Source organism: Somniosus microcephalus, chromosome 8, assembly GCF_052327205.1.
Source record: "Somniosus microcephalus isolate GS21.2 chromosome 8, FLI_Smic_1.0, whole genome shotgun sequence".
Taxonomy (NCBI): Eukaryota; Metazoa; Chordata; class Chondrichthyes; order Squaliformes; family Somniosidae; genus Somniosus; species Somniosus microcephalus.
The window spans coordinates 35,217,329-35,348,341 of NC_140994.1; the positions used below are offsets into that span (position 1 = coordinate 35,217,329).

General features: G+C 45.6%; 1 protein-coding gene across 2 annotated transcripts; it reads right to left on the bottom strand.

Annotated features, from left to right (window-relative positions):
- Window positions 1-13,730: 13,730 nt before the first annotated feature.
- LOC147113445 (regulator of G protein signaling 10-like) lies at window positions 13,731-105,940 on the bottom strand. 2 transcript variants are annotated; one of them, XM_085994527.1, is made up of 5 exons: window positions 105,728-105,940; window positions 50,693-50,811; window positions 35,853-35,939; window positions 25,990-26,133; window positions 13,731-17,586 (listed from the first exon to the last, which is right to left on the bottom strand). In XM_085994527.1, exons 1-5 carry the CDS (start codon window positions 105,777-105,779, stop codon window positions 17,437-17,439), a joined length of 552 nt encoding a protein of 183 aa, XP_085850653.1. In that variant the 5' UTR covers window positions 105,780-105,940; the 3' UTR covers window positions 13,731-17,436. The 2 variants fall into 2 exon arrangements, with proteins under 2 accessions (XP_085850653.1, XP_085850654.1); XM_085994528.1 differs by lacking the exon at window positions 105,728-105,940 and adding an exon at window positions 102,463-102,606.
- Between the last annotated feature and the right edge of the window lie 25,073 nt (window positions 105,941-131,013).

The window sequence follows — 131,013 nt, forward strand, 5'->3', positions numbered from 1 at the left end:
AGACTGTGTCCTCCCGCCCTACAGCGGTCCCCGAGGGTGTGAGGTCCCGTATGGAGACTGTGTCCTCCCGCCCTACAGCGGTCCCCGAGGGTGCGAGGTCTCGTATGGAGACTGTGTCCTCCCGCCCGTCCGGGTACGCAAGGTAAGCGTACTGGGGGTTGGCATGGAGGAGGTCGACCCTCTCGACCAGGGGGTCCATTTTATTGGCCCTCACGTGTCTTCTCAGTAGTACCGGCCCTGGGGACGTCAGCCATGGCGGTAATGATGTCCCCGATGTGGACGTCCTTGGGAAGACAAACATTTTCTCGTGAGGGGTGGCATTGGTGGCAGTGCAGAGCAGTGACCGAATCGAGTGGAGTGCATCGGGGAGCACCTCCTGCCAGCGGGAGGTCGGAAGGCCCCTAGACTTTAAGGCTAGTAGGGCGGCCTTCCAAACTGTCGCATTCTCTCTTTCCACCTGTCCGTTCCCCCGGGGGTTGTAACTGGTGGTCCTGCTTGTGGCTATACCCCTAGCGAGCAGGTACTGGCGGAGTTCGTCACTCATAAACGATGAGCCCCGGTCGCTATGGATATAGCTGGGGAAACCGAACAGGGTGAAGAGGCTGTTCAGAGATTTAATGACCGTGGCACTGGTCATGTCCGAGCAGGGGATAGCGAACGGGAAATGGGAGTACTCGTCAATGATGTTGAGGAAGTACACATTGCGGTCGGAGGAGGGGAGAGGCCCTTTAAAATCGACGCTCAGGCGTTCGAAAGGGCGAGTGGCTTTTATCAGGTGGGCTCTGTCTGGTCTATAAAAGTGCGGTTTGCACTCAGTGCAGACTTGGCAGTTCTTGGTCATGGTCCTGACCTCCTCGATGGAGTAAGGCAGGTTGCGGGCCTTGATGAAGTGGAAGAACCTGGTGACCCCCGGGTGGCAGAGGTCATTGTGGAGGGCCCTCAGCCTATCGATCTGCATGCTGGCGCAGGTGCCACGCGATAGGGCATCTGGGGGTTCATTGAGCTTCCCAGGCTGGTACAAGATCTCGTAGTTGTAGGTGGAAAGTTTGATTCTCCACCTCAAGATCTTGTCATTTTTGATTTTGCCCCTCTGCTTGTTGTTGAACATAAAAGCAACTGAACGCTGGTCAGTGAGCAGGGTAAATCGTTTTCCGGTCAGGTAGTGCCTCCAATGACGCACAGCCTCCACAATAGCCTGGGCCTCCTTCTCGACCGCGGAGTGTCTGGTCTCCGGGCCCTGGAGGGTTCGTGAGAAGAATGCCACAGGTCTCCCCGCCTGATTAAGGGTGGCGGCCAGAGCGAAGTCGGACGCATCGCTTTCCACCTGGAAGGGGATGGATTCGTCCACTGCGTGCATGATGGCTTTGGCAATGTCCTCCTTGATGCGGTGGAAGGCCGAGCGGGCCTCTGCCATCAGGGGAAAAGAGGTGGATTTGATCAGCGGACGGGCTTTGTCTGCATAGTAGGGGACCCACTGAGCGTAGTAGGAAAAAAACCCTAGGCACCTCTTCGGGGCTTTTAGGCAGTGGGGCAGTGGGAGTTCCATAAGGGGACGCATCCGGTCCGGGTCGGGACCGATGACCCCGTGTTCCACAACACAGCCAAGGATGGCGAGGCGGTCTGTGCGGAATATGCACTTCTCCTTGTTATATGTCAGGTTCAGGAGTTGGGCGGTGCGGAGGAATTTCTCGAGGTTTGCGTCATGGTCCTGCAAGTCCTGGCCGCAGGTGGTCACATTGTCTAGGTAAGGGAAAGTGGCCTGCAGCGCGTTTTGATCGACCATCCGGTCCATCTCCCTTTGGAAGACGGAGACCCCGTTGGTAACGCCGAAGGGAACCCTAAGGAAGTGATAGAGGCGGCCGTTTGCCTCAAAAGCAGTATACTGGCGGTCTTCAGGGCGGATGGGGAGCTGGTGGTATGCTGATTTCAGATCAATGGTCGAAAAGACGCGGTACTGCGCGATCTGGTTGACCATGTCAGCTATGCGGGGGAGTGGGTAGGCGTCCAGCAGGGTGTAGCGGTTTATTGTTTGGCTGTAGTCGATGACCAGGCATTGTTTCTCGCCGGTCTTAACGACCACAACCTGGGCTCGCCAGGGGCTGGAGCTGCCCTCAATAATCCCCTCCTTCAGGAGTCGCTCCACTTCGGTTTTGATGAAAACCCTGTCCCCGGCACTGTATCGCCTGCTCTTTGTGGCGATGGGCTTACAGTCGGGGGTGAGGTTAGCAAACAGTGGGGGGGGTGGGACTCTGAGTGTGGAGAGGTTGCATCTGGTGCGCGGCGGGCAATTTGGAGGCTGCTGGCTGCGGACTGTGAGTGGGGGGAGGGGGCCACCGTACGCCATCGTAACGCTTTTGAGGTGGCACTGGAAATCCAACCCCAGTAGGACGGCAGCGCAGAGGTCGGGCAGGACCAGGAGTTTAAAATTATTGAATACAGTCCTGTCTACTACTAGTGTCACCACGCAGTAGCCGCCAATGTCCGCTGACTGGGACTCGGAGGCCATAGAAATCCGCTGGTGCGCAGGCAGGACTGGGAGAGAGCAACGCCGCACCGTGTCGGGGTGGATGAAGCTCTCTGTGCTCCCGGAGTCAAAAAGGCAGTTTATTGCATAGCCGTTTACCTTAACGTCCATTTTGGACCGAGCTAGTTGGTGCGGTCTCGTTTGGTCCAGCGTAACAGAGGCCAGCGTAGGGGTCGGTGTGTCGCTGCGGGTATCAGATGGGGGGGGGTTGGCGGTCTGCTGCGTCCCGGCTGGTGTCCAAGATGGCGGCGTCCATGATTCCCATGTGGCTGGAGTCATCCAAGATGGCTGCTGCTGCGGTGGTTCGCACATGGCTGGGGAGGCCCAAGATGGCGGCCCGCACGGCCCACACGCGGCGCTGTTGGGGGCCCAAGATGGCGGCTCGCCCGGCCCACACGCGGCGCTGCTGGCGTTCGGGGTGGTTTTGGCCTTGCAGACGCTGGCGTAGTGTCCCTTTTTCCCGCAGCCCGAGCAGGTCGCATTCTTCGCCGGGCAGTGCGCTCTGGGGTGTTTGGCCTGGCCACAGAAGTAGCATTTCTGGCCTTGGGATACTGCTGTCTGGCTTTGGGACACTGCTGCGGTAGTTGGGCCGTTGTTGGGCTGTGGCTGGGGTGGCACGGTGCTATGGGGCTGTCCTACCGTGTCCCAGGTTGTCGTTCCCCGCTGCGTCCACGGTGCAGAGGAGTAGGCATCCATGCCCCGGTAGGCTGCGTCCAGCGTTAGTGCGATTTCGGAGGCTTTGTTGAGGTTGAGGTCGCTCTGCTCCAGCAGACGCTGTCGGGTGTAGTTGGACCTGTGGCCCGCTACGAAGGCATCCCGGATCAGTTCCTCCGTGTACTTAGCGGGCGTTACCGCCTTACACCCACAGGCCCGGCCAAGCACGGACAGTGCTTGGAGGTATTCTTCAGTCGATTCCCCAGGTTGTTGCTTGCGACTCCCCAGGAGGTGCCTGGCGTACACTTCGTTCACAGGGCGCGCGTACTGGGTCTTGAGGAGCTGGAGGGCGTCTGTGTACGAGGTCGCGTCCTGGATGACTGAGTACACTCGGTGGTTCACCTTGGAGATCAGGACAGACAGTTTGTCCGCATCCGTTGTGACCGCAGTGGAGGCAGTCAGGAATGTCTCGAAGCACATGAGCCAATGAGCAAACTTGGTGGAAGCGTCCGCTTCCCGACTGTCCAGGTCCAGGCATGCTGGTGTGAGGATCTTCTCCATTATAAAAATTTAGTTAATAAAATTGATGTGCCATCAATTACTCAAAAGACTGAGGTTGAGCGAGTAACAATCAGGCTTTTATTAACTAAAGAATGAAGGTCTTGTCTCAAGTTGTCGACCCGTCCAGAATACTAAGGGACTGGGAGGTAGTCACTTATATACCTGGAATAGTGGGGAGGAGTCAGCCGAGGCATGTCCAGACCTGTACCTAGTGGAATACACATACCTCTACAGACAGGTATAACAGTGGTTTACCACAGGTTGTACTCTCAAAACTGCCAAAATCTAATCTCTTTTGCATACTCTGTTTAAATATATGGTTCAACAACTCAATGGGGTAGATTCTAACTTTGGGCAGGCAGCAGGAGGAGGGTTTGCACCTTCTGCTTGAAGTCCGTGCGGAGAAGCTCAAGCCATTTTTCAGGGCCAGGCCTCATTTCCGTAATCCTGGTGGGGTACGAGCACTGTTGGGGCATTCAAAGGCAGCCCCCAGAATTCCCATGGCTCCAACGTGGAGTTGAGCCAGGAATTTTCTCCTGGATATTGGGGGGGTGGGGGGGGGGGAACGGGGACACAGACAGACCAGCAATGGGGATGGAAGATTTTTGTGGGGCCAGGAGGAGTATCTCTTTTTAAAAAAAAGCAGAAATGTACCTGGTTTTGGAGTGGTTTGCAGCTGGTTACGTCTCTCAATGCCTGGTACCAATGAACAGAGGGGGAGAAATTCGGTATTGCCCCGTTTGGGGCGCAAGTATCGGCAACAACTGCAAACTTAGCTTCTATCACCCCTGGAGGTGATTGGAGCGCTAAATCAGGTGCTACACACCTCTCTTAAGGCACTAACGCCGAGGAGTGAGGCGCTAATGCAGAGCGCTGGTCTGTGTCAGTCAGCAATGGAACACAGACACACTGGCACCGGCCAGTTTTTAAAGGGGAGGGTCGATCTTGCTCCCTGATATTGAGTGGCACACCCTGCTCATTGCAGCCTTGAATCTTGGCCTGGAGAGACCTGTACATCAAATCTGCTGGAAAGAACAATGGAGAGGCCCAGGGAAAGAGCTCAGAGTGCAGCCCCCATAGTCTCTTCTAAATCGATGCAAGGAAGGTCAAATCAAAATGAACTTGCAAAGTGCTGCTCAGTACCCAAAACTCCTTCACACAGCGTTGAATCTCTCCAGAAGTCTCTCTCTCTCTCTCTCAGAATGCGTGGTGCAAAAATGTCACTGACAAAAAAAGGCAGGAAGCGGTCGCCTTTAAATAGCGCTCCCCCAGTCCCTTCCTGACTGCAAAACGCTCCCCTCAACCTGTCGTTGCTAGCGGCAGGCGGCAGGCAGTAAGGCAGGGGGCGCCACTCAATATCCGGTCCGGGGCGGTAGTGGGACGTTGCACACTCGACTGACGTCATGATCTGCGGGCGCAGGAGATCGTGGTGGTAGTGTTTAGCGCTGCCGCAAAATGTCTGGTCTTAGGGCGCTAACGGGAGGTGCAAAGCAACCTAATTTTCCCCCCAGATTGTGCGCAGTCCATGCTCTGCCCATTGGTACCTCAAAATTGCATCTACAACTGGTGTAGGATCCAGATTTACATATTGGAAGGAAAAAGAAAAAGAAAAAAGACTTGCATTTATATAACGCCTTTTGTGACCACCGGACATCCCAAAGCGCTTTACAGCCAATGAAGTACTTTGGAAGTGTAGTCACTGTTGTAATGTGGGAAACAAGACAGCCAAGTTGCACACAGCAAGCTCCCACAAACGGCAATGTGATAATGACCAGATAATCTGTTTCAGTGATGTTAGTTGAAGGATAAATATTGGCCACAGGACACTGGGGATAACTCACCTGCTTGTCTTCGAAATAGTGTCATAGGATCTTTTACGTCCACTTGAGAGAGCAGGCGGGGCCTAGGTTTTACGTCTCATCCAAAAGACGGCACCTCCAACAGTGCAGCACTCCCTCAGCACTGCACTGGGCGTGTCAGCCTAAATTTTTGTGCTCAAGTCTCTAGAGTGGGACTTGAACCCACAACTTTCTGACTCAGAGGCGAGGGTGCTGCCAACTGAGCCACGGCTGCCACAAGCTTCTCTCCTGAAGGCCCTGACAAAAATTACAGCAGCTATAATGGGAGCATAATGGGGAGCTAAGTGGTGCACTGCCATTTTCGGCCTGCTACCGTCCTGTTCCCGCCATGGTGGAGGCCATGAAAATTGGCTCCAATTACTCCATTCGTTATAATGGACAATCACTGCACTTCCAGAATGCAAACTGAAAATGAGCACTCAAGCAAAGTCAGGCATTGAGGTTGTCCAAATTGTACCATTTTTGGGTCTATGCGAAGAAACCATCTGTTGGCCTGCTTTGAAGGAGGCTTTTCAGTCCAGACAACATCAGATGGTTTACCCATGCCATAAAGGAAAGTCTCTTTGCATGTACCCAATTTTATTTGTGCACCATTTCCATACTGACTGGAGGAGCAACTGGAAAGTAACATGGCAAAAATAATAGTCTGATGCTGACTTCTGTCTTTGTTTGGGTAGCTTATTAACACATCCAATCACCCAGGCCTCCAACCATTGTTTAATGATTACTGGCTTTAATGTTAAGTCAAACAACGCTCCATTTCATTTATAAGAAATGTTATTAATTGGCCAAATTCTCCTCAGGCAATACCAATAAAAATCAAAATGCTACAGTCATCATTCAAAGATGACAGGTAATTCTCTTTCTTGCTCATTTTTTAAATTCATTCCTGGGATGTGGGCGTCGCTGGCAAGGCCAGCATTTATTGAGAAGGTGCTGGTGAGACGCTTTCTTGAACCGCTGCAGTCCGTGTGGTGAAGGTACTCCCACAGTGCTGTTAGGGAGGGAGTTCCAGGATTTTGACCCAGCGACGATGAAGGATCAGCGATATATTTCCAAGTCAGGATGGTGTGTGACTTGGAGGGGAACTTGAAGGTGATGGGGTTCCCATGCGCCTGCTGCCCTTGTCCTTCTAGGTAGAAGAGGTCGCGGGTTTGGGAGGTGCTACCGAAGAAGCCTTGGCAAGTTGCTGCAGTGCATCTTGTAGATGGTACACACTGCAGCCACAGTGCACCGGTGGTGGAGGGAGTGAATGTTTAAGGTGGTGGATGGGGTGCCAATCAAGCAGGCTGCTTTGTCCTGGATGGTGTCGAGCTTCTTGAGTGTTGTTGGAGCTGCACTCATCCAAGCAAGTGGCGAGTATTCCCTCACACTCCTGACTTGTGCCTTGTAGATGGTGGAACGGCTTTGGGGAGTCGGGAGATAAAATCATGCTTCAGATACTGATGATACTGAATGTTGTGGTGAGGTTCATTGCTGAGAGGGCCCAGCTTGAGGTTCTGACAGCAACAGTTTTATGATTGTATGCTTGGCTATTGTAAAGTAACTTGCCTACAGAATGTTTTATGGAAGGTTTAGGAGCTGATGAAGTATCTGCAACTTTGATGGGCAGGCTTTCCTTTTCACAGTCACCCTTCTTTCTCACCTTGGCACTTCTCTTCAAGTCAGACAACATCTTCCAGATGTGCCCCCAATAATTGTTTAGGTACGTAACAGGCCAGATTATTACTGGATTTGACGCAGGTTTCTGTATCTCACGCAATCTTCCAGTTGGCTGAGTAGCCATCCACCAGTGCTACTCGCTCAGTAAAGGAGCATTAAATAGTAGGTTATATCCACAAAGCAACATACATGCATTCATAACACAGAAGGGGCAAATGCTGTGGTGAAATGGAATGAACATGTATACCAAAAGGATTGACTGTCACTCCACTGGTAGTGCATGGCAGATGGCTGACCATCCCTGCAGGGCTTTGTGGCCTATACGGCTCACTTCAGTCACAGCTACGCCCAACCTCCTCATGCACTGCTTGTCCTCCACAACCAGGTAGCTCACTCTGTTGTGGTATGCTTAGTCCTGAAATATTACCTGCTGTGAGTCCTTTGTACATTGTTTCTCTCCCTTCTGTCTGTCTGTTTCTCTCTTCCCCTCTGTCTCTTCCCCATTTGGACACACACACATGCTTTTGTACTCTGCTGTACTACTTAGTTCCTTCACTGTTGTGTGATGCTGTGAAATCTTTCCCTTTACTCAACTCAATAATCTGAGTTAAATAATGAAGAATTTCTAAAGCTATAACTGTATATAGTTGGGAATGTGGGCATATTTTGATAATGATGAAGGAATTTCAGCACTGATAGGGTTAACTTAGGTCTAACATTCATCCTCATATTGTACCCATGCCAGACTGAACATTTGTTATAGTTATGAAATCTCATACCCAGGCTGCTCTAACCAAAAATGTAAGTTAAATGCTTAATAACTCGTCAGCACACGTAGGCCAGCTAAAAGAATGGTCTCTTTTATACATCATTCCTCAGTGAGAAGCAACATGTGCTGACAGGCGTCTTGAAACCCCAGAGCAGCAGCTGCTTCCCTGACACTGTTTTAAGGTTTTTGCACAAAACCTCTGCTGATAAAATGAAAGATATCTGCAAGACTGATTTTTTGTGGGGGGGGGGGGGGGGGGGGGGAGGGATGATGGGAAATATATGTGGTTGTTGCCACACAAGCTGCAAGTCAAACTTGTGTAAAACAAAATTATTAAGTTACTTTTATTAAATGCATTATTGGGCAGGCCAGGTAAGGACGGAAGGTTTCCTTCCCTAAAGGACATTAGTGGTTTTACAACAAGTCGGCAGTTTCATAGTCACTTTTACTGATACAGTCCCCACCACTTACATCATCCACAGTTGGCAGGGGCAGCTGCCTATATCAGGCAAATGACGCTAAGCATTTCCATTACTATTGGAGTCAATTACAAAGGCACCGCTTATAACATATTGGGCTGCAATTTGTGGAGGGTAATAACGGCCCCCCTTTGAAACTGACAGCAACTTCAGGATGTAGCACATGCGCTCCTAATCGCGGAAATCCTGACGTTGCGGTCAGTCAATTCACTGTTCTGACACTGGCTGCGCCGACGCCCCTCCCCCCCCAGCCGGCAATCAGTGTAATCAGTGAAAATGACTAAAACTTGGGCTTTTCCGTGGTAATAGCATTGTTAAATACCCCATTAAAAGTTGCGCCTTGTTGGATTAGGTGTAACCGGGGTTTTAACAGCGTATTGACTGCTAAACAAATGTTATGGCCCTGAAAAACTAACTTTAATTTTATGTAGTGTCAAATTTCTCCATTATGATAAAAAATTACAATTTTTAAGATAATTAAAACATTTTTTTAAATATATTTAAAAATTTGTTCATGATTAATTCAGGTTCTACTTTATCCCCATGTGAGAGCCCCAATCTTTGTTTTGATCTCTGTAACATTTTTATAAAGTCAGGATAAAAGCGGGGTCTCATTTCCTGCTTGCCTAGCTGTGAGAGTTATGCAATGTGATTGGCTGCTTAGACAGCTTGTTGATGGCACGGCAGATCGTGTTAGGGATTCCCCACTGTACTGCACTGAAATCTCTTGCATGTCAAAAAAGGCAAAATTCTCAATACTGAGATCGCGAGAAGTTTGCGAGTTAATAAAAAGCATTTACCAAAATTGTTTTGAGCTAAACTTAAATATTAAAGATACATTGGCCTGGATTTTGCAGTCAGGAGCGAAGAAACGTTGCTAACCATTCATTACACTTACACTTGCCCGCAGACAGTCTGTGGGTTATTGCACTGTGACTTGTGGTAATTAGAGTCTCAAAACAGCGCAGTGCTCTCTTACAGGGGATTTGGGACCTGTGTGAACAGGGCAAGCAACAGTTTGTCTCCTTAACCAATCCGATTGAAGAGTCCTTACTGAAGCACACGGGGCAAAATTCCCCTCATTTGCACCTGCGATGGGAGGCGCTAACGAGGCGCAAATGGCTTTCTCCCCCCCCCCCTGCCGCGGTGATAACTGCGCCTCCCACAAAATGGTTAGCGGTGGCACTACCGGGTATCGCCCTGGTCACCTGGAGATCATGACGTCATCTCCGTGCGTAGCACCACAGGAGAAAAATTCACACTCGCACCCCGCAGCAGCACCGGGTGATGTTACCGACTGCTGCAGGGGTCGCGAACAATGAGGCCGGCCACTCGCGGGGCACAACTTAAAGGCGCTGTGGGCGGCCAGCCAAAAAAAAAGACTTAAAAAAAATATATATATATTTTTGGCCACCGGTCACGGCATCTGATCCGCGATCGCTCAGACTGGCACTCCCACCCCAGAAATCTACAATGAAACCTGGAGGTATAAGCCCCAAGAGGCAAGTGGAGTGCTTGATAGAGCGCGCCACTTCCCTCTTGCAGCAAAAAGTGGGAATTTAACAAATATTTGAAAAGGTTAACGCCTGGCGCTAACTTCCCAAACAGTTTTCACTCAGCGCCCCAAAGGGCCCTCTAGGGGAATTTCTCTAAGCCAGGAAGTTTAAGCTAGAATATTTAATCCAATGCCAAATCATGTACAGAAAGCAAAATAAAGAAAGGGGAAAAAAGATGGGATTAAGAGAGAAAGATAAAAGAGACAGAAAGAAAAAGATTTTTTTAAATTATTTAATTAAAAAAAAATTTTCAACAGTAATTAAAATCTGAAGGAATGAGACGTTACATGTTTAAAAGTACATTTTCAGGGCTAGAGCGGTTGTTGACAGTAATTAAGACTTAGCAAGCCATTAAAAAATCATTTACATTTAAATGGACAAGCCCTAACTTTTTCTGGCGTGTTTAGTGGTTATCTAATGGGTAAGTACCGCAACTTCACGCTGTTGCATGTATTTCAAGCCAAGTCTCTTGGCGAGATACTGTTATAGCAAAGCTTCTGGAAGAGCAGGGCCACTCAGACAGCAACTGCCTGATGTCCATGTTTAACTGCGTATGTGCGGATGCCGGAGGTTGCTATCCAATTAACTCCTCAATAATGGTGAGCGCTGATAGCCTAATTGTTGTTCTTACTGCAAAATCTGGGCCATTGTTTTTCCTGTCAACTATTTGAATTGTACTGACTTGTGGCTTATTAGGATAGAACTGTGCAAGGGAGGTCTGTAGAATCAGTTTGAGTCAAGTGAACCCAAATCCTCCATTTGGATGATGTGTTTAGATTCTGGGGCCCGTCTGCTACCATTACAATGGCAATACCAGGGAATAACCGGTATCTCTGGCATTCAGCGTTGCAAAGACATAAATGGCAGAGCACATCCTTGATCAATTTTCCGCCTGCCAATGGAACTGAATTATCAGGCGCTGCACATAATGGGTGGCCAATCCGATACTGCCCGTTTTGTGCCACCATCCGAGACCAATTTCTAGCCCGTCGAGTTGAATTTCATTGCACTTGTTATAGGTTAGTTCTTATTATCTAGCTGACAATTCCTTTGTTACATGTGCTTTAAATCCTCAATGGCATATCTATCAGAATGGCCGAGTCAGTGATTTCCATATGTTATGCATTTCATACAGTGACATGAAATATTTTATACGGCAATTATTTTTTAACCTCATCACAATGTTAAACTGGACACTGAAGCTATTAAAAATCAATATTATGCCATTGTAAAGTGCAGCTTTGTTACTGGTTATTAAAGAGAGATATTTTGGAAGTATTTATTGATAGATGTTGGGATTGATGTGGAGCTGCACCAGAGATTTATACACAGATAGAATCTAAAACACAGCTAATGGTCTGTTAAGGTAATCAGAAAATGGCTCATATCCTGTCCCACCAAAGTAGTCTGAAATGAGGTTCATGCCGTCAAGAAAAATGATTCATATCCTATTCCAGCAAGTGAGTCTGTAACGTGGCTCGGTCTTGTCCTGCTGAGGCATTCTGAAACATGACTAGTGTTCGGTTTTCTCGAGGCAGGCTGAAACCCAGTGAACTTTCTCACAAGACATTAACAAATGAAGGACTCATGAGACAGTAGCTGAGTATAATTATAAATCATTCCAAATGAGGCATGTTGACCTGGAAAAAAAAATTACAATTTAATCAGGATCCCAAGGAAGATTAACAATACGATGGCATTATAAAAGAAAGCATTGACAGATTTTTTTTTGAAGGACTACATGTGTGATTGCATCATTAGATGTTAAAGATCCCATGGCGCTACTTGAAGAAGAGCAGGGAGTTCTCCTGATGTCCTGGCTGGCACTATTCTCTCTGACCAGTTAATCTGTTTTGGCACTATTGGTTGTCATTTCATTGGGGGTGAATTTTTGCTGGGGTTCACCCAGAGGAAAAACCACAGTGGAAATTCACCCCCCATTGTTGTTTGTGGGATCTAGCTGTGTGCAAGATGACTGCTGCATTTACCTACATAACATAGGTCACTGCATTTGAAAGTACAGGAAACTTTGGTTTATCCGGAGGTTAACTGTCCGGAATGCTCGATCCACTGGCAAAATTCAGGAGTCGGTTCAGTAAGTTTTTTTTTCTTTTCGTTGCTTTTTTTTCCACTAGTCAGGCTCTGCAAGGTCTAGCTAAAGCTGTTGCTTAGCTACAGAGATGCTTGCAAGCTACGGCCGATTGTTTAGAAGCTGTTGCTAAGCAACAGGGTTTGTTGCTAGATACAGAGCTCAAAAGTATGTTTTAACATTAGCGCTGGTTTGTCCGGCGGTTTTGATGGGACGGCAACAGCTCGGTCCCGTCGGTGCCAGATAGCACAAAGTTTCCTGTAATTCATTGCATGTGAAGTGTTTTGAGACATTTCTTGGAGATGTGATAAAGCATTATAGAAATGTAAATCTTTCTTTAACATTACTAAGTTTGAATACGGATAGCCTTGCTTGCAGGAGGTCTCTATAACATCTCTGTCCTTTGCTAAATCAGGTTCTCCATTCACTGTTAATAAGTTACAATTACTATAATTTTACTAGCAGATTGCACCTACCTAAATATACTTATGAGCGTGTAGGGTTCATTTTTTGTTTGCCTAAAGCAATAGATGAACTTCTACTGGCACTGGTCCCAAAATGTGTGTTTAAAATTCCCCGTGAGCTGTAATGGATAAAATATTCAATTATAGCAGATGGGAGAAGGAATAAGGAACAGCAAAATTGGTGTCTGAAATGTTTATCACTGCCTGTTAATAATGGTTTATACATAATACAATAATGCCTGCAAAGGTGAAATTTGAACACTGATTAAATAAAATATCAGTTTCAGCTTGAGATGGAAGCTTTGCAGGATCGTGCAAGCATAGACAGTGGGCACAAGCAGTCCATTCTGCACCTCATAACCAATGAAAGACAGATTCTGGCTTGGGCTCAAAGCTTCCTTCCACCGCTAAATAGTTGAAAAGTTTTCCCCAGTGCTTCACAAAGACCCGGACAAGAATTCCAAAAACAACAGTGTCTGCAGATGCTGGGAGTTAAGATGGGAGATTTTTAAATGAATCATGTTTAGCCATGACTGCAACGATTAACACTGGAACAAATTGAGAAATATTTCAAATAGCTTAAATAGATTTATGAAGGACAAGAAAAAACATTATGAACATCCCACTATTTGTGCGCTGTCCCAAGAGACCTCAAGTTAACAAGAAGCAGTTTGCTTTTTCGATTTGCTAAACATTATTACTGTACTTTAACCATTCCTACATTTTTCAATGCAGAGATCTTTAAAAAGTCTATATATTTCTCCATACAATGGGTTCCTAATCTCAGCAGGAGTTATCTGAGGCAGGAATGAGGAAGAGACAATCTTGAAGAAAATCAACCCCACACTACTCCATACCTTTTAATGTCTCGTTCGAAGTGGCAAAGCCAGAACCAGACTGGAATCCACATCGTAATCTGCTAAATTCAGGCACCTACAGTGCAGAGTAGTGCATTTCATTTAAACCCAACACACACAGTATACTGTACAACTATTAAATCAGTCTATTAATATCTCTTGGGCAGACTGAATTTGGGATTTTTTTTCCTGAGTGGACCAGTAGTTAGGTACTTATATATCCAAATGTGGAAAAAAAATAATACAACCAAGGAAATCTTTACCAGCAAGGCAACATTGAATTTTAATACTCAAACATAACAAATACAAGACTTATATACAAATACAAAAATTAGTTATACTACTAACAAATATCTTACTGTAAACATAACTAGCATCAATGCACATGTGGAATTTGTCAAAAAATATTTTTTTAAATCCTCCTGATTTCAACTGTAAGTTTTTGAAGACTGTAAGCTAGTCCCAAGCTGCAAGCAAGTTTTCTCCCAAACCTTCAGCTCCAACTCTTTAAACCATTCACTGTAGTAATGACATACCATGGTCTGCAACAAATAAAAGTGGTCACTATATTTTTAAAACATGTATTTGGAAAGATAGTTCAAAGCAGTATAGTGGTGTAGTGTGTTGGGGTACCAGCTTGGTGTGCCATGCAGTGGTTGGGTGTAAGTTTACACAGACAATTCTCCACAGATCGAGTCCCTGATCTCAAGCAGGGAGTATTAAGTACAGGATAGGCACTTCCTGACCGGGAAGGGGGAAAAGAAAATCAAAGGATGAATGGATCACTCCTGTGCATCGCCCAGCAGTCCATTAAAAAGTGGCATTCAGAGAGGCCTGGGAGCAGACCGACTACCTACTCTCTCAGCAGGGTTACTAATGGAGTACAATGCTGCAGAAAAAATGCTCAGCTTTTCTTAAAAAAACAATTCATTTCATAAATCTGAATGTTATTTGCACTGCTCAGCAAAGTGAGAATTCACTCTAATGAGATCAAAAACAACGAATTAGCACTAAACACGTCTTAACTTCCATTTAAAATTTACAATTGGACTTCCACACAATAAACAGGCTACCATACTACTGGCCGTGCATTCCTGCTAGCCTTTCCTTTGTATGAAGGTGTGTCATAACTCATCACTGCCAAAGACAATCGTGAGCTTGGCTCTTTCACATAGAGGACTTTCAGAGCCTACCACTAACCACTGCATTACGCAGTGCATCATCATGGTAATATAAGACAGTTATATTTTACCATCCCAGAGAGGCTGCCTACCTGGGATAGTAAAATATAAATGTACAAACATGTTACAGTTGTTTTATACACCATTATACAGTATACACTTGAAAGCTCTTAAAAGTAGTCATCGTTGTCTTATACCAACTGAATTTTGGGCCTGTTCTAGAAAACATATCAAACAACTGAACAGGTTCCACCAGCTGCCCCTCTGCAGCATGTGAACATTGAATGACAAAACAAGATTAATCAGCACCAAGATTCTGACGCAGGCAAACACAACTGGCATTGAGGTAATGCTGACAAAGACTCAAATGTGCTGAATTGACCATGTAATGCGAATGGCTGAGGATTGCTCCCAAAACAGATCTTTTATGGTGAGTTCAAGGAGGTAAACATTAGAGAACCAGTCAACATAAATAATGCAAGGACAAGCTAAAGCAAAATGCTGCCTGGCCTGCTGAGTATTTCCAGCATTTTCTGTTGTTATTTCAGATTTCCAGCATCCGCAGTATTTTGCAATTATAAGAGGATTGGGAACACACTACCAGTGGTCGGTCAAGTTGGCATGCTTCTATTCGCAAAGGATTAACACATTTTCTAAGCTCAGTGGCTGACATCTATGCAGCAGAAAGTAGAGGAAAGCTCATCTGAAAGCTCAACCCACCGATGATGACTATCAATGTTATAATCAGCCTCGCTATCGACACCACTGGAGAACAGAAACATGAATGTGACCTGAGATTTTGATCGTGCTGAGATTGGTGTGACGACCATTATGTCAATGGACAGCACTGTTGTCTGGAAGTTATTTTAAGGATTCAGGCTGTTGAATATGGATCTTGGTTTCATATTCTTTTATGTGTGAAATGAAGTTTATTTGGGGGAACCCTCCATGTGCTTTTGGTGGTTTTGGTTTTGTGATGAAATATTCCATTCATCACTCATCAGTATTGAACAGACTAAATCTATAGAAGGGGTGAATGTGATGAAATATTCCATTCATCACTCATCAGTATTTCTCTGCCTGTGACTGTGGTTGGTTTCAGTTTCATTTCCATTGTATTGTACTGTGTGTAGGGCTCCGCCCATACCTGGCTCCTATGTAAGCTGGCCCAGCCTGCAGCACATCCAGTACGGCAGACCTCTGGATGGAAGATACATTCTCCTCTGTGTTACCTTCTAAGTCAATAAAAGCCTTGTTTTGTTTCGCTAACATCGAGTCTCGGATTTATTGAGGCACATCAGGTTTCATATGCAAAGACTAAATATCCTAACAGCAACATCAAACGTAGATATAACATGAATGATAGAAACAATCTCTTAATATAATTTCATCCAAATTGCAAAATGCCCTCCGAGTTATCATTGAATGCATTTTATGCTGTCTCATCATTTCACCTCAGAACTGATGATTTGGATTCCCAGCATTCATGATTTTTAGTAGCACAAAACAGTGAGTACAACACAATGCTGTAGAGGATGAATGACAGCACAATTACACAGTAAAGGCTATATAAATCTTTCATTGGCCTTTCATGCAATCAATAGGTCTTATAAAACAAATCCAGTATAAAACAAGTTAAAGATAAAAATGAGTTATGAGCAAAACACCTTGCAGTTTGTTCAGTACTGTGGGTGCCTGCTTATTTGCAGACAGGTAACTGGATAAATAGCCCTTTTTCTTTAATTGGAATTATTAAATATACAAGTGGGATAAAATTGCAGTGTATGACATTTGACTATGGACACCCAGCGCATTCATAAGAAATTCCTTGGTCTGTTATTTTAAAGAAGCTTTGACACATTTCTTTAAAGGAATTTTGTACGTTAATATTGCACTGCACAATTTACCATATTGACTTGACTAGAGAGGTAAAGATACTAAATTAAACCTTCACATTGATTAATGTGAAATATGGCCCACCCTCATTAGAAAGCTCAACTCTCACATGTAAATCTATCAATATAAATATTCTCAGCTCCCAATGTTTTTAGGTTATACTTTATGCTATTTTATAGAAATTGACAACAGCATACATCTTGTTATAACAGGCACACGGACTGTATTGTAATGAAGGTACAGCATATTTCAGTTAGAACTGTGGAATGTCATTAAACAGAAAGGTACCAGTAATGTGTGCATCTATAGTTTATGTTTGGGTTGATAGTCCACTGTGTTGCCCAGTTTAATAGTGAGCCTGCTTATTGAATTAAATGAACTGATTGCAAACAGTACACAGTTAAGTGAACACTACCTGCTTTTCTGCATGTTTTTTTTTATCATTCTCAGTTCAGGATAGTACAGTAGTCTAAAGCAATGATTAACACTATTGTCTTCATCTGTAGAAACTTGAATATAAATGGATTCCAGCAACAGATGGCGATAGCAGTGTAAGACAGATGGCAGTCTTGGTCTAGTGCCCAGCAAATCGTAATCACAATATAATACTGTTGCTTTTCACATCAGAGAGGCCTAGATAAAATTCAAAATGGCTGCTCATCCATCCTGATGCTGAAATTTAGGTGTCATTGTTAACAGCTCCAGGTCTGCAGTTGTGTTGACATGCACCCTACTTGAGAATACTCAGTACCGTCAGACACAGAGTACAAACACATCCCTTTCTTCAACACAGTCAACCTTTAGCCAAATGGGCATCATTAGGGTCCATTAGCAAGTAAAGCAAAGAAAGCACACAGTTGCTATGAAGCTATTCCACATTTTGAGCTATCGATTATAAATCCTGGATGCCCTTTTAGGGACAGATTCATCACTGTCTGGGGAATTCTTTCCACTTTCTTCCAGTCGCTTGACTTGTTGGCATAAATCAGATTTCAAGAAACGATTGTAACTGTCATACTTCATGAGAGTAAATATCTGAAAGGTAAAAACATAGTGCGTCAAACAACGTGGTCACCGAACTGCACCGTCTCTATCTCCTATGGAGCTATGTGTTTCACTAAAATGAAAGCTATTTAAACTAGAAATTATGTTGTTTAGTGCATACTTTTTAAAAACTCAATTCAAAACTAGAAAAGAACAGCTGACCTAACCGTTCTGATTACAGCATTGCAAACCAATGCAAACTCTGGTTTATTCCAATTCAACGTTTAACCTTTAGCAAAATATGTGCTTCTTGGATCCTCAGCAGAGGAACACAGGGTTAGCTTGTGGGAAAAGGTGCCACTTTAAAGAGCAAACAATGAATCTACAGTTTCTTTTAAATAGTAACTCCACAAGATTCCTGTTTTCAGGAGGTGTAATAGCCCATAAGAATAAATTCACAGCAATGAGGTTTTGTGAAATGGTTGAATCGAATGACATTTTCTCATTCCACAGATTATATTTTTCTTACTTTCTGTATGGTAATGGGAAAGAATGTAATTGTTCTACATATTCAGTTCTGTTTGCATTTCTACGGAATAGTTTTCATGTTTTTTAAAGTAATCATTTAAGGGGCAAGACAAAGAAAAATCAACCTTAGGATGGACAGAAAAACTATACCAATAAAATAAAGGATACAATAAAGTTCACAAAATAAATAATGGGCAAAACAAACTGGGCCATGGACAGACAGCCAAAAAAAACTAAATACATTTAAATATAAAACAATTCTAGATAAACAGAAACCACAGCCTTAGAACAGGAAAAATTGGCACAATGGCTCCTTTGCTAAAACCACATCAATGGCAAACTACAGAAGATTTATAATATATTGCTTTTTTTTTTTACATTCTGATCTTTGGTTCCTAAATAATAGAGGTAAAAAGTGTAACCATCTGGTCAACTGAGAGCACAGCATCAAAATCCAATTAGATTTTGTGTTACTGCGTGACCAGTAGCAGAAGTGTGAAGAGCAAAGACTCAAAGCTTAAGCGTTGCCACCAGCCTGTAACATGTTCGAGTGCTCTGAATATCAGGCAACAATGGTGGCACTAACTGAGATACATGAGACAGGCATTAGGAAAATAACATGGAACACATAGGCCGGAATTTTGCGGGAGGGTCAGAAGGCGCGATCGGTGGCAGGTCAGGTGGGAAAGTTTTTTTCCCCCCCAGCAGGTCGGGACCCCGCTGTGAACCCCCTGCCATGTGCCTTTCCCAATGTCGGGTCTGACAGCACTGAGCAGACCCAACACACAGCAGCGGGGGACCCAATTAACCACATTGTGACCTTGTTTAGGTATCAAGAATACATTTTAGCTTACTTTTTGACTTTACATGCTCGCCGACAGGGTCCTCGCTGCTCGGGGATCATGTCTGTTAAGCTGATGCAGGAGATGAATGGCCATTGAATCAGCTGATTACTTGACAGCTTGAAATGTACTATAAAATCTCCTACCTCACAGCTGTTCACTTTCCAAGCTCAGAAGCTGTTGCTTACTGCATTTGGAACACAGATTGAGCTTTACGCAGGTTGCAAGTGTTTGGAGTGAACTCTCTATCCAGTGTCACCTCATTGGAACAACCTCTCTCATCATTGCCAGATCACTTCTGTCATCTCAAGTTCACCTTCCATCTATTACATCAACATCGGTGCCCTTTATACTCTCTCACCTTGGTCCTCAGAATCCCACCATGATCAGCCCCAACATCAGCAGCACCAGGTACACCAGCAGCACCAACAACAACACCAACCTTCTCTGCAATCAACTGATGCTGCATAGGACAGAGGGCATCAGCACCCGACCACATTGCTGTTCGGGAGGCCAGGGATGGACTCACCATGGCCACATTTACTTCACTTGACGCTGTACACCCTGGCTGCCACATAATGCGCCAGGTTGGCACCACCCCACACCAACACCATAAATCCCTACAATGCCCAAGCCATTCCTTTCACACTCATCACCATTTTGGGGGGTGCTGTTATGTCTCACCATTCACTGCAACTCACTAAGCCACACAAATCTATCCAAGAATGCAAAGTGTTGAAAATAAAGGTTTCAATGTTTGACACCACATTAACAGAAACTTTACATGAACATTGCATAAAACACCCAAGTGCTTACCCTTGTGTGTTGTTAGTTGGTATGATTGCACTAGGATGAGGGTGAGTGTGAGGGGTGGCTAGTGAGATGGGGAAGTGATAATATAGATAGAGAGGAATGGGTGGAGGTCCAATGTGCAGGAGTACGGTAGGGAAGGCAGAGTGATGGGGATGTGATGAGAGGCACAGCAGGGTGAGGTTGAGTGTGGCTTTGTACTAACGTTTCTACTGAGATCATTGAAATGTTTGCACCACTGCAGCCTGGGCCTCCTGACCACATCCCTGCTTGTGCCCTCCTCTGCAATGTGCAACCAGTCTGTGTTGATCTCCTGGGGAGGTTTCTTCTGCCCATGGGAAGGAAACAGGACCTCCCTGTGTGCTCTGACTCCCTCCATATGCTTCCATGGGAGAGCCTGGGTGCAGCCCTGCACCTCTGTGCAGTCATTGTCAGTGTTTGCAGCACCTCAATGCTGTAGAACACTGACAGCACAAATGTCAAAATAAATTTGGACATGGTCCCTTTAAGGAAACCGACTGATGACGCGTCATCAAATGATGTCGCCAGACCGCTTCCTCTAATTGGCCGGGAAACACGCTGGGCGGGCTTAACAAGCCCAATCAACTTAAATTCATTTCACAGAGCGGGATGGAGCCAGCAGCGGGGCCCCGACCCGCCACAGACCCGCCGAGGTGAGCAAAATCCCAGCCATAGTGAATGTGCTTAGGTTCAGGAATATGCCAGGGCCCAGTTATATTGCCACGTTCACGTTAATGCCATTTTGGGTGCACATCAATAGAAAAGTGGCAGTATAACTCAAAAAGAAAAAAAGACTTGCATTTATATAGCGCCTTTCATGACTTCAGGACATCCTAAAGCACTTTACAGCCAATGAAGTATTTGCTTTGAAGTGTAGTTACTGTTGTAATGTAGGAAATGCACAACCAATTTGCACACAGCAAGGTCCTACAGACAGCAATGAGATAATGACCAGATAATCTGTTTTTTAGTGATGTTGGTTGAGGAATAGACATTGGCCAGGACACCAGGAGAACTCCCCTGCTCTTATTCTGAATAGTGCCATAGGATCGTTTACGTCCACCTGAGAGGGCAGATGGGACCTCGGTTTAACGTTTCCAGCACATCCCACAGTGCAGCACTCCCTCAGTAATGCACTGGAGTGTCAGCCTAGATTTTGTGCAAGTCTCTGAAGTGGGATGTGTAACCATAGCCTTCTGACTAAGAGGCGCGAATACTACCACTGAGCCATGGCGAACACACAAGTGATTATCAAGAACACAAAATCCACAAGGAATGCGCTCTCCTCCAGGAGGACGTCTCCCACTGGTTTGTGTTTGCACCAAGTGAAGTATAACTCCAGTCTTAATGAGTGTATTTCTTTTTAAAAGACTTGGGGGGGAAAATTTGGTTGGTTAGCACCTCCCGTTAGTGCCTCTGGGGGCACTAATGGGGCGCTAGGAACTTAGCACCCGAGCGCAGCGAGTTTAGCGTCGCTCGCGAAATTGACCAGTTGTTTTGCAGCGGTGCTAAAGACTACCGCTACGATCTCCTGCGCCCGCAGATCGTGACGTCAGTCCAGCATGCAAAGCCCCGGTAGCGCCCTGGACCAGATATTGAGTCGTGCTCAGTGCCTTAGCGCCTGCCGCTAGGAATGACAGGTAGAGGGGAACGTTTCCAAGTCGGGAAGGGGCTGGAAGAGCGCTATTTAAAGGTGGGTGCTTCCTGTCTTTTCTTGTCGGCAAAATTTTTGGTGCACGCAGGTTGAGAAGGAGAGAGACATCTGGAAAGTTTTAACGCTGTCCTAAGGAGTCTTGGCCCTCAGCACCACTTTTGAGGTTCTTAAGCGCCGAGCTCTTTCCCTGGGCCTATCCATTAGTGCTTCCAACACAATTGCTTTAGAGGTCTCTCCAGGCCGAGATTCAAGGCTGCAATGAACAGGGTGTGGCTGGCCAGCAAGATGGCCCCTCCCCTTTAAGAACTGGATGGCGCCAGTCTGTCTGGTTTCCATGGCAACCGACATTGCCTCAGCTTCGGTAGCATTCGGAGGTAGCGCCTTGCTCCCCGACATTAGCGCCTTGAGAGGTGGGTAGCGCTTGATTTAGCGCTCAAATCACCTCCATGGGCGATAGAGGTGAATTTTGTAGTCGGAGGCGATAGTTAGCACCGGGCGCCAAACTTTGCGCCCGGCCAATATTAGCTCCCCAAAATGGGCGACATCCAATTTTTCCCCCTTGATTTTCAAAAGAGATCCAGGCAGTGAGGTTTCCCTCTTCAATGTCTTTGTTATTTCAGTTTAAATATAATACTTTACTTGCAAAGTAACCAAGTGCTCCATTTGTTACAGAGTGCAGACATGGGAAAAGAAATGCTGTAGCCTAAAACTGCCTCCACTGTTGTCAATATTTTATCATCTCTTAACACAAAAGGTTTCAATTGTATTTCAGCACATATCATATTTCAGTGCTGGTTGAAAGCACTGCCTAAAAAGTACAAGGTATCTTTGAAAGAATTTGCATACTGAATGTGTGCGTTTTAAAAAGGCTGTAACCTGACTTTACGTTCCAAATTACTTCTTTTAATTTGTGTAAATCATCTGACTGTGTGGGTTCTTGACTGAAAAGGCACATAATATGGAAAAAGCTTAAACACTTAGTGCAGGATAATGAATTAAACAGAAGGCCACCAGCTCTGCTCAACAGAAAGCAGTTGGAAAATGGTTTGGAATGATTTCAAATTAAATTTGATCCTCTGAATACATATGTTAGCAGTATACTTAAGTGAGTTCAACCCCATTGCTGTACACAAGGCACCAGATTGACCAATAATAACTTGTCTTTTGCCATATTTAAAAGTATTTTTGTCTCTTCACCATTGCTCCTCCTGTGCCACACCTCATTCCATGACCGAAAGGACAGTCAGTTGATCTGTTCACGGGCTGCTGCAATCGGTTGCTGATAAATGCGCAACAATGTGAGAAGGTACCGGGACCTTGTTCAGTGATTCTCATCAGCAAGGGTGAGATATGGATTTCAGCTGGTCAGTCCTATAAACGGGGCTTCTCCTGCCTGACTTGGATGAAGGAACCCACCTATTCAAGACAATACCACAGGAGGCAAGTGGAGGGACCAAGCTTGCATCCTGCCACTCACTGGTACATGATGGGCTCTAGTACAGATCAGCAAACTTTTCAAACAAATAATTTAATGTTGTTTTCATTAAGATTAACATTTGTCAGAGGTTTGTGGTTGGCATGACTTGATTTTCATTTTATTTACTTTGTAGTCCCCTGCAATCCCATAGCAAAGAAAGACTTCGTGGGTCTGTAACTTCATCCAGTAAAATGGAATTACAATGGTATTTATCCATGCTCTTTAACATAAAATAAACTACTCCATATGGAGAGGCGCACAGAAGAAAATATGACTGTCTCTTTGATGAGTGTATGACACAGAATCAAAGCTGGAAGTAAACTCTCAACGTGAAAGTTAATGTACTGTTTGTATGTAATTAAGATATATGCATCGTCAGCTGTATGCAAGCTTGAAGAGGAATTTGTTTAAATATTTGCATAAACCCACATTATAAACAAATCGTAACTTTAGTACTAATGCCTATGCAAATAAGCGAGAACAAAACTTACATACAAGAACAAACATAAACAATATATCAGACACGTGAGTTACATATGAATTGGTTTGATTTTAAAATGTAAATGTTGCAATCCAATATTTTTCATTTAAAAAAACTGACAAACTAAAATGGTATATATCAATGTGTAGTTCATACACACAGAGCTACAGGTGCTAAGCAAAATGACATTAATCATGACACGTGCTCTTTGAAATTAGAATGACAAATTAAAGTTTTCAAAATGGATGTCAAGCAGTCATGTGATCATATCATGAGAGGTCAATCTCTGATATAAGACACAGGCTTGTTGGGCCTAATGATTTTTTTACTGTTCCTAAAAAATCTTACATTGTTATGTTAGAAAAGGAATCTCTCACAATCAGCTTTGTATATTTAAACAGTGAACAATCCTGAATATGAAGTATTTCTAAACTGGTTTTCTACCACATATTCCAAATCTCAAAGTTAATATTTAAAATGGGCTATCACAAAACATGCTAAGCCTGTGATAACCAACCAAAACATTCATAGCGAGAGGGTTTGAGTACAGGAACAAGGATGTCTTGCTGCAGTTGTACAGGGCCTTGGTGAGACCACATCTTGAGTATTGTGTGCAGTTTTGGTCGCCTTATCTGAGGAAGGATGTTCTTGCCATGGAAGGAGTTCAGCGAAGATTCACCAGGCTGATACCTGGATGGCAGGAATGACGTATGAGGAGAGATTGGGACGATTGGGCTTGTACTCGCTGGAGTTTAGAAGAATGAGAGGGGATCTCATTGAAACTTATAAAATTCTGACAGGACTGGACAGACTAGATGCAGGGAGGATGTTCCCGATGGTCGGGGAGTCCAGAACCAGTGGTCACAGTCTAAGGATAAGGGGTAGGCCTTTTAGGACTGAAATGAGGAGGAATTTCTTCACCCAGAGAGTGGTGAACCTGTGGAATTCTCTACCACAGCAGGCAGTAGAGGCCAATACATTAAATATATTCAAGAAGGAGTTGGATATATTTCTTAAGGCTAAAGGGATCAAGGGGTATGGGGAGAAAGCAGGTACTGAAATTGGATGATCAGCCATGATCGCATTGAATAGCGGAGCAGGCTCGAGGGGCCGAATAGCCTACTCCTCCTCCTATCTTCTATGTTTCTATGTAAAAAGCTTCACCACACTTGTAACACAGCAAAAACTGAATGATGGATAATTCTCAGGAACTAATTCAATCTTTGGCATTTGCTGAATAGGAACAACTGAATAAAATGGAACATTTTGATCATTAAGCAGTTTTGACAGCGCTATTGAATGCTGTCATTCTGTATTTGTGCCAAAAGAGGTTTTCTACCCTTTCACGGGTATCACTCAGCACAGCCCACGCACAACAGGAAGCAGCAAGTATTCAGAGTGCGGAGAATGGGGCAACTTTTAAAAAAATATTTCCACACAAATAACAGTAACTTGTGTATACTACAAGATTTGAGACTAAGACTCACTTACTCCTGTGATGGAAAGATTTATAAAGGTTTGGAGCCTGTATAACAACTGACTGATAATTACATAAACATGGAACTGATAAATCATCCTCTGTGCTGTTTTTAACTACCAATTATTCAAGTTTACCAAATTAGAAGTGTTTACTCAGCTACTTAAGTGAACCATTTCAAATGATGAGTAAATGTCTGGTTTAATGTTAAGCTGTGAATTATACAAAATAATACATCTCCAGGGTAGCAGTCAAGTCTGTGGTCCAGATGACAATCTTACATCCCAGATGAGATCAATAAACCTGTCTGATACTTTAGAAAGTCATTTTGTTTCTCAATTAGGGAGACTTCATGTTAGGGCAAATTGTCTATAATTTGTGGAAGGAATTGGCAATTTCTCATTTAGTGCTTTATATTGTTTTGAAGTAGGGCGAAGCTGCAAGATGGAGCAAGAAGCAGAGAGAAGCCAGTAAAGGGGTATGAAGCAGGCTGCAGGGTTGGGAATAAAGGAAAAGCTGGTTGAAGCAAGAATTGACAATCCAATAGAGAGTGAGAATTTGGGAGAAGCTGATAGATAAAGCAAGCAGATGGGAAAAGCTCCTCCATAATACTTTTCCATTTTCAACTTTATCTTTACCAGCTCTTTGTCAAGTCACTGAAATTAGTGGTACTTGCAGCCACAGCTATGGACATTCTGCTGCAAACTCATGTCTACAGAGTTGGAGACTATACAGGCTCATTTCTAATAAGAGTCGTTGCTTGGGCTGAATTCAAAGCCAGATTCCATAGGTGATACAATAGTGTGTTAGCAAAGGTGATACAATAGCGTGCTAGCAAAGGTGATAAAATAGCGTGCTAGCAAACACAGGCATCCCATTAAACATGTATGGTGTTGCTATCATCATCTATACATCTACTGTTAACACAAGTTATATGGCGACAGACAGACCACAGCAAGAGATTAAAAAGCAGTAGGTTTTCATTTTAACCTCGGCGTCTATTGCATAATTTTTTTTTTCTAGGGATAAAGGTAGTTATATCTACCTTGCAATAAAATGGTTGCAAGGTAGATATAACAACATTTATCACTAGAAAATATTTTTTTATGCAATAGATGCTTGGAGAAATTAGCCATCCAGAAAAATAAACATGAAATAGGTTACCTGTTCTTGCAGTTTCTGAAACATGAAGGGGTGTGGTTGTGCCAGCATGCTCTCACTGAGACGAGACTGTCCCTCCACATTTACCTGTGTTGCGGCCTTACTGCACAGAAAGGTTTGGTAGATCTGCTGTGCCTTGCCATGAAGCTTAATCAATGCAATAAAGAGTATTCAAGAATTAATACATAAGTATTGGACCTAAATTAACTTTGACACAGATAATCAATTAGAATATTAGCCATAAGTTAATATATGTTAGATCATTATGATAATTACAATATAGTATAATATATAGTACAATACCTTTATTGTTTTAGTTTTATATAATTTTATCAAATATATTTCAGTGAGTTCGGGGCAATAATTCAGTTTGAGATACTGCTGAAGTTCATAAACATCATGAGCTTTCCTATCTCATGAACCACTGGTAGCCATCAATTATTCTAGAATCATTAAACCAATTAAATGGAAGGAAATTGCTCTATGAAGAGATAATGACCTAGAAATTCATCTCGGGCAGTTGCACAAATCGGGCGGTATCGGATCGGCCGCCCGTTATACGCAGCACCTGATACTCAGAAATTAGGAGAGCGAAGAGGAGGCATGAAAAAACACTGGCGGGCAAAATAAAGGAAAATCCCAAGGTGTTTTATAAGTATATTAAGGGCAAGAGGATAACCAGGGAAAGAGTAGGGCCTATTAGGGACCAAAGTGGCAATCTGTGTGTAGAGCCGGAAGATGTGGGTGAGGTTTTAAATGAATATTTTGCATCTGTGTTCACTATGGAGAAGGACGATGTAGGCATAGAAATCAGGCAGGGGGATTGTGATATACTTGAACAAATTAGCATTGAGAGAGAAGAGGTACTAACAGTTTTAGCGGGCTTAAAAGTGGATAAATCCCCAGGCCCAGACGATATGTATCCCGGGCTGCTGCGTGAGGCAATTGAAGAGATTGCAGGGGCTCTGACACAAATTTTCAGAACCTCTCTGGCCACAGGGGAGGTGCCAGAGGACTGGAGGACAGCTAACGTAGTACCATTATTCAAGAAGGGTAGTAGGGATAAACCAGGAAATTACAGGCCAGTGAGCCTAACATCAGTGGTAGGGAAATTATTGGAAAAAATTCTGAGGGACAGAATTAGTCTCCACTTGGAGAGGCAAGGATTAATCAAGGATAGTCAGCATGGCTTTGTCAGTGGGAGATCATGTCTAACCAATTTGATTGAATTTTGAGGGGGTGACTAGGTGTGTGGATGAGGGTAGTGCAGCTGATGTAGTCTACATGGACTTCAGTAAGGCTTTTGACAAAGTCCCACATGGGAGACTGGTCAAGAACGTAAGGGCCCATGGGATCCAGGGCAATTTGGCACATTGGATCCAAAATTGGGTTAGTGGCAGGAGGCAGAGGGTGATGGTCGAAGGTTGTTTTTGTGACTGGAAGCCTGTGTCCAGTGGTGTACTGCAGGGATCGGTGCTGGGCCCCTTGTTGTTTGTAGTGTACATTAATGATTTAGATAGGAATGTAGGAGGTATGATCAGTAAGTTTGCAGATGACACGAAAATTGGTGGAGTGGTAAATAGCGAGGAGGGAAGCCTCCAGGCTACAGGACGATATAGACGGGTTGGTCAGATGGGCAGAACAGTGGCAAATGGAATTTAACCCTGAAAAGTGTGAGGTAATGCATTTTGGGAGGACTAACAAGGCAAGGGAATATACAATGAATGGTAGGACCCTAGGAAGGATAGAGGATCAGAGGGACCTTGGTGTGCATGTACATAGATCCCGGAAGGCAGCAGGACAGGTAGATAAGATGGTTAAGAAGGCATATGGGATACTTATATTCTATGTCTCGGCTAATGAAGGCAAGAGCAGGGAGGTTATGATGGAGCTGTACAAAACGCTATTTAAGCCACAGCTGGAATACTGTGTGCAGTTCTGGTTGCCACACTATAGGAAGGATGTGATTGCATTAGAGAGGGTGCAGAGGAGATTCACCAGTATGTTACCTGGGCTGGGGCGTTTCAGCTATGAAGAGAGATTGGACAGGCTGGGGTTGTTTTCCTTAGAGCAGAGAAGGCTGAGGGGGGACCTGATTGAGGTGTACAAAATTATGAGGGGCATAGATAGGGTAGATAGAAAGGAACTTTTCCCCTTAGTAGAGGGGTCAATAACCAGGGGGCATAGTTTCAAGTTAAGGGGCAGAAGGTTTAGAGGGGATTTGAGGAAAAACTTTTTCCACCCAGAGGGTGGTTGGAATCTGGAACTCACTGCCTGAAGGGGTGGTAGAGGCAGGAACCCTCACAACATTCAAGAAGCATTTAGATGAGCACTTGAAACACCGTAGCATACAAGGCTATGGACCAAGTGCTGGAAAATGGAATTAGAATAGAAAGGGCTTGATGGCCGGTGCAGACACGATGGGCCGAAGGGCCTCTTTCTGTGCTGTATAACTCTATGACAGTTCCATTGACTGCAATAGCACCAAATATCAGGTGCTGCGTGTAATTCTGACAAATAGTTTGCGCAGAAGCATGTTAAAAGAGTGATCAGAGATGCAAAGAGGGACCTTGATGAAAACATTGCTGTAGATGCAAAACATAACACAAAGAAATGTTTTCAGTTCTGTAATAGTAAGAGAGAAGCAGTTAGAGAAGTGATGAGAAGCTAAAATATGCAAACAGGGCTGAAGCCGAGGATCAGCACAGGATAGTTAATACACGAAATGATTATTTCCTCCAAGTATTTACTAGGGTATACATGAGCAACATGCCCTCCCCAAACTGTAATAACCCAAGTAGAATTAGTGACTGATATAAATGAGAGGTCCTAGGTATAAAAGATTCAAAACAAATAAATCTTCAGAAATAGATGATATTTAGTGCTAAGTGAGACAAGGGAGGAGATCTGTGAGGCACTGACAGATATAAGGGAGTCCTGGTTGATTGGAAGCAGGCTAAAATGGTACCCATTTTCAAAAAAAGTGACAGAGAGGACTCAGGCTAATACAAACCAATTGGTCTTACTTCAATACAGTGCAAAGTAATGGAATTGATTATCAGAAGTAATATTGAGGAATAACAATATTAATCCAGTAAGCAGCAGCTAACAGATTCAGAAGAGGAAGAGTATGCCTGATCAATCCTCTTGACATTTTTGAGGAAGTGATATCCCAAGTGGGTGTTGAAAGGTCTATGATGTGGTGTACCAAGACTCACAAAAAGCATTTGACAAAGCTTCACGTGGAAGGCCATCAGTTTAACTCAAAGCAGTGGTGATTTTGCACACAACTTGGGAATGGATAAGAAAGTGGTAGAAGAATAGAAAGCATTAGTTACTTGTTCGAAAAGTTATGTCAGGGTGGGGGCAAAGTGTTGAGTGGGGTGCTCCAGAATCATTTTTGGGACTCCCCTACTCTTCCTAATTTAAACTCTTGGGCCTAGAAATTCAGTTTTGCCAGTTTTGGGGCGCTTACGTTAGCGCCCGCCCGACTTCAGCGCCCGCCCCAAAGTTGCGCCCCCTTCGCCGAAATTCAGTTGCTTCGCCCTAAGAGGTTGCTGGAGCGCTAAAAGAGGCGTTACACGACTATCTTTAGGCGCTAAGCCGGCGGTGCAGAGGGATAGCGCCGAGGCGGGGCGCAGCGCGGGTGCGGTCATTTTTTGATTGACAGCAGACCTCGTGGCGCCGGCCAGCTCTTAAAGGGGGAAGGGACGATTTGGTCTGCTGCCACGCCCTGCACACTGCAGCTTTCAAACTAGGCCTCAACACTGCTGCTGAGCCCAAGGAGCCATGGCAACGCATGAGAAGGCCCGTGAGCGTGCCCTGCGCTTCTCAGAGCGTGATCTGGATATCATGCTGACAGCATTGGAGAAGAGGCGCAGGATCTTGTTCCCAGACAATGGCAGGAATCCCACCCACCGCGTCTACACCAAAGCCTGGAGGGAGATCGCCACCAGGGTGTCGTCCTACGGCGATGCCCCCAGGGACAAGGTGCAATGTCGGAAGAAATACAATGACCTGACCAGGATTGTCAGGGTGAGTACCCTTTCCACTCTCCTCCTCATTCTTGCATGTACACCTGACATGATGGGCAAAGGGACCTGAAAGGCCTAATGGGCAGCCCTCAGCCAGCAGCTTTGGGACAGTCATGAGCATCAATTGCACATTCTGCACTTTACACACTGGCCAAGCTATTCCACCATGAGAGGCAGTGCACACTAGATCAGGGCTACACTCTGGCCAAGCTATTCCACCATGGGAGGCAGTGCACACTACGTCACGGCTACACACCGTACTTAGAGCCCGTCCTTTCTCTTGCAGGCTAAACTTGCGAATAATCGCAAGCGCCGCGACATCACCGGGGGAGGCCGCGCCAAGTTCCAGAAGCTCACTCCCCTGGAGGAGCACGTGAGTGGCCTCATGGGAGGCCGCGTGATTGTGCCCAGAGCGTGCGGAGAAGCCGACCCTCCGCTGCCCGGCAATGGTAAGGACCTCGCCTTTTGGCCCTCTCTCGTCGCACTTGCGCATCCGAGCTACCTCCTTTGCCACTGTGCCACCAATGCGCTGAATGCCACCAGTCATGACTCCCTCGCTGACGCCCTCTCCTCACTCTGAAGCTACTCTTGTGCCTTCCTGCTTTCAGCTGGTGACGAAGAGCTCCCTGAAGCTGCCAGTGACAGTCCCTCCGAACAGGAGGAGGAGTAGGAGGAGGAAGAGCAACCCGGACCATCAGGGGAGGACTCAGGTCCCGCAGCAGAGGGCGAAGTGTTGGACACGTCTTCCCTGGACGAGAGCCTGGAGCAACTTTCGGAGGGGAGTGCAGCTGCTGGGATCAGTGGCGTCCAGCCACCCAGGAGGGCTGCGGGTGGGCCGCGGCCTTCCCCCCAGAGGGGGGAAGGATCGGAGGGGAGTGCAGTTGCTGCGGACATTCGGCGCCAGCAACGTGCCAAGGGTCGCCTAGCTCGGACCCCTGCGCCCCAGCGGGAGAGTCCCGCCTCCAGTCCGGCCACCTTCACCTCGGAGGAGGTGCGCCAGCTGGACCAAGTGGCCGAGGATTCGGACCGCCGCCACACAGAGCTCATGCAGGTGGTGGGATGGATGCCTGAGGCCATCGAGTCGCTGGCGACCAGTGTGCGGGAGTTTGGGGCATCAAATGCCGAGAGTGGCCGGATGATGATGGAGGTAGTGGAACGGATGCCTCCGGCGATGGAGTCGCTGGCTGATGCCGTCAAGTCAGTGGCGGATGTGATGCGGGCGCAGACCAAGGCAACAGGGGCACTCACTGCTGCCACACGCGCTGCCTCAGCCAGGCATCGCCAGGACACCCGCCGCGCTGCAGCAGCACAGCGATCCGCCCTTCGGCTGATTGGTGCGGATCGTGCAGTGCGTGCCCGGGCGAGTGCCAGCGTGCGACATCACCAGCCAGCGCCTCCAATACGCCAGCTTGCCCACATTGCGCCATCCGTCGCCGCCACTCCCCCAGTGGAGCGTCAACGGCAAGCGGCTGGAGCTGATGGTGGGCATGCACATGTGCGCCAATCAACAGCCGGCCCCTCGAGGCCCAAAGCCCGTGTAGGCCGCCCCCCAAGGCCATCTGGCGGAAGGACATCTGATCCTCAGGCGCCTTCCCCCAGCCTCGCAGCAGCCACTGGGCAGAGCTTGCGGAGGAGCAGCAGGCCGGGCAGGGGCACCAAAAAGCTGGACAAGGTCTCGCCCTCGCGGGCCACTAAGTAGAGGGTGTGGCCAGCTTTCATTTTATATGGCGGTGGACATCTTTATTTTGCCCATGGTTGTTTTGTTTATGGGTATGTTTTTTGCGTTAAGGCTGAGGTTGAGGCCTGGTTTGTTCAAATGTGGAGTTACTCCTCCCCAGGTTGTGGGAGTGAGTCGTTTGTTGCACTTTTTGTGGGGGCCGTTGATTGTTTTTGGGATTCATGTGGGAAGGGGTTTCATTTTTGTCAAATATAAATTTATCTTTATTCAGACAGTGTCCATGGTTGTTCTTGTTAGTCTTTGTTGCCTTCGCCAGCTGAGGGCTTGCGGAGCGGCTGCATTCATCTTGCTTCATGGCCACAAGGCATTCCCTGACAGGGGGCTTAGAAGTTACGTTCAATAAGCTGGCGACGGACGGCCCTTGGACCTTGTCGCTCCCTCCTGGGAACGTACTCCTCCTCCTCCTCCTGAGGTGGTGGTCCAACGTCAGGTGGCAGTGCCTGAATCCTGCGGAGAGCCAGGTTGTGTAGCATGCAGCAAACTACGACAAATTGGGAGACCCGGTGCGGCGAATACTGCAGAGATCCGCCGGAACGATCAAGGCAGCGGAACCGCTGCTTGAGGACCCCAATAGTTTGCTCGATGATGTTTCTGCTCCTTTGATGGCTCTCGTTGTATGCCTCTTCAGCAGCGGTCCTGGGTGCGCGGAGCGGGGTCATGAGCCAGGTACACAAAGGATAGCCTTTGTCCCCGAGTAGCCATCCTCTTGGGGGAGGCTGTGCCTCGAACATGTCATGCACAGTACTCTGCCGCAGGATAAAGGCATCGTGGCAGCTGCCTGGAAAGCAGGCATTGACAGCCAGGATGCGCTGCTTGTGGTCACACACCAGCTGCACATTGAGAGAATGGTAGCCCTTCCGGTTGCGATACTGCTCGCCATGCTCCAGCGGTGCCCGCAAAGCCACATGCGTACAGTCAATGGCGCCCTGCACCAAGGGGAAGGCCGCGAGTCTAGCAAATCCCACTGCACGCTGATGCTGGCTCTCCAGGGCCATGGGGAAGGAGATGAATTGGCGTCTCCTTCTGAAAAGGGCATCGGTCACCTGGCGGATGCAGCGATGCACGCCGAACTGGGATATGTTACCTATGTCCCCAACAGCGGATTGGAAGGAGCCGGTGGCATAGAAGTTCAATGCCACCGTCACCTTTACTTCCGCCGACAGAGACGTCCTGCACCTGAGCTTTGGACGCAGATCTCTGCGAAGCAGGTGGCAGATCTCTGCAACCACCTCCTTTCGGAATCTCAGCCTTCTTACACATCGCGCGCCACTCATGGTGAGGTAGGAGCACTGCTGGCGGTATACCCTGACTGGGTAAGGCCTATGTTGCCGACGCCTGTTGCCCCCTCTGCCTCTAGCCAGGGCTGCCCCTCTGATCCCGCGTCTGCGAGCCCTACGCACATGGCGCTGAAACTCCGCATTGGCACCCCATGCAACCCCCATCAAATGCTGGCAAACAGTCAAATTTCCAACAGGGCACTTGCAGCGCTTTGGCCTGAGTCCAAAAATACCTGAGCTATTGCTGCACGAAACCAGTTAGCTCTCCTCCTTGTTGTGTGTCCAGAAATCCGTTGCACAAGAGTGTTTGCTGCAAAATGGCTGCCCTTTATACTGCAGGGTATGTGCCCTTTAATTTGCGCTCCCCGGGGCCCGCGTCGGCTGTGTTGCGTTCCATTTTACAAACGCTCTGGCCGCCAGCCGCACAATGGGGCGGTCCGACTGAAGTTTGGAATCGGGGCGCGCAAAGGGCGTTGCACGAGGATGTGACGTCATTTTCTGCGCGCGCAGCCGGGCGGGCGCTAAACTTTGCGCCGGCGCTAAGGGTCAACTTAATTTGGGGCGAGGCGCAAACTGTGCTGCGCCCGGGCGCTACACGCATAGCGCCCGAAATTCACTTCTCTTAAGGCGCTAACTGCTGGCGCAACCAACTGAATTTCTAGGCCTCGGTTTCATAAATTTATAGCAGCTTGGTCAAATTTGCAGATGAAATGAAACTAGGAGAGGCAGTGGATTCTGAGCAGGCAGCTCAGGAACTACCAAATAAGTTGGTCAGAGAGGCAGGTGAAATTTAATATGGGCAAGTGTAAAGTACTGGATGTAGAAAGAAAAAATGGACAACATAAGTATTCCATGAACAGTGTGAGATTTTAAGAGATCTAGGTGAAGAGTAAATTCAATGCTCTACATGCCTAACATGTGGAGCAGCAATCAACAACGTAAATAGAATGCTGTACCATATAGACCGAGTAGAGTACAAGTCAGAGGAAGTCATGCTCAAACTACATAGTGCTCTGAACAGGTTTACACATTGAGTACTGTGTCCAGTTCTGCTCCCCGAGACACAAGACATTGAAGCCCTGAGGGCAGTTCAGAGAAAAGCCATGAGGCTGATCGTTAGCATCATATGACTGATTTATAAAGAGACAGGAAAATCTTGGGCTTTTTATTCATGAAAGGAGGTGACTGAGGAGTCACCCGTCGAGGCTTATAAGAAAATGGCATAGAAAAGGTTGATTCAGGAAATCATTTCCAACTAAACTGTGAGAACAGGACAAGGAAAGACAGGTTAAAACTAGTAAAATGGCAATTTAGAATTGATATCATGAAGTTCTTTACACAAAAGTGATCAACACGTGACGTAGACTCCTGGGTAGTAGAGCGAAGGTGAAAACTGGAATTTTTAAAGAAATTATTTCATACTCTGATGGGTAATTCTGGAAAGAAGAACTAAAATAAACCAAATCACCTTCCTCACCCATACTTAGGTTGTGATTTGTGAAATAACACAAACTTACAGTCTTCTGTCGGCCTTCTTGAATCAGTTTGATTTGATAAATTATGTAGGCAGTTTTGTGCTTGTAAAGTGTGAGAGGTTAATATGAGGGAATGGCATGCTTCACTCGTCATTCAGTGTCAACATCAACCTCTACCTCTCAATTCTGGCATGGCATGGGCAAATGCAGAGTAAGACCCACTGTGACTTTCCTTCAGTACTATGCATTAATCCCACTTTCCATACAACGTGCCCTACAGTGCCAGTGCGAATTTCTCTCGATTTCACCTCAGTAACTCTGTGATGTCTCTGACTGAGTCACTATAGTGCTAAATTACAAGCAGTTTTGTGCTGCATGCCCAACCTCAGGAAGTTTTAAACGGCTTCTGTGAATTTACTGGAATTTAAAAATTGGCAAGCCCCTATCTTTATACAATAACACATTTCTCATGCTGTGTTAGATCTTGCCTTCTGGGAAGTTCAGTTTACATTTCACTTTTAATGGTTATATAACTGAACTTTTTCGAAAGCGACAGTATTGCAGTTCAGCAGATCTGTGTTCAAGAATGAAATTTAAGATGTAATAAATCAAAAAATATATCAATATGTATAAAGTTTCTTCAGCAGGGATAAGGGATATCTCAGTGGCCTATCACATTGATGTACCAATACGTTGCACTGCACTAGTGGATTCCTCAGAGTGAGTTCCTGATCTCACCTGGGCTACTGGCAGGAAACACCAGATGAAGGTGAAGCACTTTTTTCCACACAGTGAGAAATGGGTCAGACAAGCTGCTTTCTTGCACTTCGTAAGCAATGACTCAACAGCAGTATAACAAGGGCCTCTTGGTCAGGGAATATTAAGTGAGGGGGTGAGTGGGCGAGGAATAACTGATAGAGTGAGGAGAACTTGAATGGTCAAAGGAACAGTTTCCTGGGGTTAAATGAACACACTCAGCCATGTGAATCATGTGCGAATGATATGGAGATAAGTACCAAGGAGTTATATGCTGAAAAAAAATTGAACTTTCTGGAACCTTTGAAATATAGTAATAGATTCAATTCTTATATCCATGAAAGTTAAAAGACAATTCAAACAATCCACTTTATTCTGGAAATAAAGAATACAGACCAATTCCATGTTATTGTCGTAACTTGTCCTGTTACCAATTCCACACTTTCCCCCAGTCATAGCTATTCTTGAATAATATTGTTACAGCAAAATCAGACTGCAGAAATTATGCAGAATTACACCTCCATAAAACAGCAACAACAGACAGAATCCACTAATCCATCACTATAGCCAAGTGACTTATACCTACCAGCTTCTTGTCTTGAATATTCTTGAACTCCTCGCATGCTAACCAGAACAAAACATTTTCCTCACTAAATTCACGCTTTAGAAAATCCTATGAAGAAAAGAAGAAAAATAATTCTTACATTGATCAGAGCTAACTAAGAGATCAACAAGGGTTAGGTTTAAGAGCATGTTCATTAAACCTCAAGGGAGTGGAGAATTGGGTGCAAACACCAGTATGTCTAATTTACAGTGCTCTTAATTGCCTGCTCATTAAAATCAACAACAGAGTAACACCCTCTACCCAATTCTCCAATCCATGTACCTGTTGAGTGAGACTCCACTACGGGAGTGTTGTCTCAGAAAATTTACCTCAAAACACGACAGAAATAAATATATCTAGAACTCCACAAAGGTTTACAAGGTCTCCTGATAGAATCAACTCCTCTCAATTCAAAGTCACTTATTTTGAATTTCCAGATAATTAGGACTTTTTCAGCACTAAATTCCCACTTTGCTAATTTAAATGCTATATTATTTGCATTGATTCATTCAAAATATTGGATCATTTGATTTTTTTTAGCGCTAAAAATGACTGAATGATCAAACATGCTTTATTTCAATGAGAGTTAATTCAAACTGGTTTAATTTGGAAAGTTACCTACACATGCACTTTCCATTCTGCTCCCTTCTTTTACTTTTCCTTCCCAGATAAAAGTTGGGCTGTGATTGAAGCTATGGATTTCATCAATATCACCCCATCCTTAATAGGTAAGAGGAGTGATTGCAAGGGATTATCCTGGCAATGTTTAATCTCCACTGAGACTTCATATGCGGTGCTTCAGTGATCTAGCTGAGAGCTGGTCAAAATCAACCCGGTGAGGAACGGACAAGTTCAGCAGAGAGTGGAGAATTACAGCAAAGTAATGGGAGTTCAAGGCCCCGATATTTACGGGAAGGCAGGGAGGCCGAAAACAGCCGAAGGGGACGCAGTCTGCAGGACCTCATCATCCTTTTATGGATCTGCTTCCCGCCTGGCAGCCAGTCAAATTGAGTGTCCCCAGCAATTGGAAGAGTGAAGGTCGAACATCATGGCGAGGTTAGTGGGGGGGGGGGGGGTGGGAAAGAGTGGGGCGACGATCATTTTCCCATGTTTTACAAAAAGGACTGCTGGGGGAGCACTCCTGCTTCTGGCCCACAAGGAGTGCTGGAAAAGGCACTTACCTTGTGGAGCTGGTAGCTCCTGCCTCCCTTTCACTGCCAGGTTTTCTGCCCTTTGCGAAACCTGCACAGCAGCAGTGAATTTTAAATCGGGCTCCCATTTACACTGTGGATGCCCGATTTAAATATGTTAATAAAGTGTCCCGCCTCTGTATGGTGGGACACTCGGACATCACCATATTCGCCGTCATAAACACAGCAAGGTGCCCAGCGGGTTAGGGTTGCGTTTCGTGCGTTTGGCAATTTAACCCCCAACCCTCTCCTGCCCTTTGTGGGAGGGTTGATATCCAGACCCAACAGTCTAAAGCTGATAGGCCCGGAATTTGCCTCAGCGGCGAAGTGGCGGTGCTCGCCGCTGTCCTCGAAGAAAGCTGCCCACAAAGATCTAGCAATCTCTGTGGTGTGAATTTCAGTTTCCCCAACCTTTGTTTGAATCTGGCGCCAAATCAAGCAAATCCTAAGGCCTCGATTTTCCTGGAGCCGTCAGGCGGGGTTTCAGGAGTGTGGGAGGGGGGAAGAAAAAAAAAAAAAAAAAATATCGCAAAAATAGGGGGCCGCCACCACCCCCCCCGCGCCCGATTCCCTGCCCCGTCCAATTTTCGCCCCGGCGTTTCAATGCGACCCGAATCAGACGGGACTGGTCGTCAGGAGCCTAATCAGCAATAATTGGCATCTATAATACCATTTTAAGGGGCCCTTGCAATTTTCAGCCTTTCCCCACGTAAACCACGCCTGGTGGGAACACCGCTGATGAAACCTGGCGTGAACAATGTCTACTTGCTTACTTTCAGCTGCAGGTCAATCTGGGAAAACGAGATTTAATCATACAGCATTTGTAGGCTGCAGGACCTTGTTGTTTCAGGCTTGGGGCAACTTGTTCAAGGCTTAGGCACAGCTGTGGAAGGTTGGAGCCTCACACACTTCTCCAGTGTGAGCTCCTGGGAAGCCCCTCTCACCACCCTCACTCAGCGCTTCCTCAACGGAGGCATCTACCAGAAGCATGGGAGGCCTTTTGTTCCTTCCCTTCTTGGCATTAGAGGATCTCCAACAGCAGAGGCGGCAGCAGTAGATCCAGCAACAACAGCAGATCCAGCAACAACAGCAGCACCAGCAACAACAACAGCACCAGCAACAGCAGCAGGAGCGACAGGCTGCGGCTCACCCACCTGAGGCAGCACAGGCCAGAAGGGGCCAGCGCATGGAAGGCCGTCGGCGCAGGAGATACTCCCCAAACAGGGTCTACAGGCACAGGGTCAGCTACCTCAATATGACTGAGCAGCAGTGCCGAAGGCGGCTCCGACTTTCGCGAGAGGTAGTGACTGACATCTGCGCAATGCTACAGCAAGACCTGGAGCCCAGAGCACCAGGTAGACACCCTTACCAGTGGCCATCAAAGTCACCACCACACTCAACTTTTTTGCCTCAGGCTCCTTCCAGGGATCAGCAGCAGACATCAGCGGCATCTCCCAGGCGGCCGCACACACTTGCATCACTCAGGTAACTGATGCCCTCTTTGCCCTCGCACACAATCACATCCATTTCACCAGGGATTGCGCAAGTGTGAGGGCGCGAGCGCTTGGATTTGCTCAGATGGCAGACTTTCCAAGGGTGCAGGGCATCGTTGACTGCACACATGTGGCCCTTAGGGCACCCCATCGCAATCCAGGAGTTTTTGTCAACCGCAAGGGCTTCCACTCCCTTAACGTTCAGCTGGTGTGTGTGACCACAAGGAGATTTTGCATGTTTGTGCCAAGTACCCTGGCAGCTGCCATGACTCCCTCATACTGCGCCAGTCTACTGTGCCTCCACTATTCAGTCCGCCAAATGAACTTCAGGGATGGCTACTTGGAGACAAGGGATATCCCCTGCGGACTTGGCTAATGACGCCGTTGAGGAGACCAGCCAACGAAGCTGAGGAGTGCTACAACTCCAGCCACATTTCCACCAGATGCATTATCGAGCAAACCATCGGATTGCTGAAGATGCGCTTCAGATGCCTCGATAGATCAGGTGGAGCCCTGCAGTACTCAGCAGCCAGGGTCTCCAAAATCGTCGTAGTTTGCTGTGTGCTTCACAACATGGCACAGCGTCGTGGCTTGCCGATTCCGCAGAACCAAGAGGCTCCTCACAGAGCCGCCTCGGATGAAGATGATGCTGCGGATGATGCTGAGGAGGAGGAGGCCGGAAATGAGCATCCTGCAGAGGCCCATCAACCAGCGGCACCAGTACGCGAGAACATTGCTGGCCGGAATGCAAGGAACGCACTCATCCTGGCCAGATTTGCCTAGCCTGGTACATCAAACACTGTAGCCTCGCTGCTTCTTACCTGACCATGGACAGTGGCCCATCCCTGCGCATTTCTACCTATTTGACCAGCTTGCTTACATCTGCAAGTTATCCTCACGGCCTCAATGTAAAATCCCCATTCGCCAAATGACAAGCGCCACAACTGCAGCAGTTGCCATCAGATTTTTTATGTACAAGAAACTGATGGCATTAAAAGTATATACAAAACTTTTCACCCAAGTGTCTACCCTTGTGATTAGTGGTGCTTTATTTTTCTCTTACGCGTTCTCCTACGTAGTGGTACCCCTGTGGCTTCAGCAGATGTGGAGGCCCCTTGCTCACTTTCCTGCTGCTCCTGTTTCGACACCTTTGGCGGGCGTCCTCTGGGTGGCGAGCCTGTGAGGGCTCGCCAGCAGTCTGCTGCTCCTGCGGCTGTGCAGGGGTTGAGACGCCTAACTCACTTGGGTGTGGACTCCAACGGGGCTCTGACCGAGGGCTTTGAAGTGGCATGGAAGTGTGAGCGCCTGGAGAGGAACCCCCACTTCCTTGAGGTCTGCCACCAACCTCCCTCTCATGGGTCAGCTCCCCCTCCGCGCCTGCAAGTGGCTGGAGAGCACCTTGCTGCACATCAGGGGGGCCATGGGGACCCGTCTCTGCACTGGAAGTCCTGCTCAGAAGGACTTCCGTGAAGATCTGGTTTCGGTGCTCAATAGATGCCCATCGCTCCTCAAGAGATGTCATTCTATTCTGAGCACTCACCATGTTTACCATACCCTGGCGACCAAGCTCCTCCATGGCCGTAGCCCTCCTCTCCTCGGCCATAGCCCTCCTCTCCTCGGCCGCAGCCCTCCTCTCCTCGGTGGTAGCCAGCCTTACCACGGAGGTAGCCATCCTTTCCATGGTGATGTGTTCATGCGCCAATGACTCCAATAAGGCTCTGCTCATGTTCGCCATGGACTCCTCCATTCGCTCCACACTCGCAGCGACCCTGGAGACAAAACCTGCCAAAGACTCCTGCATCTGTGCATGGAGATCCATCACCTCTTCTCTTGCGGATGGACCCAGAGGCCTTGGGTCGACATGCAGCTGAGCGGAGATGGCAGAGGCCTGCGCCCTCCGACGAGGACTCTCCACTGCTGTCCCTGTCTCCAAAATCTGATGCTCACTTGTGAGCTGTGAAACACCAGGTGACAACACTACTCTATGTCCCGAAGGCCCCCCCCCCCGAGGTGTGAGTGTCTGTGCTGGTGCTGGGTGCGCTTACTTCTGCTGACACTGCACCCTCAGAGGTTGGAGCTTCCTCTGAGGAGTCTGGCTGCACAGCCTCTTCCTCCTCGACAGTGGGGACGGGGGCTCTGGATGGTCCTGTGGGGGAGTAAAGGAAAGAGTTAGAGATGTGATACCAAGGCTACATGCACATTGGATTTTGCAGATGCTCATAAGTCCAAATGATGTAGCTTCAGAATCGTAACAGCGACTCATGCTATGTCAATGAGAGAGATGGAAAACTATTCTGTCACCAGCTTGCGGGCTTGCTCCTGTCTCTCCTTCCCCAGCTTCCGCAGCCACGTCAGCCCCGACAATCTCCATCACTCCTTCCTCCCAGGGGGTCAGGTGGGCGATTGATGGTGGGCCTCCTCCAGTCCTGGCTCGCTCTCTCCTGTTGTGAGCTCTCTTTTCCTGCAATGAGGGAGACAAGTGGAGTTTGAGTGAGAGTGCAGGAGTGAGTGTAGAGATTGCATAGCATAGATACTTAGAAGGAGACAAAGATGGTGTGAGGCTGCAAGACCAAGGGCCCTCCCTATGTGTTGTCAGTTGTGTTCCAAGCATCAGAGTGAGAGGCAGTGTGAGGGCTGCATGGTGGAATAGTTATGTGAATGTGAGCATAGAGAGAGAGGGAATGGGTAAGGGTGCATGGATGTGACTGTGAAGTGGGATGTGGAGGAAGAGAGTGCTGAAGCTGAGTGCTGTTGGGGAAAGGCAATAGGGATCAGGTTGAGGGTGATGGAAACTTCATACTTACTTTTCCTGTATGGTGAAGGTCATGGAATCTCTTCCTGCACTGCATCCAGGTTCTTCGCGTGACTCCCTGAGAGTTCACCTCTGCTGCCACCTCCATCCAAGCAGTCCTGGTCTCATTGGGAGGCCTCTTCCTCCCTGAGCTAGGGAAGAGGACCTCCCTGTGGGCCCTAACCCCATCTACTAATGTCTGCAGTGACGTCTCATCAAATTTGGCGGCAGCTCGGGGTCTGCCACTGGCAACAGCTGCTGCTGCAGGCTCCTCTGCCATTCTGGACGGCTCGCTGGGAAGCCTGCAGAGGTTGAAAAGCTTGCTGTAGACATTAAAAGCACCACGAATGATGACATCATACTGTAGGGCATTCTGACTGGAAATAGTCAATTAGCAAGGGTGCCCACACGCTGGAAATTAATTGGCCAATTGTGCGAAAATTGCATCCAGCTGGCTGACCCATTTAGATTTGTGTCGGAACCCGACATTCGGGGAACCTGACAATTCCCCGCACCTGCGGGAAAATCGGCCCCTAAGTGTTCAGCAGCAGTGATGTCATCAAGCTGGCTAAGCAGCCAATCACATTGAAGAATTCTCAGAGATAGCAAACCAGGAAGTTAAATGCACAGCTTCTAATTTACTTTTTATAAATTTTAGAGAGCGAAATAAAGATTGGGACTTGAACCCACAACCTTCTGACTCAGGGGCAAGTGTGCTACCAACTGAGCTACAGCTGACAGTGATATTCCATTGTAAAAAGGGGAAATTGTTGTCCTTATATGTGATTTCAACTGATTGCCACCGCCAGGGAGTTCCACAGCGCAATCCCTGGTGGAGCAATGGATGACAGACCGTAACTTAAGGATTTCTAAGTTCATCTGCATATGAGCCAAATCCAGAGGTTGTGGTCAGTTTCAGAGGGATAATGACGGCAAACTCTAACAGTTTCGCCGTCATTACAACTGCAAAATCCGGGCCATACTCTTTAATGATCCTTTATGATCTTTATCCCATTGGCATACATAATCCTAATTTAACTGTATCTACAGATAACAAAACAATCACATCTGTATACCATTTTGCTTTAACTTTATATATAATTTTCAGGAGCATATAAGAGATGAAGCAGACTGGGTACATTCACATCTTGAGACAACATTATACAGCCATCAAATGCACCCAATACCTAAATAACTGAAGACAAATCTCACACCCAGTCAATATCTAAATAAAATGATTGGAAGAAGATAACAAGTGGTGCCTGGGCCCAAAGTAGAACTAACAGTGAAAGTGCAGTTAGTATTGCCACAGCACTGTGGATTTTGTTTTTTTATTTGCTCCCACCTCAATACATTTGCCAATCTGGAGCTCAGAGGCACTTTCTTTTGTGAGAGGCATGCAGTTAGGAATTTATTTTCGTATACTGGCTGTCTCATCAACAGGATATAAAAAGATGTGACAGTAGGGAGTGGTTGACTCTATAAAAGTCCCATCATGCCAGTTCACTCACCACAAGCTCCAGTGGTGTTTCAAACATGCCTTGTTCATACTAGCATAATCATGTGGGTGGCTTCTCATTCCAACTGGAATTATCCCTTTAAGATAAAGGGAGGCCTTATAGAAATATCGTTAAAGCTTATTAACTGAGGTCCCCATTTATCTGATCATCCCTATGAGTCCAAAGGACTATGGCAAGGTCCCAATTAACCATGTTCAACAGTAATCCATAACTCTTTGAAGATGGATATTTTAGAATCTGAGAAACAAATGTGTTTTCCAGCAGCAGTTTTCAAAATTATACCCTTCAGGAATCCAACACTATTATAAAGAACAACCACAAAAAGGGCTCTGTTTAAAGCAGCCTAAAAAAGGGAAAATCACACATCAGCAAATCCTGGAGATGGCATTGCAAACGTACACCTGTGATCTTCAAAACAAAGTGTGACTAGAACGTAACTGAAAAAACAATCCGCAAATATAGTCAAATCAGTGCTAAAGCATAGACCACACACAGCATTTTACGTAACAGTGCGCCAGTTCCTCTTGCACTACACCTGTGTGTATATAAAAACAATAGGCACAATATTTATTTTAATGTTCTCTTGAAGGAATGGATTTATCTGTTCTTAACAGCATATATTTTAAACTTGGTCAACCTCGCCCTCCCTCAGCTGATGAATCAGTACTCCTCCATGTTGAACACCACTTGGAAGAAGCACTGACAGTAGCAAGGGCACAGAATGTACTCTGGGTGGGGGACTTCAATGTCCATCACCAAGAGTGGCTCGGTAGCACCACTACTGATCGAGCTGGCTGAGTCCTGAAGGACATAGCTGCCAGTCTAGGCCTGCAACAGGTGGTGAAAGAACCAACACGAGGAAAAAACCTACTTGACCTCGTCCTCACCAATCTACCTGTCGCAGATGCATCTGTCCATGACAGCATTGGTAGCAGTGACCATCACCACAGTCATTATGGAGAAGTCCCGTCTTCACACTGAGGACACCTTCCATCGTGCTGTGTGGTACTACCACCGTGCTAAATGGGATAGATTCAGAACAAATTAACCAGCTCAAAACTGGGCATCCATGAGGCGCTATGGGCCATCAGCAGCAGCAGAATTGTATTTCACCATAATCTGTAACCTCATGGCCCGGCATATCCCTCTACCTTTACCATCAAGCCAGGTGACCAGCCCTGGTTCAATAAGGAGTGTAGAAGAGCATGCCAGGAGCAGAACCAGGCATACCTAAAAATGAGGGGCCAACCTGGGGAAGCTGCAACACAGGACTAGATGCATGCTATAGACAGGGATAAGCAATCCCACAATCAACGGATCAGATCAAAGTTCTGCAGTCCTGCCACATCCAGTCGTGAATGGTGGTGGACCATTAAACAACTAACGGGAGGAGGAGGCTCCATGAATATCCCCATCCTCAATGATGGTGGAGCCCAGCATGTGAGTGCAAAAGACAAGGCTGAAGCGTTTGCAACCATCTTCAGCCAGAAGGGCCAAGTGGATGATTCATATTGGCCTCCTCCTGAGGTCCCCACCATCACAGAAGCCAGTCTTCAGCCAATTCGATTCATTCTACGTGATATGAAGAAATGGCTGAACGCACTGGATACAGCAAAGGCTATGGGCCCCGACAACATCCCGGCTATCGTGCTGAAGACTTGTGCTCCAGAACTAGCCGCGCCTCTAGCCAAGCTGTTCCAGTACAGCTACAACACTGGCATCTATCCGACAATGTGGAAAACTGCCGAGGTATGTCCTGTCCACAAAAAGCAGGACAAATCCAATCCGGCCAATTACTGCCCCATCAGTCTACTCTCAATCATCAGCAAAGTGATGGAAGGTGCCGTCGACAGTGCTATCAAGCGGCACTTACTCACCAATAACCTGCTCACTGATGCCCAATTTGGGTTCCGCCAGGACCACTTGGTTCCAGACCTCATTACAGCCTTGGTCCAAACATGGACAAAGGAGCTGAATTCCAGAGCGGAGGTGAGAGTGACTGGTCTTGATAGCAAGACAGCATTTGACTGAGTGTGGCATCAAGGAGCCCTAGTAAAACTGAAGTCAATGGGAATCGGGGGGGAAAACTCTCCACTGGCTGGAGTCAAGCCTAGCACAAAGGAAGATGGTTGTGGTGATTGCTAGGACATCGCTGCAGGAGTTCCTCAGGGCAGTGTCCTAGGCCCAACCATCTTCAGCTGCTTCTTCAATGATCTTCCCTTCATCATAAGGTCAAAAATGAGTATGTTCGCTGATGACTGTACAGTGTTCAGTGCCATTCACAACTCTTCAGATAATGCAGCAGCAGCCAACTTCCTGGCACCAGGGCTGGCTCTGCTGCACAGGACGGGAGGAAAAAGAGGGGTAGAACTATAGTAATAGGGGATTCTATTGTAAGGGGAATAGATAGGCGTTTCTGCGGCCGCAAACGAGACTCCAGGATGGCGTGTTGCCTCCCTGGTGCAAGGGTCAAGGATGTCTCAGAGCGGCTGCAGAACATTTTGGAAGGGGAGGGTGAACAGCCAGTTGTCGTGGTGCATATAGGTACCAACGATATAGGTAAAAAACGGGATGAGGTCCTAAAAGCTGAATATAGGGAGTTAGGAGGTAAATTAAAAAATAGGACCTCAAAGGTAGTAATCTCAGGATTGCTACCAGTGCCACATGCTAGTCAGAGTAGAAATAGAAGGATATTTCAGATGAATACGTGGCTAGAGGAATGGTGCGAGGGGGAGGGATTCAAATTCCTGGGACATTGGAACCGGTTCTGGGGGAGGTGGGACCAGTTCAAACCGGACGGTTTGCACCTGGGCAGGGCTGGGACCGATGTCCTAGGGGGAGTGTTTGCTAGTGCTCTGGGGGAGGGTTTAAACTAAAATGGCAGGGGGTTGGGAACCTGAGCAGGGGGACAGAGGAAAGGGAAACAAGGATAAAAGCAAAAGATAGGAAGGAGAAAAACAAAATTGGCAGTCAGAGAAATCAACGGTTTAAATCAAACATGGCCACAGTAAATAATAATTCTAATAGGTCTAAGAGCGTTAAAAAAACAAGCCTGAAGGCCTTGTGCCTTAATGCGAGGAGCATTCGTAATAAGGTGGATGAATTAGCTGCGCAAATAGAGGTAAACAAATATGATTTGATTGGGATTACGGAAACATGGCTCCAGGGTGGCCAAGGCTGGGAACTCAACATCCAGGGGTATTCAATATTCAGGGAAGATAGGCAAAAAGGAAAGGGAGGTGGGGTAGCATTGCTGGTTAAAGAAGGGATTAATACAATTGTAAGGAAGGATATTAGCTCTGATGATGTGGCATCTGTATGGGTAGAACTGAGAAATACCAAGGGGCAGAAAACATTAGTGGGAGTGGTATTTAGACCTCCAAACAGTAATGTGGAGGTTGGGGATGGCATTAAAAGGGAAATTAGAGAAGCGTGCAATAAGGGCACAGCAGCCATCATGGGTGACTTTAATCTACATATAGATTGGGCTAACCAATTTAGTAACAATACTGTGGAGGAGGAATTCCTGGAGTGTTTACGGGATGGTTTCCTGGACCAATATGTCGAGGAACCAACCAGAGATCAGGCCATCTTAGACTGGGTATTATGTAACGAGAAAGGATTAATTAGCAATCTTGTTGTATGAGGCCCCTTGGGTCGGAGCGATCATAATATGATCGAATTCTTCATTAAGATGGAGAATGAAGTAGTTGACTCAGAGACTAGGGTCCTGAATTTAAATAAAGGAAACTACGATGGTCTGAGGCGCGAGTTGGGTAGAATTGATTGGGGAATGTCACTCAAAGGGTTGACAGTGGATAGGCAATGGCAAACATTCAAAGACAGCATGGATGAACTACAGAATTTGTTCATCCCAGTTTGGCATAAAAATAAAACAAAAAAGGTGACTCAACCGTGGCTAACAAGGGAAATTAGGGATAGCATAAGATCCAAGGAGAGGACATATAAGTTGGCCAGAAAAAGCAGTAAACCTGAGGATTGGGAGCAGTTTAGGATTCAACAAAGGAGGACAAAGGGATTAATTAAGAAGGGGAAAATTGAATATGAGAGTAAGCTTGCAGGGAACATAAAAACTGACTGTAAAAGCTTTTATAGATATGTGAAGAGAAAAAGATTGGTGAAGTCAAGCGTAGGTCCCTTGCAGTCAGAATCAGGGGAATTTATAATGGGGAACAAAGAAATGGCAGACAAATTAAATACATATTTTGGTTCTGTCTTCACAAAGGAGGACACAAATAACCTCCCAGAGATGTCGGGGAACATAGGGTCTGATGAAAGGGAGGAACTGAAAGAAATCAGTATTTGTAGGGAAATGGTGTTAGGGAAATTGATGGGATTGAAGGCCGATAAATCTCCAGGGCCTGATAATCTACATCCTAGGGTACTTAAGGAAGTGGCCCTAGAAATAGTAGATGCATTGCTGATCATCTTCCAACATTCGATGGAATCTGGAACAGTACCCATGGATTGGAGGGTAGCTAATGTTACCCCACTATTCATAAAAGGTGGTAGAGAGAAAATGGGGAATTACAGACCGGTAAGCCTGACATCGGTAGTGGGGAAAATGCTAGAGTCCATTATAAAAGATGTGATAGCAGAGCACTTGGAAAACAGTGACAGGATCGGAGAAAGTCAACATGGATTTACAAAAGGTAAATTGTGCTTGACTAATCTACTGGAATTTTTTGAGGATGTAACTGGTAAAATAGATAAGGGGGAACCAGTGGATGTGGTGTATTTGGACTTTCAGAAGGCTTTTGATAAGGTCCCGCATAAGAGATTAGCGTGTAAAGTTAAGGTACATGGGATTGGGGGCAAGGTATTGACTTGGATAGAGAACTGGTTGGCAGACAGAAAGCAAAGAGCTGGAATAAACAGGTCTTTTTCTGAGTGGCAGGCAGTGACTAGTGGGGTACCGCAGGGATCAGTCCTTGGACCCCAGCTATTCACAATATATATTAATGATCTAGACAAGGGAACTAGATGTAATATCTCCAAATTTGCAGACGACACAAAGCTGGGTGGGAGTGTGTGCTGTGAGGAGGATGCCAAGAAACTCCAGGATGATTTGGATAGGTTGGGTGATTGGGCAAAAACATGGCAGATGTAATATAACGTGGATAAATGTGAGGTTATCCACTTTGGTGGCAAAAACAGGAAGGCAGATTATTATCTGAATGGCAATAGATTGGGAGAAGGGGAAGTGCAACGAGACCTGGGTGTCCTTGTGCACCAGTCGCTGAAGGTAAGCATGCAGGTGCAGCAGGCAGTTAATAAGACAAATGGTATGTTGGCCTTCGTAGCGAGAGGGTTTGAGTACAGGAACAAGGATGTCTTGCTGCAGTTGTACAGGGCCTTGGTGAGACCACACCTTGAGTATTGTGTGCAGTTTTGGTCGCCTTATCTGAGGAAGGATGTTCTGGCCATGGAAGGAGTTCAGCGAAGATTCACCAGGCTGATACCTGGGATGGCAGGAATGACGTATGAGGAGAGATTGGGACAATTGGGCTTGTACTCGCTGGAGTTTAGAAGAATGAGAGGGGATCTTATTGAAACTTATAAAATTCTGACAGGACTGGACAGACTAGATGCAGGAAGGATGTTCCTGATGGTCGGGGTGTCCAGAACCAGGGGTCACAGTCTAAAGATAAGGGGTAAGCCATTTAGGACAGAGATGAGGAGGAATTTCTTCACCCAGAGAGTGGTGAACCTGTGGAATTCTCTACCACAGAAGGCAGTAGAGGCCAATTCATTAAATATATTCAAGAAGGAGTTGGATATATTTCTTAAGGCTAAAGGGATCAAGGGGTATGAGGAGAAAGCAGGGTCCGGGTACTGAAATTGGATGATCAGCCATGATCGCATTGAATGGCGGAGCAGGCTCGAGGGGCCGAATGGCCTACTCCTGCTCCTATCTTCTATGTTTGTATGTTTCTATGTCCGCATGCAACAAGACCGGGATGACATTCAGGCTTGGGCTGATAAGTGGCAGGTAACATTCACGCCACAGAAGTGCCAGGCAATGACTATCTCCAACAAGCGAGAGTCTAACCACCGCCCCTTGACATTCAATGGCATCACCATCGCCGAATCCCCCACCATCAACATCCTGGGGGTCACCATTGACCAGAAACTTAACTAGACCAGCTACATAAATACTGTGGCAACAAGAACAGGTCAGAGGCTAGGTATTCTGTGGCGAGTGTCTCACCTCCTGACTCCCCAAAGCCTTTCCACCATCTATAAGGCACAAGTCAGGAGTGTGATGGAATACTCTCCACTTGCCTGGATGAGTGCAGCTCCAACAACACTCAAGAAGCTCGACACCATCCAGGACAAAGCAGCCCGCTTGATTGGCACCCCATCCACCACCTTAAACATTCACTCCCTCCACCACCGGCGTACCATGGCTGCAGTGTGTACCATCTACAAGATGCACTGCAGCAACTCACCAAGGCTTCTTCGACAGCACCTCCCAAACCCGCGACCTCTACCACCTAGAAGGACAAGGGCAGCAGGCGCATGGAAATACCAACACCTCCAAGTTCCCCTCCAAGTAACACACCATTCTGACTTGGAAGTATATCGCCGTTCCTTCATCGTTGCTGGGTCAAAATCCTGGAACTCCGTCCCTAACAGCACTGCGGGTGTACCTTCACTGCACGGACTGCAGCAGTTCAAGAAGGCGGCTCACCAGCACCTTCTCAAGGGCAATTAGGGATGCGTAATAAATGCTGGCCTTGGCAGCGACGCCCACATCCCATGAACGAGTAAAAAAAAGTCTTCATCCTGTTGTCAGCTGATGTCACTTCCTGAAGACTATTCCTCACTTATATCAATAACTAGAGGGTACAGTAGTGTAAAGATTACGTTACTGGACTAGTAATCCAGAAGACTGGACGAATAATTTGGTAAAACGTGAGTTCAAATCCCACCACAGCAGAGAATTTGAATTCAATTAAAAAAACAAACAGTCTGGAAATACAAAACTGGTATCCAAAGTGGCCATGAAGCTACCAGATTGTCATAAAAACCCAACTGGCTCACTTATGTCCTTTAGGGAATGAAACCTCCCACCATTACCTGGTCCAGCCTATATGTGACTCCAGTCTCACACCAACATGACTGTTAACTGACCTCTGAAGTTGTATCAAACCACTACACAGGGAAAGTAAGGACAGGCAATAAATGCTGGCCTTGCTCATGACACCCACATCCCAAGAGTGAATAAATAAAGACAAAAGTTGAGAAATAGCTTAAAATATTTTCCCACTTTTAGCGGTGTTTCAGGTATTTCAGTTCAGGTTTCCAGTGCACGGGTATAATATATTTCTGTTGGGTTCTTAGATAGTTGGAACAATAGTGAGACTTCCAGTAAACCCATAGTACAATACCAGAAGTGACAATCCTGTTGATGTTGCTATTTTGTTCTGTTCGATCAAACATTTTTCCATATAAACTGATGATGGATCACCAAAATGTTCCACGTTTTCCCAAAAGTACACTTGAAAGAACAGAAATGGTACGAACATCCAGTATAAACTCACAATTATGGTGTTGAACAGTTCATAAACTCCAACCTACCAAGGAATGAAAGAGAGTAAATGAGAATAAGGGAAAGAAAAAGACAGCAAAACAGGAGAACAAAAGAAAAGGTGAGAACAGAAAACAAGAGAAAGAGAACATAAGGAAATCATTTTTTATGGGGTTGTCCCATTATGACCCTCCATTAACTGAAATAAATCTCAACTTTTCACCACCAAACAAATCTTAACAAATTGATTTAACAAACTTAAGACAGACAAACCCTAAAAAGCTTTACTCCTTCCGGGTCTTCTAGGAGATTTTCTAACGAAATGGCCCATTTTGAGGTTCCTGTTGCATTCTGTTGGCTACTACTGGCACGTACATCATTATCATGTATTTCTGTAACAAAAAAAGACACAATACTTTACAATGAATATTCCTGTGACATAACCAATCTTAGCAGGATTTATATTAGTCAGGATAGCAGAGGTCATAGGTCATCTTCAGGAGTATATTTGCTGGTTTGTTTATTTTTCTAAAGTTTCCCTTTACAGTTCATGGAAAATGGAAATTCACTCCCCAGAGAATTCATGAATGAAGTGCCCTACTTGTACAATCTGCTCTTCCGTGGCAGAAATCTAGCGCATGTTTTTCCCACATTCATATGCATGCTGGTCATCTGCATCCATACAGGCAACCATATTTTTGACAGAAATCATATGGCAATAACAGTGGATGGCAGGCAGAATAAGGGAAATTCAGTCCATGGCATGGAGAGGAGAATGTAGTGGGCAGAATGGGTGAGATTCAGTCGTGTTAGGCACCAGGTTAAGCTGGCAGGCATCCAAAGCTAACTTCACAATGCAACATTCAGATGGGTTTTGTTTACACTTACACCAATTATTATGAGTATATAAATCATCCTAAAAATATTATACTTCACGGATCAGATTTCATCAGTTTTCAAGTCCTAACCAACCTGTGAAATTCAGAATAGCTATGGTTAAAAAAAGACAGGTGGCTGTAGACACAAAAATAAAGCAATTTTAGAAATCAAAATGCAGAGGTAAGTAAATTATTCTAATAATGAAGTTTAAGACATCACACTGTCACTCTGGGACAGAAACTATGGGCTGGATTTTGCGGGGGGTCAGCGGGTGCGATCGGTGGCCGGTCGGGTGGGAAAGTGTTATTTTTCCCCAGCAGTTCGGGACTCCGCTATGAAGCTGCTGCCACGCACCTTTACCAAATGTCGGGTCGGTCAGCGCTGAGCAAACCCGACACGCAGCGGCGGGGGAGGCAATTAAAATCATTAGTAGCTCGTTTACAGCCACTTAGCAATGGTTTTTCCCATCTTTTTGGATTTGACAGGTCGCCCACTAGATTCCTGCTGTGCCTAGACCTCGTCTGTGAAGCTGAGGCGGGAGTTCAGTGGCCATTGAATCAACTGATAAGTTGATAGCTTCAAATGTCAAGTCAAAGCTCCCAGCTGATTGAGATATGTTCCCTTAAACGTTAGTTTCTCTAAACTGCATTTCCACTACAGATTCAGGATGCTGCAAGTCCTTACACAATTCTCTATCCAGTCTGACCTCACTACCACTCCCACCATTAACAAATTGCTTCTGTTATCTCTACTTCACCTGCCATCTATTCCATCAGCATGGGTGCCCTTGCTACTGTCTCACCTTGGTCCTCAGAAACCCACCATGATCAGCCCCAACACCAGCATCACCAGGCACGCCAGCAGCACCAACAACAACACCAACCTTCTCCGCAATTAACTGATGCTGCACAAGACAGAGGGCATCAGCACCCGACCACATTGCTGCCCAGGAGCCCAGGGATAGACTCATCATGGCCACATTTACTTCACTTGACGCTGTACACCCTGGCTGCCACATGATGCGCCAGGTTGGCACCACCCCACACCAGCACCATAAAGCATCCCTACAATGCCCAAGCCATTCCTTTCACACTCATGACCATTGCGGGGGGTACCGCTATGTCTCACCATTCACTGCAACTCACTAAGCCACTTCCAAAGGTGCACACAAATCTGTCCAAGAATGCAAAGTGTTGAAAATAAAGGTTTCAATGTTTGACACCACATTAACAGAAACTTTACATGAACATTGCATTAAACACCCAAGTGCCTACCCTTGTGTGTTGTTACTTGGTATGATTGCACTAGGATGAGGGTGAGTGTGAGGGGTGGCTAGTGAGCTGGGGATGTGATAATGTAGATAGAGAGGGATGGGTGGAGGTCAAAGGTAAGTTGGTGTGAGTAAGGATGTGCAGGAGTAGGGTAGGGAAGGCAGAGTGAAGGGGATGTGATGAGAGGCAAAGCAGGATGAGGTTGAGTGTGGCTATGTACTAACGTTTCGTGATCTACTGAGATCATTGAAATGTTTGCGGCACTGTACCCAGGTCCTCCTGACTACATCCCTGCTTGTGCCCTCCTCTGTAATGTGCAACCAGTCTGTGTTGATCTCCTGGGGAGGTCTCTTCCGCCCATGGAAAGGAAAGAGGTCCTCCCTGTGTGCTGTGACTCCCTTCATAAGCATATGGAGGGAGTCATGGGAGAGCCTGGGTGCAGCCCTGCACCTCTGTGCAGTCATTATCAGTATTTGCAGCACCTCAATGCTGTAGAACACTGACAGCACAAATGTCAAATTAAAGTTGGCCATGGTCCCTTTAAGGAAACTGGCTATGACGTGTCATCAAAGGATGTCACCAGACCCGCTTCCTCTAATTGGCTGGCAAATGCGCTGGGCGGGCTTACCAAGCCCAATCAGGGGAAATTCATTTCAGAGGCCGGGGTGGAGACAGCAGCAGGGTCTGGACCCGCCACCGACATCGCCCACCACGGATCCACCTTGGTTCGTAAAATCACGGCCTAAGACGTCATTTGTTTTTCACTAACACTACATTGACAACATTTTCAATTGTTCCAAAATCACAAGGGCAACTTTTTGTCACAAACCCCAAATCTTTCTCTGTCCCAAATTCATTTTGTTCAGATTAAGTTAAAGGAAAGGAAAAGAAAGACATATATTTTTATAAGACTTTATCACAGTTAAACCTCTCAAAGCCCTTCACATACAATGAATTACTTTGAAATGGAGTGACTGTTAGAGGCAGTAGCAAGACCCACAAACAGCAATGAGATGAATGACCAAATTATCTGTTTTTGGTGAGGTTGGTTAAGGAAAAAAGGTTAATCAAGACACTGGGAAAACTTTTCAGGTACTGCATGGGATTTTTAGCTGCTTTTATACAACGGTTTGTTTAGGTCAGATTCTGGGAGGCCCTTGAGCCAGCTCCCAGGGTTTACACTACCAAGTCTGAGTCCCTTACCCCAGCGGCAGAATTGTAAACTCTTGAAACATTTGGGGGGAGAAATTCGGTATTGCCCCGTTTGGCGCTAATGATTCAAGCTTTTTCTAAATTCGGTATTTGCGCTCCAGGAAGGAAGTGGAGCGCTAAATCAAGCGCATAGATAAAATGGGCCAAATGGCCTCCCTCTGTGGTTCTATTCCCTTCATATTTACAAATAAGGTGTTGAGGAAGGTTGACAGAAGTAGAGACCACTACAGAACATTTTTTATGGGGGGGGTCAAGTTAACTAAAGTGTGTAAATTATTACTAATCAGTTAGAGAAAATGGACCAGCAAAATGATTGTAATCAGAAAGTTTATTACTGTACTGCAAAACTAATCTTTCACCATATATACTCATTAAGCAGCATGCTGTTAAACTCAGGCTGTAAATGTGAGAGTTTTTTTTATTGAAAAGTTGTTCCAGACTGCTATCTGAGTTCTCTCCAGATCATACATCATTCCCCAGCAAAAAAAGTGTCAGGTGTCCTGCTGTGAGGGAAGTCACCCTGAGCTGCTCTCAGAGACTGCTTTATGATCCGGTTATGGACAATCAATGGCAGAGTGCTAGGAGCAGGATGATCACCCACTGTCTGACTGGAGGGAGAGGATTGTAAATGGGGGACTATATTAAAAATGCTGAGAAATCAAACTATTTTGTTTAGGTAACCAATATTTTATGACTGCTGTTGTCAGGAGCTCCTGGTGGCCCAGTGGGTGGGCAAATTTCATGTGCAAGGTACTGAGCTACGCAAACCAGGAAGATTCAAATTCAGTTCCTAGGCTGTGTTGATCAAAAGGGGGAGTACAATTGGCCTCAGTAACCCAGTGCTAGGAAGGGAAAAGTTCAGCCAGGTTTTATATTCCTGATCATTATCCAGAAACCCCTGCTGGAAAGTGTGCATGTGTGAATGTCAGCAGAGGACAGGATTGGGCATGGCTGTGATCGCCCATTACCAACACTTACTATTGTTTTTGGCATTGATTCTATTTCCTTACCAGGTTGCCCATTCAGGTTGAACCAGGCTATGCATAACATGTGTGTCCTACTTGACCATGAGTTTCAAATCCCATATCCTACCCACCAACACCACCATTTATTCCTACTTTTGCAATATCACCCACCTCTGGCCCTTCTTCACCTCTAACCACTGCCAAAACTCTTATCTTCGCCATTGTCACCTCCAGACCTGATTTCTCCAATGTCTCCCTTATCAGCCTCCCAATCTACAGCCTCTGTAAACTCCAACTCACGCAAAACTTCACTTCTCATATCCTGACCAGCACTAAGTCCCAGTCGTCCATCATCCCAGTTCTCATTGATCTACACTGGCTCTCTGTCCCCCAGTGGATCAAATTTAAAATCCTTGTCCTCATTTTCAAACCCTTCAGGGTCTTGCCACACCATCCTCCAGCCTTCCATCCCTCCCGTGTCCTTCGGTCCTCTGACTCTGGGATTCTGCGTATCCTTCCTACTTCTCCTTCCTCCACGCCAACCTTGGTGGAAGAGTCTTGAACCAGCTCAGTCCTACGCTGTAGAACAAGCTTCCGAAATCCCTCTGCTGCTCTATCTCACCTTTCAATAGGCTTTTCACAACCGATCTCTTAAATCAAGCTTTTGTTCGTCTCTCCTAGCCCTCCCAACAATGGCTTGACGTCCACTCCTTTCTTCTAGTCTAAAGCAACTTAGGATGTTTTTCTATGTTAAAGGCTTTATATAAATGCAAGTTGTGTTCTAGGCTAACATCTGAAGAATGGCTACTTAACTGAGGTGCCATTCCTGCGACGCTGCGGAGAAAAGATGGTAACATTATCCTGGTTTTTAAAATGTAGAGATACATATATAGATAGATACATAGACACTTTGTCAGAACCAGTCTTTACTCTTTCTGACAGATCTGTTGTATATTTCTAGCATTCTGACATTCTAGGTTCTACCAAAGTGTCTACATCCAAAACATTAACCCATCGTTGCTCTTTACAGGTGCTGACAGACCTGTTATATATTTCTAGCATTTTCTGTTTTTATTTCAGATTTCCACCATTTGCAGGTTTTTTCTAACCCCCTCCGCAGGGTGGGTCTAATGCTGGGAGTAATTCAAGGCACTGCAATGCAAACAAATAGGTAGATTCAGAGTTATATTTACCCTCTTATTATGTCATCACTCTGAGGTCCTGAGATCTTGGCACCGGGATTCAGTTTAAACAAGATATTTTAAAGCAGTTTCTGCAAGTGTAGGACTTAAATTTGCACCGAAGCCCCACACACTATATACTCTTTATGTGAGTTGTGCCACTGTGGAGATGCAGTGAGGAAAATCCAGGCATTTCACCACATGGCAGGAGGAAAAATTAGAGGGAGAGACACGCCAAGATGCTCCAACACATCTCTTCTGTCACTTTTAGATTGTCATTGATGGATTCTAGGAACAGGTCTCTGCTTGTACCCTCAGTGTATTCAATTTTTCTCTGCGGCACTTCCTGGTTAACGCTGTGTTCAGCGACCAAAGCAATGTATTGACATTGCCATGAAGAATCCCCAGGCCTGAATATTTGATTAGCCATTAAAATAATTAACAAAATAATGACCCGTTTGGAGTTAGGTGGCATAGTAAATAGTGTAGATGGGAGCAGAAAGTTGCAAAGGGACCTTGATAGATAGTGGGCAAAATGTGGCAGAGGGAGATCAATGTGGGGAAGTGTGAAGTCATCCACTTTGGACCTAAGAAAGACAGATCAGAGTATTTTCTAAATAGTGTGAAGCTAGGAACTGTGGAGGAGCAGAGAGATTTAATTGTATGTAATTGTACCATCCCCACACAAATGTCAAATTTGGTTAAAATCAATGATATACAGCTCTAGACAGACGATACTGTCTTAGTAATATTATCTATACGGGCTTCAGTGTTGGTATTTACTTAGCATTCCCAGGGCTATTTTACATCAAGAAAATAGAAACAATTAGAACTTGCTTTTAGAACATAATGCCTTTTACATCCTCAGGATGTTGCAAAATGCTGCAGTGCCAGTGAATTGTATTTGAAGTATAATCACTTGTTATGTTAGAAAATGAGGGAGCCAATTTGTGCACAGCCATGTCCCACAAACAGCAAATGAAATAAATGACCAACTAATCTGGGTTTTTTGCTGGTGTTGGTTGAGGGATATGTTGGCCAGGAAACAGGCAGCCGTCCAATGCTCTTCCTCAAATAGTTTCATGGGATCTTTTATGTACACCTGAACAAGCAGATGGGTCCTCGGTTTAACATCTCATCCAAAAGACCACAATGAAATACTCCCCCAGTACTGCACTTCTCTTCACTAAAAACAGTCTTCTTAAACCCCTCTCCCCTGCCCCCTCCAACAAATAAATGCGATCAGCTCATGGACTCTTTGTCACTAAGATTGAGACCATCGGTTCAGCTGCCTCTGCCACTTCCCCTAGCCCACCAAGCCAAACTTCCCCTCAGGTTCCCGACTGCACTAGTCCTGAACTCGCATCTTTCTCTAGTTTCTCTCCTATCTCCCCTCACGTCCTCTCCGAGCTCATCTTGTCCATGAGACCCACCTCCTGCTCCCTCGACCCTATTCCCACCAAATTACTGACCACCCAACAACCCTACCTAGCCGATATTTCTAACGGTTTCCTCTCCTCAGCTACTGTCCCCCTCCCCTTCAAATCTGCTGTCATCACGCTCCTCCTCAAAAACCCATCCTTGACCCCTCTGTCCTTCCAAACTATCACCCCCATCTCCAACTCTCCTTTCCTCGCCAAGTCCTTGAACGTGTTGTTGCCTACCAAATCCATGCCCATCTTTCCTGCAACTCCATGTTTGAACCCGTCCAATCAGGTTTCCGCCCCACCACAGCACTTAAGCAGCCTTTATCAAATTCACAAATGACATCCTAAGTGACTGTGACCGCTGTAAACTATTCCTCCTCATCCTTCTTGATCTGTCTACAGGCTTTGACATGGTTAACCACACCATGCTCCTCCAACACTTCTCCTCCATTGTCCAGCTGGATGCCCTTGTCTGATTCCATTCGCATCTATCCAATTGTAGCCAGAGTATCACCTGCAATGACTTCTCTATTCTTGGCCCGCCTGCTAGTTCTCATCTATATAATGCTCCTTGGCGACATCATCCAATAACAAAACGTCATCTTCCACATGTTAGCTGATGACACACAGCTCTAAATCGCCACTACACCTCTCGACCACTCTGCTATGTATTATGTGTTCTCCTCCCACCTGCGGTGGCGCTGTCACAGCAGATAAATGGTTGGGTTTGTTCTCTTGGTTCGGTTTTGTTCTCTTTGTTCTGTATACTCTGGAACCTTCCTTTTGAATAAAGAATCAGCATGTTTGCCATCTCGGGGTTCTGAGCACTAATTGTGTTTAAGTATAACGGCACAGGTACAGACACAACAAAGTGGCGATGAGGATCGGATGAATCTGCGTTGTGGGAACTTTCTTGTTTTCGACTACAAAACACTCGGAACAGAGATTGCAGCATCACATTAATGTTACGGGTGCAGTGAGTAAACAGAAATTAAAATTTGAAACGTGAGAGGGCTACTATATTCGGAAACATCAGTGATTTTGATGAAAATGTTGAGCAATGGAGCGCTTATACGGAATGTTTTGACTATTTTGTTTTGGCGAATGCAGTGGCAAACGATAAGGTCGTGCCTACCTTTTTGAGTATAATGGGAGAAAAGACATTCAATTTACTGCGCAGCCTTGTACAGCCAGTTAAGCCAGGAACTAAAACATATAAACAACTAGTGGACATTCTTGGAGCACATTTTTCACTGAAACCTCTGGTTATTGCTGAGAGATTTAGATTTCACAAACGGAATCAAGAGGAGGGGGAAACAGTGACTATGTTTATTGCTGCTTTGAAAAGGTTGTCAGAACACTGCGAGTTCAAGGAGGTGCTGAATGACACCATTAGAGACAGACCTGTGTGTGGTCTGCAAAGTGCAGCCACACAGAAGCGCCTTCTTACTGAGGACAACCTTACTCTTGAAAAGGCCATTGAAGTTAGTGTCTCCATGGAGATGGCGGAAAAGGAGGCTCACCAGTTTAGTTCAACAGGGAGAGTTCACAAGGTGTCGTCTGAGCCTAAAGGTGCGTGGAATGGCACATGTTACCGCTGTGGAAGAATGGGCCATCACGCTAATGACTGCTGGTGTATGGAGCTGGAATGCCGAAACTGTGGCAAAAAGGGTCACATTGAACGTGCCTGTAGAGGTAAAAAAAAGAACAGACAGAGCTGGGAAGCATGAAAACAAAATGTCTGTATTTGGACAAGAGAAGAAAAAGAGTGTTCATTCAGTGCAGCATGATGGAACAAGCAAAACAGAGGGGAGCGACACCTCTGAGGAGGAAGAGGTGCACATACTGACGGTTGCAGGTGGTCCAAATGGCTACTGGGTGTCACCACTGGTGGAGGGACAATCAGTGCGGATGGAGGTGGACACAGGCGCGGCTGTGTCCCTTGTTTCAGACACTGTCTACACGGCGAACCTGTGGCCATGAGAGGCGCCATTGAGGTGACAGTTAAATTGAACGGACAGACTGCGAAACTGCCACTATATGCGGTAAAGGGAAATTACCCATCTCTACTGGGACGTGCGTGGCTAGAGAAAATCACGCTGGACTGGCCTGCAGTCCGCATGATGTCAAAAGGGGAGTCAGGTCTGACTGCAGTTTTAAACAAACATGCAGAACTCTTCAATGGTGAACTTGGGAGCATGAAAAAGATCAGCATGAGACTGGACATTAAACCTGACAGCAAGCTGAAGTTTCACAAAGCCCGACCTGTACCCTATGCAATTAGGCCAAAAGTTGAGGCTAACTTGGAGGCCTTAGTCGAGAATGGAGTCCTGGAGCCAGTGAGCGTGAGCAAATGGGCCACACCCATTGTTCCTTTCCTGAAAAAGGATGGATCTATTCGAATCTGCGGGGATTTTAAAGTGACTATTAATCCGGTGCTGTCTGCGGAACAGTACCCTCTTCCCCTCATTGGTGATCTCTTTACGGGCCTGGCCGGAGGGCAAAAGTTCAGCAAAATAGACTTATGCCAGGCTTATCTACAAATGCATGTCGATGACAAATCAAAGGAGTTGCTGACAATTGTGACACACAAGGGGCTATACAGGTACTGCCGCCTTCCGTTTGGAATTACGTCGGCCCCTGCTCTATTCCAAAGGGCACTGGATCAGATTTTGAGTGGACTGCCAGGAGTCCAGTGCTACCTGGACGACATCCTTGTCACTGGGACAAATGAGGAGGATCATCTTCAGAACTTGGATGCGACATTACCGCGACTGAAAGAGTACGGACTCAGAGTTCGTAAGGACAAATGTGAATTCTTTCAGTCTTCAGTTGAGTACCTGGGGCATGTGATTGATGCTACCGGCCTGCACAAGGCGCCGTCAAAGGTCAAGGCGATCGTGGAGGCCCCAGTGCCCCAGAATGTGAGCCAGTTATGTTCATTCCTGGGTCTACTTAACTACTATGGAAAGTTTATTCCAGACTTAGCAACATTGCTGAAGCCGCTACATCAGTTGCTATGTCAAGGCAAAACATGGAAATGGACTGAACTGTGCAACGAAGCTTTCGTCCAAGCAAAGAAAGCATTGCTGAAGTCGGAGGTCTTGACACACTTCGACCCAAAGCTACCCATGCAGCTAGCATGTGATGCATCACCATATGGTGTGGGAGCAGTCATATCCCACATCATGCCTTCTGGTGAAGAGAAACCTATCGCCTTCGCATCACGCACCTTGAACAAGGCCGAGAGTAACTATGCACAGATTGAGTGCGAGGCCTTGGGAATCATTTTTGGAATTCAAAAATTTCATCAGTACCTGTTTGGGAGAAGGTTCACACTCCTGACGGACCACCGTCCATTGACTTCAATCTTCGGGCCCCACACCGGAATTCTGTCTCTTGCTGCAAGCAGGATGCAAAGGTGGGCTTTACTGTTGTCAGGACACACATACGACATCAAATATCGCAAATCAGACTTGCACGGCAACGCAGATGGTCTCTCGAGGCTGCCCTTGCCTGTTACTTCCCCAGAGCCTCGTCAGATAGATATCTTCTACTTCAGACACCTGTCACTGCAGCTCAGATTCGAAGGTACACCCGCAACGATCCAGTCCTGTCTGAGGTAATGGACGATGTCATTCGAGGGAGAGCTACAGGAGATTCTCCTAGTTTGAAACCTTACGTTTCAAAAAGAAATGAGCTCTCCGTCCAGGCAGGTTGTCTTCTCTGGGGATGCCGTGTCATCATTCCGCCACCTCTGAGGGAACCTATACTGCAACAACTTCATACAGGCCACAGTGGGATGGTTCGGATGAAGTAAATGGCAAGAAGCTACTTCTGGTGGCCAGGTCTCGATGAAAATATTGAGGAGAAAGCCAAAACATGTTCCCCGTGTCAAAGGGTCCGGAATGTTCCACAGCTGGCAACCCTACACCCCTGGGATTGGCCTGAAGAAGTGTGGCAGCGCGTACATGTGGACTTCGCCAGTCCTTTCGAAGAGAAGATGTTTATGGTGATTGTGGAGGCTCGTAGCAAGTGGCCGGAGGTCGCTGTGATGAGGTCTACCATGGCAGAGAAAACAATTGAGAAACTTGGTGAGATGTTCAGCTGTTATGGCTCACCGGAACAACTCGTAAGTGACAACGGTCCACAATTTGTGTCACAGGAGTTTGCAACCTTCCTGCAAGTGAATGGTGTCCAACACATCAGGTCTGCGCCCTACCATCCCTCTACTAACGGCCGAGCAGAAAGGTTCGTGCAAACTTTGAAGCACGCCTTGAAGGCATCGCAAGGTCAGGGCTCAATCCACCAACGTCTGAACAGCTTCCTGTTGTCCTACAGGAACGAGCCGCATGCTACAACCAAAACTTCCCCCGCTTCGCTCATGATGAAGAGGCAGTTGCGGACAAGTTTTGACTTACTCAAACCTCCAAGAGCAGAGCAGGTTGTCCAATGTCAACAACAAGCTCAAATTGAAAGAAGAGAGAAAAGAGCCAAGGAGAGACGATTTCATCCTGGAGAGCACGTCCTAGCTCGAAACTACAAAACTGGACCGAAATGGGTTCCTGCTACGGTGATCGCGCAGACGGGCCCTGTGTCTTACACAGTTGAGACTGCTGAGGACGTCGACTGGAGAAGACACACTGATCAACTGTTGCTAGGAGCAGAGACAGCCACAGAGGCTCCAACAGCTGGTTGGCCTGAACTGTTTCCGGATGATACCGCAAACCAGCATCCTTTGCCACAGTGCTCTTCTCCAACACAGGAAATCAAAGAGACTGTTCCACCTCTGTAAACTCCTGACTTTCGACTGACACAGGCACCTTCTCCATCCAGGCCTGTGTCAATGCCTACTGCTGCGGAAGCCAGCGATGACCGCCGGTATCCTGTCAGAGAGCGGCGGCCTCCAAGACGCTTGGATCTGTAGGCTTAGCGACTTACCCACAAGACTGGGGCAGAATAAACCCCAGGGTAAAGTCAGGGTTTGAGGCAGTCTACCTCTACCCTTGGTTAGTTGAGTGCATTGAAAGTAACTTACCTGTTGAGGAATAATGTGGACATTTCATTTAAGAGGGGAGGAATATGTTATGTATTATGTGTTCTCCTCCCACCTGCGGTGGCGCTGTCACAGCAGATAAATGGTTGGGTTTGTTGTCTTGGTTGGGTTTTGTTCTCTTTGTTCTGTATACTCTCTGGAACCTTCCTTTTGAATAAAGAATCAGCATGTTTGCCATCTCGGGGTTCTGAGCACTAATTGTGTTTAAGTATAACGGCACAGGTACAGACACAACACACTCGACTGTCTCTGATTTGTCACACTGCTTGTCCGACGAGCAGAAATTTCCTCCAACTAAATATTAGGAAGACCGAAGTCAATGTCTTCGATCCCTGCCACAAACTCCATTCCCTAGGCACCAACCTTATTCCTCTCCATGGCCACTGTCTGAGGCTGAACCAGACCGTTCACAATGCTGGTGTCATATTTAACCCCGAGATGAGCTTCTGACCACATATCTGCTCCATCACCAAGACCGCCTACTTCCAGCTCAGTAACAACGCCCGTCTCCGCCCCGCCTCAGTTCATGTGCTGCTGAAACCCTCATCGATGCCTTTTTTACCTCTAGGCTCGCCTATTCCAATGCACTCCTGGCCAGCTTCCCACCTTGCATCCTCCGTAATCTTGAATTCATCCAAAAATCTGCTGCCTGTATCCTAACTCACACCAATACCCATCACTCCTGTGCTCGCTGACTTACCTTGGCTCCCAGTCCAGCATTTTCTTTGACCTCTCTGTCGTTGGCCTTTTACACTGTTCCAATGAAGCTCAACATAAGCTTGAGGAACAGCACCTCATCTTTTGATTTGACACTTTACAGCCTTCTGGACTCAACATCAAATTCAACAATTTCAGACCATAACCTCTGCCCCTATTTTTTCAGATGGCAGTTGTTGATGATTTTGTCATTCCCATTTACACCTCTTCTAGACCATTTTTTGTTTCTTTACTTGTTCCATTACCATCTCCTTTTGATTTCTACAATCATGCCTTTTGTCATTTAATCACTCCTGCCTTCTACCCTGTCACAGACATTCCCTTTTGTTCTTTTCTCCCCTCCCCCCTTTCCCTGCCCCTGCACTTGCTTAAAATCTGATACATCTCTAACTTTTTCCAGTTCTGACGAAAGGTCATTGACCTGAAACATTAACTGTTTCTCTCTCCACAGATGCTGCCTGACCTGCTGAATATTTCCAGCATTTTGTTTTTATTTAAATGTTCTTCCTTGTTTTCAAATCCCTCTATGGCCTCGCCCCTCCCTATTGTTAGATCCGTGTGTTAATGGAGACACGGAATGCAGGAGTTGATTTAACAAGTGTTTACTGAACAAAGTCTGGAGGTGAACTAACAACACAAGACGCTACACAGGCTTATATACCCGAGTGGTCACTACTGGTACTACAGTATACAAGGGCTTCAAAAACATAGTTCCTCTTAAAGGTACATACACTACACCTATCTCTGTAACCTCCTCCAGCCTTATAACCCTCCAAGATCTCTGCACAAATTCTGGCCTCTTGCGCATCCCTGATTTTCATCTCCCCACCATTGGCGACTCTGCCTTCAGCTGCCTCGGCCCTAAGCTCTGGAATTCCTTCCCGAAACCTCTCCACCTCTCCTTTAAGATGCTACTTAAAACCTAATTCTTTCACCAGGCTTTTGGTCACCTGTCCTAATATCTCCTTATGTGATTCAGTGTCAAATTTTGTTTGATAATGCTCCTGTAAAGTGCCTTAAAATGACGTTTTACTACATTAAAGGCATTATATAAATGCAAGTTGCACATTTGTGAGACAATGTGAAGAGACTGATTTCAGCTTTCCTCCCTTCCCAGAATATAGCCTGCCAGCACTAGTCTCCGCGACACCCTGGTCCACTCCTCTATCACCCCCAACACCCCTTCCCCTTCAAGCGCAGGAGATGCAACACATGCCCTTATATCTCCCCCTTTCCCACTGTCCAGGACCCCAAACACCCCTTCCAGGTGAAACAGCGATTTATTGTACTTCTTGCAATTTAGTATACTGTATTCGCTGCTCACGATGCGGTCTCCTCTACATTGGGGAGACCAAACGCAGATTGGGTGACTGCTTTGCGAAACACCTCCGTTCAGTCCGTAAGGGGGACCCCGAGCTTCCGGTCACTTTAATTCTTCGCACCATTCCCACTCAGACCTCACCGTCCTCGGCCTCTTGCATTGTTCCACTGAAGCTCAGTGGAAGCTCGAGGAACAGCACCTCATCTTTCGATTAGGCACTTTACAGCCTTCTGGGCTCAACACAGAGTTCAACAATTTCAAATCATAACCTCGGCCCCTATCATATATATATTTTTCATCCACACTTTTTGTCTGTGTCTTTTTTTCTTCTCTCCCACATGGCAGCTGTCTTTCATTCTGCCAGCGCAATTCACCTGTCCTATTACCATCTCCTTTTGCCTTGAATATCTCTTAATGTCTCTTAACCTCTCCTGCCTTCTATCCTATCACAGACCTTCCCTTTCGTTCTTTCATCCCCTCCCCACCTTTCCCAGCCCCTGCACTTGCTTAAAAATCTGTTCCACTTCCTGCTTTTTTCCAGTTCTGACGAAAGATCATCGAACTGAAACGTTAACTCTGTCTCTCTCTTCACAGATGCTGCCTGACCTGCTGAGTCCAGCATTTTCAGTTTTTATGTCTAGACTCAAACCTAGTTGGTTGACCCATGAGTCAGCACCCTCAAAAGAGGAAGGGAGAACAGTTTTTTTTTTTTAAACAGTTCAACAACTGCCACAGCTTTTCAAGACTGGAATATTACCATACCAATAGAGGATCTCAAAACTCCTGGACTCTCTCTCTCTCACACACACAATTTTTGCTGTCTCTTGTATTTTACTATTTCTACTATGGCCAATGCTCCTAAGAATTTGTGTCTCTTGTTCTACTTAAGCTCCAAATATGTCATTTGTCTTGTTTTGCACACTTTGTACAAAAATAATAAATTGCAGGACAACGGCGTATTACAGTTTAAACTCTTTTATGAAGCATCAGGTCTGTGATCTCAAAAATACAGCACAGTGTGTGGACAAGATGGAGTTAGGTCCCTTACAGATGCCTGCAGGCCAATGACAACTCAGCATGTGATCACATGTGAATATAATAGGTATTCCTTACAGATGCCTGCGGGCCAATGACAATTCAATATGCAAATGTTACATCATTGTCTTTCTATCTGCATCTTTGCTGTGTTGAAGTCAAGGCTTATCACGCCATCTCCCAATCTAACTCATTCTTTCCCAAAACTTTAAAACAGTGAACCTCCTCTTCTTCCTAATACTTCACTTCCTTCTTAAATCTACGCACTCTTAAAACCTAAGCTTGCTGACAAGGAACCATTACTTCTTAATTTATTTCATCCTTTCCCATAATCTTTTCAACTTTTTCCCATTCACCAAGGTTTCTCAACAAAAAGGATACAGAATATCACACTAGCTGACAATGGTCTCATACTTTCTCTCACTCAGTAATTCATGAGGGTTGGATTTCCTTCTCACTTATGAGAAATTAAAGAAAACTTACTGTAACCAGAGTGATATCCTATATAGAATTTCAGACATTTCTTCTGTCACTCATATGTATGCAAAAGTCACTAGACTAAGGGAGACTTTAGTTCCCTGATTATACTGGCAATTGGGAATGGAAAGCTTCTGAATTTGCCAATAAAGAGACAACAATGACAACTGGCATTTATATCGTGCCTTTAATGTAGTAAAATGTACCAAGGCGCTTCACAGGAGCATCAACAGACAAAATTTGACACTGAGCCACATAAAGAGATATTAGGACAGGTAACCAAAACCTTGATCAAAGAGGTAGATTTTAAGGAGAGTCTTAAAGGAGAGAGAGGTAGAGAAGTGGAAAGATTCAGAGAGGGACTTCCAGAGCTTGGGACCTAGACAGCTGAAGGCAGGGTCACCAATTGTGGGGCAAAAGAAATCAGGAATGCAAAAGAGGCCAGAATTGGAGGAACACAGAGTTCTCACAGTGTTATAGGGCTGGAGGAGGATACATAGAAACATAGAAGATAGAAGCAGGAGTAGGCCATTCGGCCCCTTGAGCCTGCTCCGCCATTCAATGAGATCATGGCTGATCATCCAAATTCAGTACCCGGTCCCTGCCTTCTCCCCATATCCCTTGATCCCTTTAGCCTTAAGAAATATATCTAACTCCATCTTGAATATATTTAATTAATTGGCCTCTACTGCCTTCTGTGGTAGAGAATTCCACAGGTTCACCACTCTCTGGGTGAAGAAATTCCTCCTCATTTCAGTCCTAAATGGCTTTCCCCTTATCCTTAGACTGTGACCCCTGGTTCTGGACACCCTCGCCATCGGGAACATCCTTCCTGCATCTAGTCTGTCTAGTCCTGTTAGAATTTTATAAGTTTCAATGAGATCCCCTCTCATTCTTCTAAACTCCAGCGAGTATAAGCCCAATCGACCCAATCTCTCCTCATACATCATTCCTGCCATCCCAGGTATCAGCCTGGTGAATCTTCGCTGCACTCCTTCCATGGCAAGAACATCCTTCTTCAGATAAGGCGACCAAAACTGCACACAATACTCAAGATGTGGTCTCACCAAGGCCCTGTACAACTGCAGCAAGACATCCTTGTTCCTGTACTCGAACCCTCTCGCTATGAAGGCCAACATACCATTTGCCTTCTTAACCGCCTGCTGCACCTGCATGCTTACCTTCAGCGACTGGTGCACAAGGACACCCAGGTCTCGTTGCACTTCCCCTTCTCCCAATCTATTGCCATTCAGATAATAATCTGCCTTCCTGTTTTTGACACCAAAGTGGATAACCTCGCATTTATCCACGTTATATTGCATCTGCCATGCTTCTGCCCAATCACCCAACCTGTCCAAATCATACTGGAGTTTCTCAGCATCCTCCTCACAGCACACACGCCCACCCAGCTTTGTGTCGTCTGCAAACTTGGAGATATTACATCTAGTTCCCTCGTCTAGGTCATTAATATATATTGTGAATAGCTGGGGTCCTAGGACCGATCCCTGCGGTACCCCACTAGTCACTGCCTGCCACTCGGAAAAAGACCGAGATAGGGAGATAAACAAGATGTGTGGCTGATTCCTATCTTGGGAGATAACCTGCTCCTGAATTCTGAATAAACTGGTTGTAGTGAAACTACTGGCTGGTTTCTGTAGCCCAGTTATTTATATAACACATGCAGTGATGCAATTGTGTTATTATTCATTCTGTCATTATGTAGCCATAACTCAAGCATGGAAGTTTACTGATTTCATAATTCACAGCCAATTAAGTAGCCATAAATTATGGAAGCTCCTAATCATTATCCAATGGCACTTACTGAAAATTGTGTTTGGACACTGGTGAGGGCAGAATTGGACTCCACTGTGATACCATCCAACGCCAAATGTCCAGAATGCATGAGTAACGATCATTTGGACAAGGTACCAGAAGGTCACCACTGTGTATTAACAATTTCTTTAAAGGATGGAGTCCAACAATAAAGGATATTATAAAGGGCCAGGCATGCTATTTCCCATTGTTTGGAGTTGTGCAAGGTAGGATCCATATTTAAAGGAAGTGTGGGAAATGATGCTCATCAGAAGCTTGTATTTATCAGTCCCTACTGAAATCTTCTCATGGTATAGAAGAAAAGCGCTGGTGATCCAGATTTAGACATCTGGTCATCATTTGTAAATCCTGTGAATAATGCCCATGTAACAATGAACTTTTAGAGTTAATTAGCAGAATAGTTCTTATCTTATTACAACTGTAAGGATAAAGGTGAGGATAAAGTGATCTAAAGTTGGCTATACAATATAGAGTTATAGAGTCGTAGGGCTGGATTTTGTCAATGGAGGCGACTTGGAGGCGGGACTGCTGCTTGTCATGCCAATGTCCCGCCTCCATCCTCGCCTGACCATTCAGAGGGATTTTCCCCTGATTGAGCTTGTTAAGCCTGCCCTGCGGGCTCAGCAAGCCAATTAGGGAAGAAGTCACTGACAGATCACTTCAACGTCAGATGTGCTATCTGTCAAGACTTCTTGAAAGAAGAAATGACAGCGTTTGACAGCTCTGTGAAGCTGTCAGACACTGACATTCTCTTGAGTTTGATTCGTTTTTGTGGTGAGGACTGAAAATACATTGTAAAAAAGTAAATTTCAGATGTCTGATGGATCGGAGAGTCCATCAGCCATTACCTGAAATTGACAAGGTGGATGTCCGCTCTCCCGATCCAGCACGGCTAAAGGCTATAGAAGTGAAAAAAGGTAAGTGAACACTTTTTTAAACTTATCACTCACCATGCATACTTACCACTCCACACTTGCACCCATCACTCACCTCTACACCTTACTTCCAGGTGCCTCCGACTGCCGCAGACCTCCTCCACATCTCCTCCAACCCGGCGGGGTTCTCCGAGGTCGGGAAGCCTTCGCCTGTGAAGGTAAAATGGCACTAATCCTTTTTTCTGCCTGTTAACTACCTGTTAACAGACAGTTAAAAGGATTAAAAGCCTTTCCCGCCTCCAGGAGACGGGACCCGAAGCTGCACATCTTCCCGCCTCCTGGCAAAAGGGCACGGAGGCGGGACGGGGGCGGGTTTGCCACCCGCCCCCAATTTTTCCGATTTTATGTGCTGTCCCGCCTCCATGCCCACCTCCTCGGGGCTTGGAAAATCGAGCCCATGGAGTTATACAGCACAGAAAGAGGCCCTTCGGCCCATCGTGTCAGCACCAGCCATCAAGCCCTGTCTATTCTAATCCCATTTTCCAGCACTTGGTCCGTAGCCTTGTATGCTATGGCGTTTCAAGTATAAGTATAAGTGGACTGATACTATCTGCACAGCATGGTTAGAGGTAGCTCTTGATATCCTATTACTTGATATTGAGAAAGCAAGCAGCTTCATGCAATGTAAATGGGGCTTATGATCGCTACATGGTGTAAGTGGGCCTGACACTAACTGCACACTGTAAATGGGGCAAACAGGGCTAGTAACTTGTTACAGTAAGATCAGTGCAAAGAAAGGAGACTCATGCACAGTGACACTTGCAGCTATTTACTTGTTGCTTCCAGCTTAAAGAGCACACGTAGAAATGAATGGCCTCAGGGAGGAAGAGAGAGGATAAACTGAAAAAAATGTAAATAAAAATAAATGTTGATATTGTGTAATAGATAAAGCTGACAGGAGGAATTGCTTTTAATACAATATTGATTTCAGAAACCCAATCAGTGATCTTAAATAAGCCAAATGTTTTCTGTTGCTTGAGTTATAAATTGTAGGCATTTTATTGGACACTTCTTGCAAATATGCCAAAGGTGCCACATTAAATTCACTCTTATTATATGGTTGCTTTTACATCCAATGTAGAGCAATGGCTGGCATTTTTTCTCAAGGTAGTTGGCGCTAGATTAACAGACACACATAGATATAATGTAGTGTACTATCTGCTTTGTAACAGAATTTATGAATTGAGTTGTCTAAAAACCACCTTTCCTCTGTTTTGCTAAAAATAAGACACTGTGCCATGGTACTCACTAGCAAACTAGAACTTCACCACCCCAAACTGGGAACAGTCCCAATTCCACTCCAAAAATACATAAACATAGTCATGGGTTTATATAAAGTAAATGAAACATGGGCTATTTGAGAAACGAACTGTTGAATATTACTGCCTGGCTGACTGTAAACAGTTAGTGGTATACTGGCCAACCAGTTTTGTCTGTTAACAGAATTTGGAGCTGAAGTAAATGTTCTGCCATGAATCAATCAGCCTAGTCCCAGAATATTGCTAAATTCTGATTAATTTTCCATCTATGTCTCTGTTGAAGACTCAGCATTGTTTCAAAATCTGGGACATAAAGGCGAATTATTTTCTCCAACACTGAACTACTCCTTGTATTTCAATAATCAGCAGCAGAATGGAAATAATGTTCTCGTTTATATGATGTGATTATATTATACAAAGATGCTTTTTAAATGTTTCAACAACTGTAAAGTGCTTTCTTCAAGAAATCCCATCAGACCAAGGCTGATTCACTTATGAATATATCAGGGTATTAGAGAATTTGTACAATGTGTCAAGGTATAAAGCAGTTACTTTTGACAATTTTTTTGACAAATGAAAACCAGAGGAAAAGCTTCAATAATAATAGTGATTTTATTTTCAATACTGGGACAGGAAGGAGCTGTATCGCTGGGATGGGCTCAATCTGAACCAGAATGAGACCAGTGTCCTATCAGAAAGGATAAATAGGGCTGTGGATAGGACTTTAAACTATTAAGATGGAGGGAGGGATCTGGTGAAAATAGCATAAGTCTGAAAATAAAAGAAATGGAAGATGAGAGTAAAGGTGAGACCAAGGTAAGGAACAAGGGTAACACAAGTGGTCAGGGAACAAATACAGTTATGGAACATAAGTATAAAATGGCTGTTAAAAACAAAGTGAGGGGAACAATTAATAAAAACAAATTAAATTATCTGAAAAGCAATGTGTACAGCATCCGAAACAAAATGAGGGAACTGGAGGCAATAATTCGTAGTGAGGAGCCAGATGTAGTAGCGATAACTGAAACATGGCTACATGAAGAACAGATCTGGCAGTTAAATATTGTAGGATATAACGTATTTAGAAAAGATAGGAAAGGACGAAGGGGAGGTGGGGCAGCTATACTAATTAGAGACAACATAATGGTAGTAGAAAAAAGGGACATAACTAACATTAAGATATAAGCAGAGTCCATATGGATTGAGACAAAAGATAAGGGATCGATCACGTTAATAGGGATATTCTACAGACCACCTACTAGATGAAGGGAAGTGGAGGGGAAAATATGTAGGCAAATCTATGAAATGAGTAAAAGACATTGAATAATAATCATGGGAGATTTTAACTACCCCCCAATAAACTGGCAAGAAGAGGTATGGAAAGGGGAAAAGGGAATGGAGCTTTTACAGTGTTTACAGGACTACTTTCTTACCCAGTACGTAAGAAGCCCAACCAGAGAGGAATCACTGCTGGATCTACTAATGGGAAATGAACTAGAACAGGTAAGAGAAGTAAGCATATGGGGAACATCTGTGCTCGTGCTCCAGAACTAGCCGTACCTCTAGCCAAGCTGGTCCAGTACAGCTACAACACTGGCACCTAACCGACAATGTGGAAAACTGCCCAGGTATGTCCTGTCCACAAAAAGCTGGACAAATCCAATCCGGCCAATTAGCGTCCCATCAGTCTACTCTCAATCATCAGCAAAGTGATGGAAGATGTCATCGACAGTGCAATCAAGCGGCACTTACTCACCAATAACCTGCTCACCGATGCTCAGTTTGGGTTCCGCCAGGACCACTCAGCTCCAGACCTCATTACAGCCTTGGTCCAAACATGGACAAAAAAGCTAAATTCCAGAGGTGCCTGCCCTTGAAAGCAAGGCAGCATTTGACCGAGAGTGGCATCAAGGAGCCTTAGTAAAATTGAAGTCAATGGGAATCAGGGGGAAAACTCTCCACTGGCTTGTGTCATACTGAGCACAAAGATGGATGTGGTTGTTGGAGGCCAATCATCTCAGCCCCAGGACATCGCTGCAGGAGTTCCTCAGGGCAGTGTCCTAGGCCCAACCATCTTCAGCAGCTTCATCAATTATCTTCCCTCCATAAGGTCAGAAGTGGGGATGTTCGCTGATGATTGCACAGTGTTTAGTTCCATTCACAACTCCTCAGATAATGAAGCAGTCTATGCCCACATGCAGCAAGACCTGGACAACATTCAGGCTTGGGCCGATAAGTGGCAAGTAACATTCGCATCACACAAGTGCCAGGCAATGACTATCTCCAACAAGAGAGAGTCTAACTACCGCCCCTTGACATTCAACGGCATTGCCATTGCCGAATCCCCCACCATCAACATCCTGGGGGGTCACCATTGACCAGAAACGTAAATGGGTCATCCACATAAATACTGTGGCTACAAGACCATGTCAGAGGTTAGGTATTTTGTGGTGAGTGTCTCACCTCCTGACTCCCCAAAGCCTTGCCACCATCTACAAGGCACAAGTCAGGAGTATGATGGAATACTCTCCACTTGCCTGAATGTGTGCAACTCCAACAACAGTCAAGAAGCTCGACACCATTCAGGACAAAGCAGCTGGCTTGATTGGCACCCCATCCACCACCTTAAACATTCACACCCTCCACCATCGGCGAAACATGTCTGCAGTGTGTACCATTTACAAGATGCACTGCAGCAACTTGCCAAGGCTTCTTTGACAGCACCTCCCAAACCCGCGAACTCTACCACCTAGAACGACAAGGACAGCAGGCGCATGGGAACATTGCCACCTCCAAGTTCCCCTCCAAGTCACACATCATCCTAACTTGGAAATATATCACCGTTCCTTCATCGTCACTGGGTCAAAATCCTGGAATTCCATCTCTGACAGCACTATGGGAGTACCTTCACCACACGGACTGCAGCATGTTCAAGAAGGTGGCACACCAGCACCTTCTCAAGGGCAATTAGGGATGGGCAATAAATGCTGAACTTGCCAGTGATGCCCACATCCCATGAACGAATAAAAAAAATCTAGGCAATAGCGATCATAACATAATAAAGTTTAAGATAATGATGGAGAAAGAAATAAGTAAGACAAAGATCAAAATAGTAGATTGGAAAACAAATCTAATTTTGAGGGGTTGAAAATGGAACTAGGAAAGGTAAACTGGAAAAAAATTGACAAAGAGATAGAGCAGCAGTGGGAAATATTTAAATCAGTGATCAATAGAGTTCGGGAGAAATATATTCCTCTAAAAAACAAGAACAAACTAGCCAATAATGAAACACCATGGATGAAAAGGCACAAGGGTAAAATTGAAACAAAAAAAGGCATACTCTAATTACATAGACAAGAAAGCAAAGGATGACAAAAGGGAATACGAGGAGGTTAGGAAAGAAGTAAAAATAAATTAGGAAAACAAAGAGGAACTACAAAATTAAATTATCAAGGAATAAAAAAAAGTTAAATATTCTACAGACACATCAATAACAAAAGAAAAATCAGGATAAGGATAGGACCACTAACGGATGCACAAGATAAATTCACAGGTAATGACAGCGAAATGGCAGAAATGTTGGGTCAGATTTTGAACAGCTGCCCACAAAGTTTTGGCAAGCATTTGAGCAGCAACTTGTGCTATTTAGAGATAATTTCCAGTGCGTCGTCCTCTCCAGAAAATCTGGGGCATCTGTGAGCAGGACAAGAAACTGTGAGGTTATTCAATCAATCAGATTGAAGAATCCTCACTGTACCACGCAGAGTCTAAACCAGGAGGTATAAACCAGAAAGAATAAATTAGATTTAATTAAATGTAAAATCATGTACAGAAAGCAAAATAAAGATTGGGAAAGAAAAATGGGATTAAGGGAGACAAAAGAGACAGAATTTTTAAAAAAAATCTCCAAACACTAATTAAACTCTGAAGGAATGAGGCTCCACACTTGTAAAATTAAATTTTCAGGGCCAGACAGGTTCTTTGGCAGTAATTATCATTATCACGCCGTTAAAAATTCACTTACTCCTGATTGCACCAGCCCAAACTTTTTCTGGAGTGTTTAATGGGTAACTAGTGGGTAAGTGCTGCAACTTCACACCATTAGAATCATATACATTGATTTCAGTGCCGAGTCTATTGGCGAGGAATGTTTGCAGCCTATGAAGGAGCGGGGTATCGGACAGCAACTTCTGGATTTTCGCATTTAAATGCGCATGTGCAGACGCCGGAAGTTGCTGTCGATTTACTGCGTTATAACAGTGAGCGCTGTTAGCCTCACCGTTATTAACAATGCAAATTCTGGGCCAATAAATAGTTACTTTGCTTCAGTATTTACCAGGGAGACTAACAAGGTGGGCATGAAATTAGAAGAGAACAAAAATGATATAAAGACATTTGAGATAGAAGTCATAGGGGGAGAAATTCAGTATCACCCCGTTTGGAGCGCCGTTATCGGCCGTGCGCAAAGTTTAGTGCCTGGTGCTAATTATCGCCCCCGACGACAAACTTGGCTTTTATCGCCCCTGGAGGTGATTGGAGTGCTAAATCAGGCGCTACACACCTGTCTTAACGCGCAAAGGCCGAGGAGCGAGGCGCTACCTCAGAGCGTGGGCGCAGCCCAGGTGCTGTCAGTTGGCGATTGAACACAGACACACTGGCGCCGGCCAGTTCTTAAAAGGGAGGGTCGATCTTGCTCTCCAGCCACGCCCTGCTCATTGGAGCCTTGAATCTTGGCCTGGACAGACCTGTGGCTAAATCTTGCAGGCAAGGACTATGGAGAGGGCCAGGGAGTGAGCACAGCGCTTCAGCGAGCGGGCCTTGGAGGCTCTGGTTGGTGCGGTGGAGCGCAGAAGACCTATACTGTACCCAGAGAGTGGCAGGAGACCTTTGCCACGCGAGTACAGAAGAGTGTGGAGGGAGGTGGCTCTGAGCGTCTCAAGGAGCATGGTGCCCAGGAGCCATATCCAATGTAGAAAAAAGTTCAACAACCTCACCCGGGTCATCAGGGTGAGTGTTTTTTTTCAATACCTCTCCATCCCTCCATCTCAACCTCACTCTATGGCCAGAGGGTCTTAAAATCCCAATGCCCAACACTCATCCAACACCTATGGCCCTTTCATCAAACACACACGCACATTCCACACTTTGCATACAGTAAGGGCTATTCAACTATGGCAGGCACATCAGGCAAGACCATGGCTGCATACAGTAAGGGCTATTCAACTATGGGAGGCACATTACGCAAGACCATGGCTGTATATGTACTCAGACGCCGACCTTTTTCTTGCAGGCCAAGCTACCTCATAATAGGAGACAGCAGCAACGGACGGGTGGAGGGCGGCCTCAGCTGCAACCCCTCAGCGATCTTGAGGTGCACGTCCACAGGATTGTGGCAAGCCGGGTGACCGGTCCCGTCGCCACTGGATATGCCGAACCCGTTCTGGACAGCAATGGTAAGGTCATCACCTTTTTGTCCCTTCTCCTTCCACTTGTCCCTCACAACACCAGCCTTTGACACTTTCAATCCAAATTACTAAATCGCTGCACTCATTCCTCCCTTACTGCCACCCTGTCCTGACGCTAAAGCCACTCTTGTACCTCCCTGCTTTCAGATGGTGATTCACCAGCTGAGGCGATGGGCCCTCAAGCTGTCAGTGGGAGTGAAGCTGCAGGCGAGGAGGAAGAGGAAGCCGGAGCATCAGCGCCACCCTCTCCCGAGGATGCCCATGCCCACACTGGGAACACGCCTTCCCTGGAGGGGAGCAGGGGGGGAAGGGTCTGATGAGGGTGAAGCTCCAGGACCCAGCGGGCTGCAGCAACGCGATGGGGGTAGGGAAGCTCGGAGGCCTTCTCCCCGGAGGGAGAGTATGCCAGTGAGTCCTGCTGCACTGGACGCAGAGGAGCGGCTCATCGCTGAAATGAACACACAGGCGGTGGACATGCACACTGAGCTCATGGGTGCAGTGGGAAGGGTGCCCGAATCCATTGAATCACTGGCAAGGAGTGTGGAGCACTTCGCTGTAGCACAGGCGGATGCCATGCAAATGCTTAGTGCCGCAATTCAGTCACTGGCTGCCATGACCCCATCTCAGACTGCTCTCATGCAGACTCAGATTGAGGCCACGCGAGCACTGACTGCTGCCATATCTCGCTGGTTTGGACACATTTCTCCAGGGCCCTAACCGCGCCACAGCAGGCCAGCAATCTGTGCTCCAGCAGATTGCTCCGGATGCTGAAGTGCTGTCCCGTGGGAGTGCCAGTGTGTTGGTCGAGCAGGGAGTTGCTGTCCTCTCTCAAGATGACAGCATTCCTGCTGCCACCACTGTCACTTCTCCACTGCACTTGCCAACGCCTGTAGGACAGACTGCTGCCACCCATGCAAAGTTGGTGCAGTCTGCAGCCGGGCCCTCCAGGCCCAGAGCTGGTCGAGGCTGTCCTTCAAGGGCATCTGCAGACTCAGGTTGTCACAATCAGCAGCCTTCCACCAGCCTTGCTGCAGCCACTGGGGTCCCATTACAGAGGAGCAGTAGGGTGGGAAGTGCGCAAGGGAAGGAGATCACCCTCGAAGGGCAAAAAGTAGGAGGTGTGACAAAATGTTTTTCATTTTTTTATTAAAGGCCGAGGTTCGTGGTCAATTTTTTTTTAGGCCTAGAAATTCACTTTGGGCCCGCCAGCTGGCGTGCGCCCAAAAGTTAGCGCTGAGCGCGGAGCCAGTTGCGCCCGTCAGATATTCGGTTTTTGCGCCCCAAGTCGGAACCGGGCGCTATTCCAGGGTGTGCCCGCCCCCGCTTGGGGCGCTGAAATTGAATTTCAGCGCTCTAGGCGCCGCTGCGCCACCCGCTGCGGACCGGCAGGCTGCGGTACTGCAGGCCTCCTCCTTCTCTTAAGGGGGAGGTGCCTGCAACAGAGAGATCGCCGCTGGATAGTGCCGGCAAATGAGCCCGGCACCACGGAGAAGTGCCGGGTTCGCGGAAAGCAGCCGGCAATGCCGCGGGGGGGCGGGTGGAGGAGACCGGGGAAGGAGGTGCGGGCAGGCGGCCGCCGAAAAAGCGTCCAGCCGCACCTCCACCTTAAAGCGCCCCACTAAGGCGACAGTACGGCCCCGTTTTCTGATCGCTGTTTGCGGCCGCTGCGGAAGAGGCGGCCGCAACTAAATATGGCGGTCGGGCCGGTAGCGGGGCGGTAGCGGGGCACTGCGCACACCGATGACGTCATCGGTGGCGGCGCAGCGCTACTGGCTAACGCCGCCATTACCGCAGCGCTGAATATCGGCGAAAGCTCAGCAAGTGGCGCAAAAGCCCTCTTTGGGCGAAAACTGGGCGCAAAGCCTACTGAATTTCTAGGCCTTAGTGTTTTGTACATTATCTCCAGGCTGTGAGAACCAGTTATGTTAATGACTGTTTTTGTTGTGTTTCTTTCTATTAGTTTGTCATGCGGAAATGACACACACAGAGTTTGTAAAATAAATACGTTTTTGTATTCAAAATGTACATGTTTGGTCTTTGCAATCATTGTTGCCTTGGCTGGCTTAGGGGCTGCGGGTTGGTTTCTTTCATGTTGTTCTCAATGGCAGAAGCCATTTCCTCAGCAGGGGCTTAGAAGCAGCTTGCTATCAGCCGTTGACGGACGGCCCTTCCAGTTTCTACATTGTGTGGCTCCCTCCCGCCTTGGTGCTGCTGATGATCATCCTCCTCCTCCTCTTCCTCCTCCTCCTCTGGTGTTGCTCCAAGGCCTGGTGGCATTGGCTGAGTCCTGAGGATTGCCAGGTTATGCAGCATCACAACAACGAAGTGAGAGACTCGCTCAGGTGAGTACTGCAGGGCTCCTCCAGAATGGTCCAGACAGCAGAACCGTTACTTGAGCACGCCGATTGTGTGCTCAACGATGTTTCTGGTAGCTTGATGGCTCTCGTTGTACCGCAGTTCAGCAGGAGTGTTGGGCGTACGGAGCAGTGTCATCAGCCAGGTGCACAGTGGATATCCCTTGTCCCCGAGAAGCCAACCACCTGGGTGATGCGGTGCCTGAAAAAGTTCTGCCACAGTAGTCTGGCGCAGGATGTATACATCGTGGCTGCTACCAGGATAGCAGGCATTGACAGCGAGTATCAGTTGTCTATGGTCACAGACCAACTGCACGTTTAAGGAATGGAACCCCTTTCGGTTGTGGAAATCCTCTGCATTCTCATGCAGAGCACACAAAGCCACATGTGTGCAGTCAATGGCACCCTGCACCATGGGGAAAGCTGCTATCCTTGCAAAGCCCATAGCGCATTCATGCTGGGTGTCTGGGGTCATGGGGAAAGAGATGTACTCTCATCTCTTTTTATAGAGGGCATTTGTGACCTGACGGATGCAGCAATGGACCGCGAACTGGGAGATATTGGCGATGTCCCCAGTAGCTGATTGAAATGAGCCAGTGGCATAAAAGTTGAGAGCCACTGTTATCTTTACTGCCACCGACAGAGACGTCCTGCTCCTCAGTTGAGGCTGCAGATCTGGCTGAAGCAGGTGGCAGAGCTCAGTGTCCACCTCCTTGCTGAAGCGCAGCCTTCGCAAACACTGCTCCTCAGACATATTAATGTAGGAGAACTGTTGGTGAAAAACCCTGGGAGGGTAAGGTCTCCTGTACAGAGGCCTGTTGGCCCTCCTCCGTCTGGCCATGATTGCCACTCTCTCTCTGCGTCTCTGTGCCCTCTGAATCTGCTGGCGCAGGACAACGCCCCCAATCAGTGCAGCCCCCATAGTATCTTGGCAATCAAAGTAATGAAGGTCAAAAACCAAAGTACCTGCAAAGTTATGGTCAGAAGCCAAAACTACTTCACACAGCATTGACTCAACGCAGAAGTCTCTCTTTCTCCCTCTCAAAGTCTCTCTCTCTCTCTCTCAGAACGAGTGGTGCAAAAATGTCTACCACACAAAAAGCCAGGAAGAGGCCCCCTTTAAATAGCATCCCCCCCCCCCCCCGCCCGCCAGCCCCACAGCGACTGGGAAGCGTTCCGGTCTACCTGTCGTTGATTGCGCCAGGCGGAACAGAGGGGGGCGCCACTCAACTTCCGTTCCGGGGCACCACAAGGGCGTTGCACGCTCGAATGACATCAGGATCTGCGTACGCAGGAGATCGGGCGGTATTGTTTAGCACCGCCACAAAATGTCCGGTCAATTTCGCGAGAGGCGCAGATATCGCCTCACCCGGGCACTAGTTGCTTCGCGCTCCATTAGCGCCCTCTTAAGGCGCTAACGGGAGGCGCAAACCAACTGAATTTTTCCCCCATAGAGTCATAATGGCACAGAAGGAGGCCATTCGGCCCATCTAGTCCGTGCCGGCTCTCTGTAGAGCAATCCAGTTAGTCCCATTCCCCCGCTCTATCCCCGTAGCCTTGCAAGTTTATTTCCCTCAAGTGCCTATCCAGTCTCCCCTTCAAAACATTGAGTGTGTCCGCTTCCACCACTTCCGTTGGCAGCGAGTTCCAGATCCTCACCACTCGCTGCGTAAAAAAGTTTTTCCTCACATCCTGCCTGTATCTCTTGCCAAAAACCTTAAATCTGTGTCCCCTAGTCCTTGTACCATCAACTAGTGTGAATAGCCTTTCCCCACCCATCATAATCTTCTATCAAAACACCCTCAACCTCCTTTGCTCTAATGAAAACAAATCCAGCTTCTCCAACCTGTCCTTGTAGCTAAGATCCCCCCATCCCCGGAACCATTCTGGTAAATCTCCTCTGCGCTCTCTCAAGGGCCTTCACATCCTTCCTAAAGTGTGGTGACCAGAACTGGACGCAATACTCCAGAATGTGGTCAGAATTGGAGGAGCGCAGCGCTCTGAGGTTTGTAGGGGCTGGAAGAAGCCACAGAGATGGGGAGTGGGGTGATGGTGATAATTGATAAACTAATAAAATTGAGAGAGGATAAAACCCCTGGTCCAGATGGATTGCATCCATGCATATTAAAAGCAGTTAGGGAAGAGATAGCAGAGGCACTATTACAGGAAACTTTGCGATATCCGGCACCGACGGGACTGAGCTGCTGCCGATCTATCAAAACTTCTGGATAGACCAGCGCTAATGTTGAAGGATACGGAGGTTTTCATCTCCGTATCTGACAACAAACACTGTTGCTTAGCAACAGCTTGTAAACACTCGGCCTGTACCTTGGAAGCGTCTCTGAAGCTGTTGCTAAGCTACAGAGACGCTTTCCAGAGCCTGACTGTTAAAAAAATGCTAGGAGAAGAAAAAAAACCTAACCAAAATGGCTGCTGATTTCTGCCGTTAGATCGAGGTTTCCGGACATACAACCTCCAGATAAACCAAAGTTTCCTGTACATAAATATAAAAATTAATTAGAAAAGGGAATACTGCCAGAGGACTGGTGGACAGCTAATGTGATTCCTATATTTAAAAAGGGATATAGAACATCCAGAGAACTATAGACCAGTCAGCTTAACATCAGTGGTAGGAAAGATAATGGAATCTTTACTCAAAGATGTAACTGAAAAACATCTAGAAACTGAAAATATAATAAAGAGTAGTCAGCACAATTTCAAAAGGGACAGTCATGCTTGACCAACCTTATTGAATTCTTCAAAGAAGTAATAGAAACATTAGATAAGGGTGATGCAGTAAATGTAATATATTTGGATTTTCAAAAGGCCTTTGATAGGTACCGCATAATAGACTCATGACTAGGGTCAGAGCATGTGGACTCAGGGGACAGATAGCAGAATGGGTAACAAGCTGGCTACAAAACCGAAAACAAAGAGATGGAGTTAGGGGTAGCAACTCAGACTGGCAAAAGGTGAGAAGTGGTGTTCCACAGGGACCACTGTTGTTCACAATTTACATTAACGATTTGGACTCAGAAATACAATTTCAAAATTTAACACAAAGGAAGAATATGACAAAATACAAGACAATAATAAACTTGCAGAATGGGCATGTAATTACCAAATTCATTTCAATATAGATAAGTGTGAGGTAGTGCATTTTGGTGCAAAAAATAAAGAGACCACATACTGCTTGGATAATAAATCTAAATGGGGTGGAGAAGCAAAGGGATCTGAGGTACACATACACAAATAATTAAAAGTATGACACAGGTAAATAAGGCCATAAAAAAGCAAACCAAGCATTGGGGTTCATTTCTAGAAGGATAGAATTGAAAAGCAGAGACGTTATGTCAAACTTGTATCGAACTTTGGTTAGACTACACTTGGAGTATTGTGCTCAGCTCTGGTCTCTATTATAGAAAGGATATAGAAGCATTGGTGAAGGGGCAAAAAAGATTCACAAGGGTGACACTAGAACTGAGAGGTTATACTTATCAGGAAAGGCTGAACAGGGTGGGGTTCTTTTCTCTAGAAAAGAGAAGGCTGAGGGGTGACCAGGTAGAGGTCTTTAAGATAATGAAAGGGTTTGATAGGATAGATGTAGTGAAAATGTTTGCACTTGTGGGGGAGTCCAAAACTAGAGGTCACTAATAAATCCAATAGGGAATTCAGCAGAAATGTCTTTACCCAAAGAGTGGTAAGAATGTGGAATTCACTACCACAAGGAATAGTTGGGATAAAAAACATAGATGCATTTAAGGGGATGCTAGATAAGCATGTGAGGGAGAAAGGAATAGTAGGGTATGCTGATATGGTTAGAGGAAGAGATGTGGGAGGAAGCTCATGTGGAACATAGACCAGTTGGGCCGAATGGCCTGTTTCTGAACTGTAAACTCTGTGTAATTTTGCATTGTCATTCTGCTACTGTATGCAATAGGCTGTGTATATTTTTTTGGTGAGCTCATCAACCATTTCACTGTGAATTCAGCTACAACCGCAGCACAATATATAACCATTGATATAGCCAGATTACATGATTAAAATTGTCATCTTGCAGCCAATAATCTACCAAACAAACAGCTATTTTTTTATATAATTAAGAGCCACTGTTTTGAACGGCTGAGAGAGATGCGCTCTCACGTGTGCTCATTTGCCTACAGTATGTATCAGATTCTCTGACACATCTATCCATGCAACTGTCCAGAGAAAAGAGGAAGGATGACAGGACTAGTCGAGCTAAGGCTGCACTACATAATTATTTTAAAACTATCTTCAGTCAGGATAAAGTACAAATAAAATTATATTTAAATAAAAATAAAACACGTCACTCCTCCAAGAATATATTTTTCTAGAAGGCAAACATCCTCTCTCCTGGTAATTTGATTTGACAAATTTTAAGTGTACAATAGCAATGGCTACTTTCATTTAAACAAATAGCAATGTTTTTCACTCATACAATAGCCTGGAATTTGCGGTTATCGGTGAAGTGACGACGCTCACTGCTGACCTCGAAGAAAGCTGCCCACAAAGATCTAGCGATCTCTGTGGTGTGAATTCCAGCTCTCCCGACGTTAGTTTGAATCTGGCACCAAATCAAGCAAATCTCCAGGTTCCAGCAAAGGTGATGTCATCAAGCAGGCTAAGCAGCCAATCACATTGAAGAATTCTCACAGACAGCAAACCAGGAAGTAAAATGCACAGAGTATAATTTACTTTTTATAAATTTTACAGAGAGCGAAATAAAGGCCGTGATTTCGCCAACTGTGGAGAGTCCAGTGCGGCCAGAGTAGGTGGCATCTTCAAACCCCGCTCCCGTCTTCATCCTACCTCCTCCAAGTGATTTTCCTCTGACTGGGCTCGTTAAGCCCGCCCTGCAAGGTTCCTGGCCAATTGAAAGGAAGCAGGTCTGATTACGTCATCTGATGACGCATCATCGGTCGGTTTCCTTAAAGGGGTCTTGTCCACGTTCAATTTGACAGTTCTGCTGTCAGTGTTCTACAGTATTGAAGTGCTGCAAACACTGACAAGCACTGCACAAAGATGCACGGCTGCACCCAGGCTCTCCCATGACTCCCTCTATATACTTATGGAGGGAGTCACAGCACGCAGGGAGATTCTCTTCCCTTCCAATGGGCGGAAGACACCTCCCCAGGACACCAACGCAGCCTGGTTGCACATTGCACAGGAGGATACAAGCAGGGATGTCGTCAGGAGGACCAGGCTGCAGTGGCACAAACCTTTCAATGATCTCAGTAGATCACGAAATGTTACTGCAAAGCCACACTCAACCTCATCCTCCTGTGCCACTCATCACATCCCCATCACACTGCCTTCCCTACCCTATTCCTGCACATCCTTACTCACACCAACTTACCTTCCATGTCCACCCATCCCTCTCAATCTACGTTATCACTTCCCCATCTCACTAGCCACCCCTCACACTCATCCTTGTCCAATCATTCAAACTAACAACACACAAGGGTAGGCACTTGTGTGCTTTAGCCAATGTTCGTGTAAAGTGTCTATTAATGTGTTGTCAAGCATTGAACTCTTATTTTCAACACTTTGCCTTCTTGTACAGATTTGTGTGCACCTTTGGAAGCGTCTTAGTGAGTTCCAGTGAATGGTAAGACATAACTCCCCCCTCCCCCAATGGTGATGAGTGTGAAAGGAATGGCTTGGACATTGTAGGGATGCTTTATGGTGCTGGTGTGGGGTGGTGCCAATCTGGTGCATCTTTTGGCAGCCAGGGTGTACAGCGTCAAGTGAAGTAAATCTGCCCATGGTGAGGCCATTGCTGGTGTGCTGGGCAGCAATGTGGTCAGGTACTGATGCCCTTTGTCCTGTGCAGCATCAGGTGATTGAGGAGAAGGTTGGTGTTGCTGTTGGTGCTGCTGGTGGGCCTGGTGATGTTGGTGTTGGGGCTGATCGTGGTTGGATTCTGAGGACCAAGGTGAGATATTTTCAAGGGCGCCAATGCTGCTGGAATATATGGCAGCTGAAGTTGAGATGACAGAAGCGATCTGTCAATGGTGAGAGAGGTTGCTCCAAGGAGGTGACAGTGGATAGAGAGTTTACACCAAACACTTCCAAACTGCATACAGCTCAAAAGTGTCTTCCAAATCCTGAAGGCTCAAGCTTCTGAAATTGGAAAGTGAACAGCTATGAAATGGTAGCTTTTATACCACTTTTGCAGCTGTCATCTATTCACAACAATGTACAGTCATAGAGAACCCGACACACTTAGTTGATGTGATCCCCGAGCGGCGGGGACCTCGTGGAAAAATTGGGAAAATGGCTAGAAGGTGGTAAAATGCCGCTTAGTGCCGGGTCTGCAAAGCACAGGCAGACCCCGCACTTGGGAAACTGACACGGAGGCGGGTTCAGATTGGGTTTCCCGACCTGCTGTCGATCTTTTAGATTTTGACAGCGGACCCACCTCCGAACCCGCCCTCTGAGCGCCGGCAAAGTTCCGGCCAAAGATTGGGATATACACATAGGATTAAGGTAGAAGCTGAAAAATCATAAACTTTTTTTTTAAATTATATTAAAAACAATATTCTTATATTAATGGAAAAATGTGACATTCCACAAATATAAAATTAGTTTTTCAGGGCCAGAACGGTTGTTCAGTAGGCAATATGCTGTTAAAAACCCAGTTACACCTCTTTCAACAAGGCTTAACTTATTTTTTTTGGGGGGGGGCCGGTTTAACAGCAATATTCTAGTTTAATAGGCCAAGTTTTCATCCTATATGTGATTTGAATTGATTGCCGGCCCCACGAAGTTCCACAGCGCAACTTGTGGAGGAGCAGGGAATGATTGACAGCAACTTCTGGATTTCCCTGTTTATCTGTGCATGCGCTGACTACAGAAGTTGCTGTCACTTTCAGAGGAGTAATGACGGCGAACACTGACAGTTTCATCATCATTACCACCGCAAAATCTGGGCCAATATAAATTGAAAGAACAGACTGATGTCCTCATCCACACCTTGTGAAATGCTAATCTGTTCCTTGTTCCTCTAAATAGTTATTTTACAATTCACAAGTTACTAGCACCCTGCTTACTGTAAATATTTGGTGTCTAAACACTGTCATTTATAATTTTTCTAGGCAGTCTCACTTATGAAGATATTCATTAGCATCATCACTGGGCCTAATGTAACTTCTATACATGACGGGCCAGCTTTTCCTGTAGCATTATCACTGGGCCTAATGTAACTTCTATACATGACGGGCCAGCTTTTCCTGTAGAAATAATGGCGAGGCTAACAACGCTCACCGTTATTTACATGGAAATTGGACAGCCACTTCTGGTGACTGCACATGTGCAATTAAACGCGGAAATACTGAAGTTGCTACCGAGATGCAACGTTTCTCCAAGAGCTTCCCGAAAATGGTATCTTGCCATCTAACTCACCATTCAAGTTCTTTGAATGGCGTGATGTTGCTGTACTTACCTCACAGATATAGACTAAATGCGCCAAGAAAAGTTAAGGCTATCCATTCCAGTCTAAGTACCCTTTTAAGGCATGATGGCCTAGAAATTGGGTTGGTAGCGCCGGCGCTGAGCGCCTAAAGAGACCTAGAATTGGGGCGATGCCCTATGTTGGGGCGGACGCTATGAAGATAGCGACAACTCAGGTATTGATTATACATTTAGCGCCTGCGCTAAGTGTTTGCGCGCGCCCGCGAGCGCAAGCAGTTCATGACATCATTTCAGTGTGCAACGCCTTCTAGGAACGCCTGAGCGCATATTGGGTGGCGCCCGGAGCCTTAGCGCCCAGCGCTATTAGTGACAGTTCGAAGGAGGGCTAACAGGCCCTTCTCTGAGTAGGGGGGCGCTATTTAAAGGGGACAGCTTTAGTGCAGATTCTTCTGCCACTTGGCCTGCTCATTGCGATCGTTGCCAGAGAGTTGGCGAGCTAATGTGGGGCGGAGTTCTGGGAATTTAGCTTTACTGTACTTGGGTCCTTCAAACCTGTCCGAAGCACTTGCAGCAGTACACCTAAAAGCCTTTTGACCAACTGGCATCGGAATGAGAGCTTGTTTGGAGGGCGACGGCCTCATCGCCCAACACTGTGAAGGGGCAGAGAGAAGGCGGGAGAGAGGGCCGGGATTGGCCAGAAGGAGGAGGGCCAATGGAGGTCGGCCAATCCGACGGGAAGCTGCGAGGGTCTTTAGGCAGCAGGTGACAAGCCTTGACATGTCGGAGGAGCAGTGTTTGGGAAGGCTCCGATTCTGGAGGGACATTGTTACTGATCTGTGCCACCTGTTTGGTCAGGATCTGCAGCCGCGTGAACGCTGCAGAACCTCTCTGTCCGTGATGGCTACACTGACTGATGGCCTCCATTTTTATGCCAACGGATCCTTTCAGTCAGCCATTGGGGACATTGCGACTGTCGCTCAGGTTGCAGTCCACTGTTGCATCCGGCAAGTTACAGAAGCCCTTTATAGGTGAAGGCGTCAATTCATTACCTTCCCTCGGACCCTGCACAAGCAGGCGGTGGTCGCGCAGGGTGTCGCTTCTATTGCGGACTTCCCCATGGTGCAGGGGGCGAGTGACAGCACACACGTGGCTTTGAGGGCGCCATGCCATCATCCTTAGGACTTCCGCAACCGCAAGGGGTTGCACACCCTCAACATGCAGCTGGTCTGTGACCACCGCCAAATCATCATGGCAGTCACCGTGCATTTCCCAGGGTGCAGCCACGATGCCTTTATCCTGCGGCTGACCTCAGTTTGTAACCTTTTTGAGGGGCTGCCTCGAAGACGAGGCTGGCTTACTGGGGACAAGGGCTATCCTCTCTGGCCATGGCTGATGACAACACTCCGTGTGGCCGACACCCCAGCAGAAGAGCTGATCAGCAGCGGCCATCAGGCGACCAGGCACAGTAAACAGCACACTATTGGTGTTGTCAAAAAGCATTTCCAATGTCTGGAAGATTCGGGGGGATCCCTGCAGTACTCGCCGCAGCAAGTGGGACACATCGTCGTCGTCTGCTGCATGCTCCACAACTTGGCGATTCGACGCACACAGCCAATTCCAGCTGTCCCTCAACGACCAGCAGAGCAGACGGAGGAGTATGAGGATAGAAACATAGAAGATAGGAGCAGGAGTAGGCCATTCGGCCCTTCGAGCCTGCTCCGCCATTCAACGAGATCATGGCTGATCATCCAAACCCTAGCACCCGGTCCCTACACCGACAGCCATCCCACCCAAGCCCTATCCCCGTAACCCCACGTATTTAATCCCCCCTAACACTAAGGGCCAATTTTTATCATGGCCAATCAACCTAACCTGCACATCTTTGGACTGTGGGAGGAAACCGGAGCACCCGGAGGAAACCCACGCAAACACGGGGAGAATGTGCAAACTCCACACAGACAGTCAGCCGAGGCCGGATTTGAACCCGGGTCCCTGGCGCTGTGAGGCAACAGTGCTAACCACTATGCCACCGTGCTGAGGAGGAGGAGGAGGAGGAGGAAGAGCAGGCGGAGGAGGAGGAAGAGCAGGCGGAGGAGGAGGAAGAGCAGGCGGAGGAGGAGGAGGAAGTGCAGGCGGAGGAGGAGGAGGAAGTGCAGGCGGAGGAGGAGGAGGAAGATGGAAGGGCTGCTGAAAGTGGAAGGGCCATACGTCAGAGGCTCATCTGGACTCGTGTCGAGACCCCTGTAGCGGAATGATGAGAGTCTTAACTCATGCGCACTTTGGATGTTTGAGGGCCTCTGAATGCCAGCATCACTGAAACTAGTCACATGCACCATGCCACATTGAAACTTCTGTTTATTGGCACAAAAGTCTTTCATTACAGCTAAACAACGTAATGTCAACAGAAACCATAACTTTCAAAATAACTGTGAACTGCTCGGCAAAGCCACAAAACTCAACAAACCTTCTGCAAATATAACAACAGGTGAGGGTGTCCTTGCATTTGGACAAACAAACGTCTCAGCACCTCACTCTACAACTGGCCCCTTCCCTCCCTGCTGCTCCGACGTAATTGGACCCCAGTGGCGGCCTCAAGGCTGGGGGACGCCTGCTGACTGTCTGGAAGCGCAGAAGCCCCTGAGGGACGGCCTGGCCGACCTCTGGGCTTGGAGGGTGCGGACGCAGGATGCTTGATGTGACCATGGCTGGAAGCAGTGTGGCCTGCAGGTGGTGGCAGCTGCAATGCAGGCGTCCCAGCGCTGGCATGTGCAGTGGTCTCCTGCCGAGAGAGGACACCTGCACCATGGTCGGACGACACACTGGCTATCTGAGGGGAGCGGCTCAGCTCTACCGCCACAATCGCATGCTCCACTGATTGCTGGCCTTGTATGGGACTGGAAGGGCCCGGGGTGATCCTAACTGATGCAGAGAGGGTGGCTACAGTGAGAGATCGCGTTGCGTCAATCTGGCTGTGGAGGAGCCCAGCAAGTGACTGCATGGCAACAGTGAGGACCTGTGTGCCAGGTGCCAGTGCTTCGGAGAAGGCCTGGACAGTTCTTCCCATTGCTTCGGACAAGCCAGGTGCCGACTGCTCCACTGCCTCGGACAAGCCCTGCACAGACCTTTCCAGGGATTGTCCGAAGCCCTGAACAGTCCTTTCCATAGCCGACTCAAAGCCGTGGACAGTCCTCTCCATTGTTGAGCCAAAGCCCTGGATAGTCCTGTCCATTGTTGCCCCGAACACCTGCAGAGTCCTGTCCATTGTTGCCCCGAACACCTGCAGAGTCCTGTCCATTGTTGCCCCAAAGCCCTGGAGAGTCCTCTCCATTGTTGCCCCGAAGTCCAACATACTCTTAGCCAATGAATCTATTGACTCAGGCATCTTCTCGACTGCAGTCATCAGCTCCGTGTGTCTGACCCGGGCCTGCTTGCTCATCTCAGCCAGGCGACGCACCTCACCTGCACTCTGTGCAGCAGTCATCACGACCTGCCTTGCCCTCCGGGGAGACGGTGGCCGAACTTGCCTATCCCCCGTGCTTTGCTGCATGCCGCTTGGTCCGGCAACTGGTTCATCCACAGAGCCCCCCCCCTCCCCTCCAGGGGACTACTATCCCCAGTCTGTAGATGTGTCAGCTCCCCGGATTCTGCAATGGCTGGTCCGGATTCCTCCTGGTCCTCGCCTCCGGTGGCACTGGCACTGGCAGCTTCAGCGCGTTGAGCCCGAGTTGGTGCTGCTTCATCTGAAAGTGGGAGGTGGAAGAGTGGCTTTAGCAAAAGGACAGCTTTGCTGAAAGGCCTGCCAGATTGCGGCAAGGCTCTGACATGGCTGCACACTGAGGATGCATGCTGGCGGGGGGACCAAGTGTAAGGCAACAGGTGAAAAAGGTGAGAGTCTTACCCTCGCTGTCGGTAATGGAGTCGGCAGATGCAGTGGTCACGGGACCAGACAGACGTCCTCCAAGTATCTGGTGCACTCTCTCCTCCAGATCCGTCAGAGTGACCACTTGTGGAGGTCCGCCACCGGTTCGATGCTGCTCCTTTCGGATCATCGCCAGTTTGGACTGCAGGGGAAATTCTGTAACATGAGGCCTTGAGAGATCATCGCATGCCCCCCATGGTGCAAGAGCCCTTACATGAGGCCTTGAGCGATCATCGCATGCCCCCCATGGTGCAAGAGCCCTTACATGAGGCCCTGAGAGATCATCGCATGCCCCCCATGGTGCAAGAGCCCTTACATGAGGCCTTGAGACATCTGTCCATGTGTGTGCCCAGAAAGGGCCATGGGTGCATGCTGACAGATGGCCATTGGGGCATCATTGCAGCAGGGTGCCCGAAGTCAGCTGCAGATGGAGGGAATCAGAAGATTGCTAAACCATCACTCACCCTAACGATCCGTGTGAGGTCGTTGAATTTCTTCCTGCACTGAACAGGGGTCCTGGTCGCTATGCTGCTGGAGTTGACCCTCACAGCAACCTCCCTCCAAGATCGTCGGTAAGCCTTCTGATTCGGCCTCTTGCCATTATCCGGATACAGGACCTCTCGATGGCGTTCAACTGCAGCCACCAAGTGGTCCAGAGCCTCAGTGCTGAAGTGCTCTGCTCTCTGTCTAACCTTCTCCATGCTGAACAAGTTTGTACCGCCAGACAAGGGCGAGCGCCGAATCTGAGGCCTACAGGGCGTTGGGTGTTGAAGCTCAGGCTGACTGACCCACCCCTTTAAGAGCCGGCCGGCGCCTGGAGGTCTCATGGTTTCCCGTAATTGAGATCACCTGCGCTGCGCCCGTCCGCGTCGATATTGAGTAGCGCCTGAACTTTTGCGCCTTAAGAGCACCGTGCAACGGCTGAATTAGCGCCTCAATCCCCTTTGGGGGCGATGCAACCCAATATCTCGCCAGGCAGCGATAACTTTCGTCTGGCTATAAACTTAGCGCTTCGCCAGTTCTAACGCCTCAAGCGAGGCTATACCCAATTTCTAGGCCGATAAGTCTTAATTACTGCCAAACAACCTCTCTGGCACTGAAAATTAACATTTACAAGTGTGGAGTCTCATTCCTTCAGGTTTTAATTATTGTTGGAGATTTAAAAAAATTAAAAGATTTAACTAAAAAAAGTTTTTGTTTTACTTTTTCTATTTTGTCTCTTATCTCTCTTTCTTAATCCCATCTTTTTTTCTCTCTCTTTATTTTGCTTTCTGTACCTGATTTGACATTGAATTCAATATTTTAACTAACAGTTCCTGATTTAGACTCTGCGCTGCTTATTAACGATTCTTCAATCTGATTGGTTAAGGATATACACATTTGCTTTCCCTAGTCACACAGGTGTCTTGTAAAGGGTGCTGCGCTTTTTGGGTGCTTGGCTATCGGGGACTTCCGGTGCAAAAGCTCATAGAAAGTCTATGGGCAAGTGCAAGTGTAATGAACAGCGTGGAGCAAAATCCAGTGGCCCAGAAATTCGGGTCCCAATGCATGAGTACCAGTTTTATGCATACACTGCGCATGCGCGGGAAACCGGCACTTCCGTTCCCCTGAAAGAAGGGGTTCAGAGGTGGAACGCGTGCGCCGGAGAGGCAGCACGTGCACATTGAACTTACGTTTTTTTTGCAGGTTTCTCCGGGAAGGTAAGTCTCCAGCAGTTACACTTTTAAAAAGCAGGCGCAAGGCCTGCTTTTAACAAAGTAAGTGGTAAATTAATTAAAATTAAAACATTTTTTCCACAGGTTTATTATTTTTAAATACTTTAAAGAAAGGTAAGTTTATTTTTAGCCCCGTTAGAAAATGTAATTAATTTTTTCAAAAATTTAAATTATTGTTTAAAATAGTTATTTCATGTAATTTATAGTTTACTAGCTGAAGTGCCCAGCGGTGCCGAGGCTTTTTCGAGGGCATGTTGTTGTTGGAAGAGAGAGAGAGAGGGATTACAGCAACAACTAGACCTACTCGACAAATACTGCCAAAATTGGGCTCTAACAGTAAATCTAAAGAAAACCAACATCATGATTTTTCAAAAAAGGCCCAGATGTCAGGAAAACAAATACCAGTTTACCCTCAGTGATATCACTATAGGACACACTATGAGCTACACCTACCTTGGTCTAACTATTACAGCATCAGGGAGCTTCAGCATAGCAGTGAATGCACTAAAAGAAAAAGCCCGAAGAGCCCTATATGCAATAAAAAGAAAATTCTACAACATCCAAATCCCAATCAAAATCTGGCTCAAAATATTTGACAGCATAATCCTGCCCATTGCACTGTACGGTAGTGAAGTATGGGGCCCGCTAAATCACCAAAGCTACACTAAATGGGAAAAACATACAATAGAAGCCCTACATGCAGAATTCTGCCGAAGCATCCTTCGCACCCAAAGGAAAACGCCAACAAATGCATGCAGAGCCGAACTAGGCAGATACCCACTGATAATAAACATCCAAAAACGAGCACTAAACTTCCTAAATCACCTCAAATCTAGCTCCCCAGACACCCTTCATTTCAAAGCCTTTCAGACCCAAGAGCTAAACCCAGAAAAGAGTCCCCTGAGTCAGCTGCTACGGAAACTAAGTACTCAGCCGGACCCTGACCAGCCCCAGACCAACACAGCCGCCCAAACACCAATCCGAGTGAACCAAATCATTAAAAAATGCAAAGAAACCTACCTGGAACATTGGAACAAAATAACCGAAAGCCAAAGCAGATTAGAATGTTACCGGGCCCTAAAAAGAGAATATAAACTGGCAGACTACCTCACGACCATCAGAGACACAAAACAGAGACAGACCCTCACCAGGTACAGACTAAGCGACCACCAACTGGAAATTGAAAAAGGCAGATACAAGAAATCCTGGCAGCCTAGAGAGAATAGAATATGCGATCAATGTCTGGCTGGCGAGGTTGAAACAGAAATGCATTTCCTCCTAAAATGCGAAAAATTCAACACATCAAGAAACATATTATTCAACAAGCTAAGCCAAACAACCCCAGATTTCAAGGAATTGGATGATCTGTCAAAATTGAGATTAGTCCTAGGAGAAGGAGACAGACCATACCTTGGGGCCAAATATGTAACAACATGTCACAACCTGAGGACTGTTTAAAATTAAGACTGTTTAAAATTAATATTGAACGTACCAAATGAAGTACAAAGACTGTTTAAAATTAATATTGTTTAAAAGTAATATTGTATGTACCCAACAAATGTCAAATCGATTGACACCTACAGAATGTTGGAAAACTGTACCTTTTTGCTATGTAAGCTTTGGCAATATGTTTCTCTGTAAACTTTCATGCCAATAAAGCATTTTAATTGGAATTGGAATTGGAATTGGAGAGAGCGAGCGACTGGGGGGGGGGGGGGGGGAGAAGAGAGAGAGAGAGCGCGACTGGGGGGGAAGAGAGAGAGCGATTGGGGGGTAGAGAGAGAGCGACTGGGGGGAAGAGAGAGAGCGACTGCGGGGAAGAGAGAGAGCGGGTGGGGGAAGAGAGCGGGGGGGAAGGGAGGGCGGGGGGGAAGGGAGGGGAAAAGGGGGGGGCGGGGGGGAGAAGGGGGGGGCGGGGGGGAGAAGGGGGGGAAGGGGGGGCGGGAAGGGGAAGGGGGGCCGGGGGGGCCCAGGCCGAGAGCCCCGCTCTCCGAGCCCCGCCCCCCCCGGCCGAGCCCCGCCCCCCCCGGCCGAGCCCGATTGCGGCTCTGAGAGATGGCAGGCGACCGAGCCCCGCCCCCCCCCGGCCGAGCCCGATTGCGGCTCTGAGAGACGGCCGGCGGCCGAGCCATGCCCCCCCCCCCCCGCCGAGCCCGATTGCGGCTCTGAGAGACGGCCGGCGGCTGAGCCCCGCCCCCCCCCCGCCAAGCGCGGAACAGAGACGCCGCGTCTCACCTGCTCCTGCTGCGCGCGCACCCTGACCCTCGTGGCTGACGCCGTTGCCCTGTGTAACGTGACACGGCGGGGGGGGGGGGGGTGAGGAGCTTAGCAGAAGCGCAATCACCTAGCTCAGGCCTGGCTGGGCAAGAAAGGCGCAGGCTTTGAGGCCTAAGAAAAAAACGGGGAAAGGTAGGAAAAAGAATGTTCAGGTTAGGTTTACAAATGAGTGATTTTTTTAAAAACAATTTAATAAATTCAATTTTATTTTGGTGGAAATGTATATTTGAAAAGAAAGACGTAGAAAGCAGGAAAAAGAATGGAAGCAAGATGGCGGCGACTCACCTCGGTTCAGAACGATAAGGCCCGGCCACACACGCACCGATTGGCCCGGCGGCACACGCCAGCAACCCGGCGTACGATTGGTCGAGCTCGAGGTCACTCTGTCGCTAATGAGCGGATAATGAGATGCTAATGAGCGGAATGTTGAAGGTTTTTGGGATACCGCGGGCGCGATTTTAGCCCGGCCGAAACGTAAATATGCTTAAAACCGTCTCGGAAGCGTAAGCTTTCTTTGGAGGTAACGCGCGCGTAGGTACGCCCTGTAACTTTCGAGCGCATACCCCCCAGACGCACGCGCGATGACAGACAGACAGAAGGACAGAAGTACCGATTTATATATATAGATTTTAAAAATGTGATTTAAAAAAAAATTATTTGAGGTTTAAGTGATGTTTTGGGGCTTATAGTATTTATAGGTTTGACAGCTCTTCCTGTCAAACTTATAAATGAAGCATTCCCTGCTACCATTGGCTGCCATGGCCCACGTGATCCCAGGGGTCGCATCGAACTAACTGCGCCCCTGGGATACGCAAGCACTGCGCGCCGGCAGTTGGAGGAGGCCCAGGATCGGAATCCCATGTGGGCCCACAGCTCAACGGCCGGCGCGCTAGGTAAGTGCAGGTCGGGGGCGTGCACCCGCAGGAAGCCCGCCGAGCCTGAATTTCTGGCCATTATCTCTCCTCTTCAACAGACTATGAAAAAATATAAACATTTCAGTACTTAAATAAAATTTAAATACATTGAGGGCTATATTTTTTTTATATTTTATTCTCTACTTTTTCATTAAGATTAGTAAACAGAAGAAAAGATACCACTAAAGAGTAAAATTACACATTTAAAATGAACACATGACACATTGACAAGAAATCCTCTGGCCACTATTTTAACAGAGGTGTTAACCTGCTTAAAATAAAGGTTAATATGGTGTAAAATATGATAGTAGCATAAGTCATAAGCATACAGAAATATTTTGCTGATCTTTTCAAAACACTGAATTTTCTCCACAGTTTCACTCACAAAATATAACATGCATTTTTTTCAAAAAATCTTGGTTTTCATCCGGATTTAATTCATCAAGTAACAACTGAAAAAATTCCTGGGCATCTAAAAAAAAGTGGGGAATGCTACAAACTATCAAAGTGATTTAACCAGAGGAACCTGTGCCAATCACACACACACTCACTACATGACATTTGGCAACTTTACATAAGTCGACTGAATGAACCTAGTGGCCTGCACTATAATTGGGATGTGAACTCACAATAGGAAATAATCATTAATACACTCTAGTCTTTACACAGGGCCAACTGAGGCAGTCTCTGAGTATTTTAGCAGCAGTGTGAATGCAAGCGGCAGCTACATAACTGTTAGATCCGTGATTCTGAGAGTATGATGTTTTTCAATAACCACACGGATGCTGTAACTTAACAATCAACAGGTATTTACTGGAGTAGGGTAGTCTCAAGACTGGGGGTACAGAGGCATGCTCAAGGCTTATATACAGGTGTGGTCACTGCCGGTACTACAGTATACAGGAGCTGTAAAAGTAGTTCTCTCTTAAAGGTACATACACTACAATTCCTCCCCTTTTAGATTAGCAGTACCCATAATATTCAAATAACAATTAACACTTTAACATGTACATTAAACAACAATAGTCCATTTATAGATTCAGTCTTTGGGGCGGCTTCCTGATCCTTTCGGGATAGCGCCTTTCCTGAGGTTCTTGTTCTTGGTGCGGAGGCGATTCTGGCCCCTTTTCGTCGGTTAGTTCATCGGTTTCCACTGCTCCTGGTTCTGAGGTAGATGCTACCGGTATGTCGGGTTCATCCCCAGGTACTCGAGACATGGGGTTGACTCGTTCCTGTGACGCTAAGATCTGATCGACGTGGCGTCTCACAATGTTCTCCCCGACATCCACTGTGTACATTAATGGGCCCTGCCTTGTGCATATCGTTCCGGGTTGCCATTTCTCTGTTCGGTAGTCACAGGCCAAGACTGGTTGTCCTACATTGAAGCTCCTTGTCGGCTTCTCATTGATGTGCTGGAATTGTTTATCCTCAACATTTCTTCGCACATTTGGTCTGAGCAAATCCAGACGAGATCTCAACCTTCGGTTAAAGAACATCATGGCCGGCGTCTGGTTGGTGACTGCATGTGTCGCATTTCTGTAGGCTAATAGGAAATTGTCCACCTTATGCTGTAGTGGAATTTCATCGTTGCACATGGCCTTTATCGCCTTTTTAAAGGTTTGTACGAACCTCTCAGCCAATCCATTTGTGGCTGGATGATACGGGGCGGATGTGTAATGCCTGACCCCATTCCTTCTCATAAATTTCCGAAACTCTTCGGACACAAACTGTGGTCCATTATCAGAGCAAATCTGCTCTGGCAAGCCGTTCCTGGCAAATATGGTCCGTAGGACTGCAATCGTTTTCTCTGTAGTGGTTGAGGAATTTTTATCACCTCAGGCCATTTCGAGTGAGCATCCACTGCTATTAAGAACATTGAGTCCATGAATGGACCAGCAAAATCAATGTGCACCCGTTGCCATGGAGAGGAGGGCCACTCCCATGGGTGTAGAGGGGCATGTGGTGGTGCATTTTGGACCTTCTGGCATCCTGAGCAGCTCTTTGTTAGGTCCTCGATTTGTTGATCGATCCCCGGCCACCACACATAAGCCCGAGCAAGGCTTTTCATTTTCACCCCTCCCAGATGACCTTCATGAAACTCATTTAGCACTCTCTCCCTTAACTTGGGTGGAATCACCACTCGGGATCCACACATCACTGTCCCCTGGCATACTGACAGCTGTTCTCTTCTGGATGAAAATACTGGCAACAGTGAGTCGCCATGTGTTGGCCATCCCCTCACCGTCAAATCATATACCCGAGACAGTGTCGGATCATTGCGGGTCTCCTTCTCTATATCCGCATTCGTTACTGGCAATCATTCAATTATTGACGAATAAAATATCTCAATAGGGTCCACTGCTGGTGCTTCCTCCACAGTAGGCAGTGGCAGGCGTGATAGCCCATCAGCGTTTCCATGCTGTTTCGTGCCTTTATATTCTATTTCATATTGATTCGCCCCTAGAAACAGGGACCATCTTTGTAACCGTTGTGCAGTCATCACTGGAACGCCCTTCTTAGGATTAAAGATGGAGACAAGTGGTTGGTGGTCAGTCAGCAAGGTGAACTTCTGCCCATGCAGATAGTGGTTGAATTTTTTTACTCCCCATACTAGGCTGAGGGCCTCCCTGTCAATTTGGGCGTAGTTGCGCTCGGCTGAGGTTAGTGATCGAGACGCAAAGGCTACTGGCCTCTCCAACCCGTCTGGGAATTTGTGCGACAGCACCGCTCCAATACCATAAGGTGATGCATCACATGCCAAACGAATTGGTAGTGCTGGGTTGAAATGGGCCAACACCTCTTTTGATGTGATCAATTCTTTACACTTCTGGAAAGCTCGTCTACGTTCGTCATTCCACTTCCATGGTACCCCTGTTTGCAGTAGGGTGTTCAGTGGGTGTAATACCGTGGACAAATTTGGTAAGAACTTATGGTAGTAGTTTACCAGCCCGAGGAACGACCTCAGTTGTGACACATTTTCCGGTGCTGGAGCCTTGACTACTGCCTCAATCTTTTCAGGGGACTTATGTAACCCCTCTTCATCGATGACGTGGCCACAATACGAGATCTGCTTCTGGAAAAACTCGCACTTGTGGCGATTAGCTCGTAGCCCATATTCCTTTAATCTGGTGAGCACCTTCTCCAAGTTGGCGAGGTGATCACTGTCATTTTCGCCCGTGACCAGGATGTCGTCCAAATAACACTGGGTCCTTGGAATCCCTTGCAGGACTTGATCCCTCGCCCTTTGCCAAATAGCCGGAGCCAATGCTACCCCGAACACCAGCCGGTTGTATTGATAGAGACCTTTATGAGTGTTGATCGTGAGGTATTGTTTCGAGGCTTCTTCTACCTCCATTTGCAAGTACACCTGGGCTAGATCAATTTTGGTGAAGCGTTTACCTCCAGATAGCGAGGCGAAAATATCCTCAATTCGTGGAAGCGGATATTGTACCATGTGAAGGACTGGGTTCACTGTCACCTTAAAATCCCCACAGATGCGGACCTTCTTTGGTTCCCCAGGCGTATTACTCAACGACCTCTTCATTACAGGAACGATGGGTGTAGCCCACTCGCTCCAGTCTACTTTGGACAGTACTCTTGAACGTTCCAACCCTTCCAGCTCTGCTTCGACGGCTGGTCTGATCGCATAAGGCACTGGTCTGGCCTTAAGAAACTTTGGGCTTGCATTTTCCTCTATTTTAATCGTTGCTGTTATGCCTTTTAGTGTTCAGAGTCCCTCCTGGAACACTTCTTTTGCGTCAGTTAGCATTTTTGACAGTCGTCCAGGTGTGACGTCGTCATCCTTTTTAGCCTCAACCTTCAGTGCCTGTATGGAATGCCAATCTAATTGTATCTTCCGGATCCATTCATGTCCTAGCAGTGGTGGTCCTCCATCTGGCAATACATATAAGTCCATTTTAGGTATTTCCTGGCCTTTGTATATCACTTTCACCCTTATTTTTCCTTTGGGGTAGACTTTTTGCCCCGTGTATGTCTTCAAGACAATCTCTGTAGCTTTCAAGGGTATATGTGAAAATAGCCGCTTGTAGTCCCTTTGGTTTATGACTGTTAGGGCTGATCCTGTGTCCAATTCCATTTTCACTTGGACTCCGTCTATCTTGAGTGTAACCCAGATAGTCTGGTGATCCTCCATTTTGGTTACCTTATGTAGTTTCAGACAACCCAGCTCCTTGCTTCCGGAGTCTGTGTCACTTTTCTGTTCGTCTGAACTACTGTCCATCACCTTGTGTACCTTTTTGTACTTCTCCTGTGGAGATTTCTTGCTGTTGGTTTTCTTTCCAGACCTGCAGACTCTTGCTATGTGTCCTGCTTTTCCACACTGTCTGCACACTTGGTCCTTGAACCAACAATCCTTCTGGTCGTGTGTTGTTCTGCCGCAGTGATAACACTTCCCTGTTCCATAGGACATTTCATTGATGCCATATTCTTGCGGTCTCCGTTGTATCTCTGCAGCGCCCCTTGCGGCTGCTTCGTGTGATACTGCCATACTGAAAGCCTTGTCCAGCGTAAGATCCTTTTCTGATAGAAGCCGTTTCTGGGTTCCTTCACTTTGAAGCCCACACACAAACTTGTCCCTTAACGTATCTGCTAGTCCCACTCCAAACTGGCAGTGTTTCGATAGCTTGCGCAGTTCCATTAAGTACTCAGCATTGCTTTCGTCTTTGTGTTGGTTCCTTTTATGGAACTTAAATCGTTCTGCTATCAGCAGCGATGTGGGGTTTAAGTGGTCCTGTAGGATTTCTACGATGCTTTCGAAATTCTTATTCACAGGCTTCTCTGGGGTTATTAGGTTTCGCAGTAACCCATAAGTTTTTGCACCCATGGAATTTAACAAAACCAGTGCTTTCCTAGCATCTGGCACTTTATTCGCCCTGCAGTACACCTCAGTACGTTCCACATGTCGCCCAATCTTCGACTTCATTGTCGAACGTAGAGATACTGCCACTCTTCGGCATCCCTGGGTGTGATTTAACTGTCAAAAATGGCGTCTCCCGCGCTTTCCCTTCTTCTACGCTGGCACAAAATGGCGTCTCCCGTGCTTTCCTTTCTTCCCGCGCTCGCCCTTCTTCTCCGCTGCGGCTTCTAAAAATGGCATCTCCCGCGCTCTTCCTTCTTCTCCGCGGCTCAATGGCGTCTCCCGCGCTCTCCCTTCTTCTCCCCGCGGACACTGTTCAGCCCTTGAGCCCTGGCTGCGCTCTGCGCGTTTTTTTTTTCTGTGCGCCTTTCCCGTTTCCAGCGCTCAGTCCTGAACCCGGCTGCTGCTTTACCCTCTCTCTCTCCGTTTTGTTTTTCCTCGACGCCGCTCGGTTTTCAACCCTCGGCTGCGCCCTGTGCGCTTCACCCTCTATCTTATCCCGTCGACGCTGCTCGGCTTTTTCTCTGCCGTCGGTCGGCTCCAGCCGCCGCTGTCCGGGAAAGGTCTGCGCTGTACCTGGTACCTGTCGTCAGTCTGTTGCTGATCGTCGTAGCTGGGGAACCAAGCCCGGCTCTCCACAGCCTCCCCTGCGATGTTCACTCTCTGCCGGACGACTGGGCGGTTGCTCGTGGTCGACGCCCGTGTTTCTGGCCTCGACTTTCTTCCACCGCCCTCCCAGAGCGAATCCTCGAAGGGAAATGCAGAGTTGCAGCTGGATTCGAATCGACACTCGTCGCCACTGTTAGATCTGTGATTCTGAGAGTATGATGTTTTTCAATAACCACACGGATGCTGTAACTTAACAATCAACAGGGTAGTCTCAAGACTGGGGGTACAGAGGCATGCTCAAGGCTTATATACAGGTGTGGTCACTGCCGGTACTACAGTATACAGGAGCTGTAAAAGTAGTTCTCTCTTAAAGGTACATACACTACAATAACCTGCTTGCAACGCTGTGAATATTCATGTTCATGCTGATATTCTAAAACATGAATGAAGAACTGGATGCCTGCCGTTGTTTGCCGGTAAGTTATTTTAAAAACAAAAACAGCTGATGTGTAAGCTCTTTTATGCCCCTCAACTATGAAGCACCTTGACTTGTTTTGCTATGTTGAAGGCATTATATAAATGTAAGTTGCCATTCCTTCCCTTCCCTCCTCAAAGCAATAACTCATGCTGTAGCACAGTTTCACAACCAGCTGCCCAGTACCTCACCCAAGGGACCATTCTACACATATCAGCCGAGATGGCAAGTGCCAACATATATCAACATTACAGGTGAGCACAATCCTACTCTCATCTGGGGTCCACATATAAGCAAAAGATAGTGATTGGGAGTGGAAGTTTAGGCTGATCTTTCTGCTCCCTATTCTACAAGCACGGAAGATAATTATAGTACTCCAAATGAAATCAGCTAACTCAGAAAAACGATGGGACCCTTCTGGTCAGTATCACATCTGGCAGTGCATTACCCACTCAGCCACCAGAGGACCAGAGCATACTTTGATACAGACAGCAAACAAACAATAAGAAATAACAAAAAATATTTTTTGAACTGCATTGGCATAACAGGCTTAAATCAAAGGTTACAAAGTTTAAGGGCTTTAGATATCTTTACAAACAATAACAATAGAGTACTTGTGCATACAAAAGCCTTTTAGCGCACTCTGGGTTGTTATTCTATTTATAATATTCTATATTCTACTGATATGTATTTCTTTTGTTTCCAAAATGGCACTACAAAAGCCTAAAGTAATGGGATTTTCCTTCCTCCTTTCACTACCTTTCCCCTGGAGGGAGAGTTGGATCTTAAAGGCTTTTGTTTGTGTTACTTCAAGGAAAAGATGTCCTTAAGCATTTGCAACTGTATCCCTCATCCCACCATGTAATTACAAACCTCTTCAAATGAATAGTTATAAAGGGTGTGGATACTTAAGGACTTGTTTTTTTGTGGAATAAATTCCAATTACTAACATCTTCCAATGAATAATTCTGTTTTTTGAATAAAAACATAGGAAGTTGTAACTGTACGACTACATGAAATTGTTACTATACATTCATCTAAACTTTTATACTGTTGCTTCCCAAGTACAATTTCTCCAAGTCCTCCTAAAGACTCAGTAATGACCAGTGCCAATTTAGTGAGTCCCTTTCACCATTACAATTATATCTTGTTAGTATGCCACCTAGTATATTTTTAAAAGCCCTGTAACACAATGTGCAAAAAACTGAAGAAAGGGATAAGCAGTAATTTGGCACTAAAAGTGTAACAAATTTAAATAATTCAGTGAAAGACATGAAATATACAAAACAGAGCTGTCTAATGGTCCTAGTTTCGGTTCTTAGCTTTTAGAGTCTGCTATATGAGTTCTATCAAAAAGATGGTGGTCTTTAGCCAACTGACCTTAAAAGGAGAAATGGTTTGTGCAGTAGTATAATTCCAGTTCTCAGTAAACACAAGCTTATATTTGTAACTGTCCAATTTGGTGTAAGATTATTTTATTTGGCTATATTTTCTCCTTTAGATTCCACAGAACAGGAAGGTCTATGCCACACTGGTATCCATGATTCCCATCAGCGAATATATTCTGTCACTGACAACAGTAACAGAGAAGCCCAAAGTCTAAAGCATGCCATGGTCCCAGATAAAGGACTAGGTGGAGGCATAAAGACAATGGCAAACAAACAACAAAGCTACTCTATTTTCTTTGATAAATCGTTCATGGGGGAAGATTTCTTATGTGTAGCAAAATTGCTAATATGTTTCTAAAGAATGGGTTCTCAATTTACGAAGGAATCTTCACCCCATATTAGTGCAAAAAGCCATTCAATGCGAACACAATGGTTAGAAGATCATTCCGTGCAACTGCATAGCACTATGATGGATTCCCCAAGTGTAATTTCGGATGTTGAGTTTTGCATTAAATGACTAATTTGATCCATTTCCTCACAAAATGGGATTTCTCTCAAAGAAGCAAATAGACCAATTTACAAATGAAGTCTGTTTCATAAAATTCCACTTCATAAATAAAAAACGAATCAGAGGTAATTACAGCACTTCACACAATGTGAATTTCATTTAAGCTTTAACATGCTATAGGTCTAATACATAAGGAAGTGAGCACTGTCTAAATAAGGTAAAGTTAGATGGTCAGAGGCATTTAGTAGTGCTTATACTGTAGCACGATTTCTGAAAGCAACTACAGATGTTTTCCATCAGTTACATTAATTTTCTTTGTAATGATGTAGTTTCACTTTTTTATCATCTCTTTACAACTTATTAATTTTGAGAGAACTTTATTGACATGATATTAGTAATCCTGTTGAACATTAAGGATATGATATCCAGAGTGACAATCAAGTCACAATGGAAAATAATTAAGTGTAAGAGAGTTAAAACTTCAAGTCCTCACAAATAAACAGGACACTGTTAAACCAAATAATAAAAGTACTGCACTTACCAAAAATTCTGCTTGAGATTCGATCCATTTGGGAGATTTTTGCATCAATTAAGAGTGATTAAGAGTGTTGGCTTTATAAATAGCAACGTTCTCCAGGCTGCACTGCTGGTTCCTGACTCTTACATTAGACAGGAACTAGCCTTGCAAAGCAGAAGTCAGGATTATTTGTAAACAAAGTGTGCACTTTAAGCTAAAATAAAATAGAAAGTGTCTTGACAGCATTGAGTTTTAAGTCTGTTTTGGATTATTTTTTGATACTGTGAATTTTAATACAGGTAGACTATCCTTTATCCGAAAACCTCGGGACCAGCCGTGTTTCGGTTTTCGGAAAATTTCGGATTTCGGAAGGTATTTTATAAGACTGGGAAATTTGTCGGGGGTGGGTCGGCAGGGGTCGGGGTCGGCGGGGGGGTCCGCGGGTGGTCGTCGGCGGGGGTCGGGCACACGACTTACGCTGACCCGCTGCTCAGCGTAAGTCGTGCGCCACTCTGGTCATGTCGTGCGCACGGCTTACGTTGAACGAAAAAACCTTCGGTTTTTAGAGGGTTTCGGTTTTCGGAAGTTCAGATAAAAGGTAGTCTACCTGTAGTACACTATCTAATTGTTGTATCCTGTAGCTTTAATGCAGTTAAGGGTTACCTTGGGTCATTATTTACCCAACCTAACCTGGAATTCAGATTATATTCCTGCTCATTTTAATTTGATGTTCAGTTACTCTACTCAGTCCATTAAACACACCAAGCATCAATAAAGGAATATTACCTTAAAATATGAAGGAAGTTCTCGTGAACACTATCTTAAAAAATCAAAAATACACCTAGACCACTTCATTAAGATAACAGTTATACTGTAACAACATTATGTTAGGATTCAAAAAATATAAGTTAAACCATAAATAGTTATGTGTGTTTGAATACAAATCCCATTAGAGGGGAAACATGAAAAGTATCAAGGACTGATCAATATGCATTACACATCCTATTACTTCTCTTGCTGGTTTCCTAAATGGTCAGTGTTCAAAAAATAATGGATTCATGATATTTAGCTCTTGGAGTCTTTTCTCATAAAAATACAAATGTCTTTTTAAAAAATTGGAATTACAGTATTAGGTAACTAAACATTAGAACCAGCATGATTTAACTGACATCAGGAAGTGAGTAGTGCAAAAGTTTCACTCCAACTTTTAGCCTACTTTCCTGAATTTATTAATAGTTGGGTGTAATAATTAGGTTGTGCCTGCTATCTGGCTTTGTGCCAATTCATTATTTGATTGCATTATGTATAGCCACGCTAAACCAGCATGTTAATATATCTCAGTCTTTGTTGGTAATCTATATAATCTTTGATGCATCAGGAGAAATGGGTTTAATACAAGGCCACTTCCTCTCGATTTTCTATTTTTGTGATTTTGTTGTTAATTATTTTAAAACTTGCATTATGTCAAAAGATGGAATTTAATTTCATCTTACTGAAACAAACTGTGGTGTAGCGCCATGGTTAAACCACTAAAATATTTGGTTTAATGCAGAGGGGAAACAATTTTCAGAGAAAATGTTCTTTTTTTCATTTTTTGCACTAGCCTGGGTTATGAAGTGCAGTCCTAATTTCAACAGCGTGGTGTGTTTAATGGAGTGAAGAGTAACAGCATGCTCTCTTTAACAAACCACAGTGCTAGCTACTGACACCTGTACTGCCTGCGATATTTTTCACAATTATTACAGCTATCAACTGGACAAAGTATTTGTTGTGCCAATGGAAACATGAATCGGATAGAAACCTATAGCTTCGAATCAATTGCATCTCACTGCATATTACGAAGCTGCAGCTCAATCACTGAGAAACATATCCACTAAGAAATATTACATTACAGGTGTACATAAGACAGGTCCAATTGATCAAGAGCTGAATTAAGACCAGCAATAAATGTAAAATCTCACCTTGCTGTTCAACATTCTGTTATTTCAACACTGAACTGTTTTTGCAGTCATGAGGATTGCAGACAACACACAGAATGTGACACTCAATCAAACCTAGAAACTTGTAAATTAATTAACCTGAAGGGGTATATGTGTCATTGGTTTAACCCTATACTATATCTCATGTTACAACAAACATGGAATATGGAAATCAAAGATAAATATATGCCTTCTCATTCATTGCTGTTCAACTGCAAAGTCAATACTGGGGTGATTGGAATGCATTCACAGTCAACCAAATCTACAGTGCATGAGAATCTGTTTTAGTCACTTGGGAAGGTGTAATAGTACTAATCAGATACTCTTCGCCAGAAGAATTTATAATCATTAGATTAAAGACCTGTGTAGGAGGAACGGGACACCATGAATTAAGAAGCCAGGCTAAGGAGAAGGAAGCTCAGACTGATTTCCTATTGCACTATACAGGTATGATGAAGACAGCCATGGCTTGGATCCCAAAAAGGCTCATTCTGCCCAGCGCACAAGTTTTGTAGAGGAAGCAGTTTCATCACAGTTGCAATCAGTCAGCTCAAAATGGCTGTTCTATATGTGTTGTCAGTCTATATGGTGAGACAGGTCTAGATGTGACTTCACAGGCTAGGCAAATGAAGTCTGAAGACAAGAAATATAAGACGGGTAGAGAATTCACACACAAATACATTATGCCTCCCAACTTTCCTTTGTCACTTCTTCTTCTGAATAAAACTAGTGGTTCTAAAGAAGTCAAAAGTGCTACCAGATGGTGAAAATGATTACTTTAAAAAAAAACCCGGTAGCAAGTCCTTCCCCGCGACCAATTCCTCATTCTTTGAACTGAGAAAGTTGAGACTAACACCAATGAAAAATCATTTTGAAAACAGCCAGCAGAAGACAGCAAACTGGCAGTGTGGGGTGGGGTGGGGGAAGAAGAGTATAATTTAAAGTAAAAGCAGTTGAGATCCGTTGAATATTGAGAGAAACTTGGAAGTCAGCTACTTTCTATCCTGTTTGTAGTTCCGCATTTTTTGGCGCAAAAAGGCTCAGCCAGCAGCCGCCTTGCTGAGCGGTGCTTTACCTCAGCTTTCGGCGCGCGCCGCCCGGGAGAGCGGTTTCCCGGCAACTCACCGACAAATGGTCGGCCGGAGGAGCGGCGCGTGCCAACCGGCCCGCCCGCCCGCTAACAGCAAGAGCCATCGTCAAACCGAAAAGAGAGATTGAGAGAGAATTTTTTTTTTATATAGATAACCTCACACAGCCAGCCTCCAATGTGTTTTTGGGAGATCGGAGAGTGAATGTGACCGTGGACCTACCTGAAGGTGGCCGCTTGCGGCTGAGCCGGCTGACAGCTTTGGACATGAACATGATCCCGGCTAGAAGGAGGGCAGAGCTGTGACTCTCCTTCAAACTCTTATTTTCTCTCTCAGGTCTTTCTCTCTCTCTTTCTCAATCTGCCGACTGAGTCACTGACGCAAAAAAAGTGTGCATCTTCCTCCTCCCCTCTGCTTAACAAGTGGCATGGGCTTCCTGCGGGTTACACTTCACTCAAAACGCATCACAAGTTCAGCCCTCGCAATTCATCGACACCCTGACAGCCACTAAAAGTACAGGAAGAGAGAAAAATGCAAGAAAGAGAGAGGCAGATCAAAGAAAGGAAATGCGAAGCTGTGTCCTCAGTTTAGGTAGATGAAAGCGTGCCCATTTCTTTTCGTCTTATTGATTCCTCAGTGCAGTCATCAACTGCAGGATTCTTCCGAACTGTTCAGGAATGACCTGGGCTCTGGGAAGGTGTGCCTTTCTAAAGAAGGCATGCTTGAAATAAAATCTAACAGTTGGCTGGGTTATCATCAAATCCAATGCTTTGCAGAGAATTCAATCTTTGTTGAGGAAATTAATCAATGGGAGTTGGCAACATTTAATTACAATATATATTTTCTGTCTGATCCTATAATGCATAGAATTACATAGAATATACAGCACAGAAACAGGCCATTCAGCCCAACCAGTCTATGTCGCGTTTATGCACTGCTCGAGCCTCCTTCCACCCTTCCTCATCTAACTGCAGCGGTTCAAGAAGGCGGCTCACCGCCACCTTCTCAGGGGCAATTAGGGATGGGCAATAAATGCTGGCCATGCCAGTGATGCCCACATCCCACAAACAAATATTTAAAAAACTGTGCAGTTTTGGTCTCCTTATCTGAGGAAAGTTATATTTGCTGTGGTTCACTAGATTGGTTCCTGGGATGAGAGGGTTATCCTATGAGGAGAGATTGAGTAGATTGGGCTTAAACTCTCTGCAGTTTAGAAGAATGAGAGGTGAAACATATAAGATTCTGAGGGGGATTGACAGGGTAGATGCTGAGAGGTTGTTTCCCCTGGCTGGAGAGTCTAGAACTAGGGAGCATATTCTCAGGATAAGGGATCGGCCATTTAAGACTGAGATGAGGAGGAATTTCTTCACTCAGAGGGTTGTGAATATTGGTAATTTTCTACCACAAAGGGCTGTGGGTGTTGAATCATTGAGTATATTCAAAGCTGAGATTGATTTTTGGACTCTAGGGGAATCAAGGGCTATGGAGATCGGACGGGAAAGTGGAGTTGAGGTTGAAGATCAGCCATGATCTTATTAAATGATGGAGCAAGCTTGAGGGGCTGTATGGCCTACTCCTGCTCCTAATTCTTATGTTCTTAATTCTATCAGCATAATGCGCCACTCCCTTCTCCCTCATGTGCTTATCTAGCTTCCCCTTAAATGCATCTATACTATTCGCCTCAACTACTCCCTGTGGTAGTGAGTTCCACATTCTCACCACTCTCTGGGTAAAAAAGTTTCTTCTGAATTCCCTATTTGATTTCTTGGTGACTATCTTATATTGATGGCCTCTAGTTTTGCTCTTCCCCACAAGTGGAAACACTCTCTCTATCAAAACCTTTAATAATTTTAAAGACCTCTATTAGGTCACCCCGCCACCTCCTCGTTTCAAGAGAAAAGAGACCCAGCCTGTCCATCTTTCCCTGATGGGTATAACTTCGTAGTTCTGGTATCATCCTTGTAAATCTTTTTTGCACCCTTTCCAGTGCCTCTATATCCTTTTTATAATGCGGTGACCAGAATTATACACAGTACTCCAAGTCTGGTCTAACCAAGGTTCGATACAAGTTTAGTATAACTTCTCTACTTTTCAATCCTATCCTTCTAGAAATAAATCCTGGTGCTTGGTTTGCTTTTGTTATATTCTACGCATGTGGTTTGAAAATTATGGTTTGTACACAACAGGGTTATTCGTCATCTGGACCATTTTAATTGTCCTAACAATATTCACCTGTTCCTGTTGTTATAGCCTGCTTCCATTAGTGTACTTCTCAAGTTATCAGATTGGTCTTTCTGTATCACAGCCCAATTATCAGTTGTCCCACTCTATTCTGACACTTATCAGCCTGTACTTTGCTATCTGTGGGCTAAATATTAGAGGCTGCCAGTGGGAAGGATCCTGCTCTTGATCTCTGTTTTCAGATAATATAACTCTCCCTGATACTTGTGTTGAGAAGAAAGAACGAACATGCTTTTATATGATGGCTTTCACATCCTCAGGACATTCCAAAGCGTTTTACAGCCAATTTATTACTTTTGAAGCAGAAACAGAAAATGCTGGAAATACTCAGCAGGTCAGGCAGCATCTGTGGAGAGAGAAACAAAGTTAACGTTTCAGGTCGATGACCTTTCATCAGAACTGGAGAAAGTTAGAGATGTAACAGGTTTTAAGCAATTACAGAGGCAGGGGGAGGGGAGGAAAGAACAAAAGGGAACGTCTGTGATAGGGTGGAAGGCAGAAGATATTAAATGACAAAAGAGATGATGGTGCAAGGCTAAAAGGGGTGGTAATGGGACAAGTAAAGAAACAAAAGAGGGCTCTAGAATTACTTTTGAAGTGTTTTATAGGCAAACGCACAAGCAGTTTGTACAGCGCAAGGTCCCACAAACAGCATTGCTTATGTGCTTAAGTTCTGGAGTGGGGTATAAAACCACAGTTTTCTGACTCAGGCAAGAGTGCTACTGACTGAGCCAATGTGACACTTTTAGCACTGAGAATTTTAGCACTAACAGTGTTCGTGGTAAAAAAAACAACCAATGAGTTGATGGGCTGTTCATCATCTACTACTGCCTTAATAGTCCACATAATAGGACTGAAAATCTAAAACAGCTGTCGGGAGTTGGAGATTTGGAGTTATTGGCATTAAGTCTGTGATAATAGAAGGAGAAAAGCCCACTTCAACAAAGCAATTTTATTTTATTTAAATTTGTAATCTGTACTATTTTAGATCATGTACAGACATTCTTTTAGGAGCTTTGAAAAATTGTTGATATCATCACAGCTGAGAAATATGGTATTCCTTTGGGAGTGATAAACGTAATGATAGTATTGGGCAAAGGAAGCTAAACTGTAAATTAGAGTATGGCTTCTGTAAAATTATAACTTGCAAAACTGTACCCCATGAGAAGTTGCAGGTCACTTAGCTAAATTATCAAACGTTTAACAAAATATGTGTAATGTGTGTGCTGTGCCGTCACATGTATTATTGTTACCTTGACAGAAATCTGCTACAAGATGATATTTGTCCAGCTCACCATCTTTGTGTATAGGTTTTGAATGATGGACTGCCACAGGATGTAAAAGCCATGTCAGTAATTGGAATATCTGGTATCAGTAAAGAGGATGCTCAGGTTGGGTTAGTATACTGTCTCCACATTGATGACTAACATCCTTTTCTAATTTTGTAGGGCACAGCTTAACCTACTGGAGCCCAAATAAGCACATGCCCTGCACCCATGCTAAACTGGCACGATAAAAGAAATCTTGCTTCCTGGATCTGTGCTGCAGCAGATTGCAGTCAAGCTGCACAAAGCAAGGTGTGTGCCTCAGCTTAATGACATTGTGGATGCATTGCTGCATCAAGGATGGCTTAATGTTGTCAGATTCCTCCCCATGCCAGCTTGAAAGGTGCCTGCAACATAACATTTTCAGACTGTCATCACTTTAAGCGCCTGTGTAGCTCACTAGAACACCTGGTTGTGCATTACTACTGAGCATTATACTTGCATTGGAGGCAGTTCAGAGGCGATTCACTAGGTTAATTCCAGAGATGAGGGGGTTGACTTATGAAGAAAGGTTGAGCAGGTTGGGCCTATACTCATTGGAGTTTAAAAGAATGAGAGGTGATCTTATTGAAACATATAAGATACTGAGGGGGCTCGACAAGGTAGATGCAGAGAGGATGTTTCCCCTCCTGGGGAAATGTAGAACTCGGGGGCATAGTTTCAGAATAAAGGGTCGCTCTTTTAGAACTGAGATGAGGAGGAATTTCTTCTCTCAGAGGGTCGTAAATCTGTGGAATTCTCTGCCCCAGGGAGCCATGGAGGCTGGGTCATTAAATACATTTAAGGTGGAGATAGACAGATTTTTGCAAGATAAGGGAGTGAAGGGTTATGGGGAGCGGGCAGGGAAGTGGCTTTGAGCCCAAGATCAGCCATGAATGGCGGAGCAGGCTCGAGGGGCCAAGTGGCCTATTCCTGCTCCTATTTCTTATGTTCGTATGTTCTTATGAGCAATGCGGCTCAGTATAAACTGTGATGTAAATCAATACATAATTTTATCAGCTTTCTTCAAAACGCACACCCACGCAAACACATATTTGAAAATCAACTTCCATACTAATATGGTTAAATATGCTACAAGAATTTTCAATAGGAAAGTGATTTATGTGTACGTGTTTATTGTCAGCAGAAAGTATAATGGTTTCATCTTACACAGTTCTCTTTCATTTCATCTCATGCTTTCTTGACTCGGATGATTCTATATACTTTATTGATTTTGCTAAACCGTGATTATTGTTGAAGATTTTGTAGGCCGATTATTTATAGTGAGTTGTGAGTGAAAAAGAAGAAGATAGTTGTTTTTTTTGAATACTTATACTTCTGTGATACAAAACACTGTAAAATGAATAATGCTGGAAACATTTTTCATCAGTAAGCTAATGGAATAAACTGAGACATATAATTAGAATTCAACAATTGAACTGGCCTTGTATTTTTGCCAGAATTTCCTCCAATTGAACATTGAGACCAACCCCTAAAGATATATATATATAAAGAACAAATGTTTTATTACATTATCTCTCACAATAAATGATGTCAACTACACCTTATTTATTTATATATATATGAGTGGAAACAAATATTATGTATTTGCTTGTATATTATAGCTTTTTTTTCACTTTTTGTTCCATGTCCTTTCATCTATGGCAGTTTTTCATTTCGGTTTCATATATATGTTGTAATACTGCACCATGGCACCTTTTCCCCTTCCAAGATGCAAACTTCACAACTTCTGTAATATTCTACCACATATGGTTGCCATTTATCATCTAGGACCTGTTTAAACCATGAATTTTGCCACATCAAAAATGTATTTTCTGCGACAATTTTGCAAGAATAAGCTACCCCTCCGTGTCTATTGAAAACAAAAGAAAGAAAGACTTAGATTTATATAGCGCCTTTCACAACCACCGGACATGCCAAAGCGCTTTACAGCCAATTAAGTACTTTTGAAGTGTAGTTACTGTTGTAATGTGGGAAATGCAGCAACCAAATTGCGCACAGCAAGTTCCCACAAACAGCAACAGTTATGTTGATTGAGGGATACATATTGGCCAGGACATCGGGGATAACTCCCCTGCTTGCCTTCAAAATAGTGCCATGGGATCTTTTACATCCACCTCAGAGAGCAGACGGGGCCTTGGTTTAATGTCCCATCCAAAAGACAGCACCTCCAACAGTGCAGCACTCCCTCAGCACTTCACTGGAGTGTCAGCCTAGATTTTTGTGTTCGAGTCTCATAGAGTGGGTCTCGATCCCACAACCTTCTGACTCAGAGGCAAGAGTGCTACCCACTGAGCCACAGCTGACATTGCAGAAATGTTGACTAATTTAAGTAGGGTTGTTAGAAATATTGGACAAAGCAGTAATGTTGCTGCTACTTATACAAAAACTAACACTAACCATATTAAACTGGTCCAAATGTGACATACAGTGCAGGTGGACATTTTGATTGAAAAGATATACCTGCCATTGTATAAACATAGCAGATCAGGCTCAATGGGCTGATTGGCCTACTCCTGTTCCTATGGGTAAAGATATTTATTTCAGAAAAAGGTGCCTTAATTTAATTGGATCTGCTCCCTAATATTAATTGATTCAACTGATGTTTTTAATCTCCGTATTTCCCACCGTGTTAAACGAATTTTGGAAATTCTGATTTGACACTAACAGTACCTAAATAAATATAAATACCAAGATGGAAGATTTTCTCTGTGCTCTGTGAGTAACAAACCTTAACACAGAATTTTTACCATTTTGTTGCACATAGCACACTTGAGGAAGTCCTCCCAAGTCTGTTTTTTCTCATTTGTACCACATCAGCATAACATAGCACCACCCCCTTTGTAATTACCATGAAATTCAGCTTGCTGTAACCCACAAAATACTACAACCTAAAAAAGGAGATAAATGTGGAACCTCCTTAGGTCACATTTCAATGAACCTGCTGTAATTATGTTTTATTTCAGGCTAATTGGTGATCCTGTTTGGCATTGTCTCTGTATAATCAAACTTAGCTTCTGTGACATTCATGAACAAGAGAGCTGATTGAGAATATATCGAATTTAGGGTACATTTTTAGGTCATTGGTTGTGTAGGGCTTTGCCACATTCTGCAAAGACACCTACAGCCAACCTATAACATAGGTATGACATTGCCAGTGGATGTGGTCACATTAGCCTTTACCTTTTTTGCCTGCAGCAGCTTATAGGCATGCTGCACGGCTGCCCAATATGGATGGCACCCTGGAATGCCAAAGAGGGTAAGATTGCTGACACCCACCTGACACAGTATAACATTCACTTCACCAGCCATGAAAAGGGGAGCACATGCTGCACCAGTCTGTCCGTAGATTCTGTTTCATGCCTCTGCATTGTGTTTCCTTTCACTTCAATTTTGCCTGGCATTTCTTCCCCCCATTCATAAGACATAAGAAATAGGAGCAGGAGTAGGCCATTCGGCCCCGCGAGCCTGCTCTGCAATTCAATAAGATCATGGCTGATCTGATCTTGGCCTCAACTCCACTTTACTGCCCACTCCCCATAACCCTTGTCTCCCCTGTTTTTCAAAAATCTGTCTATCTCCGCCTTGAATATATTCAATGACTCCGCCTCCACAGCTCTCTAGGGTAGAGAATTCCAAAGATTCACGACCCTCTGAGAGAAGAAAGTCCTCCTCATCTCTGTTTTAAATGGGCGACCCCTTATCCTGAAACTATGCGTTTCAGACCTTTCTAAAGGCTGTAAGAATGATTTCTCTTTTAAGTGGCTGCACCCCTTTAAATCTCATCTACACTGCAACTTTCCAGTACCTCCATTAGGCTGGTTTCCTGCATAAGGCCAAAGCCTGCAGTGGTAGCTGTGAATACTTGTAGAAATTAGTTCATCCAGGAAAGCATGCCTACAATCAGCACACTTTACTTCTGACTACATTTGTACAGAACGTGGCCGCTTAGGACTGAACCTCGCGAGGACCCAAAAATCTACCCTCTAAAGTCTGTTCAACAAGCATTAATTTACAAGTCCAAATGTAAAGTTAGGCTTTCTTCTGTTTGGCAAGAATAGTCACATTGTTGTTTAATTATTTACTTAAATAGAATCTAATATGGTATTTTGTAAACTAAATTGTCTTTTTTGCAAAATGTATTTTATTTCGATGAAAATTTCTAAAGAAATGGTAGAGTCGTGAAGTTAAAATGAAGTGACTGATTTCCTCATGCTCGAGTTCACTTCCTCTTTCAAGCAGAAACTTGCATTGGAACTCTCAACATTTTGTAAAGTAGTTTCTGTGTAGTTTCCTTTGCAGTTTCACAGGATGTCATGGCATAGCTTAGTTGTGTTGATTTCTTTATATATCTTTAAGCGAATGGCTAGGGCTTCTGATGTTCCTTTCACCGAACTGTTCAGTTAAAAGCAATTCTTGATCCCCTAGATGAGTCTTGTAATGCTTAATTCAATCTGTATTTTCAAATAGATTAGTTACAGATGAGCTATACCAGGACTATAATTGCAAAGTACTGATGAACCAAGACTCTGGTATCATTCAGAGTTTTCCAGTTTTGACTGACTAGTTTAGGCTTGCTCAGCTCATAGAACAATGACACAAGTCAGAACATTCAACAGCTACAGGTAGACTATCCTTTATCCGAACTTCCGAAAACCGAAAACCTCTAAAAACCGAAAGTTTTTTCGTTCAGCGTAAGTCGTGCGCACGACGCCGACCCCCGCCCCCCCGCCGACCCCCCCGCCGACACCGACCCCCCCGCCGCCCCCCGCCCCCGCCGACCCCCCCGCCGACGCCGGCCCCCCCCGCCGACCCCCACCCCCGACAAATTTCCCAGTCTTATAAAATATCTTCTGAAATCCGAAATTTTCCTAAAACCGAAACACGGCTGGTCCCGAGGTTTTCGGATAAAGGATAGTCTACCTGTATTACATCGTGAATTTCAAAAACTTTTTCTTAGGTCTTTTAAAGACCTATTTTTAACATCTGTAACATTACCCATTATCTATTAATTTTACCTTAATAATTTTTCTTTAACGCTAAGTTCAATGTATTATCCTTGTACAGTAAATCAGCCTGTAGCGAGAACAATTGATGGTTGGTTAGAGAGTATCAGCATCAGCTCAGTTGGTAGTACACTCTCGCCTCCGAGCCAGAAGAGTTGGGGGCTCAAATCCCTCCCCACAAAAATCTAGACTGACACTCTACCGCAGTACCGAGGGAGTGCTGCACTGTCGGAGGTGGCGTCTTTTGGATGAGACATTAAACCGAGGCCCCGTCCACTCTTTCAGGTGGACATAAAAAATCCCATGGCACTATTTTGAAGAAGAGCAGGAGAGTTATACCCAGTGTCCTGGCCAATATTTTTCTCTCAATCAACATCACTAAAAACAGATTATCTGGTCATTATCACATTGCTGTTTGTGGGAGCTTGCTGTGCACAAATTGGCTGCCGCATTTCTTACATTGCAACAGTGACTATACTTCAAAAAGTACTTAATTGGCTGTAAAGTGCTTTGGGACGTCCCAACATTCGCGCCACACAAGTACCAGGAAATGACTATCTCCAACAACGGAGTCTAACCGCCGCCCCTTCAACAAAATTACCATCAACATCCTGGGGACACCATTGACCAGAAACTTAACTAGACCAGCCACATAAATACTGTGGCTGCAAGAGTAGGTCAGAGGCTGGGTATTCTGTGGTGAGTGACTCACCTCCTGACTCCCCAAAGCCTTTCCACCATCTACAAGGCACAAGTCAGGAGCGTGATGGAATACTCTCCAGTTGCCTGGATGAGTGCAGCTCCAACAACACTCAAGAAGCTGGACTCCATCCAGGACAAAGCAGCCCACTTGATTGACACCCCATCCAGCACCTTTCACATTCACTCCCTCCACCATTGGCGCACCGTGTCTGCAGTGTGTACCATCTACAAGATGCACTGCAGCAACTCACCAAGGCTTCTTCAACAGCAGCTCCCAAACCCGCGACCTCTACAGCCTAGAAGGACAAAGGCAGCAGATGCATGGGAACACTACCACCTCCAAGTTCCCCTCCAGGTCACACACCATCCTGACTTAGAAGTATATGGCCGATCCTTCATTGTCGCTGTGTCAAAATCCTGGAAGTCCCTCCCTAACATAGAAACATAGAAGATAGAAGCAGGAGTAGGCCATTCGGCCCCTCGAGCCTGCTCCGCCATTTAATGAGATCATGGCTGATCATCCAAATTCAGTACCCATATACCTTGATCCCTTTAGCCTTAAGAAATATATCTAACTCCTTCTTGAATATATTTAATGAATTGGCCTCAACTTCACAGTTTTCACCACTCTCTGGGTGAATAAATTCCTCCTCATCTCTGTCCTAAATGGCTTACCCCTTATCCTTAGACTGTGACCCCTGGTTCTGGACTCCCCCGCCATCGGGAACATCCTTCCTGCATCTAGTCTGTCTAGTCCTGTTAGAATTTTATAAGCTTCAATGAGATCCCCTCTCATTCTTCTAAACTCCAGCGAATATAAGCCCAATCGTCCCAATCTCTCCTCATACGTCATTCCTGCCATCCCAGGTATCAGTCTGGTGAATCTTCACTGCACTCCCTCCATGGCAAGAACATCCTGTTATGTCTGACATTGGTGATAGGTACTTGATTGCCTTGGCCTGAGCATATGGAGTTTGATAGTGCTGTTATCGTTGTATTGTGTCTGACATTGGATATAGGTATTCGATTGCTTTTGCCTGTGAGAGGGTGTTTGGATCCGCCATTAAAAGCAACATGAACTGAGCTCTGCATACGGCCTCTGGATTATCTTTGCAAATGCAACATTTGGCGATGAGGATGGCTGAAATCTCTCTTCCACCACCTCCTCCCTTCCTCGCACTACCCGGTGAGCCCCCGATCCCATGGGTTTGCTGGTTACAGTCCTTTGAAACCTACCTCACTGCTCTCGGACTAGAAAATGTGAGTACAGCACGGAAAAAGACACTGTTATCCCATTGCTTGGGAGCGGAGGGCCAGCGTGTTCTTGGGACATTAGGCACAGCAGACTCAATTCAAACATATGATGTGGCTGTGGCTCTGTTAAGCACACACTTCTCTGCCCCACAAAGTGCCCTCCTGCGGCGAGTCATTTTTAGACAGCGCCACCAACTTCCCGGCGAGTCTGTGCATCAATACGTAGTGAATTTGAGGGGGTTAGCTAGCTCGTGCAAGTTCGGTGCACTACAAGACGAGATGGTGCGTGATCAACTAATAGAGCACACCAACAACGTGAGAGTGCGTGAAAGACTGTTACTCGAGTCCGACGATCTGTCGTTGTCACAGGCAGTTAACATTGCCTTTCAAGTGGAGTCTGCAGCCGAATGTACAGCGAAACTAGCACACACACCCAGTGACGGCGCCCTCGGCCCCGACAGCCCTGACACTGTAATGCTCGCGCGACGGCAGCAACGCGCGCTACCGCGGCAACAGTGTGGAAACTGTGGATCTCGTTCACATGCTACCAGAGCGCAGAATTGCCCCGCGCGCGGCCAAGCCTGTCGCAATTGTGGAAAACAAAATCACTTTGCCAATGTCTGCCACTCTGCCCCGATTGCTACAAATGAACACTCTCAGTCCTCAAGCACTATAATTCACAATGTGAGCTCTGGGCCAGTAGTGGCTTTCAAGTCATGCACAATTAACCTGAATGATGTGTGCATCCCTCTGTTGTTGGATACCGGCGCCAGCGTCTCACTGCTGAATGCGGACACATTCAAATGTTTTTTCAGCTCCCTGCCACTCTCTGCGCCCTCCGCTGCCCTTTGCGGGTATGGTAATTTGAAAATTGGACTAGTGGGCTCAGTTAACCTCACTGTACGCTATGGAACAAAAGTTTTGCCAGATTTTTGTTTTCATGTGGCACGCCAAGGAGCTAACCTGATGGGACTGGATCTTTTCACTGACCTGAGTTTTTCTCTCTTGGACACCGGCGGGTCTGCGATTCTGCACGTCGCCTCACTGTGGCACCAAACATGGCCAGCACTCTTCGAGGGTCTGGGCTGCCTGACTGCCTTCACCCACCAGCCCATGGTTGACTCCACCGTTACCCCTGCCATTCAGCCACTGCGCCGCATCCCGCTTGCTCTCCGTGATGGGGTCACAGCTGAACTAAAGCAGCTACTGGAAGCTGGCATTATCGAACCAGTTGATGCCTCCCCATGGGTCTCCAACCTGGTGGTCGCAACGAAAAAGTCAGGTGGTCTACGCGTCTGTGTCGATCTTCGAGCAGTGAATAAGGCCGTAATCCCTGACAAATATCCACTGCCCACGTCAGAGGAACTCACAGCGCAGTTCTATGGTTCCATCCTGTTCTCGAAACTGGACCTTCGACAGGGCTATCTACAGGTTCCCCTCCACCCCAGCAGCAGGGACCTCACTGCTTTTGTGACACATGCTGGCATCTTTCGGTACACCAGGATGCCATTTGGACTTAGCTCTGCACCCAGCTGCTTCCAAAAGGTGATGTCCTCTGTGCTCGCGGGCATTCCTGGGGTGGCCATCTACCTGGATGACATCGTCGTGCATGGGCCCTCGACCTCCACTCACGACGAACGCCTTCACAGAGTTTTCACGGCTCTAGCAAAACACAAGCTCACACTGAATGGCGAAAAGTGTGTCTTTGCTGTTTCAGAGATCGAATTTGTGGGGTTTCAGTTGTCGGCTGACGGTATAACCCCACTCCAGTCAAACGTGGATGCCATTCACAGCATCCCAGAACCCAGCTCTGCAGCACAGGTTGCCTCCTTCCTTGGCATGACTGGGTACTACCTGAAGTTTTTGCCCCAGTACTCAGCCACCACAGCCCCACTACGCCAGCTCCTGCGAAAGGATGAGCCCTGGGTGTGGTCACAAGCCTGTACGGAAGCTGTTCGCCTCCTCAAATCGCAGCTCACGTCGCCTCCAGTGTTGGCTCACTTTGACGTCGCCAGCCCCACCCTCGTCACCTGCGATGCGTCCGCTGCAGCTGTGGGGGCAGTGTTATCACAGATACAGAATGGAGTGGAGAAACCAATCGCCTTTGCCTCCTGAGCCCTTAGCCCCACTGAACAGAAGTACTCAGTAGACGAGCGTGAGGCACTGGCGTGCGTCTGGGCATGTGAGCGGTGGCACCTGTACACGTATGGCTGTGCCTTCACCCTGCGAACCGATCACCAGGCTCTCACTGCCCTGCTGTCGACATCCGGCACGGGCCACAGACCACTGTGTCCACACCGCTGGTCTGACCGCCTCCGCCAATACAATTTCAGTCTCCAGTTCACACCAGGACGTGACAATGTTGTTGCAGATCTGCTCTCCCGCACTGTCTCTGCCCCAGCCCCACTCGTCGGGTCTGAACATGTGGAACAGGATATCGTCCAGATGCTGCACACACCCCTCCAAACCACAGTCTCTCTCCAGGAGCTCAAAGAGGCCTCTGAACAGGATCCGGCCCTCTCCCAGCTGTGCACCTTCATCAGAGATGGCTGGCCTCGCAAGGTGCCTGAGGAACTGTCTGCCTACTCCAGAGTTAAAGAGGAGCTCTCCTGCTGGAATGAATCCTGTGTTGCACGTGGGCTCTGCACTGTGGTCCCAAGTGCCCTTCGTGCGCGTGTTTTATCCATGGCGCACGAGGGCCACTTGGGCATAGTGAAGCTCAAACAACGATGCCGAGACCTAATGTGGTGGCCGGGTATCGACAGGGAAATCGAGGACCTGGTCAAGGACTGTGCAGCCTGCCTTGTAAGTGGCAAGACTGGCCACCAAGCTCCTCCACCCCTGCAACCCCTTGCCTGGCCCTCTCAGCCCTGGAAGCACCTGCGGCTGGACGTCTGCGGGGAGATCCATGGTGTCCCCCACCATCAACAACCTAGTGGTGACCTATGACCTGCACTCAAAATGGCCAGAGGTCACTGCCGTGGGCTCCGTCGCCTCTCGGGTCATCACCGATATCCTTGAGTCCCTCTTCTCCCGCTGGGAGCATCCAAAGACCATCACCCCCAAATGGTCTCTTCGGAACTCTCCTCTTACCTTGAGAGCAAGGGCATCCATCACATACGCACAGCGTACTACCGCCCCGAGTCTAATGGGGGGGTGGAGCGTTTTAACCAGACACTGAAAAATGGCCTCAGAGCACACCTATCCCAGGGGTGTGCGTTTGACAAGGCCCTCCTCCACACACGGCTGCACTACAGAGCCTCCCAGCATCCCACTACAGGGGTCTCACCCGCATCCCTCATGCTAGGCCGTGAGCTCATGCTGCCCCTTGGCAGGCTCTGCCCCTCGCTAGCTCAGAGCCCTGCTCCACTGGTTCAAGCCACAGTCGCTAGACAGCAGGAAAAGATGAAACTCCGCTTCGACCAGTCGAAGAGGGCCAAGGCGCCCAACATCTCAGTCTCCGATTGGGTCAGAGTCCGCAGGCCTCACCGCAACAATAAGATGGCCTCATTCTGGTCCTCACCTCTCCAAATCAGCTGCCAACTTGGACCAGCCACTTTCTGCCTCACTGACGGCTCTCGGTGGCATGCCAGCCGCCTTCGGAAGGTGCCAGCAACCCCTGATGCGGGATTATACGGACTTAATCCCCAAGCCTTACCCCCAGAGTAAAGGGATGCACATGTGGCTCAGCCAGCCAACCCTCAAGCAGATATTGTGCCTCAGCCTGCTCCTCACCAGTCCCCACTTCGGCCTGCTCTTCACCAGTCCACACCTCGGCCTGTTTGTACATGTTCTCGCCCTGGCCACCTACAGGACTTTGTCACTACATTTCATGTTTGAAATTCTGTGAGGGGGGAGGAAATGTTATGTCTGACATTGGTGATAGGTACTCGATTGCCTTGGCCTGAGCACATGGAGTTTGATAGTGCTGTTATCGTTGTATTGTGTCTGACATTGGATATAGGTATTCGATTGCTTTTGCCTGTGAGAGGGTGTTTAGATCAGCCATTAAAAGCAACATGAACTGAGCTCTGCATACGGCCTCTGGATTATCTTTGCAAACGCAACACATCCTTCCTCAGATAAGGTGATCAAAACTGCACACAATACTCAAGGTGTGGTCTCACCAAGGCCCTGTACAACTGCAGCAAGATATCCTTGCTCCTGTACTCGAATCCTCTCGCTATGAAGGTCAACATACCATTTGCCTTCTTAACCGCCTGCTGCACCTACATGCTTACCTTCAGCGACTGGTGCACAAGGACACCCAGGTCTCGTTGCACTTCTCCTTCTCCCAATCTATTGCCGTTCAGATAATAATCTGCCTTCCTGTTTTTGCCACCAAAGTGGATAACCTCGCATTTATCCACATTATACTGCATCTACCATGCATCTGCCCAATCACTCAACCTGTCCAAATCATACTGGAGTTTCTTGGCATCCTCCTCACAGCACACACGCCCACCCAGCTTTGTGTTGTCTGCAAACTTGGAGATGTTACATCTAGTTCCCTCGTCTAGATCATTAATATATATTGTGAATAGCTGGGGTCCTAGCATCGATCCCTGCGGTACCCCACTAGTCACTGCCACTCGGAAAAAGACCCGTTTATTCCAACTCTTTGCTTCCTGTCTGCCAACCAGTTCCCTATCCAAGTCAGTACCTTACCCCCAATCCCTTGTGCTTTAACTTTACACGCTAATCTCTTATGCAGGACCTTATCGAAAGCCTTCTGAAAGTCCAAATACACCACATCCACTGGTTTGCCCTTATCTATTCTACCAGTTACATCCTCAAAAAATTCCAGTAGATTAGTCAAGCATGATTTACCTTTTGTAAATCCATGTTGACTTTGTCCGATCCTGTCACTGTTTTCCAAGTGCTCTACTATTACATCTTTTATAATGGACTCTAGCATTTTCCCCACTACCAATGTCAGGCTTACCGGCCTATAATTCCCCGTTTTCTCTCTACCACCTTTTTTGAATAGTGGGGTTACATTAGCTACCCTCCAATCCATGGGAACTGTTCCAGAGTCTATAGAAGTTTGGAAGATGACCAGCAATGCATCTACTATTTCTAGGGCCACTTCCTTAAGTACCCTAGGATGTAGATTATCAGGCCCTGGGGATTTATCGGCCTTCAATCCCGTCAATTTCCCTAACACCATTTCCCTACAAATACTGATTTCATTCAGTTCCTCCCTCTCATTAGACCCTATGTTCCCCGACATCTCTGGGAGGTTATTTGTGTCCTCCTTTGTGAAGACAGAACCAAAGTATGTATTTAATTGGTCTGCCATTTCTTTGTTCCCCATTATAAATTCCCCTGATTCTGACTGCAAGGGACCTACGCTTGACTTCACCAATCTTTTCCTCTGCACATATCTATAGAAGCTTTTACAGTCACTTTTATGTTCCCTGCAAGCTTACTCTCATACTCTATTTTCCCCCTCTTAATTAATCCCTTTGTCCTCCTTTGCTGAATCCTAAACTGCTCCCAATCCTCAGGTTTGCTGCTTTTTCTGGCCAATTTATATGTCGTCTCCTTGGATCTTATGCTATCCCTAATTTCCCTTGTTAGCCACGGTTGAGTCACCTTCTTTGTTTTATTTTTATGCCAAACAGGGATGAACAAATTCTGTAGTTCATCCATGCGATCTTTAAATGTTTGCCATTGCCTATCCACCATCAACCCTTTAAGTAACGTTCCCCAATCCATCCTAGCCAACTCGCGCCTCATACCATCGTAGTTTCCTTTATTTAAATTCAGGACCCTAGTCTCTGAGTCAACTACTTCACTCTCCATCTTAATGAAGAATTAACAGCACTGTGGGAGTACCTTCACCTCACGGAATGCAGCGGTTCAAGAAAACGGCTCACCACCACCTTCTCAAGGGCAAGTAGGGATGGACAATAAATGCTGGCCTTGCCAGCGATGCCCACATCCTATGAATGAATTTTTAAAAAATACAGACAGGCCAGACATGTGCCAGCAACAAAACAGACTTCTGTCACAAATTGGGACATTCGTGTTTTTGGGGGAATTTCCATTTTGGTCTCTGGGCATGTTTCTCTCTCTCTCTAGCAAGTCATGCGTCCCTCTAGACATTAAGTACACTATTGAAAAAGACACTATGGATCAGCAAAAGAATGCAGCTGGAGTGAGAGAATACTCTTGCTCACTCTTAAATTAAACCAAATGCATCGGCATCAATGATAGGGACAGAACAAGCTTTACAGGCATCTTTCACCTGGTGAGTTACATCATTGACTATCGTGCCTCCATAGCACACCCCGTCACTGCTGCATGATCTGGTATCGGGCAACTCTGCCTGTGCACACAGATCTCTAAAGCACTCCCACCCAGGCCTCCAGCGTTCTTCTTGCTGCAACATAGTGGCTTGGAACATAACACAACAATTTCTGAAGGATTATGTCTTTGGCATGGGTCAGCAAAATTCTTAATACCAACACTGCCCAGAAGGCAATTTCAATGTCATTCTCCATGAGGCAACCTGTTCCATTTTCCATTCTGTATGCTGCCAAAATTTTTTTTTAGCAGTCAAGGTTTTGACACTAGGTTAGTCATCTCTATGCTGTGTGCTATACATAAATAGTTATTACAATCAGAGTAATTGGGCAGGTTGAAGTTATGGCGACATTACATTGGATGTTGCACTCTTTTACTATGTTGTAATTCAGATCACCTTAACAGCCGCTGTAGAAAATATGATATTATTCAATATGTGTTCCTTAGACTATATTTTTTAAAGCTAATTCATGGCAGTGTGAGGTTCACATCAATTATTAAGCATAAGCGTAAATTCACTGGGCTGCACTCAAAGGAAGCATGGATTGGCGATGGGGCTACAATAATAAAATAAAGCAGGGAGTGAGGTTGGATTTATGGAAGTTTTACTTTTCTCAGATGGTGACTGACCTCTGGAACCGTATTTTGGAAGTGATGGTGGGGCCTGACTTTTTGCCGTCCTTATGGTGCTAGATACTTTTTTTTTTAAACGGAGGAGGGGTGAAATTGGTTTTCACCAGTAGCGCGAAACACACTCAGAGCGAATCAGCAGCCCATTTTACACCGCGCCTGATTTTATTTTTCATTCACTTCAAAGCAGGTACATGGGTGTGAGAGCCACCAAAAAGAGGGGTGAGCATGTGTAGCACTGATGGCCCTTTCTCATCCTAGATACATAACATTGCAGTGTGGTATCAGTTCTCCAATCCACACTTCTTTTGATTCTAGCTCCATTCTAGGAGTGCAGCACCAGTAATTTACCCTTTTCTCTGCCCCCCCACCCACCCCCCACAGACCACATGTTACAGCAACAGAAAAAGGATAGAACACCCAAAACCCCTGATTAGTATACACACAAACAATTATTACACAATTATGAAATCTAATAAATGTTATATACTGGGGTTATCCTATAAAATGACATCAGCAGAATTCATGTGTGTTTGTTATTGTCTTGTGTTTCATTTCGTACATCCTGTATTAAAATAGGCCCCAGAATTTCTTTACAATAACAGGAGCAAAAATGGAAGGCTATTATAAAATGATTGAACAACAGGAAGTGGCGAGGGGAAGAAAGGAGAACAACATTCAGCATTAACTGGACTATTTTGTAGTCAGGTTTGGGTCAGTTGTCCAGTGTTTCAATCAATTCTGCCGTAAATTTTAAAACATCAGAGAAAATAAAATTAGTTTGATCTTAATAGGGTCATGTGAGCAGTGGTATTTTTAATTCTCTTTTTATTGCTGTACTCATCAAAACCTGAGTTTCATTTCTCATTGCCTTGTTTGTTGTTATCAAATCAGGGGCTGCTGAGGGTGTTAGTTGAGTTTTGTTTTGTCGTGTCGTGTCTAGATCAATCTTTTCCTCTAACGTTGCAGTATTCACTTCTGTTGTTCTGGATCACTTCCCTGTGCTATATGTAGACCTGCTTGTATTTTCAGTGATGTTAGCCACTTGTGATTTGTTCTAAGCAACCAAGAGTAAAAGATGTAAAGCTAAGAAAAACTTTGTAATTATGAGGAATCTTTTCCTATTCAGTCATCATATTTTATGTTACTGGTATAATTCCAAAAAAAGAAGGAAGTTGGCCCAGAAGTATGAAAAAACACAATAGTAAGAGAAGAAAAAAACATTATGTTGTGGAGGAGCCACAAGAGACTCAGTGTACTTTAGTATAATCCCCTTAATTGTATTATAGTGCAGCCGGGGACTGCACCTTTAAACTGATTGTTACCTTTACAGTGTGTGTTTGCCTTTATCCTGCGTGGTGACGTCATGACGCCGATCACGTGACCGCCAGTGGCACGAAGAACGTGAGGACGTCATGACGTCAGCTTAGAGAACTTTCCAGCAGTCTTTGACTACCTGGCATCTTGAACGAACGTGTTTTGATTTCCTCCTTGTAACATCCAGCAAACTTCGTTGTTATTAAATTCCAGTCTTTTAATCCATCGAGTTGAGCTGAATTATTTAGTTAGGAACCTCCGTTCCTACAATGTACACACTAAAAAGGCAGGACAAGATGACAGTGGATCAGGTCACCCAAAAGAACAAAGAGATTAAATAAAGGGCAGCAACAATTTATGGGAAGTAGACACAGTGGAGACAATGCTACAAATATCACATTATTACAATTCCCAGCTAATAACATACAGTTATTAATACACAAACATTTAAAACAAAATCAATCATTGGAATTGCAGATGTTGTTTGGAAAAATTTTCTCCTGATATATACTGTTAAACTTTATATTTTATAAATGGATTATTGTGCTCAAAATGTATTCAGCTCATCTTGAGCCCCAGAAAAAATGATTTGTCAGTAAAAACCATCAGCTGCATGGGAGAAAGCTCAAAAGTGGGTATTGTGACAGTCATCAATCAAATCCTAAATTGTCAAAATAAAGGTACCTATTACTGCATTTTGAAAGAAATTGAATTGCTGTTGCATTTTGTCTTACTGGTTCGTCACTAGACCCTTTGGCTTTGCTAACTCTGCGCAGGTTGATCCCGACTGTCATCTCTTCAAAATTCCTAACCACTTACTTTTTCCAACCATTAAATTCATGTCCTTGAAGCAGCCTTTTAGCATGAAACTTCAACAGCAACTTCAAATGCATGGACCTCAAATTTTTAATTTTGCTCTTGGCACTATGTTCACATCCGTATATTTCAACAAACAGATTATCTGGTCATTATCACATTGCTGTTTGTGGGAGCTTGCTGTGCACAAATTGGCTGCCAGGTTTCCGACATTACAACAGTGACTATGCTTTAAAAAGTACTTCATTGGTTGTAAAGCGCTTTGGGACGTCCTGAGGTCATGAAAGGTGCTATATAAATGCAAGTCTTTCTCCCCCCCCCCCAGCCACCGTTTAACTTCCTTCTCAGACATGGCCAAATAAATGACCCTCATACAAAGCACTGCAATTCCCTTACCTATATTAAATGGACATCAATCTTTGACAATGGCAAGGATGTCTGTGATTAACTGGGATCAGCCATTTAAGCAATTAACACCTTAGACTCCCTGAAACTGTGCTGAAACACAGGACTCGTAGCTTTCTCCTTTGAGAAAAATTCTGTCTGCCTGTTGGATTTTAGTCCCTTACATGCTTATTTCTAGTCATAAAGAATCCCAATCAAACATTTTATAGAGACAGAAAGTATATTTTAGTTACACTGGCCTCCCCCTTCATAAATTCCAGTTATTCTGGAACCATGCCACTTAAGTCCTCTTCTGCACAAAGTCCCGCACTCCCATCTTCCCTGATCCTACCCCCAATTGCATCGACGTCATGGTCATGCCCCACCTTATCTCAATCTTCTGCAGCCATCGATCCCAGCCTGGGCCCCTAGCTTTTCAATTATGACTTACTACAAAGTGCTATGCTCTGCCATCAGAATCTGTTCCTTCAATCATTATACCCCCGCTGTTTGTAATGCTATTCCTAAACCACTCTTCTTTGCTACTTCTCTACTTTCTTTTGAAAGCCTCTTAAAGATTTTTATTTTCAACTGACTTTCAGTTTTTACCTTAATTTTTCTAACCTCCCGCTTGGCATCCTCACTTTTCTTTGCCAATTTCTCCAAGATATTCCCCTACATAATGGGACTATTAAAATACAGGTAATTGTTTTGTAAATGTTGGATCTTTTATTATGTTGATATGGATCTAAGATGCTTTCCAGTAACGATCCTCACTCCCAAGCACTTTTTAATGTTTTACAATATATATATATTTTATGTTTGAGCAATCACCTTTGACTCTCTGTGTTCTCTCCTCCATTGAAGGTGATGAGTGCTGGGTGCTCGGCCAGAGCCCAGCAGCATTATGGGAGGCCAACTACTGCATAGCAAGTTTTAAAAAACACACACAAATAAAGGGTTAGCCTATTTAAATCTCATGGAAATCAAAGTTTGTTTAATTGTTGGAAGCCAACCCATTCTTTTAAAATGGACCAGTTGTGCTATCATTAAAATTACCACAAATTTACCAAAGGCCACTTTGAATATACAGCATTTTGTCAGATTTATTTCTATCTTTTTATTTAAAAAGTTGATAAAACTGAACTAAAAGGAATTTAGAGAAATAGGTCTCTGTCATTATATACCACAGTGATAAAGTCCCATGGCAGCACCTGGAATATTGAAATAGAGAGATTTTCTCTCAACACAAATACTCTACAATAAGCACTATTGTGTAGCAAGCTCGAATGTTCAATTGATTGCTGACGTTGCAGGGTATTGTTGCTGCCCAAGGACACCTCTGTCGGAACAGAAATTACTGGCAGGTAGCTATATTGCTCTTCATGTCTGCATTTTAAAGAATTCTGGTAAAAAATTCATGGACTTCAATGAAAGACAGAAACAACAGCATTTTTTTCCTGAATGATTGAACATGTTACTACATTTTACCAACCATATTGAACCACAAGAGTGTGGATTACCATGTCTATTTACAGTACATAAAAAAATTGAATAGTTTTTGTTTTTCTATTGTTTTTGCACCTAATGCAGAATGACTCTGACAGTCCTTAAAGAGTTATTAGCCAAAAATAAATATTAGTGAACAAGAGTTCAGTGGAAAACATCAACATAATTCATGTAAACACATAAAATGGGATGTTAAGTACCAATACTATGTGCTACAGACTTGAGCATATAATCTAGAATAACACGTCAGAGCTGCTGTCTTTCAGATGAGACATTAAACCACAGCTACATATGCCTGCTCAGATGGATGTTTAAAGATCCCATGGCACTACTTGAAGAGCAGGAAGTTCTCCCAGTGTCCTTCTTCAACTAAGACCACACAACAGAGTATCTGATCATTCATTCATTTGCTGTTTGTGGGGCCTTGCTGAGTGCAAATTAGCTGCTGGATTTGGCTACATAAACACATTCAGTGCATTTCAAAAAATAATCCATTGATTGTGAAGTGCGTTGGGATGTCCAGAAGACATAAGACACCATTATAAATGCATATTCATTCTCTAATATGGTGACATTTTTAAATATTATTTCAGTAGTACCCATTCCTATGTGAACTAATACAAGTTGCTCCAATCCATCACATCACTTTGTTTCCTTGAAATAACAGATGGGACTGCCAATTGAGAGAACACACTATATTATTGTACTTTAGTTAATTTAAATAATATTTAGGCAAGATACTTGTCCAAAAACACATTCAGCTAGTGCAGAGTTGTAAATCAATGATGAATGTCTACAGAAAAGTTATCAGATGTGGTTCCTGTTTCTCAATACTGGTTTCAGTGTTTAACTAGATCTTGCAGCTGCACAGATCACCGAACTTACCCCATGCCTGTTAAATGTTGGCTAAATGCCAGGCAGACTCAAGAATGTGTTCTCAGAGGAAAACATCTTCATATATTCATCCTGCAGGACGGCACCAATGACTTGTGTTTCTATCATTTGTGAAAATTTGTTTATTATTTCATAACAGATGCTTAGTGTCATTAGGTTTATATTACTACAGTAAACTCTTGTTTAAACAGCACTTTAATCATCCGGAATACTTTAATAACCGGCATCTTCTACCATACATTTAAAGGAACATTCTCTAGGTGAGTACCCAATTATACAGTACATTTCTTGATTTTTTATTTTTGTTTGTGTTAAAAATTGCCTTGGTAGATATACCTCTCTGTTATCCAGAATTTTGTATCAACCGGCACCATCCTGGTCCCATAGGTGCCGGATAAGAGCGAGTTTACTGTACTCGGTTTATATTGACTGTGCTCTGTTACGACAAAATAATAAAAATGACATTAGTCAAAAACTATTATTTGATAAAGATTGGGAAGCAACAAAAACTGAAATATTAGTTGTGTTTTAATAAGTGTCTGAAAACTGAATGCTCGAATATTCAATGAAAAACCATTTTTTGTCTCAGACATATTTTCATGGTGAAGTACGTACTTCCTTAAATGTTCCACACGATAAGCATTTTTCTTTTCAGACAATTTCTTAGTTGAAGGGTTGCTCCATTGAGCTCAAAATGACATTTCAGTCAAGAGGAAATGAAGCAGACACTATACACCAACATGAGGAAGAATAATCCACATGGAGTATGTAGTAATTAAACAGAAAAACATGGCTCCTGATTAATTATAGTGAAACCCAAGGTGGGTAGTTGATATACTCCATGAAGATTCCTCCTATCTGATCTTGGCAAAATTTACTCACTTCATTGAAATGTTGTATACCTAGGCTTTATGATGGAGAACTATAATGAAGGATTTCTGGTATAGCGTAAATATTAATACATGGAAACCAATAATATCCCTTACTGTGGGTGGAGGTCAAAAATGTAGCTCCCCAAAGCAAAAACATAAATAAATCTCTAAATATGCCAGCAAACATTACATATCTCAGTATGTGACAATAGCTGTCCACTGGTCAGGTCTGCTCTAAGTTATACTGATAAGGAACGACGTCAAACGCAGGACAGGTGAATGGAATTTAGGTGCCATCTAGCTCATTTGCATGTGTGCTGGTGAAGGGGCGGGTGTAGAGAATGGCCCCACCCACCCAGACTGGACATTTTGTCAATATAAAAACTGGTATACTGGTCTGTCCAAAAATTGGAGCCTCAACATGGAGATGGACCTTCATTATGCTCCTATCCCTCCAGGTCATGGATTTTTATCTCCACAAAGATGCAAATGAGTTTAATTCAATCTTTTCTTCAGTTTTACATCTGGTGTAATTTTGGCTGTTACCTTTGAAGGTTATGGGTTCAAGGGCCACTCCATAACTTGATGTAAACTGACACTTTCAGTACTGAGAGTCCTACTCCCTTGGTTCGTCCAGTGAGATTTCTGGCCATTTGTTCCCATTCACCTCCCCCACCACCCCCCCACCACCTCTCGCCCCTCCCTGGAAACAATCTTTCACTGTTTACCCACAGTAAAGTCCCCAGGTTTCACTGGAAATACTCAGGTGGTCAGGCAGCATCTGTGGAGCGAGAAACGGAGTTAACGTTTCAGGTCGATGACCTTTTGAAACTCTGTTTCTCTCTCCACAGATACTACCTGACCTGCTGAGTATTTCCAGCATTTTCAGTTTTTATTTCAGATTTGATTTGATCTGGGGTTTGATTTCAGGGCAGTAGGCTCTTGTAGCTGAGGCACAAAAGGAAAAGCGGCCCAACCATGGCTAACAAAAGAAATTAAGGATATTAGATCCAAAGAGGAGTCATATAACGTTGCCAGAAAAAATAGCAAACCTGAGGATTGGGAGCAGTTTAGAGTTCAGCAAAAAAGGACCAAGAGTTTGATTAAGAGGGGAAAAAGAGAGTGAGAGTAAACTTGTAAGGAACATAAAAGATTCTTCAAGTATGTAAAAAGAAAAAGATTAGTGAAGGCAAATGAAGGTCCCTTACAGTCAGAAACGGGAGAATTTATAATGGAGAATAAGAAAATGGCACAGCAATTAAACAAATATTTTGGTTCGGTCTTCACGGACGAGGACACAAATAACTTCCCAGAAATGCTAGGGAACCAAGGGTCTAGTGAGAAGGAGGAATTAAAGGAAATTAGTATTAGTTAAAAAAAAGTGCTGGAGAAATTAATGGGACTGAAAGCTGATAAATCCCCAGGGCCTGATAATCTGCATCCCAGAGTACTAAGAGAGGTAGCCATGGAAATAGTGAATGCATTGGTTGTTATCTTCCAAAATTCTATAGATTATGGAACAGTTCCTGCAGATTGGAGGGTGGCAAATGTAACCCCACTATTTAAAAAGAGGGAGAAAACAGGAAACTGCCTATCAGTAGTAGGGAAAATGCTACAAGTCTATTATAAAGAATGTGATAACAGGACACTTAGAAAATATCAACGGGATTAGACAAAGTCAACATGGATTTATGAAAGGGAAATTGTGTTTGACAAACCTACTGGATTTTTTTTTTTTTTTTTTTTTTTTTTTTTTGAGGATGTCACTGGTAGAATAGATAAGGGAGAACCAATGGATGTGGTGTATTTGGATTTTCAGAAGGCCTTTGATAAAGTCTCACATAAGAGGTTAGTGTGCAAAATTAAAGCACATGGGATTGGGGGTAATATACTGGCATGGATTGAAAATTGGTTAACAGACAGGAAAGAGTAGGAATAAATGGATCTTTTTTGGAGTGGCAGGCGGTGACTAGTGGGGTACTGCAGGGATCCGTGCTTGGGCCCCAGCTATTTCACACTATCAGTGATTTGGAGGAGGGAACCAAATGTAATATTTCCAAGTTTGCTGACGACACGAAACTAGGTGGGGTTGTGAGGAGGATGCAGAGGCTTCAAGGCGATTTAGACAAGTTGAGTAAGTAGGCAAATACATGACAGATGCAGTATAACATGGATAAATGTGAAGTTATCCACTTCAGTAAGAAAAACAGAAAGGTAGATTATTTAAATGGTGATAGATTGGGAAA

Excerpts from the sequence above, each read along its gene's own strand:
- LOC147113445 (XM_085994527.1), bottom strand. The coding sequence starts at position 105,779 with ATGTTCATGTCCAAAGCTGTCAGCCGGCTCAGCCGCAAGCGGCCACCT. Across the intron at positions 35,940-50,692 it reads AAGGAGTAAAGCTTTTTAGG|GATTTTCTAAAGCGTGAATT; the intron begins GTTTGTCTGTCT and ends TTTTCTTCATAG. Across the intron at positions 17,587-25,989 it reads TTCAGAAACTGCAAGAACAG|ATATTTACTCTCATGAAGTA; the intron begins GTAACCTATTTC and ends TTTACCTTTCAG.